The sequence below is a fragment of the Cervus canadensis genome, chromosome 17, assembly GCF_019320065.1.
Source record: "Cervus canadensis isolate Bull #8, Minnesota chromosome 17, ASM1932006v1, whole genome shotgun sequence".
NCBI lineage: Eukaryota > Metazoa > Chordata > Mammalia > Artiodactyla > Cervidae > Cervus > Cervus canadensis.
In genome coordinates, this window is record NC_057402.1 from 12,749,246 (window position 1) to 12,891,072 (window position 141,827).

At 40.1% G+C, this 141,827-nt stretch overlaps 3 protein-coding genes and 1 long non-coding RNA gene across 6 annotated transcripts; 2 read left to right on the top strand and 2 right to left on the bottom strand.

The window, feature by feature from the left end:
• Window positions 1–6,584: 6,584 nt before the first annotated feature.
• Window positions 6,585–32,748, bottom strand: LOC122455185. Its single transcript, XR_006273608.1, has 4 exons — window positions 30,888–32,748; window positions 27,739–27,833; window positions 21,840–21,988; window positions 6,585–6,945 (listed from the first exon to the last, which is right to left on the bottom strand). It is a non-coding gene; the product is annotated as an uncharacterized LOC122455185 (long non-coding RNA).
• A 6,937-nt stretch (window positions 32,749–39,685) lies between these two features.
• On the bottom strand, window positions 39,686–75,153 carry CPSF2 (cleavage and polyadenylation specific factor 2). Of its 2 annotated transcripts, none has more exons than XM_043489889.1 (16): window positions 75,001–75,153; window positions 71,806–71,867; window positions 67,077–67,258; window positions 65,843–66,002; window positions 65,653–65,758; window positions 64,513–64,642; window positions 62,123–62,238; window positions 60,804–60,991; window positions 59,841–60,131; window positions 50,661–50,761; window positions 50,111–50,311; window positions 47,658–47,810; window positions 46,727–46,952; window positions 45,983–46,282; window positions 44,675–44,809; window positions 39,686–44,283 (listed from the first exon to the last, which is right to left on the bottom strand). In XM_043489889.1, exons 3-16 carry the CDS (start codon window positions 67,223–67,225, stop codon window positions 44,191–44,193), a joined length of 2,349 nt encoding a protein of 782 aa, XP_043345824.1. In that variant the 5' UTR covers window positions 67,226–67,258; window positions 71,806–71,867; window positions 75,001–75,153; the 3' UTR covers window positions 39,686–44,190. The 2 variants fall into 2 exon arrangements, with proteins under 2 accessions (XP_043345824.1, XP_043345823.1); XM_043489888.1 differs by lacking the exon at window positions 75,001–75,153 and adding an exon at window positions 74,093–74,216.
• Window positions 75,154–75,333: 180 nt separating this feature from the next.
• Window positions 75,334–82,281, top strand: NDUFB1 (NADH:ubiquinone oxidoreductase subunit B1). Its single transcript, XM_043489890.1, has 3 exons — window positions 75,334–75,490; window positions 81,087–81,231; window positions 82,168–82,281. Exons 2-3 carry the CDS (start codon window positions 81,092–81,094, stop codon window positions 82,202–82,204), a joined length of 177 nt encoding a protein of 58 aa, XP_043345825.1. The 5' UTR covers window positions 75,334–75,490; window positions 81,087–81,091; the 3' UTR covers window positions 82,205–82,281.
• A 5,944-nt stretch (window positions 82,282–88,225) lies between these two features.
• ATXN3 (ataxin 3) lies at window positions 88,226–132,572 on the top strand. Of its 2 annotated transcripts, XM_043434350.1 has the most exons (11): window positions 88,226–88,321; window positions 93,795–93,959; window positions 94,188–94,232; window positions 95,744–95,829; window positions 96,248–96,314; window positions 98,908–98,995; window positions 106,787–106,919; window positions 107,264–107,430; window positions 109,053–109,149; window positions 116,821–116,912; window positions 128,340–132,572. In XM_043434350.1, the coding sequence occupies exons 1-11, from the start codon at window positions 88,298–88,300 to the stop codon at window positions 128,432–128,434; spliced, it is 1,059 nt and encodes a 352-aa protein (XP_043290285.1). In that variant the 5' UTR covers window positions 88,226–88,297; the 3' UTR covers window positions 128,435–132,572. The 2 variants fall into 2 exon arrangements, with proteins under 2 accessions (XP_043290285.1, XP_043290287.1); XM_043434352.1 differs by lacking the exons at window positions 95,744–95,829; window positions 96,248–96,314.
• Window positions 132,573–141,827: the final 9,255 nt, after the last annotated feature.

Genomic DNA, 141,827 nt, shown 5'->3' on the forward strand with positions numbered 1-141,827 from the left:
TTCTGTGCGTGAATCAGTGTGGCAATGACCAAAGAGTTCTCCCTCAGCAGCAAGGGAATTTTGAAATTCCCCTCAGAATTCCAAGAATTTCTGAGTCCTTTGCCAGCCTTATGTAGTTAAAAGAAGAACCACCAAAAAGCAACTCCCCATGCCTGAGTTTTCCCACATCATTGAAGAGAAAGTGAAAGCGTTAGTCGTTCAGTCGTGTCTGACTCTTTGTGACCCCATAGCCTATGTTGCCCAGCAGGCACCTCTGTCCATGGGATTTTCCAGGCAAGAATACTGGGGTAGGTAGCCATTCCCTTCTCCAGGGGATCTTCCTGACCCAGGGATCGAACCCGGGTCTCCTGAATTGCAGGCAGATTCTTTACCATCTGAGCCACCAGGGAAAGCCCTCACTTCATCGAGGAATCATACAGTCACCATTAGCCTCATCAAGACAGCATTCAGTGGTGGCCGCCTAGTTACTCATGGTCCGAGGAATAGAGAGCAGCCTGGTTCAGGCGGAAGAGAGCTTTGGCTGCATGCATGCTGGTCCTAGGGCTGGACACAGCCAATACACAACTCTTAAAGGGGGACGATGACACTGGGCTTGATTCCACTTGGTGTCACCCTGTTAGGAGAGAGGTCATCCCAACTGGATCTGTCAGGCCAGGAGGCAGTGCTGGGGTTTAGAAGGTTCAAGGAGTAGAACTGGGAGGCAACCTCCCTGCATTCCTGTTTCCTCGTCTGTAAAATGGCATGGTGCAGGTCCACTGGGTCCTCCTCCACCCCGAGCACTGCGCCGGGCCCTGGGGATACAGATGAACATGTCACAGCATCTGTCCTCAAGGATCTCACAGTCTAGCACACCACTGCAGAAGATGCATGGCAAACGGTTACCAGTCTGCAAGAGAGAGAGCTTGTACCCTAATGGAAATCGATTTTCATCATTAGGCACACTACCTAGATCAGCTGACTTTTTTTATAGTAAGACGTTCTCAGTGAAGGAAGCTGGGGGTTGATTTACAAATTCTTCATTGTGAATGGTAATGGTTTGTGACACTGATTCATTGGCTACACCTTGAACACGACTGTCTAGTGGTTTCAAGACTCACTCTAAAAGGTAAGCAGCAGTGAAAACACGCTGCTGGTTTAGCGATGGCAGAGCTGTGGGTGTCCCTCCCCATCCCCCGGCAGGGCCATTCTAGAAGCCATGCTGACGATTCCTTCCTGTGAGCACTTGTGATGTTCCACCTGAGGGCCTTCTCTGAGGGCAAGCGTGAGGGGAAGACAGGTGCTGAGAGCTGATGCCCCTGGGAGCGACCCTGGGTCAGTGAAAGGGATTTGGAGTAAAAGAAACCAGCTTTTTGTCCCTTGAATGGGACAATTCTGTTGCATGCTCTGTACTCTCGGAGGTCCCCAACCAGACTACACTCCAGTTGCCCATGGTGGTAACCTGCTGGTTACAAACTGCATCTTGTCTCCTTCCCCTCCTTCTCCCCCATCCAAATTCTGCGTGCAGTGCTGCCTGAGATCACCTTCCAGTTAACTACATGCCCTCACATTCTTGTCTCAGGATCTGCTTCTGCGGGAGCCTTAGGAGACACCGTGCTAAGTTAATAATCCCAGGAAACAAATGTGCTTTAGAAGCACTTTGGAGGAAGCAAGAAAATGCTCTCTTAGAGCTTCTGCTGTCTCCTGGAGTCCTTTCCTGCTTCCCATCACTCACCATTCAGATGTGCCCACAGGCAGTAATAAATCTTCAGGTAAAGTTTGTATTTTACTAACTTTAAGGAGGCGGTGGAGTAGGATAGAAAGAATACCAGCTCTGGACTCCAGAACAGAACTCCAAATGTCACCACTCCCCCAGTAGCCCAAGCCCCAGCCCTGAGGCCAACCCTGATTTATCCCTTTTCCACACCCTGCACAAATAATCCATTAGTAAGTCCTGTTGCTTGTGGCTTGGGAACCTGGTTGGAATCTGTTCACCCCTCTCCAGGCCACCCACTAATTCTAAGCCACCATTACCTCGCTCTAAGGCTGCACCAATGGCCTCCCAACTTGTCTTGCTGCCCCCACTGCTACCGCTTACTATCCAGTTCTCAGACAGCATCCAGAGAGATGTAGCAAAAATGTAAATCAAAGGGACCTCCCAGTGGTTAAGACTCTGCCTTCCAATACAGGGGGCATGGGTTCAATCGCTGGTCAGGAAACTAGGGTCCCACATGCCTCGGGGTGTGGCCAAAAAAATTTTTTTAATGTAAATCAATTAACACTTTCCCTCGCTTAAACTCTTTCAGTGACTTGTCATCTCAATCAATAATATCCAAACTTTTTATAAGGCCCTACGAGACCCTACAGTAGCTGACTCCTGCCTCTGTCTAAAGTTAGCCTCCTCCATTCCTTCCAGAGCTCCAGTCACAGTGATCTCCTTTCAGCTTCTCAAATATCCCCACCTCTTTGCTGCCTCAGGGCCTTTGCACATGTTGCTCCCTCTGCCTGGAAGGCCCTTCCCTGGGTCCGCACATGGCAATGGCAACTCTTTCCTGTCTGTCAAGGTTTAGTTCAAATATGACTCCTCTACGAAGCCCTCCCCAGTTACCATATCTCAAATGTTCACTCCTCCTCCAACACACACTGAGAACCCAATTACTTTCTACCATATCACCCTGTTTATGACCTTTTTAGTAATTGTTACTAGTACAAAATAACATTCCTTGGGACTTCCCTGATGGTCCAGTAGGTAAGACTCTCTGCTCCCAATGCAGTGGGCCTGGGATCCGACCCCTGGTTGGGGAACTAGATCCCAGTGCCACAACTAAGAGTCTGCATGCCGCATTGAAGTCCACATGCCACAGTGAAAATCCCACAAGGCACAACTAAGATTCACCACAAACAAACGAAATAAACAAATTTTCAAAATAAAATAACCTTGCTTATTGATTCACTTCTTTAAGGCCAGCCTCCCCGACTGGAATAGAACTTCCATGAAAGCCCAGATTTGTCTGTCTCCTTTGCACTGCCTTCCCAGCCCCTGGAGAGAGCCTAACATGTAGCAAATGTTCTATTAATTTTTTGAAGTCACAACAGACTAGACTTCTGCCTCTGCTACTTAGTATGTGACTTTGTGCAGGTTACGTAACCTTCTAAGCCTCAGTTCCTCTTTATAGATCACAGCCTTGTTGTGGCAAAGGGGCTTGCATTACTCAGTGAAGCTATGAGCTATGCCGTGCAGGGCCACCCAAGATGGATGGGTCATAGTGAAGAGTTCTGACAGAACATGGGCCGCTGGAGTGGGGAATGGCAAACCATTCCAGTATTCTTGCCATGAGAACCCCAACAACAGTATGAAAAGGCAAAAAGATATGACACCAGAAGATAAGCCCCCAGGTTGGTAGATGTCCGGTATGCTACTGGGGAAGAGGGGAGGGCAATTACTAATAGCTCCAGAATGAATGAAGTGCCTGGGCCAAAGCAGAAATGACACTCAGCTGTGAATGTGTCTGGTGGTGAAAGTCTGATGATGTAAAGAACAATACTGCATAGGCTGAGCAAACTCTGAGAGTGAAGGACAGGGAAGCCTGGCATGCTGCAGTCCATGCTAAGTCGTGTCCGACTTTGTGACTGAACCCCACCACCAACAAAAACAAAAAGCTTCAGTTTCCTCAAATATATGATGGAGACAAAATAGTAATGACCTTTAAAAGGCTCCCAACACAGGCTTACACCCTGGGGAATTTGGAAAATGCTGGTATATTTGTTTCCACCAGAATGCTTTCAGTGGTACAGAGCAAAAGTTCCAACTACGAGAGGAGTAAACAGCAGGAAAGGAAGGTGAAAAGTGTTAGTCACTCAGTTGTATCTGACTCTTTGCAACCCCATGGATTGTAGCCCACCAAGCTCCTCTGTCCAAGGGATTTTCCAGGCAAGAATACTGCCTGGAAAATGGAATACTGCCATTTCCTTCTCCACGGGATCTTCCCAACCCAGGGATCAAACCCAGGTCTCCTGAACTGCAGGCAGATTCTTTACCATCTGAGCCACCGGGGAAGCCTGTCAACAGTAGGGGTTTCATTATTTCAATAATTCACCTACTTGAGGGAAGGTTCAATGTTGGTTCTCACTGACGTCATCAAGGATCCAGACCCCTTTTTCATCTTCCCTCAGCATATAGCTTGGCCCTAAGCTTGGCCTTATGGTCACAACATGGCTGCCACACTTCCAACATCACATGTAGATGTGACAACACCTGGCTAGAGGAGAAGGGCACTCCCATCCATGAATCTCCTTTCACTAGGAAAGAATACCTTAGAAAACACCAACAAACTCCTCCTCTTGGTGGTCCTGTTGGCCAGAACTGGAGCAGACTTCCTGCCCACTCTCACATGTCTGGCCATCTCCGCCTCTCTGCGGGAGGAGAGGAGGCAGGCGTGGAGAGCGGTTGGTGGGCTGGAGTGCACCCCAGAGAGCTCCTGTCCCTCCCTTCTCTTTCCTCTCGGCTATGCGGGTGTTTCCCCAAGGTGCCCTCCCAGGCTTGGTGGTTTTGATTTAGGGAGGCCATACCTTTCTCTCAGCTGTGTTACCCCCTGTTTGAAAAGAATGGCCGGCAGGTGGTGTTTTTAGGTGAGTGGCTGTTTTGAGGCAGAGATCCTGGATGTGCTGAGAGTTAGTAAGAGGTAGATTGAAAGATATCCAGAGATCGCTGGAAGGGGGAAGAAGGTGAGGTGCTGAGTAGCCTGGGAGGGTCAGTAAAGGCTGAGACCAGAGGTGGGTGAGAGCCAGGGCTGCCTGGAGCCAGACCTTCTCTGGAAACAGGGCAAGAGGAGAGAGGAGAAGCAAGGGCTTACATTTCAAAACCTCAACCTGACGTCTACTCTTCCTCCTCAACCCACCCTGACCCCCCTCTCCTCCTTCCTGTTCTGTCCGGACACTGATGCTACTCAAAACTCCAGCCTTCCCACCTGTGTGCCCAGGACGGGGGTGTTCCCCACGCCCCTCCTCCGGTTCTCTGGGACCTGGCTGCTCCTTAGCCAAAAGAGACATTCCTGGCTGAAGTCGCTCATGGTGCCCGAGGGCCCAGATGGCATCTCAGTGTGGGCAGGACTGAGAGGAATGGCTGGAGCCAAGGGGAGACCCAGAGCTCCTCTCTTTCACGGTGGAGAGAACACGGTTGTGGGGTGCAGTTACTGACCCACCTCAGACCACCTGGCTCTGGATCCTGGAGGCAGCGTTCAGGCACCACCTCAAGAGCTGCCATGTCGTGGTGAAGACTTTGTCCCTGGTTGATCAGGGCTCCAGACCCTATTTTCATATTTACTAACTACGGTGGTCATTCTTTTTGGCCTCGAGCATCTGGACTCCCTCAGTTGATGGTGAATCCATCACCCGAAATGTTGAACGTGCCAGAGATTCCCAGACACACACCCCCACCTCCCTTGCTGCCAAGATACAGGCACATGACCTGGGCCCCGTGTGTTCCATCCATTCAGCTTATGGATTAAGCCTTGTTTTTCTTGAAAGCCTAAGATGCTTTCTGTTTTTTTTTTTAACTGGACACTCACTGGGGCTAAGCTCAGAGTCCAGTCTGAATCTGGGCACTCCTCGTGGCATGTATTCTCCAAACTAGATCCTCTGGCCCTCCCAATGACCCCCCCCCCCACTTTTATCAGATTTATTGCAGGACATTTTTTGCAGCTTTATTGAGACATCAATTGACGTCTATCAGTGTATAAGCTTCAAGTGTACAATGTGATGATTTGATACACACGAATATATTGCAAAACATTTACCACAATAAGGTTAACTAATCCTTCACCTCACATAATTACCATTTTTTGCCATTGTTGTTGTTATGGTGGGAACATTAAAGCTTTACTCTCATAGCAGTTTTGAAGTACACAGTATAGTATTATTAACGTAATCACCACACTGCACTTTAGATCCCCAGAATTTGTTCATCTTACACCTGGAAGTTTGTACCTTGTGACCTACATCTCCTCATTTTCCCCTCAGTGGCCAGCAACCCCCTTCTTACTCTCTGTTTCTATAGGCTGATGTTTTAAAATTCCACATATAAATGAGATCATACAGTATTTGTCTTTCTCTAATTCCACTTAGCAAAATGCAGGCAAGTTCCATCCATGTTGTCATAAATAGCAGAATTTCCTTCCTTTTTATGGCTAAATAATACACCACTGTGTGTGTGTGTGTGTTCTTTATCTAGTCATCCATCTGTGGACATTTAGGTTGTACCCAGGTCTTGATTATTATAAATAATGCTGCTGCGAACAGGAAGGTACAGATCTCTCTTGGAGATAGTGATTTTATTTTCTTCAGCTATATACCCAGAAGAGGGTTGGGTACCACGGACCATATGGTAGTTCTATTTTTAATTTTCTGAGGACCCTCCATACTGTTTTCCACAGTGGTTGCACCAAGTTACCTTCCCACCAACTCTGTACAAGGGTTCTCTTTTCTCCACATCCTTGCCAGCATTTGTTCTCACTCACCTTTTTGAAAATAGCCACTGTAACGTGTGTGGGGTGATATCTCACTGTGGTTTTGGTTTGCATTTCCTTAATAATTAGTAATGTTGTACCTTTTCATGTGCTTGTTGGCAGTTTATATTGGGGTATATTTCATATACCTTATTCACCTTTTTAAGTGTACAGTTCTATGAATTTTGGCAAAAGTATACATTTGCATAACCATTTCCTTAATCAAGATAGAGAATATTTCCTTTTTGCTCCAAAATTCACATGTGCCCCCCTGTTTGGCCAGTCCCCTTGCCTACCTTCATACCCTGGCAGTGACTGACCTGATTTATTTTCCCTGTTGTTTGGCCATTTCTAGAATGTCATATAAATGGAATCCTAGCGTATGCTGCCTTTTAAATCTGGCTTCTTTTACTGAGCATAAATCATCCATGTTGCTGCATATAAAGGAGTTTGTTGCTTTCTATTGCTGTGAAAAAAAAAAAAGTGTTAGTCGCTCAGTCCTGTCTGACTCTTTCAACCCCGTGGACTTTAGCCTGCCAGGCTCTTTTGTCCATGAAATTCCCCAGACAAGAATACTAGAGTGGGTTGCCATTCCCTTCTCCAGCGGATCTTCCTGACCCAGGGATTAAACCCAGGTTTCCTGCATTGCAGGCAGATTCTTTACCATCTGAGCCACAAGGATCATATTCTATTTTATGGATACATCAGAAGTTGTTAACTGATTCACCAGTTAACAGACATTTGGGCTGTTTTCTGTTTGGGGTGGTTATGATTCAAGCTGCTATAAACTTTCACATAAAGATTTTTGTGTGGACTTATCTTCATTTCCTTTGGATAAACACAAAGGAGCTGAATTGCCGAGTCATATGGTACCTATTTGTTTCATTTTATAAAAGACTGCCAAAACTACTTTACGAAGTGACAGTACCAATTTGCATTACCAGCAGCTTCCACCAGCAATGTATAAGAGTTCTAGTTGCTCCACATCCTCACCAGCATTTGATATTGTCAGGGTTTTCAAACTTGAGACATTTCAATCGGTGTTTAGTGGTATCTAGTTGTGGTTTGAATTTCCATTTGTTTAATTATAAGTGTGTGCTTGTTCATACGGTTCATGGGGTTCTCAAGGCAAGAATCCTGAAGGGGTTTACCATTGCCTTCTCCAGTGGAAGAAAAGTACGAACAGTGTGAAAAGGCAAAAAGATATGACGCTGAGAGATGAACTTTCCAGGTTGGTAGGTGCCCAGTATGCTCCTGGAGAAGAGTGGAGAAATAACTCCAGAAAGAAGGAAGAGATGGCACCAAAGCGAAAACAATGCCCTGTTGTGGATGTACTGCTGATAGAAGTAAGGTCTGATGCTGTAAAGAGCAATATTGCATAAGAACCTGGTATGTTAGGTCCATGAATCAAGGTAAATTAGAAGTGGTCAAACAGGAGGTGGCAAAAGTGACCATCGACATTTTAGGAATCAGGGAACTAAAATGGACTGGAATGGGCGAATTTAACTCAGATGACCATTATATCTACTACTGTGGGCAAGAATCCCTTAGAAGAAATGGAGAGGCCATCATAGTCAACAAAAGAGTCTGAAATGCAGTACTTGGATGCAATCACAAAAACTGCAGAATGATCTCTGTTCGTTTCCAAGGCAAACCACTCAATATCACAGTAATCCGAGTCTATGCCCCAACCAGTAATGCTGAGGAAGCTGAACAGTTCTATGAAGACCTATAGTACCTTCTAGAACTGACACCCAAAAAAGGTGTCCTTTTCATTATAGGGGACTGGAGTGCAAAATTAGGAAATCAAGACACACCTGAAGTAACAGGCAAATTTGACCTCAGAGTACAGAATGAGGCAGGACAAAGGCTAATAGAGTTTTGCCAAGAGAATGCACTTGTCATAGCAAACACCCTCTTCCAACAACACAAGACTATACACATGGACATCACCAGATGGTCAGTATTGAAATCAGATTGATTATATTCTTTGCAGCCAAAGATGGAGAAGCTCCATACAGTCAGCAAAAACAAGACCGGGAGCTGACTGAGGCTCAGATCATGAACTCCTTATTGCCAAATCCAGACTTAAATTGAAGAAAGTAGGGAAAACCACTAGGCCATTCAGGTATGATCTAAATTAAATCCCTTACAATTATACAGTGGAAGTGACAAATAGATTCAAGGCATTAGATCTGATAGAGTGCCTGAAGAACTATGGACAGAGGTTCATGACATTGCACAGGAGGCAGTGATCAAGGCCATCCCCAAGAAAAAGAAATGCAAAAAGGCAAAATGGTTGTCTGAGGAGGCCTTACAAATAGCTGAGAAAAGAAGAGAAGCTAAAGGCAAAGGAGAAAATGAAAGAAATTCCCATCTGAATGCAGAGTTCCAAAGAATAGCAAGGAGAGATAAGAAAGCCTTCCTCTATGATCAATGCAAAAAAAAAAAAAATAGAGGAAAACAATAGAGTGGGAAAGACTAGAGATCTCTTCAAGAAAATCAGAGATACCAAGGGAATATTTCATGCAGAGATGGACACAATAAAGGACAGAAATGGTATGGACCTAACAGAAGCAGAAGATATTAAGAACAGGTGGCAAGAATACAAAGAAGAACTGCACAAAAAAGATCTCAGTGACCCAGACAACCACGATGTTGTGATCACTCACCTAGAGCCAGACATCCTGGAGTGTGGAGTCAAGTGAGCCTTAGGAAGCATCACCACAAACAAAGCTAGTGGAGGTGATGGAATTCCAGTTGAGCTATTTCAAATCCTAAAAGATAATGCTGTGAAAGTGCTGCACTCAATATTCCAGCAAATTTGGAAAACTCAGCAGTGGCCACAGGGCTGGAAAAGGTCAGTTTTCATTCCAATCCCAAAGAAGGGCAATGCCAAAGAATGTTCAAATTACTGCACAATTGCACTCATCTCACACACTAGTAAAATAATGCTAAAAATTCTCCAAGCCAGACTTCAGCAGGAGGTGAACCATGAACTTCCAGATGTTCAAGCTGGATTTAGGAAAGGCAGAGGAACCAGAGATCAAATTGCCAACATCTGTTAGATCATTGAAAAAGCAAGAGAGTTCCAGAAAAACACCTACTTCTGGTTATTGACTATGCCAAAGACTTTGTGTGGATCACAACAAACTGTGGAAAATACTTAGAGAGATGGGAATACCAGACCACCTGACCTGCCTCCTGAGAAATCTGTATGCAGGTCAGGAAGCAGCAGTTAGAACTGGACATGGAACAACAGACCGGTTCCAAGTTGGGAAAGGAATACTTCTAGGCTGTATATTGTCACCCTGCTTATTTAACTTATATGCAGAGTACATGATGAAAAGTGCCAGGCTGGGTGAAACACAAGCTGGAATCAAGATTGCCAGGAGAAATACCAATAACTTCAGATATGCAGATAACACCACCCTTTTGGCAGAAAGTAAAGAACTAAAGAGCCTCTTGATAAAAGTGAAGAGGAGAGTGAAAAATTTGGCTTAAAACTCAACATTCAAAAAACTAAGATCATGGCATAGATGGGGAAACAATGGAAACAGTGAGAAGCTTTCTTTTCAGGGTCTCCAAAATCACTGCAGATGGTGACTGCACCCATGAAATTAAAAGACGCTTGCTCCTTGGAAGAAAAGCTGACCAACCTAGACAGCATATTAAATAGCAGAGACATTACTTTGCCAACAAAGGTTTGTCTAGTCAAAGCTATGGTTTTCCAGTAGTCATGTATGGATGTGAAAGTTGGACTATAAAGAAAGCTGAGCGCTGAAGAATTGATACTCTTGAACCATGGTGTTGGAGAAGACTCTTGCACGGCCCTTGGACTGCAAGGCGATCAAACCAGTCAATCCTCAAGGAAATCAGTCCTGAATATTCATTGGAAGGATTGAAGCTGAAGCTGAAACTCCAATACTTTGGCCACTTGAGGCAAAGAACTGACTCCTTGGAAAAGACCCTGATGCTGGGGAAGATTGAAGGTAGGAGGAGAAGGGGATGACAGAGGATGAGATGGCTGGATGGCATCACTGATTCGATGGACATGAGTTTGAGCAAGCTCTGGGAGTTGGTGATGGACAGGGAAGCCTGGCGTGCTGCAGTCCATGGGTCACAAAGAGTCAGACATGACTGAGTGCTGAACTGAACTGAAGTGCATGCTAAGTCACTTCAGTCATGCCCGACTCTTTGTGACCCATGGACTATGGCCCGCCAGGCTCCTCTGTTCATGTGATTCTCCAGTCAAGAATACTGGAGTGGGTTGCCATGCCCTCCTCCAGGGGATATCTTTCCAACCCAGGGATCAAATCCATGTGTCTTATGTTTCCTACCTTGGCAGGCAGGTTCTTTACTGTTAGCACCGCTGGGAAGCCAGTTATAACTGCTGTTAAACATCTTTCCATGTGATTATTTGTCATTCATATATTTCTTTGGTAAAGTGTTGTGTTCAAATAATTTGCTAATTTTTAAAATTGGCTTATTTTCTTATGGTGTTTTGAGAGTTTTTAAAATGTAGTCCGGTTTCTAGTCCTTTATTAGATTTATGTTCTGCAAATATTTTCTCCCAGTCTGTGATTTGTCTTTTGATTTTCTTAAGTGTTTTTCAAAAAACAGAAGTTTTTAACTTGGATGAAGTTCATGTTATCATTTTTTCTTTATAATTCATACTTTTGTGTCCTATAAAATATTTGCCTAACCCAAAGTAGCCAAGACTTTCTTCTGTTTTCTTCTAGAAGTTTTATATTAGCTTTTACATTTAGGGCTACAACTCATGTCAAATTACTTTTTGTATATGCTATAGATTGAGGGTTTTGGGGAGGGTGTTTTTTTTTTTTTTTTTTTTGTATATAGATATCCAATAACCCTATTTGTTTAAAAGACAATTCTTTCTCCAATGAATTGCTATGGCATCTGTATAAAAAAATCAATTGATTTATGTATGGGCCTATATATGCATTCTGTTTTCTGTCCTCTTAATCTATCTATGATCCTTTCACCAATAGCACACTGTATTGATTACTATAATAAAGCTTGAAATCAGTTAGTATGAGCCCTACAGTATTATTCTTTACCAAAATTGTTTTGACCAATTTAAGTCCTTTATTTTTCCATATAAATATTAGAATCAGCTTGTCAGTTTCTCAAAGGAGCCTGCTGGGAGCTTGATTGGGATTGCACTGAATCTGGAGATTAATTTAGGGAGAACAGGCATCTTGACAATGTTGAGTCTTTTGATCCAGGAATAAAATATCTCTCATTTGTCTAAGTTTTCTTAGATTTCTCTCATCAACTTTTTATAGTTTTCAGCTTAGAAACCTTACATGTTACTTATCCCTAAGTATTCCATGGTTTTGGTGCTACTGTATTTAAAAAATTAATTTTCATTTCCCTTTGGGCCTTCCTATCATACAAAGATGCAATAAATAAATAAATAATTGATAGTATATTGACCTTGTAGCCTGCTTTCTTGCTAAACTCACTTGCTAGATCTAACAGTGTCTTTATAAATTCTTTGGGCTTTTCATGTGGGCCATACTGCCTACAGTTTTATTTCTTCTTTACCCTTAGGCCTTTTATTTCTTTTCCTGGCCTTGTTGTGCTGACTAAGATGTTGACTAGGAGTGATGAGAGCAGATATCCTTGACTTTTCCCCTAGACTTTGGGGGGAAGTGTTCAGTCTCTCACCATTAAATATAATGTTAGCTGTAGGTTTTTTGTAGATGCTCTTTGTTAAGGTGAGAAAGGTCCCATTTATTCCTAGTTCGCTGAAGTTTTTATCAAGAACAGGTGCCCAATGACCTTTTAATAAATTTCTTTTCTGCTTAAATCAGCTTGCATTGCTTTCTGCTACAAATAGGAGCCCCGACATATACTGGCCGTGAAACATTGGGCAAATTCCTTAACATCATCTGACCCAGAATTTTAATAAAATCCTGGTGATGAAAACTTAAGTCTTTTTAACTTTACCTCCTAAAGAAAATAGCCATGATAATCTTCAAGGCTATCTATTGTGTTGTAGAAAAACCTTGAGGTTAAGTTACTGTTTTTCTCTAACTCCACCCTCAATAACCTTGCTTATTATATGAAGTGATATAAATAACATATACTCATTGTAAAGAACCTGAGCAACTCATTCAAATACAGAATCAAGGTGACATGGAAGTCACCGTTCTGAGAAAACCACCATTATTCATGACACTACATAAACAAGACCAGAACATACATGCTGTTTTATCATGGGCATGGGTGTGCTCCAGACCACCAGAACCACCCTTCTCCTCTTCACCATCTCTCGTGGCACCTGGGTTGACGGGGCTCAGCTGGCCTGTTCTCGCCTTTCACAGGGCCTCTTGTCTAGCTGCAATTACACATTTGGTCACTGGAGCTGAGGCCATCTGAATGGTCCTCTGGGCTGGATGTCCACACCGGCTCACCACTGTGGCCTGCAGTGGATGCGGTCTGTCAGCTAGGAGCTCAGCTGGGGCTACTGACTAGGGCACCTACACGTGGCTTCATCATGTGCCTCGGAGTTCTCAAAGCAAGAACAGGCTCCGAAAAAAGCACTCCACGAGCAGTTCCAAAACCCCAGGTTAAACCTGTAAAGCTTCTTACAGCTGAGCTACAAAGTTCCCGGGGCATCACTCTGCCATATTCTAGCACATCATTAAACACAGCCCAGATTCAAAGTGAGGAGAAATAGACCCTCTCACTCTATTTCAATGGGAGGATTAGCAAAGAATTTATGGCCACCGTTTTTAATTTACCACATTTATTAAACAATAAATATATATTGAGCACCTACTACCAGCCAAGTGCTACAGTAAGTACTGGGGATACAGAAGGGATGAGACAAAGCTCTTGTTCTTCTGAAACTTACTTTCTAGTGTGGGGACACAGACAATAGACAAGCCATCAAATAAATAAAGCTAAACAAAAAATATTCAAATTAATTGCATCAATACAGTAAATGATAGTCCTCTTTCTCTAAAGTCTTAGGAGTTTTATCAGTCCTTTGCTTTGGACACACTTGCTGTCTCATTGTACCTCACTGCGTATACTGTTCGCTGAACCCATGGTAGGTAAGGCATGAGCTAAGAGGCTGGGAGAAAACTCAAGGAGCCATAGAAACTGCAGATGCATTTATTCTCTCCTGGCTGGCGCAACAGCAGACCTGACCGACCTGACCTGACCTGACCTAACATAACCTCCTCTCAAGGGCTTTCCAGGTGGAGTTTATATATGCTTACAAAACAAAAGTAGCCCGTGGCCAAGCAAGTACCTCGTGACGCACAAACACAGTGCTAGTGATTCTCAGCTGTTACATCACTCATTTGTGTCCAACTCTCTGCAACCCCATGGACTGCAGCATGCCAGGCTTCCCTGTCCATCACCAACTCCTGGAGCTTTGTCAAACTCATGTCCTTTCAGTCAGTGATGCCATCCAACCATCTCATCCTCTGTCATCCCCTTCTCCTCCTGCCTTCAATATTTCCCAGCATCAGGGTCTTTTCTAACGAGTCAGTTCTTCGTATCAGGTGGCCAAAGTATTGGAGCTTCAACTTCAGCATCAGTCCTTCCAATGAATATTCAGAACTGAATATTCTCAGCTGTTACGTAATCATTATTCACAAAAAACTTGAGGCGAGGGTGAGAGGGCGTGGGGCAAGAGAGCCTGACCACCCCATCTTGACTAATTTGCTCTTTCCCTGTACTTGCCTTTGTGCCTTGGGTTTCAGGTGTTACTTTTGTTTTTAATATTTATTTGTTTAACCAACTGTACCAGGTCTTAGCTGCAGCACATGAACTCTTTAGTTGCAGCATGTGGGATCTTAGTTCCCTGAGTAGGGATCAAACCCAGGCCCCCTGTGTTGGGAATGTGGAGCATTAGCCACTGGGTCACCAGGGAGGTTCTAGGTGTTACTGTTACAGTGAAGGGTTTCCATCTTAACCATCTCTGAGGGATGTGTGTGGAGCAACATTCAAAAGTGACTATGCAGCAGGTGGTTAAAAATGTGGGGGCTTTGGAGCTGGGTGTTGTGGGTTCAGCTCTCACCTCTACCAACTTTCTCACTGTGTGGCCTCAGCAAATAACTGAATTTCTCTGTCCTCTGTCATGCACATCACTAAACTGAGGAAACGGCCAGGAATGGAGCCTGCTTCCTAGAGTTGCTGTGAGGACTAACACTTGAGAGCCTCGCAAAACAGTGGCACATAGTAGGTGCTTTATCAGCATATGTTGCACAAATGGACATCTCAGGCCTCTAAGGCTGCTCTTCTGCTGCAGCTGGTTCAGCCGCTCGCCCACCTGCAGAGGCCCAGGCTCCACGGTGTTTGTTCACACACAGTAGTGGTGGTGAGAGGTCCTGGCGCTTCAGGACACCCAAGCAGACGCTCCCCTCAGGGGCAGCTCTCTCACTCCTTAGCTCAGTGCTGGGAAGGCCTCTGAGTATGCACTTAGCCCTCTTCGTCCTCCATGGCCACTGTGTGGCCTGTGACAGGCCCCTACTACACTCATGGGCCTCAGCGTCCCAGCCTGTGAACCGAGGTACCAGCACCCCCTGCCTTCCAGGACTCATGACATGCTGTGTTCCTGAAGCCGGCCACTCCGTGGTTAAGCCGGGTGGCTTACCTCGTGTGCTTTCCAGCCTGGGCTAAGTAGGCTAACGCCAGCCTGGGAAGATTATCTGGGGGGAATTAGAGCAGGAGAGAGCAGGATTAGGACACACTTCTGACCAACGGCTCATCTTTCGCCGCCATCTGCAATGGGCTGGTGCCACCTTTAGCTGAGAGCCGGCACTGATGGGCGAAGGGTCTCCTATGAGCTGGAGAAGCAGCTTGGGGAAGCACCTCAGCCTTTGGGGGTGTTGCCCTCCTCTCACTCCCCCTCACAGGGGACCCGCCGCACCAGTTCTGCAGCGGGTGGCTGGGAACAAGGACACTGAGTAGATGCCTGTCCTGTCACTCAGCGTGTGACCCAGGTGAGCCAGCTTGCCTTTCTGGGCCTCTGTTTCCTCAACTGTAAGATGACAGTGGGCTTCCCCGGGGGCTCAGCGGTAAAGAATCTGCCTGCGATGCAGGAGATGCAGGTTCGATCCCTGGGTCAGGAAGATCCCCTAGAGGAGGGCATGGCAATCCACTCCACTGTTCGTGCCTGGACGAGGAGCCTGGTGGGCTACAGTTCATGGGGTCACACAGAGTCACCCACCACTGAAGCGTCTGAGCCCACGTGCACACCAGATGAGGGTGAGGCGCCTACAGCCACTCAGCTGTCCTTATCCTCAGCCGCCGCCTGCCCATCCTCTGCAGAACTGATACAGGTGGTCTCCACCTGCCTCTAATGTTTGAGAAACCATCCAGATTGGAAGAGGGGAGGTTTGAGGAGCAAAAATCAACTAGGGGCTCCCAGTGGGTTGGAAGGCAACAACAGCAGAGAAGGGGAAACTGACACGGACAGGGAGACAGAATTCAATGTGGAATGAATGAGTAAGGGATGAATGAGTGAAGCAGTAAATGTGATTAATATATAGGACAACTGTAAGGGCAACTGTTTGCTCCGAAGGATGTGGAAATGATATGACTCAATTTGCTTCTGCAGGCCAATTATCCCCATAAAATAAATACAATCAGAACTATTCACATACTAAATATGAACAGTAGCCTTTAGTGAGCAATTACCAGACATTGCTCTCTCTGTGTTACAACTATAACCTCATTTAATCCTCCCAACAATACAAAGTAGATAATATCATAACTCCACAATTTACAGCTGGGGAAACTGAGGCACAGAAATGTCCAAGGCTAGCCCAGATGTCTTGCTTCAGAGCGCATGGGCTAACATTCCCCAGGTTCACCTCGTAGCAGCCAGAAGGGCTCTTAGGTCAGAGCAAGCCTTGGCCGCACACCCCTGAGCTATGTACTGTTTACCTGAGACCCACCCCAGTCACCCCTTCTGGGGCAAGAGTTCTCCACACTGAGTGGGACAGAAGGGCTAAGCTTTGGACTCCCCAGCTTGTCCAGTTAGAAACCCTTGGGTTCCCCCGTGTCCCGCACCGGCTCTGCCAGGCACCAGGTTCGTAATCCAAATGCTCGCTGCCTGGAACCCAGGCCACGGTGCTCCCTCCCAGTCACCAACGGATCAGGGCTGTGGGGTAGGGCGGCCTCCCCCTCCCTTCCCCGACCCTTCCTGGCCTGGGCCACACGCAGGCCTGGACTTACACAAGGATCCTTACGCCACCTCCTGCAGAACATTTCCTCAAGATGAAGACCCAGGAACAGGTTCCAGACTTCCTACCAGATGATGGCATTGACCCCAAATCCGGTACAATGTAGGGGCCTAGAAGTTTGGGAAAGAGTTTGTGGGGAGCTCGGGTTCTCAGGCTAGTTTCACTGCTTAAAACTGACCTCAAGCAGGGTATGGAGAAAAGGGAACCCTCTTACACTGTTGATGGGAATGTAAACTAGTACAGCCGCTATGGAGAACAGTGTGGAGATTTCTTAAAAAACTGGAATTAGAACTGCCATATGACCCAGCAATCCCACTCCTCGGCATACACACTGAGGAAACCAGATCTGAAAGAGACACGTGCACCCCAATGTTCATCGCAGCACTGTTTATAATAGCCAGGACATGGAAGCAACCTAGATGCCCATCAGCAGATGAATGGATAAGGAAGCTGTGGTACATATACACCATGGAATATTACTTAGCCATTAAAAAGAATTCTTTTGAATCAGTTCTAATGAGACGGATGAAACTGGAGCCCATTATACAGAGTGAAGTAAGCCAGAAAGATAAAGACCAATACAGTATACTAACGCATATATATGGAATTTAGAAAGATGGTAACAATAACCCTATATGCAAAATAGAAAAAAAGAGACACAGATGTACAGAACAGACTTTTGGACTCTGTGGGAGAAGGCGAGGGTGGGATGATCTGAGAGAACAGCATCGAAACATGTATATTATCTAGGGTGAAACAGATCACCAGCCCAGGCTGGATGCATGCGACAAGTGCTCGGGCCTGGTGCACTGGGAAGACCCAGAGGAATCAGGTGGAGAGGGAGGTGGGAGGGGGGATCGGGATGGGGAATACATGTAAATCCATGGCTGATTCATGTCAATGTATGACAAAAACCACTACAATAATGTAAAGTAATTAGCCTCCAACTAATAAAAATAAATGAAAAAATAAAAAATAAAAACATTACAGATCCCCACCAAAAAAAAAAAAAAATTGACCTCAAGCAGATCACGGCCTTTACTGGTTCCCTCCTGGTTGGCAGCAGAGGGCTGGAATATCAGATTAATTCTTTTTCAGTCACAGACATGTGACTTCCAGCCCACACAATGGGCCACGGAGGTAAATACACCATTTTTCGTCAACTCTAAGCCACACTGTTATCTTATAAACCACTGAGAGAAAGGGAAAATGCTACTAAGGAAAATTTTGGGGGCTGCCCCACATCTTAGTCGCAGCATGCAAGACCTTCAGCTGTGGCATGACAACTCTTAGTTGCAGCTATGTGGGATCTAGTTCCCTAACCAGGGATCAAACCGGGCCCCCTGCATTGAGAGCAAAGAGCCTTTGCCACTGGACCACCAGGGAAGTCCCCCTAGTAGGGAACTTTTGACATGCAAACAATTTTAAGACTCCTCCCAATATCAGAGGTATTAAAATGTGGAATTAAAATAGGGCTTCCAGGTGGTTCATTACAGAATCCGCTTGTAATGCAGGAGATGCAGCAGGCAGCTGCAGGAGGCAGTTCGATCCCTGGGTCAGGAAGATGCCCTGGAGGAGGGCATGGCAACCCACTCCAGTATTCTTGCCTGGAGAATCCCATGAATGGAGGGGCCTGGTGGGTTACAGTCCATAGGGTCTCAAATAGTCAGACACAACTGAAGTGACTTAGCACACACAAAATGTGGGAAAACGTGCTTCTTGGAATCGATGAAATATGATATAATTCTCATTTAATAGATTAAAAAATCAGGACCTTGGTTGGTTATGCATTCAAGGTCACATGGAAAATGAGGACGTGTGGTTTTCAAGACCTGTTCTGACAACAGATCCTACTTGTTTCCGATCCACTACGTGACCCACCTCCCCGAGAGGTCGTGGAAGGAGAGAAAGTGAGAGGACCAGCCCTGCGGAGAGAGACGCACATGGATCAGCGTCAGATTGCTTATGGGATCGAACTTAGCCTCATGCCGCTTAGGGATGCTCTCACTGCAGTGAACGCAGGAGGTCACGGGAAGGTCTGTCCCTGTGCAGAGCGCAGGGCAGGGCAGGGACACTGAAAGGGCAAGGTAAGCCCCAGCGAGGGGAGCGAAGAACGAGGGTGGAGACCCCCGAATTTCAGCCCTCCTGCTCATCACCTGGGTGGTCGCTGCCCTGAACCCATTAACAGAAGAGGAAACCATTTCTGAGGCAGACTGTCAACAAAATAGGTGTTGAGTAACAATCACACTTTGAAAATTGTGAAGCACTCTATGAATTGAATTTCCTAATACTACAAGTTAAAATACATACACCCAGGCTGCTGGGCAGTCTCATCTCAGCGTCCTACCTTCAAAAGAAACCTCAGTAGGAACTGGAAAGCAATTTAAATCTTCATTTATGCTAGTCCCTGGTAAAATTCTGAAAAGAGATTCAATTGTCTCTCTTGCTTATTCTGTGTGATACAATGTGAATCTCTTATAGCATCACCTTAGTAGCTGCCTGGAAACGGAATTCAGGCTTCAAATTCAGTCTGTCTTCCTCCCTCCCTTTTTCCTCTTTGTGAATTCCCAAAACAAAGGGGATGGAGAGAGGCATGGGGAGAAGGGGACAGAGAGAGAGAAATCCTAGTCCACAATGGCCTTTCTCTTTTCTTCAATTCCTCCTATTTCAGTGGTGGTGGTTTAGTCGCTAAGTCGTGTCCGACTCTTGCGACCCCATGGACTATACCCTGCCAGGCTCCTCTGTCCATGGGATTCTCCAGGCAAGAATACTGGAGTGCCATTTCCTTCTCCAGGGGATCTTTCTGACCCAGGAATTGAACCCAGGTCTCCTGCATTGCGAAGAGATTCTTTACCAACTGAGCTACAAGGGAAGCCCCATATTTCAGTATCTACCCCTTTTCTCTTGTATGCCTGTTTGGAAATAACTCAGTCTACATTTTCTTTGCCCTTCAAAATTCTGCACCCCATCGTCATTAGCACACCAACTCCCCCAGACCCGGAAGCTGCCCATATAGTGAAGGATGGGTTCCTCTTGTGGGTGAGTGTATAAGGAGCATGGTAATATTTTTTCTAGCATATAAATAACCATCAATGACCTCTTTGGAGCTTCCATCGTGGCTCAGCGGTACAGAATCCACCTGCAATGCAGGAGCCTCAGGAGACATGGGTTCGATCCCTGATCCCTGGGTTAGGAACATCTGCTGGAGGAGGACATGACAACCCACTCCAGTATTCTTGCCTGGGAGAATCCCATGGACAGAGGAGCCTGGTGGGCTACAGTCCATGGGGTCACAAAGAGTTAGACACGACTGCAGTGACGTGTGACCTCTTCACCTATCACATAGCAGCTATTGGATTCATGATTGGCAAGTAAATATAATGCAAAGGATAAGTTCTCCTGATGACTAAATATTACTATATACACACAAATATATGTCAAGATTCCCCCTCCCCTCAAAATTATCCCTCAGAAAAAGGAATTGCCTTAGGTCCTTACAAAATCTAGCATGTTACAGGAAGCTCTCTTCTTTAAAACATTAAAATACTGTTTTGAGAAGACATATTCGTCTGGAAAAATAAAAAATCAGTCAAAGCTAATTAGGGATGCTTCTAAAGATCCTGATAGAAACACCTTCTAATCACCTGATAGAAACAATGAAAAAGGAGACAGACACTTAACACAGATTTGTACGGGGAAGGGCCTTACAGTTATGTGAAATGTGGTTCTTAAAAAAGCTTTTTAAAAACTGCTAAAGAGTAATGCATTTAGCAGGGCTGGGCACCAGCCAGGTCCCTCCCAGTGTCAGGCATCCTGGATGCTCTCTGCATTCCTCTTGGGTTTTCACACCTAACTCAACATCGTGCTGGGGGAATGAGCTCACCCAGAGAGCCTCCCCTGAGGTCTTTTTTTAAAGATATTTTTGATGCGGACCATTTTTAAAGTCTATATTGAATGTATTATTTATTCAGTTTTATGTTTTGGTTTTTTGACCACTAGGCATGTAGGATCTTAGCTCTCTGACCAGGGATGGAACCTGCACCCTCGGCATTAGAGGGTGAAGTCTTAACCACTGGTCTGCTAGAGAAGTCCCATCCGCTGACGTCTGGCAGTCTCTGCACTCCCTCTCTGGGGGGGGGTGGGGGTGGACAGAACAACAGCTTTGAGATGTCCACCTCCTAATCCTCAGAATCTATAAATATGGTACCTGACGTGGCAAAAGGGTCATTGCAGGTGTGATGAAGGGTTCTGAGATGGGGAGATTTTCCAAGTGGACCCAATGTCATCATAAGGGGTCTTATAAGGGAGAGGCAGGAAGAGAAGAAGCAATAGCAAAACTGAGGTTGGTGTGATGCAATGTAGCTGTAGACCATGGGCCCAGAATGCAGCAACCTCTAGAAGCTGGGAAAGACAAGGAAACAGACTTCCCCCCTCAAGCCTCTAGAAGGAATACAGCCCTGCCAGCTCCTTGACAGTGAGAGAGACCCTGTCAGATTTTGACCTCTAGAACACTAAAATAATAAACTTGTTATTTGAAGGGGGGAAAAGGCAATGCATTTAGTACTTATGATGCAGAGGTTATGAATATGTGTCCATAGGAGGAATTGTCTCCTGTGTTTCCAATGACAGCATCACATATAGTTTCAAAAAAGGTTGCATCTCTACTGACATGGGCTGAGGTGGTAAACTGTCAGAGGACTCAAATGAATGAGGACAGAGATCCAGATGCCAACCAACCTCCAGCAGAGCTTGGATGAAATTGCTCCACGAAACATGAGAGTGGAAAAGAGCCAATTTCTAAATTAATACATCCTTTTATATAATAAGTGACTTTTAGATAGGAGGTTACATTAAAATGTTGAATCTTATACTCAACTATTTTATCTCTTTCTCTAAAAGTTTACATATTCAAGTTGGTCAAAAAGATTGGCCTTTGTTCATTTCTTTGGTTGGTTGGTTGACTGGTTTTCTTTGAAGATGTTTTAAATATTTTCACTAGGAAAATGGGAAATTGCTTTCTATTTAGAGTTGCATATGTGAATTGGGCATATATGGGCATAATAAGGAACAGAATGAATGAGCCTAGAGACTCTATTTTAGTGTGAAGGGAACTAAAACCTGCACTTACCTGCAGTTTCAGGATAACGGCTCCATATTTGTGACTTGAAGAGCAGTCGTTGAAACATTTGAGACACCGAAGGGCCAGGTGAGCCTCTTACCATTGTCAGTGGAAGCATGAGGCTGGGAATTCCTTCTATTTGCAAGACCTACAGAAGACTTTATTGGAGGAGGAGGGAAAGGTAAATTCAACTAGTGTTCTCTTTTCATCAGGTCTTTTTTTGTTTTTAATAAGAATGTTGTTATTGCTTAATACTTGGAAGAGTTCTAGGTATTTGCAGGTATTAGTAACCAAGACCCTTTTTAAAATTTTTATTGAAATAGAGTTGATTTACAACGTTGCGTTAGTTTCAGGTGTAGAGCAAAGTGAATCAGTTATACACAACGTATATCTACTCTTTTTTAAGATTCTTTTCCCATATAGGCCATTACAGAGTACTGAGTAGGGTTCCTTGGGCTATACAGTAGGTCCTTATTAATTCTCTATTTTATGTACAGTAGTATGTATGCTTCAATCCCAATCTTCCAATTTATCCCTCCCCTACCTATACCTTGGTAACAATGGTTTGTCTTCTGTATCTGTAACTCCATTTCTGTTTTGCAGATGAGGTCATTTGTACTTGTATTTTAGATTTCACACATAAGCAGCATCTCTGATATTTGTCTTTCTCTGTCTGACTTACTTCACTCAGTCTGACAGTCTCTAGGTCCATCCATGTTGCTGTAGGTGGCATTATTTCACTCTTTTCTATGGCTGAGTAATAACTCCATTGTGTATATATGCTCTATCTTCTTTATCCATTCATCTGCTGATGGATATTTAGGTTGCGTCCACGTCTTGGCTATCATAAACAGTGCTGCAGTGAACATCAGGGTGCATGTATCTTTTCAGATATTAGGAGTAGGATTGTTGGATTGCTGGTTTGGTTTAGTTGCTGAGTCATGTTCAACTCATGCAACTCCATGGACTGTAGCCCGCAGGTTCCTCTGTCCAGGGGATTTCCCAAGCAAGAATACTGGAGTGGGTTGCATTTCCTTCTTCAGGGGATCTTTCCAACCCAGGGATCAAAACTGGGTCTCCTACATTGCATGTGGTCTCCTGCATTGCAGGCAGATTCTTTACCGAATGAGCCACCAGAGAAACCAGGATTGTTGGATCATATGGGAGCTCTATTTTTTGTTTTCTAGGGAACTGCCATACTGTTGTCCATGATGGCTGTACCAGTGTACGCTCCCACCAACAATGTAGCAGGGTTCCCTCATCAGAGATTGATTCTAAAAAGAAAATGTCCCAGCTGTGACATGAAAGCCCTGGCTTTCCCAGAGTTCCTCAGAGAAGAGTGGGACAGAGCAGAAAGTAGAGAGGAATGACCCCCTCCAGTGGAGGCCTGAGTTCCCCATTTGCCTTCAAAGATGTAACTAATGACCATTTACCCCTTTCGGTTCAATGTCTAAAGAATTTTTCAGATCAAGCATTAGCAAATTCTAATCCAAGCTACCCCTTACCTCTTTCCAGCAATTCATCATTTTTTCCTTATCATTAAGGAACTTTTAGAAATCTAAACCCAACTTGCTTTCCTCTCCACAGGGACTGGTTAGTGCTTCTCTGGATGACAAGAAGCAAAAAAGAAAAAAAAATTTGAAGGGAATTTGTGGCCCTGTTTTGAAAAACTAAAATAAGAAAAATTAAGGAAAATCTCAGACTTAGCAACATTTCCACTCAGAATTCCCTAAAGAATCTTGATTCAAGGGAAGAGTTGACTAAAAATTATTTAGAGGCACAGTTGTGTAGTGTTGTGATTTTCTTTGATCCCCCAGCAACCCTTCGAGGTAAGCAGGGCAAGTATTATCTTCAGTTTGGAGATCAGAGAAGATTTAGGTTTAGAGAAAAATGAGAACTAACAAGTATTCGTGCAGTTCTCACAGTCGTTTGGTCCTATGGGGTGTGCCCTCTTTAATCAAAACCCTTCTCATGCAAGTTTCAGAAAATCCAGCTCAAACCAGTTTAAACAAATGAACAAAACCAAAAAAGGGAATTCATTGCTTCATATAAGAAGTTCAAGGGGTGAATTCATCTCTCTCCCTCCCTACCCGCACTTGAACCTGCTCAGACCCTGTGGTCTCTTTCCTCCATGTCCTCTGTCTGCCTTTTGTCTGTGGAAAAACTTTAGGCAAACAATAAGTTTAATCAGAGAAGTGAGAAAATGCAGAAATAAAGGAAAACAGTCAAATAAGCCGAAGTATAATGATGATAGTTTAGTCATTAAAGCAAAGTAAGTCTAGGACATTCAGTTCCTCCTCAAAGGCTATAGATGATATTCTGAGCCACATCCTGTGAGCTGTCTTATAGATACTGAAACCCCCACCAGTGGAAGAAATTAGCTACATGATGCCCAGACTATAGCCACGACATGTTCTATTGCTAAGTTGTGTCCAACTCTTTGAGCACGCCAGGCCTCCCTATCCTTCACTAATATCCATGACATAAGCTGTCACAATTCTAAGAACCGGCCTCGAAGCAACTGGAACAAACCAACCCTGGAACTAAAGGTTAACTCTACTTAAAACAATCAAGATAATGCTGACTAGCCCACCACGTAACTAATTTCAAGATGACCGTCAGAGCTGAATGTGTTCTTTCTGCATATAGCCTCCTCCCTCGGTCTATATAAAAGCTCTTGCCCACCAATTGTCAGTGGCGGGGAGTTGGCCTTTGGACAGGACACACACACACACACCAGGTTACTGGCCTCTGAAATAAAGCAAATTTTTCTTTCCACCAACCTTGCCTCTTTGTTGGCTTTAGAGCGGCCAGAAGCCAGACTCCATTTTTTGTTTCTCTCTCTCTCTCTCCAACCCCCTCACTCCTTCTGTTTCCAACTTTATCATTCTTTTGTTATTGGCTTCATTTGCAGGCAGGCTGTTCCCCAAGGAGCAGAGATGACCACCCCCAGGGTCAAATGTTGCCAGTTTAGCAGTCCACTGGAAAGCAAGGTCCTTTCCCATCACTGTTTCAATAAAAGTCTGGTGCTGGACCTCTTCCGCTTGGCCAAGTCCCATTTCTAACCCTGAACCAATCACTGGGGCTCTGCCTTGCACCAGTTGCTCCTGGGGTGTGCTCATCCCCCTTCCAGTCACATGACAGGAGCCAAGGGGAGGATAAGTCTCTTACAGGCTAACCAGGTGCTGTAACCAGCAGGAGGCAGGATGGTTGCTGGGTAGACAGAGCCTACAGAAGTCTATTCCATTCGCCAGTCTCATCATTTGGTTGAGAAAACTCAAGTACAGAGGCATTGTTCTGACTTGTAGCCGGATCCCAGACTCCAGATGCCACGACCTCTTTGCACATTGGTGGAGACAAATCCATCAACATGCCTTAAGTGGGTGAACTGATACTGGAGCCATCTGCTGTTTGGCTCAAAGCTCATGTTCACTGCCAGAAATACGAGCTTATATCCATCCTACTATGCTTCACGTTGCTAGCTCATCTTCTACCACCGCAGTAAAGCAACCAGTCATTTAGAGAGAATATATTCTCAGGCCCAGACTAAGTTAATGGTCAAGCTTCTTCATGCTCTTCCCTTAGATCTGCTAGGTGACAACAGGAAAGCCAGCCAGGCCCCAGCCTCCATTTCATCCTGAAGTTGGCCCTGCTCCCCAGCTAGTAGGAGGAGCTCAGTGTTTATCCTGTCCTCCTGCTTATCTCCTTGTCTCCATCACTCTGCTCGTGGGTGTCTAATCAATAAGTGTGTGTGCTAAGTTGCTTCAGTCACGACTCTTTGTGACCCTATGGATTGTAACCCACCAGGCAAGGGATTCTCCAGGTAAGAATACTGGAGTAGGTTGCTTTGCCCTCCTCCTGGGGATCTTCCTGACCCAGGGATCGAACCAGTATCTCTGATGTCTCTTGCATCAGCATGCAGGTGAGTTCTTTACCACTAGTGCCACCTGGGGAGCCCAGATCTATTCAATACATCTCTGATCTATTTAAGGGACTGTTGTGCATGTGGTCTTAAACATATAACCATTTAATGAGTGCCAGAGAATTGATGCTTTCAAATTGTGGTGCTGGAGAAGACTCTTGAGAGTCCCTTGGGCTGCAAGATCAAACCAGTCAATCCTAAAGGAAATCAACCCTGAATATTCATTGGAAGGACTGATGCTGAAGGTGAAGCTCCAAAACTGTGGTTCACCTAATGGGAAGAGCCAACTGTTGGCAAAAGACCCTGATGCTGGGAAAGACAGAAGGCAAAAGGAGAAGGGGGCAGCAGAGGATGACCTGATTGGATGGCATTACCGACCCAATGGACATGAATTTGGGCCAACTCCAGGAGACAGTGGAGGACAGGGAAGCCTGGTGTGCTGCAGTCCATGGGGTCACAAAGAGTTGGACACGACTTAGCAATGGAACAACAGCAATTTAATGCCAGTGATGGCACCTTATTTCTTTTTTCCCCTTGAGTGACTAGTTCAGCACCCTGCATGTGGTTGGCTTTTGATAAGTGATTCTGACTTGCACTAGCTCTACTTTGGGGGTATCTTAAGGATGAACAGTCAATAGACTAAGAGAAGAAGTAATGGTAGGCATTACTCATTTCTCTAAATTTTCTGACCACAGATTTTTCCAGAAGCCACAGATTGCTCCAGAGTGGATGGGAACAATTTCATAAGCATTATATGGGGTATGAATTGCTCTTAGGGTTATTTTTCTAATCAAAGCATCTTTCAGTTGCATTATAGTGTATTTTTTAGAAAATAATTTCTCCAAATCATGTCCTTTCTTAGTCTAATTCCTCCCAATAAAAAGCCCCTCTTTCATATTTCTTTCCATTCTTTGAGGTCCTCATTTTTTTCTATAGATAGATACAGATGAATTAAATATATTTCATTTCCCTCAAATTTTAATGTGTCTCCTTTAGATTCTATCCCCTAGTTCAGGCTGAGAATAGGAAGTTAGAATATCCAGAGCATTAAAGATTTATCACCTCCATCGTTCTTTATGGGACTTCTCTTATTTCTAAGGAATATCTCATTTGCTTAGGTTATTTTGCAAACGAAAAAGGAATTAATATTTTCTGAAGCTCTGCATGAGTTTTCAAAAATCTGTTGGATGGTGAGTTTTTAATAACTCCAACTAATTACCCTTTTTAAGATTAGATGTTAGGTAGAAGTTTTTAGGTTTCCCTCCATTGAAAACTACTAATAAAACCAATTTATTATGAACAAAATGTGGTTTCAATATGAACATACCTCCAGGGGACAGCCATTTGTACAAGATTTTCTGCAATTCAGATTTGAGGAGATCTACAGTAAATCCTTTCAACAAAGGGATGTCGGTTGGAAGTACTAAAATTACATGAGCAGTTTTCCCCTTTGCTGAGAGCAATGGGCTGAATTAATGTGATATTTGTTTTCTACCCACTGGGTTCTAATGGTAATGAGAATGAGTGGGGGATGGGGGGCCGGTGGAAGATGAGAGCTACAGGGATCAGAAAGGCTTCGTTTGCTTTTATTACCTCTTCCCCACAGTGCCCTGGATCAAAAAAAAAAAAAAAAAACAAACCAGAATGTCACACCCTAAGCACCATACTATGCTTACTTGAGTGGTAAAACCATCATGTAGGCAGGGTCTTGTAAATTATCCTGACTAATCCCACCCCAGGTCCATTTTACAGATAAGTAAACTGAGGATCACAGAGGACCAGAGCCTTGGTCAGGGTCCCTGAGAAAGTGACAATATCCATCTTTCCACATCTCTAGTCAGTGTTCTTCCTGTGCTGAGACTCGTTGGTCCTCACTCATCATGCTTTGTCATCCATTTTGGGTGGTCAAGCTGAGGACAAGACCCAAAATACTCAGACCAAACCAAATGTACCTGTTCTCAAACATGAGCCTGAAACCACACTTACCATCAGAACTAGTCCAGACTGTAGCATCGTTCAAGGGCAATGACTCATATGGTGGAAATGAGGTGGGCCTCGATGGATGGACAGGGGTCCGTGCACTGCAAAAGGAGACAAAGGAAGGGCAATGAAAGCCAAGGGCAGTGATGTTTCAGGAGAAACGCTTGCATGCAGCCTTTCTCCTTCCTGCTCTTTCCTTCTCCTCCCCTCTCCCCGCTCACCTCCCCTACTGCCTCTGCAGCTCCTGTGTATAGCGCACAGAGGATTGCTGAGGAAAGGGGAGGTGGGGATTTTCCTGTGACATCTACAAAACTGTCCTTTCAGACTGAGTACTCACTGAGGCAAAGGAAACAAATTAGTGAAATTATAAGCTGAGAACTGGGAAATTTTTCATCTTCAGTGCAGACCGGGGATAAAATCTTCCCTCAGCCATCTGCATATATGGTTTCACAAAAATGTAGTCATATATTATTCTGAAACTTATTTTTGTCATTTTAATTAATGTGAACATCTTTCCAGATCAGTAGGTAATGTCAATGTTGTTGTTCAGTCGCTAAGTCATGTCTGACTCTTTTCGACTCCATGGACTGCAGCATGCCAGGCTACTGTGTCCTTCACTATCTCCCGGAGTTTGCTCAAATTCATGTCCATTGAGTCCAACCATCTCATCCTCTGTCGCCCCTTTCTTCTCCTGCTCCTTCACTGATACATTGATATCAATGTATCAATCAAAATTATTTTTTTAAATGGCGCTAAACATTCCCTGGTGGCTAAATGGTAAAGAATCCGCCTGCAATGTGGGAGACCTGGGTTTGATCCCTGGGTTGGGAAGATCCCCTGGAGAAGGGAACAGCTACCCACTCCAGTATTCTGGCCTGGAGAATTCCATGGACAGAGGAGTCTGGCAGGCTACACTCCGTGGGGTTGCAAAGAATGGGACACAACTGAGACACACACACACACACCATTCCACAAGCTCCCCACTGGCTCTCTCAGCAGCCTGGAGATTTGGGAGCACACACACACACACACACACACACACACACACACACACCATTCCACAAGCTTCCCTGGAGATTTTGGGAGGACACACACACACACACACACAGTGTTGGGAGCGCACACACACACATACACACACACACACACACACACACACCATTCCACAAGCTTCCCTGGAGATTTTGGGAGGACACACACACACACACAGTGTTGGGAGCGCACACACACACACACACACACACACACAGTGTTGGGAGCACACACACACACACACACACACACAGTGTTGGGAGCACACACACACACACACACACACACACACCATTCCACAAGCTTCCCTGGAGATTTTGGGAGGACACACACACACACACACCATTCCACAAGCTCCCCACTGGCTCTCTCAGCAGCCTGGAGATTTGGGAGCACACACACACACACACACACACACCATTCCACAAGCTTCCCTGGAGATTTTGGGAGGACACACACACACACACACACACACACATACCATTCCACAAGCTTCCCTGGTGGTTCAGTGGTAAAGAACCTGCCTGCTAATGCAGGAGAGTCGGGTTTGATCCCTGGGTCAGGAAAGATCCTATGGAGCATGAAATGGCAACCCACCCCAGTATTATTGCCTGGAAAATCCCAGACAGAGGAACCTAACCAGCTACAGTCCATGGGGTTGCAAAAGAGTCAGACACAACTTGGCAACTAAGCAACAGCAAAAAAAAATATGCCATGGTGTGAGGACTTTCCTGGTGGTCCAGTGGTTAAGAAGGGGACGTGGGTTCGATTCCTGGTTGGGAACTAAGATTCCACAGGCCACGGGGCAGCTGAGCTCTTGCGCTGCAGCGGCTGAGCCTGTAGGTCCTGGAGCCGGTGCCACAACTAGAGAGTCTCTGAGCCACAACAAAAGATCCGGCATGACACAGCTAAGACCCCGTGTACTGAAACTAAGACTCAGTGCAGCCAAATAAATTTTTTAAAAAATTTCAGTGTGGATACATGGGAATCAACTCAATCTCTCCCTTTTCATGGATGTTCAGTGTTAATCAGATTTGCTATTGCAAAACACAAAGAATGCAGTGATAGAGCGCTTAGGCTCGTGCCTGCGGCAGAGACACACCAAACGTCAGGCTCCCTGGATTCCTTGGCTGTTGGCGACTTTGCAACCGGAAATGGAATTAGAATGGGAGTCCAAGTTAACTACTCCAAAACCCACTCATCACTTTGTATAACTTTGCTTGCTGAGTTTGTGGGTATGTCTTCCTTTTGAATTTGCATTTTACACTAGTCCTTCCCCTAATTTATTTCAAGGGACATCTCAAAATGTTAAAGGGGTCGGGAACCACTCTAACAGCGGCAGAAAAATGCTTCAAAAGTGCTGTGGAAATACTTAGAACACGGGACCATCATGTGATCACGGATTAAATGTCAGGTTTAAGATGACCGCTGCTTCTATTGTGAAACAGTGGTGAGGAAAGACAGTTGAAGTCCTGGGAATAAATGGATCCTTAAGTTTCAACCCAAGGGACAGAGAAACATGGAGGTTTCTTTCTCTGAAAGACAAGACATACCCTTGCCTTGTTTCATTAGTATCTTCACATCCCTTCAGTCCGTACTACTCTTTCCTTCTTTCACAAATACCTGTTTTTTGCCACATTGGGATAGGTCTACAATTGTAAGTCAACCTTTTGAAGCTCTAATCCTAAGTGTGGACTTTGGAATACTTAGAAAATATAGATCCATATCCTGGCTGCAGTTGTTTACTAGTGATTGACACCCGGGAAATTCTTACCCTGAGTCTTCACTTTATCATTTGCAAAGTGGGGTAACTTAGATCTGACACCGGCTGCTGCAAGAGTTAAGTAAAAGTAATGATGAGCAACTGTGTGATACACAGTAAGAGTTAATAATAGTCCTCTTCATTCTGGGTCAGCAGCTCAATGGAAACACAGACTGTTTCTTTCCCTAGTGTATTAAACAGTGTACTATGTACTTTATTGTTATAGCTTGTAATTTATTTCTGTTGTCCATCAATTTGTAGGATTGCCAAAAGGAGTTAATCCTTTCTGAGCACTTGGGAGCTAAATACTTATATCAACCCCATTTTTCAGGAAACCAAAGTCATGAAATGAAGAACTCACCCAAGACTAAAGCACTGCTGCTTCTAGGAGTGGCTGCTAGAGGCTGATGTCTGTAGGCAAGTTTTGTACAATTGCTCATGTGCTTTTTCCCACTGTGAAACATATTTTTAATAATTATTAGTTTATAATAAGGTAATGAAGAGAATAAAAGTTCTAAAAAATCTTTTAAAAAATTTGTTCTGTCTCCCCCAGCATGATCAAGGTCAAATGTGATCTATAAATTTTGAGAGAGAAACCTTTAGGGTGAAAAAAGCAGCAAGACAAGGAAAGACTGACAGATAATGACACAGAAGATGCTGGCACTGGCAGCAAATTTCTTGGAACAGTTCTGTTTGAGGGTTGGTGGTGGGTATATCACCGACGTGCTCACTTAGATGTTAAATGCTGAAGACTTATTTTGTTTCCCCAAAGAAAGAGAGCTGGATATAAAGCTACTCTTCTCCTCATTCAGATATCAGTGTCTTTAAAAAGTGATACTTAGGCTGTTTGTGATTATGTGCTAGTATGAATATCACCATGAAGCATTACTTTATGAATAAATCTGTTTGCATTTCGGATTATAGAGAAAAATTGGAAACCATCCAAAAACTGGGAAGAGCTAAGTAAATAATGATACAGCCATATGATGGAATATTTGCAGCCATGAAAAGATGTTTACAAACACAGGAAATTTTTCTCTAAAGACAAATGCAAAATTGTACACATAATTACATAAACATTTTGTTGAGAAAGATGGAAAGGGGCCAAAATGATGTAAGTACTGCATTTAGTATGGGCCTTTTTCTTTACGCTTTTCTGTAATTTCCTATAACGTGCATTTATTACTTATTAGAGGAGAAAGTTTAAAAGGGGGGAGGGGGGAAATGTTTACTGAACTTTAGGCAGGATTTCAGCAGTAGAATGACATACCAGGCCTATCAGAATCTTTATAGCTCAGCTGGTAAAGAATCCGCCCACCTGGGTTTGATCCCTGCGTTGGGAAGATCCCCTGGAAAAGGGAACGGCTACCCACTCCAGTATGCTGGCCTGGAGTATTCTATGGGCTGTATAGTCCATGGAGTCGCAAAGAGTTGGACACAACTGAGCCACTTTCACTTCTTTCAAAGAGTGCTTAGTAATTAAAAAGTCCTTGAGTCTATTAGTAGCATGGCCCTTAGCCATTACTTTTTCTGGCAGCTATCTTTACACTCAGCTTACTGTCCAGTGAAATGCTTTCTTATAAACCTAGCATTCTAGGCTAGGCTTTTTCTCTCCATTATATATTTGTGCCATTGGATTGGAAAGACAGATGAAATTTCATTTGCTTAGATTCTACCATAGTCCAAACTTATCAGGATGCTTTTAGGTATCAACGTTGTCTTCTCATTCAAGAGCTATTTCTTCGGGTGGCAGGTCATTTACAATTGTCTTAACCTACTACCAATATCCTCAACCAGAAAATTTATAACAATGTCATGTAAGGTAAGATGGGTATATGCATGAGTGCTTAGTCGATCAGTTGCACCTGACCCTTTGAGACCCCGCGGACTTTTTTTTGATCCGAGGCTCCTCTGCTCACGGAATTTTTCAGGCAAGAATACTGGAGTGGGTTGCCATTTCCTACTTCAGGGGATCTTCCCCACACAGGGATTGAACCGGTGCTTCTGGCATCTCCTACATTGACAGGTGGATTCTTTACCACTGTGCCACCTGGGAAGGCCATCTGGTAAGACGAGGACAGAGCCTGCCAATTCAGACCTCCATGTGTCCACCAACAGTCAGCCTTTAGAAATGACCTTGGACAAACCCAACTTGAGTAAATCCTAACCCAACCCCCATCTCCGTCTTATCCATAAAGATCTTATGGGAAAGTGTTAGATGGCTTTTTGAAATCAGTATATAAGCATTTCTAGAAAAATATGTTCCAAGATTCTCAAGAAGCCTGTGAATTTTCTCATTTTGACCAAGAGAAGACTTTTCTGTAATTCTATGGGGAATAGCATAAAGCAGCAGTTAAAGACAAAAGATTCAGTATTTAGATTAATTCATTATCACTTTGATCAAATCAGAAAATCTGCTGCATTTAAACTTCTTAGAAAATGTCTGAAGATAAAAATGTCTGTGTTCTACATTAGGTCATATGGTGAAAATTCCACTGTTATTTAAAGTAAACTGTAATACATTAGAAGTTACTTTAAAGGATCCTTATCTAGAAGCTAAAAGGATAAATATTAGAGCACTTTTTATAGATCAAGTGGTAAAAGCACCCAGTTCAGTATTGATCAGCCATGTGGCTTTGAATAAACCACTTAGATCCCCGAGAGTCAGTTTTGTGTGTGTGTGAAAATGAGGGGATACCTAGCCTTTAGGGTTGTAATAAAGGTTAAATGTGGTGATGGATGTAAAAGTGGCACTAAATAATTACGTAGTGAGGTGCTTACCATGTGCCAGACACTCCACGTGCTTTCAAGGTTCACATCATTTAATCTTCATGCAACCCTAGGTGATGGTACTTTTACCATCCCCATATATTTGAAGTGCTAAGATTTAAAGGACAGCAAGGAGATCAAACCAGCCAATCCTAAAGGAAATCAACTCTGAATATTCATTAGAAGGACTGATGGCTGAAGCTGAAGCTCCAGTACTTTGGCCACCTGATGCAGAGAGCCGATTCATTGGAAAACACCCTGATGCTAGAAAAGATTGAGGGAAGGAGAAGGGGGCGGCAAAGGATTAGATGGTTGGATGGCATCACCAACTCAATGAGCATGAGTTTGAGCAAATTCCAGGAGATAGTGAAGGACAGGGAAGCCTGGTGTACCAGTCTATGGGGTTTCAAAGAGTCAGAGACGACTTAGCAACTGAACAAGATTTAAAGGAATAGGCCCAATCCACACAAAGAGGTACCCCAAAACTAAAGAACTCTAATGATGTGTCAAAACTAGTATACACTATAATGCCTATTATGTGTGAGAATTGGGAGGCTGACAACAGGCCATAAGCTTTGGTTTCCACATCTGTAAAATGGGGTTAATAACAGTATGTGTTCTGCCCATGATAATTAGGATTGAATGAGACAATGCATGCAAAGTAGTAGGTTGGCCAAAATGTTCATTTGGCTTTTCCTGTAACATCTTACGGCAAAACCCAAATGAACTTTTTGGCCAGCCCAATACTTGGTCCAGTACTTGGTACAAAGAAAATACCAAGTGTCAGCTATTAGTCAGGGGCTCAGTTATTATTTTTAGTGAAACAGCACTTGAGCAATGATTCCCATTAGGTGAACCAAAGCTCTAAAACGGAAACAATTATGGCCATAATCTCCATTTTCCATGGGTAGGATTAAGTTCTCATAAGAATTATACAGGTTCCCACCTTTGTTATGTAACTGGACTCCATCTTGAACTTACTAAGAAATCACTTGTCCAGGGGCATGATATTATTCCTCCCACTCCAAACTGTTAAGAAGGAAGAATAACTGACTGTTTAATAAAAGAACATCTCAGCACTCAAGAGAGTGAACTTGGTCCTGACACTCCTAAAGCTTAAGAGTTAAGGGGGTGGATGATCCAAATGATGAACTGACAGGCAAAGTTTTTTGCAAGGACAGTTATAAAATAATATTAACGCAGAACTTAAGATCTTTAACAGCTGTGTTTAGATCAGACGGCACTTTGGAAGGTGATTGTCACTGTGTGTATCCTCCCGCCATACCTGTTATTCCCGAGACTGGGTTTCCACCTTCTTTGTTTTCATATTCTCCACTAACCCCACTCCACAGTGATCATTACTTTGATTTAACTCTAGCAAATAATGAGGAAAACATTGTAGCAAAATAACCAAGACAAATACCCAAGGACTATCGAGTTCCATTCAAAGTAGAAACCTTTGGAAACTGCCGTTTCACCACTGCTGGACCATCATGTGAACTGGAACAGAATACCAGTTGAAGCACTGCCATCTGAGTCAATGGGGTTCAATTGGCAGGGGTTGCCACGGATTGAGGAAAGGAAAGAATCCCTATCTTTGTGACAGCCGTGTGCAGGGGGCTTCAAGCAAAGCAGCCAGCTATGTGGTTAAAAATTGATTAATCACAGGGAAGTGAACAAGTGACTGTACTGAAGATCAGGGCTTCCCTGGTAGCTTAGCTGGTAAAGAATCCACCTGCAATGCAGGAGGCCCTGGTTTGATTGCCGAGTCGGGAAGATCCCCTGGAGAAGGGATAGGCTACCCATTCCAGTCTTCTTGGACTTCCCTGGTGACTCAGATGATAAAGAATTCTGCAATGCGGGAGACCTGGGTTCGATCCCTGGGTCAGGAAGATCCTCTGGAGAAGGGAATGGCAACCCATTCCCTTGCCATTGGGAGAATAATTCCAATATTCAAGAATAATGATTCAAGGATAATTCCAATATCTTTGCTTGGAGAATTCCATGGAGAGAGGAGCCTGGCAGGCTACAGTTCATGGGGTCACAAAGAGTCAAACACAACCAAAGTGACTAAGCACAAAGGTAGGAATACAGAGAGGGGAAGCTAGAATGCACCTTGCGGAGTAGAAGTGGAGCTGGATGTAGATCAGTGCGGACCTGCGGTTTTTATACAGAGATGGATGATGAGGAAACAAGCAGAGAGCTAGGTATTTCCCAACTGGACACTGAGGGGACCCGGCAGCAGTGAGGGCACGGTGACAGTGCATACAACACAGTACCCAGATCTTAGTTCTAAATGACATTCTCCACCAGAGTGAACCAGGACTCCAGAAAAATGGCTGATCCCAGGACTGCAGTAACGGAAATTCAAGATGGAGCCTGAAACATCTTGTGGTGACTCAAAGTAATAAAGTGCTCAAAGAACCATGGGGCTGTGCAGCCATTAAGGAAGGAAGTATAGAAATTCCTCAAAAAATTAGAAACACAATTGCCATATGACCCAGCAACCTCCCTGGATATATATCCAAGACTTGAAAGCGGGATCTCAAAAGAGGTATCTGTACACCCACGTTCATGCCAGCATGAGTCACAAGAAACAATGGTGGAAACAACCCAAATGTTCAAAGATAAATGAATGAATAAAGAACATGTGGTAAAGCCACACAATGAAATACTATGCAGCCTTTAAAAGGATGGAAATCCTGTCACATGCTACAACATGGATGAACCTTGAGGACAGTATGCTGAGTCAAATAAGTCACTCACAAAAGGACAAATACTGTATGGCTCCACTCATTAAGTACCTAGAGCAATCAAAATTATAGAAACAGAAAGTATGGAAGTGATTACCAAAGGCTGGGGGATAGGAGGAGGTAGGCAGGAAATAAAATTAGTGTTCAGTGGGTATAGAGTTTCACTGTTGCAGGATGAAAAAGGTCACTATCTGCCGCACAATCAAGTGAATGTACTCAACACTACTGAACCTGAACACTTAAAAAAAGGTTAACATGGTAAATTTAATGTTTTTTCACAACAATTAAAAAAAAAAAGAACCCGAGACTATGTCAAAAGAGCACAAAAGCCAGCTTGAAAATTAGTGAGAGCACTGTGTAGAATCAAAATGAATCACGATCGTTTATAAATTACAAAACAGAATCCATGTTCCACAATGACATAAAGAATAAACAAATGGAGGTGAAGAGAAAGTGCTTACACTAGAATGCCAAGTAAACACAGAAGCCACAGTTTAATTAGAAAATCACCATTTTGGCAAGAACTTATTCAGGTAAGAATCATCCATAGATGCTAAAGCTAGAGGATAAATATTTATAAAGAACAGGATATTGACATAGTCTCAAAGTAGCTCCCCACAAAATACTGACTGTTGAGAAACCTTGGAAACATAACCAACTGTGAAAAATTAACATCACCAGTAATGGGGAAAATTGACTCTTATGTACATTCTTATATAATAGAGAGAACACAGCCTCATTTATTTCTCTGGTATTCCTGTCAAAAACCTGTAACCTGAATCTAGTCATGAGGAATCATCAGACAAATTCAGTTCAGTCGCTCAGTCGTGTCCAACTCTGAGACCCCATGAATCGCAGCACGCCAGGCCTCCCTGTCCATCACCAACTCCCGGAGTTTACCCAAACTCATGCCCATTGAGTCAGTGATGCCATCCAGCCATCTCATCCTCTGTCGTCCCCTTCTCCTCCTGCCCCCAAATCCCTCCCAGCATCAGGATCTTTTCCAATGAGTCAACTCTTCGCATGAGGTGGCCAAAGCACTGGAGTTTCAGCTTCAGCATCAGTCCTTCCAATGAACACCCAGGACTGATCTCCTTTAGGATGGACTGGTTGGATCTCCTTGCAGTCCAAGGGACTCTCAAGAGTCTTCTCCAACACCACAGGTCAAAAGCATCAATTTTTCAGCGCTCAGCCGAATAGTTGAAATAAATGTGAAGGAAGCTTTTCTTAATGGGCAATAATGTAGATATAAGATTCTGCTTAATAGTTAAAAATGCACAATGTTCTGAATCTTTCAAATTGCCAACATCCTCTGGATCATTGAAAAAGCAAGAGAGTTCTACAAAAACATCTATTCCTGCTTTATTTACTATGCCAAAAAGCCTTTGACTGTGTGGATCACAATAAACTGTGGAATATTCTGAAAGATGGGAATACTAGACCACTTGACCTGCCTCCTGAGAAATCTGTATGCAAGTCAGGAAGCAACAGTTAGAACTGGACATTGAACAACAGACTGGTTCCAAATAGGAAAAGGAGTACATCAAGGCTGTATATTGTCACTCTGCTTATTTAACTTATATGCAGAGTACATCATGAGAAATGCTGGGCTGGATGAAGCACAAGCTGGAATCAAGATTGCTGGAGAAATATCAATAACCTCAGATACGCAGATGATACCACCCTTATGGCAGAAATTGGAGAACTAAAGAGACCCTTGATGACAGTGAAAGAGGAGAGTGAAAAAGTTGGCTTAAAGCTCAACATTCAGAGAACAAAGTTCATGGCATCTGGTCCCATCACTTCATGGCAAATAGATAGGGAAACAGTGGAAACAGTGGCAGACTTTATTTTTCTGAGCTCCAAAATCACTGCAGATGGTGACTGCAGCCATGAAAATAAAAGATGCTTACTCCTTGGAAGGAACGTTATGACCAACCTAGACAACATATTAAAAACCAGAGACATTCCTTTGCCAACAAAGGTTCATGTGGTCAAAGCTATGGTTTTTCCAGTAGTCATGTATGGATGTGAGAGTTGGACTATAAAGAAAGCTGAGCACCGAAGAATTGATGCTTTTGAACTGTGGTGTTGGAGAAGACTCTTGAGAGTCCCTTGGACTGCAAGGAGATCCAACCAGTCCATCCTAAAGGAGATCAGTCCTGGGTGTGCATTGGAAGGACTGATGCTGAAGCTGAAACTCCAATACTTTGACCACCTCATGCGAAGAGTTGACTCTTCTGAAAAGACCCTGATGCTGGGAAAGATTGAGGGCGGGAGGAGAAGGGGACAACAGGGGATGAGATGGCTGGATGGCATCACCGACTCAATGGGCATGAATTTGAGTAAACTCCAGGAGTCGGTGATGGACAGGGAGGCCTGGCCTGCTGCAGTCCAGAGTTGGACACAACTGAGTGACTGATCTGAACTGAACTGAATCTTTCTCATTAGACATCTTTCTTCCTACAATATGTCTCCTTAAAAAAAAAATTACATATGGGAGATATTGAGAAACCTTGAGAATTTAAATCCTGTACATCTAGGTTAAAGTAGTATTTTTCTTATAACAGGATTTCCATAATCTCATCAGAGACATACATCCTTTGATACTTAAGTATGAAATTTAACCCAAACTATGACTATCTTTATGATTTGTGGTATATTTCACTACTTTTATTTCAATTATAATTTGGTATTTAATAGATAACTCTTTAATATAAAAAATCTTCTATGATAGCAAATGTCTGTCTACAAAAGAAGTTTTTAAATATTTGTGGGGGCGGGGGGAATCCTTTAGAGTCAAATGGTAATGGTGTATGTTGGGCCAAGGCCACAATGTGTTTCTGAAATAAATTATGTTTCTCATAAGCCTGGTACACGAATCTGAAGAGAAATGAGAGCTCCAAAAATAAACAAGGACAGCAGCAGCACACTTAGAATAAAAACAGCTTCCCAGAGAGATTTGTTTCAAGCCTTCACTAGTTTCCAATGAACAATTAATAGTCTTTTGCTAGTGGTAAAGAACCTGCCTGCCAAAGCAGGAGAGATGTAAGAGATGGCAGGTTCGATCCCTGGGTCGGGAAGATTCCCCTGGAGGAGGGCATGGCAACCTACTCTAGTATTCTTGCCTGGAGAATCCCATGGACAGAGGAGTCTGGTGGGCTACAATCCACGGGGTCCCAAAGAGTCGGACACAACTGGGTGACTTTCACTTTCAAAAAAAAATTACAATTGTGTCAAGGGAGGAAAAAAGGAAATACATATGAAAAACTGGATACTGAACATTAAAAATAACTTCAGAAAGTGATGTAGTACATCCTTATGAATCCTTTGTGTATTCTCCACTTGAAATTATCACTCAGTATCAAGTCTGAGTAGGATCCACGGAATCCAGTAACAGTGTCACAAAAGAAGCACATACACTTGAGGTTCTCTTCAACAATGAGGAAGAGATGCAAAACTCTCCAAACTTCTACTACTTTGCTCCTCGAAATCACGTTTTAACTTCAAGAACTAAAATGAAATGGACTTGAGTAATGAAGGAAAAAGCACCAAAAACTAGAGTTGTGAGGGTGTGTGTGTGGTGGGGGAGGTGGGCGTAGAGATGGATGGGAGAGAGAAACAAAGATACCCTCACTTTCAGCAAAGTCCTCCATTTTTATTTTGACAATCTGGGGTATTTTCTCATAAACATAATTAAGGTGGTTAGAGTGAGAGAAAAAGCACAAGAAGGAGAAAAACCTTCCCTTGATCCTCACCCAGGCAGCAGATCTGAAGGTTCCTTCTCTAGTTCCATGTATCGTCACATATCCATCCACTCTGTTAGATGCCACATGGCTGGATAAACAAGGGGTTGGGGTGGTGGGGAGCAACCACCACCCAAACAAGCAAACAGCTGACCTCTCAATCACCAACCACCACTTACACCCCTTAAGTGGTAATGAGTTCATCAATATTTAAAGGACAATAACCTTATTTTATCTAAACCTCTAGAACCTTAAAACCAAAGAAAAGTACAGGATGTGACACTCACCCTTCCCGTCCCCACCCTATCTGCCCCACCCCGCCCGGCCCACCTTTACTGGCCACCACACAGGATGGAAGCAGTCCTCTCTTAGCAAACTATTGTTCACACTGTCCTTACAGCAGATAAAGTGAACATATTCCCCCTAAGCAGAGTGAATATAACTAAGGAACCAGAGTAGTACAGCAGTGCAGGAAAAAAAAATGTAGTTGAAATTTACAGCTTAAAACCTCGGACTGCACAATTAATCTAGTTCAACATACTTATTTTAGTATTGAATTAGTGGACTCTAGAAGGGTTCTAGATTCATTTAGTATCAAATGAATGAACTCTATGACGGCTAGGTTCCAATTCCACCTCTGTCTCTGACCAGCTATCTGACTTAAGCAAATCCCTTCCCTTCCACAGGCCCATTCATTCAACACTGAAATAAGTGTGTCGAACTAGATGAATTCTACAGTCCCATTCAGCCTTAATGTTCTAAGATTTTAAGTTATAAATTCCAACTATTAAAAGTTTGGAGGGCTTATTTCCCTATTAAAAGTGAGAGGGCTTTTTTTTGCAGAGATTGATAAGCTAATTCTAAAATCCATATGAAAATGCTAGGGAACCAGAATAGCCTAAATAATCTTGAAAGAGAAAAAAGTTAGAGGATGTACACTTGCTGACTTAAAAACTTGATGCAGTTAGTATTCAAAACAATCTGGTACTGGCATACAGATAGATGTGTGATAGATATCCACAGATAGATGTGGATAGATCAGTGAAACAGAACTGAGACTCTAAGAAGAAAGTCATATATTCACAGGCAACTGATTTCCAACAAAAGTGGCAAGAAAATTTAATGAGGAAATAGTCTTTCAACAAATGATGCCAGCACTACTGGATATTCAAGTGCAAAAGAATGAAATCGGACCCTTGCCTCATATCATATATAAAAGTTAACTCAAAATGAATCAAAGACTTAAATATAAGAACTATATTTAACCACAAAACTCTTAGGAAAGAAATAGGCATAAATTTTTGTGACAATGGATAAAGCAATGGGCTTTTAAGATACAACACCAATAGTACAAGGAATTAAAAAATAAAAGATAAATTAGACTTCATCAAAATTTAAGTTTTGTGTTTCAAAGGACACCATCAAGAGAGGGAAAAAAATGTCTACAAATGTGAAAAAATATTTGCAAGTCACATACGTTAAGGATTTAGTATCCAGAGTACACTAAAAAAAAAAAAAAAAAACCTCTTTAACTCAACAATAAAAACATAAATAACCCAATTTAAAAATAGGCAAAGGATCTGAACAGATACTTATCCGTAGAAGATACACAAACAGCCAATAAGTACAAGAAAGAAGCTCAAAATCATCTGTCATTAGAGAAATGGAAATCAAAACCACAATGAGATACCTCTTCATACACACTAAAATAGCTAAAGTAAGATGATGGTTCATCAGTGCTGCCAAGGCCATGGAGAAACTGGAATCCTCATACACTGCTGGGAGGAATGGAAAATGGTGCAGCCACTTTGGAAAATGGTCTGGCAATTTTTCAAAAGGATACACTGAGTTACCATATGATCCAGCCAGTCTACTTTTAGGTATATGCCACTCTAGTTTGAAAACATATGCCCATACGAGAACTTGAACACAAATATTCATTCAGAGCAGCATTATTCATTATAGCCAAAAAGTGGAAACAAACCAAATGCCTCTCAACCAATGAATGGACTAAACAAAATGTGGTGCATCCACACGGAGTATTATTCAGCCACAAAAAACCTACTGATCCATGCTACACCATTGATGAATCCTGAAAGTAATGCCAGGTGAAGAGTCAGACACAAAAAGCCACACACTGTATGATTCCATTTTTTTTAACTATCCAGAATAGGTAAATTCATAAACACAGAAAACAGATTAATGGTTGCCCAGAGTTGAGAAGTAGGAATGGGGAGTGACTGCTAATGAGTATGATGTTTCTTTTTGGGGTGATGAAGTGTTCTGGAATTAGACAGTGGTAATGGTTGCACAACTTTGCAAATATACTAAAAAAACCTCAATGAATGTTACTTTAAGAGAGTGAATTTTAAAGGTATGTGAATTGTATCTAAAAAAAATTTTTAAAGGCAAAGGCCCTCTTTAGAAAACTGATTTCCTCACTTCTGTTTCAGGCCACCTACTGGTTCATGAAAATAAAAAAAAATTTGTAATATTTGACATTTATAATCCCACTGACATGAATCTCAGAATAAAATTTCTTTTTAACCAAATTATTTAGATATCAATTGATGGTCCATTGTATTTAGTTTGCTTCTGAAAAATGATAATCTGAAAGTTCTTCTGAGCTCATGATTTATCTCAGAATCCTTTTTAAAATTTACATTTTTCTTAAGCAACTGAGACTTAACAAATGTCTTCATTTTAGAAATTTTAGTAATATTGTCATCTAGAAACAGGTGAAAACATTGCTCCTGCATTGACATTAGTTAGCACAGCCATCTTCAAGCAGTACTTTAAAATTTAATCCCCGTTCATAGGACAATAAAAAGACAAAGCAAGAAATGATTTTTCAATATCAGTATTGCAATGTAATATGTATAATCTGATGCTTTAAGCCATTAAACAAGTGCAGACTTTCTTTTCTCTGGAATATAAATAGATTTCTAGGCTTACTCTATTCAGCAGTAAGAGTTGAAGTGATTTTTTTTCAAAGCTCTACCAAAAAAAAAAAATACCCTTTATCTTCATCACCTGTAACACTGTTTTGTGCATCTGGTTTTCAGTACCAGAAGGCTGTAAACTTTGCATTAGCAATCTAACTCGCAGTAAGAGCTCTGTAAGTATTTGAAACAATGAAATATTAATTCTTGTCTGATCTCACTGGGTTGTACTATGCATAGTTCCATATAAGTTAAACAAGACTGATTCTTCTAAAAATGCTGAAGTGTAGAGAGAGGAGGGTTAAATAATTAAGAAGTAAACATCAAGGTGTGTCATGATCACGCTACATTCTAAAAAAAGCACCAACAGATTACAACACGGTGACATGATTTTCATTTTTAAGTTCAATGCAAATTGCATGTACTGTTTTTACTCTTAAACACAAGTGGTTTACATTGTATCAAGGCTGCTGGCCCCAAGAAAGACATGAACATAGAAAGGATGGTCTTGTCCAACTTCAGTATTATTTTTGTAGCAACGTGTATAAAATTCAACCACTGTTTGGGCAACCTTAGGAGAAAGTGAGCCTAAGAGATGAACACATTTACACCTCTTAATTATACTGTTACCTTATAAAAATGTGAGGTTCAACATTTGTTCCCCTGAAAGCAAAGCACTGAACAGTCTCCAATACAGTAACCAAGCTGTGAGTTAAGATGTGTTTAAACATATGTAAGACCTTTAAGACTAGCTTTTTTTCAATTACATATATCCAAAGGACAGTTATAATTCAAATTGAACAACAATAACAGGAACAAAATCTTTATAAAATAAGAAATGGGGGAAATAAAAACTGACTTCTAAACCAAATGTACCCTATTTCACGGAAATGAATCACTGGGAAACATGCCATGGAGAAGAGAGGCTCCACATGAAGAAAACTGCATATAGGAATTCAAGAGTTACAGCACATACTCTTGGTTTTTCTGTTTTTTAAATACATAGGCCTCAAAAAACTGTTTTATCAGTTTGTTTTTTTTATAGCACATCTTTTAAAAAGAAATTCCTACTTTTCATTCCAGAAAATATAAGAAACTGTTTGCAAGAATTCATGCAAACATGCTTCTCTAAGGCCATGAACGGGTTGCTAAGTTGCATTGTTTAATTCAAGTAAAAGCCCTTCTAAAATAAGGGGTCTGTAAAGGAAGCCAGTTACCTTCAACTCCAAGGCCTATGCACTTGTAAGGATCGCTGACACTCTGAAAGCCAAAAGGCAGCATGCTCATTTGAGCATTAGCAATATGGTTTCTATTTACATTTTTAAAAATCAAATGTATGTTAAGTTTTTCTGGCAGATTCTTTTTATATGTTACAAAACGAAAAAGCAAAAGCTTAGAATAAGAATCCTTTTTTCTTAGAAAGGTCAAACAGATACTTTTTGACATCATGTCCTTTACACAATGGCATACTGTTCATATAAAAGGTCTCTTATCCTATAAAAATCTTGACAAAGGCAGCCTTCTAATCCAATGCGTCCAGTTTCCGTCTAGAAACCAAGTGGAAAAAAAAAAAAAGTTCTTTAGTACATCTTCTATCCATTAATATGCAGACATGATAACGAAAACATATTAACTAGGTTACTTTATGATTGATTAGGAAGTGATTGTTCTGATTCACAGAATATGAACATAATATTCCAGTCATGAATTTTACATAGACACATAAATGTCAGAGGATTCAAATAATAAAATCTACAATAAAATTATATATCACATCTTTGACAGTCCCTTTTGAAAGTCTTCAAGGTCATCATTATAAATTTAACTTACTGATTTCCAGTTTATAAAATTAACTCAATCAAGAATTACAGAATTCAAAATAACAAAATACCAGAAGTATTTGTTCACTTAGCCCTTCCTTACTAAAAACACACTTACTCTACGGACTGCCACTTGGTTGTTGCAAACGAGCACACCTCCTACGAATTCAGCTTGGATCCCCTCCCGTAAAAGAACTTGTTTGAAGTCCGACAGTCTTGGTTCATTCATAAAAACAGACTGATGTCCAGGAACCTGAGGTAAAGTTAAAGGGGAAAGAAGAATTTCAAACAGAACACCATCACAGAGTTGTACTGAATAAAGAGAAGTAACACATGATCTTGAAGATATTTTCTATTATCCCCTGAATTCCTTTGACAGATCATTTCAAGTCTGTAAATCACATTCCTAGTTGTTATTCTGAGTTTTACCTCCTTATTTAACATTACAAAGCCCTTCACATTTTCCGAATGTTTCACAATCAAGTTTATTAGTCATGCCTCATAATAACAGAAAGATGTTTGATAATGTTACGCTTTTCACTCACCCACTTGCCGAAGGGGGTCAACGAGAGGGCCAGTAGGCAGAATTGAACTGAAATTTCATTTTCCAGATCCCAGTCCTTTGTATATAGTTCAGAGGGTAATTCTCCCTGGTCCCACTTCCACTGTTCTCCCCCCCTCACTGTGAATGTGGTGGACACCGTGGGTTTTAGAATCAGAAAGGCAAGTGGTTCAACGTAATGCTGCTACTTTGAAGCTGTTTTGGAGAGTGCCAGCTTTGGCGCAGAGAGAAAAGTTTCTAATTCCTTCCTGCAATTTCAAGAGTTGTTCTAGAAGAGGATCTGATGAAAGAAGCCATCTCTTCATTCCTTATTGCATAGAAGGGCTAAAGATATCACTGGACAGTTGTGTAAGACTCTCATGATGTGCTTTTAATATTATCGTACGTTAAACTATCTTACAGCTCTGCCAGTTAACTAGATATCTTTTAAGAACACGTAAACAAAATACCAAACTAAAACTATCTTTCTACTAAATAAAACATTTCTAACTGTATCAAAAACAAAAGGGGTTCAACTGAATAGGCAACATAGAAAAATGGAATTATAAATCTCCTAACTATAACAGAAGTAGATAGGTGACCCTCCCAATCATCAAACTTAACATTTAAAAATCTATTCTGGAAAAAACAAATCATAAAATAATTACGTGTCTTAGAAGAAGATTTGCTAAAGGGTTCTCTACTACTGTTATTCTCTAGCCATATTGGACACACACGCACAAGCACAGGGACATTATCTTTAGTAAGTTTTTTAAAACTTCAAAATGAGTCTACATATGACGCATTTTAAATGGTTAAAAACATAGAAGGAAAATTCAAAGGGTAAATTAAGGGAGAGAGGAGAAGCAGCACATGCTTTTTTACCTCATGAGGTGGTAAAGGTTCCAGAGTAGGAATGATCTCACTTTCTTCACCTGTTTCTTTCTCATCGTCTCCGAACAGACTTTTCATGGCCTTCTGCTGTGCTATGACACTAGAATCTGAAGGCGCATCCACCTGCATTTCAGAGTCTTCTCCATCATCCTTTAGTTCTCCTTCTTCTAAAATAACTCCTGTGTCCACTTTGGAAACTCTCATGTCTAAGACACCATCTATCCAAGCTAGTTCAGCATCTTTTGCCTTACAAAACTGAAGGGAGCTGACAAGTGAATCTTTTAATCTCACCTAGATATGATGCAAAGGGGAAAAAGAGAAATAAAGCCCACAGAGTATAACTTGACAATTAAATATGACCTATTATTATAATTTTCTAACTTTAGTATTGTGTATTAAAGTTTAAAAATCTTTCACTCATCTGATCTTCACTGTAACTGGTAATGACCCAATGACCCATAAGATCATTAGGGCCCCTGTCTACTTTCCGAAGTAAAGGTTATTAACTTCGACTGCACACCGGGACCACATGGCAAATTTTCTTTTCTATTGATGCCAGGGTCCCACCTCCAGTGATTCTAATGTAACTGGTGAGACTAAGGCCAAAACAGTGGCCCTTGACTGGGGGAGTAAGCCCCTTGACTCCCCCAAAGCTCTCCTGATGTGGAGCTGAGGTTGGAAACCACCAATAATCTCACCCCCTAGGACTTGCTGCTTGAAGGCCAGCACGCTTACCTGGTAGATGTGAGTTTCACTAGTGGCATCGACTGTTTCATGCAGCTTTGGCATGTATACTTTAATATCTTTCCCACCAAATGCACGACAGCACTCTGCGAGATCCTGACTGGCTTCTGGTGGTCCATGGACAATGATTAACTGGCGTGGTTTCATCTGATTGATGATTTTTTTAATGGAATCCCCATCAGAGCGTCCTTCATAGTCTATGTAAGTAACCCTGGCTCTGTAATTAGATGATTATTCAAGTTTCCTTTTCTGCTAAGTTCATTCTAAAATTAGGTTTTTAATAGCTTTTATCATCAGGAAAGAAATGTATCAACATGTAGCATGAGGATTTGAGAATATACCTGTGTTATATTGTTAACATGTATTATTAAGCTCTTAGCTATACTCAAGAATGTATACTAAATGATACTACTAGACAAATAAGCCACTCTGCTCTCTAATAATTTTAAAAAAATATATTCCAAAACGATCATTTGCTGCTGTTAACTGCACTAAACAAAAAGGGGAAAAAAGGTTCACAAATGGTATTTTTAAGACACAGTGGTGTTTTTAAGATATTAGTGCCCTAGAGGTAATTGAGTCAAGGTGTTTATTTTACTAAACAAGCTCTTAGAAAAATTAAACTTGTGAATTACACAAATTCACCTGCTACTTGACTTACTAAAAACGCCAGAAAGAATGTTTCTTCATATAAATGTACAATGTGAAGTTTAACCCCCTCCTTACCACCAATTCACTTTGGCATTTCAATATCATTAATAAAGGGAAAAACTCCCATATATCACAAGAAGAAAAAAAAATTAAGCACAAACTTCCTAGTGAATATTCAGAAATATCCTCTGAAACAATGTCAATTATGTAATTCGAGTACTTGAAAATTTTACTTTGTAATCTATTTGCAAAATGCAACAAAAGCACTTACTTTATTTCAATAGATTCTGTTGTAGAAATACACTTAGTAGGAACATCAGATAAATCCTGATCCATGGGTTCATCTCCATTTGTCAGGCCAGACTCTAATTTGCTTTTTTCTTCTTCAGTAGCTTGAAGTTCTGGCACTAAGAAATCCTCTGGTCTAAATAATAAGCCTCTAATTAGAAGTAGTAACAAGCAAGCTAACATTATTTAATATATACAACTAATTAGTAGATGGCATAATTTTTAGACTCCTCACATATCTCAAGATTCAAATATACATTTGATCCAAAGTCAATGCAACTTCACAATTTCAGTAATCAAATGACAGCATATATTAGGTTCTTTGTGACCATCAAGTACACTTTAAAATACACCATGTGAGGCGTGAAAAGGCCCTGTCCAAACAGGTCATTCAAAGACCTTAGTGGCTGCTACAAGTACTACTGCAACCTGGCCCTTCCTTTGTTCCAGTAATTCATTTTCTATTTCTGTGGTTTCTCTTGTCAATTTTCAATCTTACAAATCTCAGATCTCCTTTAGGTTCCCTAAGATGCCCCCCCACCCGTTATTCCTTCACTGCCTGACGAAAGCAGAGGACTCTCCATTTTTGCTTATTACAGAGAAGACCAAGATACAAACCATTAGCTCCCTCAAAAGCCTTCACTTTTATTTCAACGAACTACTAGCACATTTATTTTTGAGTATCAGAGAGAGTTCTATGTTAAAATTAAAAGGCAAACTTTTTTTTTAAAACATTCTCTCTAATCTCGGTATTTATCCTGCCCTAGCCCCAAACCCTCTGACACTCCTCTCTGACAATCCAGGCCTCTGCCACCAGCACCTAGACCGCCGCAGGAGCCCAGTATCTCTGCCTGTAATCCATATTACACTGCAGCACATGGCCAGCTGTAATCCATGTAACGATGGCAAGCAGCAACCACTTAATGCGCATTCACTGCGAGTCAGGTGCTGTGCTGAGTGCCGTAAAAGCACAACCTATTTTATTCTTACCTCCATTTTTAAGATAAGAAAATTGAAGCTAAGGAGCCCTGTCCATATGCTAAACAGACTGGCACTAATTAAGTGAAGCGGTAAGCAAGCTCTCCAGCACTGTTTAGATTGTTAGCTTTTTTCCCTACTACTTTAAAGGGCCAAATAAACAGTAGAATTTTCCTAATTAAACCCAAGGATGACCTAAGACCATATGCTCAAGACATCATTAAAGGAGAACAAAGAAGGTACAGGAGAGGGAGCTAACTGTGTTGGGGTGGCGGGGGAGAAGAGGGAAACTTTCCAGGAGTTTGTGAGGCCAGACTCAGCAGCCTGAAAGCCTGGGGTAGGAAGGTGGAACAAGGCTGAAGGAAAGAAATGTGTAAACACATGACATGAAAAAGCTGAGTAGCTATGAGGACCAAGATGGGTGGGGTTGAGGGGCAGTCAGAGGGAGGCCAGGAGGGAGGGGATACATGTATACATGTAGCAGACTCGCTTCATTGTACTGCAGAAACTAACAGAACATTGTAAAGCAATCATACTCCAATTAAGAAAAAAAGAAAAGGCTGAGCAGAAGGAAACTGAGAGAAGGCTGGTAGGAGAATGGAGAACACACACTAATGTAACAGAAATATAGAGAAATATAATAGGCAAGTAGGGAGAAACCAAACTATGAAAGACATCATGCACTATGCTAAGGCATCTGACATTTACTGATCTTTATTCAGGACAGTAGTGTTTTCAAGTCTGTGATTTGAACATATGATTTCAGTTGTTTCTCTAATAGTGGGTGTAGGTAGATTTTCCACGGTTCCACTCATGGTATCTCATATTCCTCTTGAAACTAAAACACGTGTGCAATACTACCTGAAACATAACCCATTTCCCCAACTTAACATAACTCTAGCTGTCAAAAGTTCTTCATATCATACACCTTTTTCCAATGCATGTCCCTTGTGCACATGCTAAGTCACTTCAGTCGTGTCTGACTCTGCTACCCTGTGGATCACAGCTTGACAGGCTCCTCTGTCCATAGGACTCTCCAGGCAAGAATACTGCGGTGAGTTGCCATGCCCTCCTCCAGGGGATCCTTCCACCCAGGGATCGAACCCATGTCTCCTCTATCTCCTGCGTTGGCGTTCTTTGCCACTAGCGCCACCTGGGAAGCCCTGCCTCACCTCTCTTTTTAAGTGGGGAGAGGGGAAAGAGTAGTGATCATCTTTTTAAAACACTGCACATACCTAAGTAATAAAACTATCAGTTCTCCTTTAATATTAGCTTTCTAGATGTTCCTCAACCTTTCTATTTTAACATTTTAAATTAAAAGTTTTCTGTATCTTTCAAGCTGAGATACTCAGAAACTACATACATGATAACCAGAAAGACAAAATTCATTGAGCTCAAGCGACAACACAGTTACTACCTCCAATCTAGAAGCAAGAAAAGCTTGTTTTGCTCACGTACTTGATAATTTCTCCATATTCATCCCATTTAATTCTTTCTTCTGGGGCAGGAAACATAGGATAAGACTTTTTAGCCTGCTTGAAGAAACTTCCTTTACGACTGCCTTCACCTTTCATCATCAGGTCATGCTTGGTCTTATGCGCTGAGGGCTGGTCAATATCTTCCTCAGCGTCACTTTCATCACTGGAATCTATGTCTGCCCTAAGGGAGTTTGTGAAAAGGTACAGATCAGCAAGTCCCCAAATGATTTTTAGTTAATATTTATAAAATTAATCTTAAATTAACAGTCAATATTAATTCAGTGATAATGATAGTATTATTGGACTACTATTTTGTGAAATACAGTGTAAACTGCCAATTATTAACAGGCCAATTAATAAATACATGTTAACATTAGCACTGAAAAGAATTTAGAATTCTAGCACCACTGGAAAGACGTATTGAAAGCAATAAAGTCAAAAGAAAATTTAAATATTTTCAATTAAACACTTTTGTGTAGAAACAAGTTCTCAAATTATATAAACTTCCAATCTGCCTGAAAACAACTTACTCTTTTGACTGCTCGAGCTTTTTAGCAGCTTCTTTCTTTAGTTTCTCTTTTTCCAAGTATTCTTCAAGTTCTTTCCCTTCAAGTTTCACACGTTTCCTCAACTACAGAAAAATAGCAGATAAAAGGAAGTATTAGTACTAGAAGGTAAGGCAGTGGGGTGTGAGAAATACATTACATCTCTAAATTGATTCATCATCTTTAAACTAAATTTTCCTCTGAAATATTCAAGTTTCTATTACGTGCAATCACAGGTCCTATTTAGATTAGTACTAAAATTGAGCTGTCACATTTCCAAGATGGGTTTAATTTAAATCAAACTGGTTAAAAATCACCAAGCAGGCAAAGAAAATACAGAAAAGTATTTTTATAACTTGGTGTAGGTGAGATCTACAAATGACACAAAACCGAAAAGAAAAGGTGAATAAATATGGTAACGAGGGGAAAAAACTCTGATATTTTAATCTCATGAAATGAAAAGAAACTGAGAAAATTATCTGCAGCACTATTTGACTATCAGAAGCTACTTTTTCCTAAGAGCTCTTGCAAATATGTTAAGAAAAAGATGGTCCACACATCAAAACAGGACAAAATGATATACAAGCACTTTATAAAAATAAGAAACATGATTAATAGCCATGAAAACATATCCAATTTTACTAATAATTTTTGTTGTTGTTGTTTAGTCATTAAGTCATGTCTGACTCTTTGCAACCCATGGACTGGAGCCCACCAGGATCCTCTGGCCATGGGATTTTCCAAGCAAGAATACTGCTTGGGTTTCCAATACAGTGGGTTTCCATTTCCTTCTCCAAGGGATCTTCCTGACCCAGGGATCGAACCTGCATCTCCTGCATTGGCAGGTGGATTCTCTACCACTTGACCCAAATGATATTTGAAAAATACAAAAAATTTTAATGTAAAACCATCTTTTAATTTATGAAATTGGCTACAATAATTACTAATAGGGAAAGGTTACTTTCATCCACTATGGGAAAATTAGGACGACTATGTTAGAAAGCAATTTGTCAACATCTAAAACTGAAGATGTACCTATCCTTTTAACACAGCACTTCTAGGAAGTTATCTACTGAAACAATCACACACATGTGAGGGGAAAAAAAGGACATGGCAGCAATGTTTACAAGAGTGAAAAACTGGACACAACTTTAAAATCCATCAGCATGGAATGATCTAATCAGTAGTCCTCAAATTTTCTGATCTCATTTTATTTTTTTTTTTTCTCTTTAGCCACAGACCTTATTATTTGAATATTTGGAACAATCATTCTATACATCGGCTTCCCTGGTGGCTCAGAGGGTAAAGAATCCATGTGCAATGTGGGAGACCTGGGTTCAATCCCTGGGTTGGGAAGATCTCCTGGAGGGGGGTATGGCAACCCACTCCAGTACTCTTGCCTGGAGAACCCCAATGGACAGAGGAGCCTGCTGGGCTACAGTCCATGGGGCCGCAAAGAGTCAGACACAACTGAGCGACTAAGCACAGCACAGCACATTCTACACATATTTTAATTTCTTACAAAACTCCATATTCCATATTGCTAGGTCGTATCACTCTCCACTTTATGCCACATTTCCATCAAGAGATATTTCCCCAAATCACCAACCTACCTGACTGTGTGTTGCTGCTGCTGTTGTTGCTAAGTTGTGTCTGACTCTTTGCCACCCCCTGGACTGTAGCCCACTAGGCTCCTCTGACTGTGAGATTTCCCAGGCAAGAATACTGGAGTAGGTTGCCATTTCCTTCTCCACTTATCTCTTTTTAAACTCCTAAAAATCACTGAGAACCCTGAAGAACTTTTGTTTTTTGTAGGTATATTTATTCGTATTTACCATATCAGAAATTAAAACTGAGAGATTTTAAAAAATTTATCTGTTCATTAAAAGTAAAATCACTCATATCATGTTAATGTTAACATCATTTTTCACAAAAGATTATAGTTTCCAAAGCAAAAAAAAAAAAAATAGCAAAAAGTATGGCATTATTTTACATTTTTGCAAGTCTCTTTAATATCTAGCTCAATAGAAGACAGTTGGATTCTCACATTCTGCTTCTTGCCATATATCATTTTGGATATTTAGAAAATCCAGCCTCACACAGAAGAATAGCTGGAAAAATTTTTAAATAGCCTTTTCATGAATATTCTTCTTTGATATTACATTAAAACTCAAACAGTGGTAGTTTCTTAAAGGCTAGTTGTAATGTGGAATCTTTAATCATACCCACAACTTCTGTGAAGTGAAGAAGTGAAGTCGCTCAGTCGTGTCCGACTCTTTGCGACCCTGTGGACTGTATGTAGCCCACCAGGCTCCTCCGTCCATGGGATTCTCCAGACAAGAATACTAGAGTGGGTTGCCATTTCCTTCTCATTAAAATTTACTGATTGATCTTACCTTTTGACTGGATTTTTTACTTGTACATTACTTTGCAACTTCATCCATTAGATATTTGGAAAATATTAGTTCATTAACTTATACAGATTAGTTCATTAAGTCACACAGTTAAGTTCATTAACTTATGAATATTAGTTCATAAATTATACAATATTACACAAATTTGACAATACTTTTAAAAATCAACATTTGCAAATAACACCACCATCTCACCAGAAAAGTCATGTTGTCAATCTGACAGTAACAGGCTAAGTTTTCCAAAATGCTAATTTTCACTTGAAAGTTTCAGTTTTATCAGATTGAGGCAAGAAATGCTGTCAATTGTTTTCCTTAGAGCACAAGCTCAATTATTCTTTTTTGGGAAAATATTTGCCAAATACATAAGTCTGAATAACCATGTCATTTCAAGTAAAACTGGTGTTCCAGGAAATAAAGTAACTAGTTTAACTCAACAACTCAAACCATTACCCAAGTGATTTCTTCAAGACAAACATCGTATTGGGTTGGCCGAAAAAAGTCATTTGGGTTTTCTGTAAGATGTTAGGGAAAAACTCAAATAAACTTCTTGGCCAACCTAGTATGCAACACAAGTGCTTCTGTATACTTCCCGTCTTGACACCAAGATTATTTTAAAAAGTTCTTTTCAAAAGGATTTAATAAAGTTATAACTTTATTAAAGTTTAATAAAACTTTGTAAGTTTAATAAAAGTAAATAACTTTTACTGCTTCATCAAGGATATTCTTAACTGCAACTTTATTTGAACGACAAGTGTATGGTGATGAAAAATGCAGTGATTAACCTAGCTTAGTGCCACAGACTTGATTTATGCTAAGGCACCAGCACTTTATCCACCACTGCTTTCACTTGTCAATATCGTAGGCACAGTAAAAGACAAATAACATCTTAGTATCACCATGAAAAACAACTGGTGAACCCCATAAAAGGGTCTCAGGTAGCCCCCAGGGGTCCTTGCACCATGCTTTTAGGAACCACTGGATTAAATGATCAAAGTACGTATACATAATGTATCATTAAAGAATCACTAGAAATAATTCAATCACTTATTCAAAAACATTTTAAAGTTTATTATACCAAGAATTGAATATGGTAAATCTGTAGCTTTCATTAATAATATATTTCATCAATAATAACTTTCATTATTCAAAAATATATGGATAATTTGGTCCCATTTCTTTAAAAAAAAAATCATATAGATATTTGTTTGTGAATAGAAAAAAAAATCTAGAACATACATGGTTCAAAAATATCAAATCTTGACAACAAATGCAATGTGTCTTCCTGGATGGGATTCCAATCAAAAAGGAAAGGCCATTGTTGGAGCAATCACCAGGAGTCAAGTGGGGTCAATGGATGAAATAGTATTAATATCAACAGTATGATATCAGTGCTTATTTCCTGATTTCAACTGATGTATCATAAATACACAGTCTTGCAGGAGCATGTTCTCATTTCTAGGTGATGCATACTGCTGGGTCTAGAGGTAATGATGGAATATCTGCGGCTTACTTTCAAGACAATATCTCACACTGTGTCTATATGTGTATGAAGAAGTTATAAGGCAAAGCCAATAAAATGCTGACAACTGGGAAATCTGGGTATACTATTTTTAACAACTTTTCTGTTAACTTTTAAATTATTTTACAATAAAAAGTAACAAAAAAATTAAACCAAAATCAAGTGATTCTACTACATAGAATGAAAGAGTGATTTACATGTTACCTCTGGCATCCCACATTTGCCTAGTAGTATACTTGAATATAAGTTCAATTTAGAAAAGTACCATTATTTTTCTGTAGTACACAGTTGGCAATTTATACAGTTGTCTGTCTTAACCACAAATAAACTTGAACAAAACATTTACCCCATGATTTAGCTTATGCCAATTGCTAAATTTTACTTTCCATCTTATTTCACATAAGATAGCTAAAATTAATGGCTAAATTCAAAAGCAGATTTCTAGGATAACCAACCCTCAGATTGTTTCTTCCTAGTTCTTCACTGCATTGTCTCCAAGTTATTCCTTTTTCTTAATCAAATCTACTCAAATCCGTTAATCCTTATTCATTTACTGTTTTTGCTCTTTCTAAATGCATAAAATTTGACTCTAGAGAAGGACAAATGTAGATTAAAAAAACCATACATAGTAAACTCTTATCTAACATGATCAGAAGTCAGGTTTATTACATAGTCACTCATCTGGTGTTTCATGAATTTAACCTACACATTTATTGAGGACCTTCCATGTACTAGTGGATACAAAAATACAAGATCCCTTTCTCATGAAAAAATAACCAATAGTAATGACAGCTAGGGAAAACAATGTGGTGGGTTTGCAACTGAGTAGTAGACTGGTAGTCAGAGAAGGCCTACCTGAGGAGGTGACCTTTCGACCAAGACTTGAGTAAAGGAGTAAACAGGTGCAAAGCTGTGAAGGAACATGAGAGGCAGAAGGAGCCCCTGACGCAGTGAAGCAGTGTGGAGCAGAAAGAAAGCAGAATGAGATACGGTCAGAAAAGTGGATGGAGATCAGGTCAGTGGGACCTTGAAACCCTGGGAAAGGAGTCTGAATTTTTTTCAAAGAGAAGGAACTCTCCAAAGGGTTCAAGCAAGGGAGTGACATGAAATGATAAATTTTTTAAAGATGCCTTTGGGGGTTGTTCAATGATTACAGAGCTTGGGTTTTACAAGTTGAAAAGTTTTAGAGGTCTGTTGCACACCAGTATTCACACAGTTAACATTGCTGTGCTGGACTCTTAAAAATGGTTCAGATGGTAAATTTCATGTTATATGGTCTTAAAACAATAAAACAAGAGAGACAGAGACAGAGAGAAAGGAAAAGACATGTCTTTGGGTGCTACAAGAATAAAGCATTGCTTCTGCTAAGTCACTTCAGTCGTGTCTGACTCTGTGCGAACCCATAGACGGCAGCCCACCAGGCTCCGCCGTCCCTGGGATTCTCCAGGCAAGAACACTGGAGTGGGTTGCCATTTCCTTCTCCAATGCATGAAAGTGAAAAGTGAAAGTGAAGTCGCTCAGTCGTGTCCGACTCTTCGCAACCCCATGGACTGCAGCCTACCAGGCTCCTCCGTCCATGCAATTTTCCAGGCAAGAGTACTGGAGTGGGGTGCCATTGCCTTCTCCAGAGCATTAAATGAGCATAAAAGTAAAAACAGTGAAATCAATTAGGAAGCCACTGCACAGCGCAGGCAAGACCCTTACCATGGGCCAGGATGACAGGAGTGGAGCTGGAGAAAAGCAGACAGATTTAGGATATATCTGGAAGTCAAGTCAATAGGAATTGCTCCTGGATTGGATATGGGTAATGAGAGAAAATTCCCAGGTGGCGCCAGCGGTAAAGAAACCGCCTGCCAATGCAGGAGACTCAAGAAACACAGGTTCCACCCTTGGGTCAAAAAGATCCATTGGAGGAGGAAATGACAACCCACTCCAGTATTCTTGCCTGGAAAATTTCATAAACAGAGGAGCCTGGCAGGCTACAGTCTAACGGGTCGCAAAGAGTCAGACACCACGAAGCACACACACACACAAACACAGTGACTAACACACACACAAGGAGAGAAAAGTAAGGAAATGAAAATAAATTTTAATAGTCTGTGCATTGGAAGTCTGAAAAGTGGTTACCCTTGGAAAGATAGGGAGGATAAGGAAGGGGGCATCTGGGAGAATTAGTTTACTTCTGATCTGAGTATAAGCTAGAGAGGTGTGTTCAATCTGTGAAAATTTATCATGCTGTTTGCTTACAATATACAAACTGTATATTATATGTATGTATTACATGTATGTATTATATGTCAATGTATGTTTTAAAATTATCTATACTTAGAGCTTGAGTAGGTATGTGGAAAGTGCTGGTATTCCATGAGATGAGGAAGACTCAGAAAAGAACAAGTTTGGGGGACAAGGAACAGTAAAAATTACTTTGGATGTGACAAAGGAAAGAGGTGATAGATAACGGAGAGAAAAGGATAACCACAAAAGAAATATAACTAACAAGGTGAGAGGGCAAAGACCCTAGACCTAAGTATTACTTACCAAAATATTAAAAACCTAAAACATTTTCAGCTCAGAATGTCATTTTCTTTTTCAAACTTAAATCACTTTTCATGGTCTTTTATTAATTCCTCAAATGGCATACCAGTCTTCATTGTATTTCCAGTAATTCATATTTTCAAATTTAGTATTTTGTATCTGATGAAACTGTTTCAAGTTTTGAACTTCATATTTTAACTTTATATTTCTAAGCTATTAAATAGCCCAAACGATAGTATGCATTTTACTTTGATATGCCTGCTCTAAATCTTCCCTCAACAACCCTGTTTTTATAGTGAACGTATATCAGGTTTTAGTTACTATTTATGATTTTTTTAAGCAGAGTTAGGGACACAACTGAAGCAACTTAGCACACATGGGCTAAGCAGCGTTAAAGACTAAGATACCCTTACCATTTAGCTTTTCACAAACTAAACATTCCTTAAAATCACTGCTATGAAGACAAAATAAAAAGTAATCATCTAAAAGTATGCACAAGAAAGGCAGCTATTAACTATTCAGTATCAATTCACTTCAGTCATATCCAATTCTTTATGGCCCCATGGACTGTAGCCCACCAGGGTCCTCTGTCCATGGAATTTTCCAGGCAAGAATACTGGAGTGGGTTGTCACTTCCTTCTCCAGGAATCAAATCAGCATCTCTTGCATCTCCTGCATTGGTAAGTGGATTCTTTACCACTAGAGCTACGTGGGAAGCCTAACAAATGATACTAGTTTTGAAAAATTGGCAGATTTGATGTGTTGGTTACTAAGCAAAATGATCTCTCGGCTTCTGGATCATTTGGCTAAATGTTGCTCCTGTACCAGGAGATAAGGCCGCAATGTGGATGCAAGACAGATTAGGCTATTTAGTGATGAGAAGGTAAGAGAATTCCTCCCTGACTGCTTCTACTTCTCAGTTAAGTTTGAAACAAGGTCACGTGCTACAAGTGAGGGCTGAGATGGGCTGTAAGATATTTGTGGAGAAAGCAGGTACCGTCTTCCTGAAGAATGGGAAAAACACTATCCCACAGAATGTGGAGTGCTGGTGTTGGGTGCCTGTCTGAGATGTGAGGTCAATAATGCGAAGGGAAATCTGTCCACACAGTGTATTTAACTCAAGTAATATCAGACTGCTTGTGTACAGGCACGAACTAAGGAAATGGTTTAACTAGAGTCTGCTAGGCAAGTACAATAAACAGAAAGAAGGGTAAAAGAGTTAAATATCTTGTAACAATATCTGTCTGAACATCTTATAACAATCTATAACGGAAAACAATCTGAGAAAAAAATATACGTATACATATGTAAAACTGAATCACTTTGAATCATTCATTGTAAATCACACTATACTTCAAATAAATAAATAAAAAGAAAGGTGTCTGCAAAATAATGCTGGACCATTGACCAGAAGATACAGCAGTGATGATTAAGTAGAAGTGATGAGGTTCATGAATTCAAAGTCCCTGCAGGACCAAAGCATTGTTGGCATGGGAGTAGCAGAGAAAATCGGCTATGAAACCAGAGTGGTCCGCTTGACGGAGAGATCTGAAGATCGTAACAAGGTTAAAGGTATGCCCATGGGAGTGGACAGCACGATCGTGGGAAGGGATGGCTGACATGGAGTAGAAGAAAAAAAATTAAGAAATAAAGTGTTGGGGCTTCCCAGGTGGCTCAGTGGTAAAGAATCCGTCCACTAATGTAGGAGACAGAGGAGATGTGGGTTCAATCCCTGGGTCAGGAAGATCCCCTGGAGGAGGAAACGGCAATCCACTCTAGTGTTCTTGCCTGGGAAATCCCATAGAGAGAGGAGCCTGGCGGGCTAGTCCATAGGATCACAAAGATATAAATAATAAACTGCTCAGTTCAGTTCAGTCGCTCAGTCATGTCCGACCCTTTGTGACCCCATGAATCGCAGCACACCAGGCCCCCCTGTCCATTACCAACTCCCGGAGTTTACTCAAACTCATGTCCATCGAGTCAGTGATGCCATCCAACCATCTCATCCTCTGTCATCCCCTTCTCCTCCTGCCCCCAATCCCTAAACTGTTACTAATTTTAAAAAGAAAAGAAATAAAATGTCAAGGAACTGAGAGGGCCAAGGAACTGGGTAAATCATACATATGGATGCTAAAGTCATCACGAATGAAGTCCTGAGTATAAGTGGACAGGAAGGCTGTGAACCAGGGTCTAAAGTCACCAATGAACGACAGAGAATGACTAAGAGAATAGTAAGTGTCTGAAACAAGAAGAGGTCGGCTTATTTTCAAGTCTGATGGCATGAACTACAGAGGGAAGAGAAATAGCTTGAAAGCTACAATGCAGAACAAGGACACCTATGCCACTCAAATACACAAAGCATGAAAGAGAAGGCTACTGGAAAAAGAAATCTTAGGAAATAGCCAGATTTCAATCATGGGGAAAATGTGAAAGGAATTTTTCAAAGAGTGAATGAGAATACAGTATATATGCACACTCTCTGTGTATGGTTCCAGAGGGTACCATGGAAGGGTTCGATACTGAGAACTTCCAACTAAGGAGCTCTGAAACGTGTGCTGTTAAAGCCCCTCTACTATCAGCCTGATAAAAATCCTGAAACAACTTGAAGTTTTATTTTTGGTCACTGACTGTTATAAACATCATGCATAACATATCCCCCAAACAATTTCAAGATAAGGTTCACACACAAGCACTTACCTCTATTTCTGTAACTTTTTCAGAAGGATTATCAATTAGGAAACGTGCTAAAGTCCCAAGAGTAGTTCTGTAAGTTAGAATGATCGAGTTTTTAGGGTCCTGGCACCACTGAATAAAGAGATCCCTTGAAAATCCACATTCCAGGTCAGGTTGGCTGGCAAGTACAACTTTAGGGCTAGGTACTCGAGCCAAGTCAGAAAGACCATGACATAGAGAGAGATGACGAAACTGAAATGGATTATTTCTTTTGTCTTCAAAACACCTCATCAACTTATCACTCATCCATTCTACCTAATAATGGGAGGAAAAGATGGCAATAATTAGAAAATACTGCATTATAACTTGAATGTATTCTACAATAGTTCAGGAGTTCAAGCTCCAACTTAAGTCTTTTTTCCACCAATGGTTGCTTAAATTTGTACCATGCTGACAAGTAGCTTATTTTCTGTTTCTATTCCCCAACAAATCTTCTCAGTCAAATGTTCATCCCTAAAAATCTATAATTTTACATCACGTTTCAGTTATGTCACCTTAAATCTTATTCAGAAGGTAGCATATAAGTCCTAAATGAATATCTTACCCCAGACATGGCTATTTCAAGAAAATGAGCTTATTCAAAAGGAAGAGAAAAATGAATTCTAACATTTATATCCTAAGAGGTGGGTTCTATTTCTATCCCTATTTTACAGATTGTGATACTAAGCATTAGAGAAGCAACCTACCCAATCTGTAAAAGGGGAACAAAAACAGAACCTACTTCATAGGATATTTAGGAAGTAAGTGAAATAATACATGTAAAGAATACATAACAGTAAGTGGTTGATTTTTAGTTTATATCATCATCATTATTATTATCATCAACCTCGACAGAAAAAGAAAATTCAAAGAGCATTTAAGATACTGTTTTCCATAAGTCCAATTTCTGTAGCAAACTTCTTTATTACACATAACATGAAAACAAACCTGGGACTTAGAAAACTCCACCACATTATAACTGACATTATTGAGGAGTGCCAATGAGTAAACACCCAGTCCAGCATCTTTAGTTCTCCAAATCTGATCAAGGAGTTGAGCAAGCTCCAGAACTCTGCCTGCAGTGTCCACTGCTATTAATACGTTTCCATCACCTCGAAGTGTTTCCAGGACATTTGCTAGAAAATAAGAATGTAAAATCCCAATAGAACATAACAATATCTTGCTATAAGATTAAAGATAACTTTTATCTTCATGTTTTCACTATTAAGACTATGGTTTATAACAATGCCATTAACTATTTTTTTTAATTGAAAAATTATAAATCATGGCTTCTAACCCTTTCCACCCATAGTACACACAGAAAATGACATTTGTATAATATATTGGGAAAATTGGGCTAACAAGCCAAACACAATCAGCTTTGTATTTCCAGGTCACTCTGGTCTCACCTGCCTCACCTCACCTCTCACTCCATGAATTTCATTACAAAACATAATTCCCAAATTTATACACACACACTTATACTTTAATACATACATGCTTTATATGTACGTATGCCTATAGAATAAAAGATAAATAAATTAACATTCCTTCTTATATAAAAGACTTTCTAGATGAAAATCTGCTTGGAAATATTTAGTCAAATCAAACTCTAGCAAAAATAAACAACAACAAAAATCCAAGAATTGAAAATCGTCTTAGAGTAACATAGTATATATGTCATACTTTTTAAGTAGATAAATGAAGGTGGTAGCTTCAATCATGTTGAAATTGGAATCCGATTTACCCTGTTGAATTCCAATGCAGCTTACAAAAACAGAATAAAAGATAAAAGGGCTCAAGCCAGAGGAGAAGCAACCAGGGATGGCCTGGATGCATCTCTTTAGAACCAAGACTACTGTATTAGAGTATAAAACACCCAAACACCAAAGTCAGCAGACTAGGCACACCCTCATTTACCTCCTTCATTTTTCTGAGTATAAATGTTTTTCTAGTATTTATATGAGATCTTTATATGCTGTGATGTTCGCCAGACATCAAAATATGTTGTCTGATGTTCAATGAGGCCAAGGAAAGCTAGCTATGTGCTGAATAACAGGAAGAAACCAACTTTTATACCTATTCCACAAAAGTTAAATTCAAACCAACAAAAGCATCTTTTTGTAAAAATATTGATACGGTTACATAATATTCTTTTAAAAACACTAGAGTTAGCCAATCTCTTATGACAAGAAAAATGTCAAGCCGTCGTTCATACAACCATGCACCTCCACAGCTCTGTAGAAAGGACCATAAGCAATACATACTCAGAAGCTGCTCGTCTCTTTGTTTTCTCCTGGGCTGCACATAGGTAGCATTAAATGAGTCTGTGATAAGTAAGGAGGGTCTGCTTAGCATTTCCAGGGAACATCCATTTAAGTGGCTATAAGGAAGTTGAAGAACAGGAATACTTTGTATCACTTCAAATAAACAACAGCTTTTCTTACCAAAAAAAAACCAAACACAAAACCCTTCTTTTTATAAGGCTTTTTTCCTCTTCTAACTATAACAGTATACACGCTCACTGATGAGAAAATCTAGTAAATTCAAAACAGGAAAGCTAAGCTCTTCCAAAGTACCATCACCCAAAGATAATCACCATAGTATTTTGTTGTATATCCTTCTAAGTACATATTTCTCTATGCATATATCTGTGTATGTATTTTATTAAAGTGGTATCTCATGTAGATGATTATATACTCAGTTTATACCCTAGTTTTCTCCCATGACATTAAAATCATTTTCCAAATCTAATTTTTAACAATTATAAAAGCTTTCTGTGTATTTGTACAATAAATATTTGGTCATTTCCCTTTATTGATATTTAGGTTACTTTTTTTTGTCATTATAAATAATCTTTCAAAGAAAACTTTTGCAAAAAGCTTCTGTTGCATTTCTAATTGTTTCTTTAGGACACATTCCTAGAAATGTTTTTACTAAAATATACAATATTGCTAAATGGCTTTCCAGAAAGGTTTGACCCTTTTGAGAAAGCTCTCCCTTTTCCAGAAAGGTTCAACCAGAAACAATGACCAACTCACTAAATAATTCCCAGAAGAACACTACCATTTAAAAGCAATTTTAATGGTATTTAATTTTAAAAAATCATTATCATTTAAATTTTCTCTTTTTTGACTTTATAACTTATGTCCATTTTGCAACTGGTATCTTTCTGATTGATTAATACCTTGTCTTATAAATAAGTCTTTGATCAACTTTATGGAAATATTTTCCCCAGTTTATAGTCTTTTAATTTACTTCTTTTTTTAATTTTTTATTTATTTATTTTTGGCTCTGCTGGGTCTTTATTGTTGCACGGGCTTTCTTCCTCTAGTTGCGGGGAGTGGGGGTTACTCTCTAATTGTGGTACACAGGCTTCTCATTGCTATGACTTCTCTCTGCTGCGGAGCAGCACATAAGCTCTACGGCTCTACGGCACATAAGCTCAGTAGTTGCGAGAAATGGGCTCAGTAGTTGCAGCTCCTGGGCTCTAGAGCACAGGCTCAATAGTTATGGTGCACGGGCTTAGCTGCTCTGTGGCCTGTGGAATCTTCCCACATCAGGGATTGAACCCATGTCTCCTAACTGGCAAGCGGATTCTTTACACTGGGCCACCAGGGAAGCCCTGACTTAGTTTATTGTTTCAGACATTTTGAACATATATGTAATCAAATGTAGCAGAGTCTTCCTTTATAATTTGGTCCATTTCCTTTCTGCTTACCAAAGTCTTTTCCAAATCAAGAGATCAGACTCACCAGTATTATTTCCTTTTCTATTTCATTCTAATCCACCTGAAATTTATCTTATTAAGTGATAAGTGATAAAAAAAAGACATAAACTGAGGTTTTTCCAAAAATGTTCAAATATCATTCACTCAAATACCCATTTTTTTCTCATTAACCTGTAATTACAAGAGCCTAAAATTCAACATATTAGTCTTAAATGTTTCTTAATATGATACAAAAGATCTTAAGGATACTATAATCTAATATAAAATAGTTATGTACTTAATGTAAAAAAATTACAAAAGAAACCAAAACAATCTTATAGAAATGCTGTAAGTACAAAATGAAGTTTTAAAATGAAACTATTGTGTCCCCTTTTCAGTTGACTTCCCTGATAGCTTAGTTGGTAAAGAATCTGCCTGCAATGCAGGAGACTCCAGTTCGATTCCTGGGTCAGGAAGATCTGCTGGAGAAGGTATACGCTACCGACTCTTCTAAAGGAGGTTGACTTTATTTATTTTTTTATTTTTTTTAGGAGGTTGACTTTAAATCATTATATTAGATAGTATTAATGAATTTTATCAAAAATAAAAAAAAAACCACCTGCAAAGTTCCTCTAAATAGCAAGTCAAGAAAATATAAAATATAATTTGTTGTATAAAAATTAATCTCCTATGCAACATCTCCAGAGAGATACTTATTTTATAGAGTAGATATCTGCATGTAAATTTCAAAACAATATCTTTTATCTCATATTTAACCTTTTTCCTTACAATGCAAATAATTTAAGTAACTTTGAAAACATTCACTATTTGGTACTTTTAAATTGCTCTAGATTTCTAGTTTAAAGAAAACTTTGTTTTTAAATTTCCCTCCAAACAATGAAGCAAGACCAGCTACATTTCCATTAGCTTTTATCTTGATATACCTACATCTCCCTCTTGTGGTTGAAGTCAACTGCATAAACAATTTCTTCTTCTCCATCTTTGACTATTTTCCATATTGTTCCACCTATCATATGACCAGCTGGCAGAGGTGTGATAGACAAGCCATGTCCTTTACCTAGGTCAACAAGATAATGACAATAATCAGATTTCTTATTACAAGTCTAAAGAAAGGTTATTTATTATTAGCTATTCTTTAATAAGTAACATGTGCAATGATACAAAATTCAAAACTAAAAAGGCATACGGTGAAAAGCAAGTCTTACCCTCCAGTCCCCCAGCTACCTCATACCTTCATGGAGGCACTCTTATAATTTTATTATGCATCTGTGCATAATATTTGTGCTTGAAAAATAAAAGGCTAGAGCTTGCCACTACTATTCAATAACTTAGTATGAACTAATAAACTTTATTGTTCATATTGTGCACATAAATTATGAAGTGTTTCCATCTTCACTAACCTCTAAATTGACAATTCAAATCTCATTATAGTAAAGAATGTATCCTTTAAAAAACTAAGTACCAAACTGCTGAGACCATTGTTACTTCCTGGCTAAACTTCAGAGTCCATCTGTGCACCATTTTTTCATATTTATGGTATCATATTTATGAAAATATGTAAATGGTCCTCTCTACAGAAGATAAATATATACTTAGCGACAAATATATATATATATATGACTTCCTGTCCTAATTAAATGACAAATTTTTTTCATGTTCAATTCTAGAATTCAGTCATGTTCTACTCTGTGCGGCCATAGCACTTCATTTACTTCCATCACTCTGTTTAGCCATCTGAGCTACTTTTCCTCCTCAACCTCACTGTGAGCTCTTTGGAAGAGAATCTGACTATGTTACCTTTGTGCATTATATATAGTAAACACTAAGTAAGTGTTCCTAAATTAAACCTGAAAAGGAGGCCTGAGTTGTTACATTTTATTAGAATTTAGCCTGCAATATTTTAAAATTCAGATGATTTGGGGGAAGTTCATGGTTCCCTATGGAATAATGCTAATGTTTTATTCTTCAGACAATAGTACCTAGAATTTTTACTACAAATTTCCCTTGTACTTTTCAGTAGTTCAAACACCATTAGTCCAATTATTTGCTACTGGAAACATGTTTTACCTTTCAAATTCACAATCTGAGAGAATTTTAACTGTTGTATCTTATCAAAGGCTGCATCCACATCATCTAGGGTAAAGAGTGTAAAATCTTCTGTATTGTGTCGGGACTTTAAAAAAAAACACAAATAAAAGGTTAAAAATTATCACTGCCAGGGTGTTAAAACAGTTTTTTCTTTAATTGTTTAAATTACCTGATAAAGGTCATACATGAACATCTGTCCCATTTTATAAACAGGAATGGTTGCATAGATGGCGCAGTTCAGACCCAACTTTCCAACAGCATAGGGGAGGGCGCCAAGATGGAGGGGGTCGGGATGAGACAACAAGACCGCGTCGATCTGGTGAACATGCCTAGAACACAAGCAAGATGACTATTACTGAGTCTTGTTCCTAAACGAAAAGGCACTATACTCAAAATTAATTTGCCAGTTCTGATTTGTCTCAGTATCCTGAGCTGAAGACGATGGGCTAAAAGAGAGAAAGTGAAAGTGAAATTGCTCAGTCATGTCTGACTCTTTGTGACCCCATGTGCAACTGAGAGCTAAAATTACATTACCTATGAATTTCAATTACTACTACCCCATCCTACATAGAGATCAAAACTGTGGTATGAGTTGCACATAAATACATAGTGTCTAGACACATTTTTTTAAAAAAAGGAAGGAAAACAGTAGACACCACACGTAAACTGATTTCAAGAGTCTATCTTATATACTATTAAAGTTCAAGAACTCAGGATTTAAGAAATTGTTAAGAAAAGGACATTTAAAAGGCCACATATTTATTATGGATTTTTGTCTCAGCTTTTTAGCATAATGACTGACAGCATATTCATGATAGTGTAACTTGAGTCAATGAATAATATATTCTAATTAACAAAAGAAATAAGAAAAAAATTTTTTGCTATAAGTTCTAAGTTTTATTTAAGTTCTTGTTCATTCCATAATTAGTACAATACTGCTAACACAACTAAATTTTTCTTTGATGGATTAGATCCTTTTGAATCTCATGGTCTTTATTCTAAGCACCAAGTCTCAAATGTCTAAGCCTCAAAAGATTAAAAGAAAATAAGCTAATTTGATCTGACTGCAGAACTTTTACAAGGACAGTTTTCCTCTCTTCAAATTCTTATAAACTTAATTTTGCTCTTTTCTAAAATTAGGGTGCAAAAATTTCTACTGAGATCCATCGACCAAGTAACAATTAACTTAAGATTTTGCTGACTTTCAATAAACACAGCTTACAAGTCGATCAAAACTACGCAAATAAAAAGTCATTATTTAGTTCTTCAATTTAAATAAAATTGTTTTACTATCAACTAAATTAGAGCAAAACAGCAAACATTGTGTAACATCAAAATAGCATTAAAACACAGAAAAGAAAAGTTGATTTCCTAAAAGTGTAGAAATATTAACAGTAACTTACTTCCTCAGGGAATCTATAATATCCATAGAAAAGTGCTCATCCCAGCCACAGTCCAATAAAAATCTAAACTCGTCAACTTGGAGAAGATAGCAAAGAGCAGATTCTTCTTGGACCCCAGAAAGGGTGGTTAATTTGATAATAGATGTCATTTTTTCAGTCCAACAACAACAATCCAAAAGGTTCTTTCAACAGAAATAAAAACATAGTTAAACATAAAAGCACAGTCATTTTAAAGACCTATTTCCATCACTGCTAAGTGTGAAGGTACAAACATAATCTTACACCCTCCTGTTTATCGAGTTCTTCAGTGGCCCCCCAATGTGGTTTGATGAAAAGCAGTAGATTTTGGAATCAGACTGACCTGTATTTGAATCTATGCTTATATGGTTCTGAGCAGGTTAGTTACATTTCCCCTCACTTATGTATCCTATAAAATATGAATATTAACATACACATTAAAAGGATGTTGGAAGATTTCAAATAATGTATAAATTACCTAGAATGGAGACTACCAAGTTTCTCAATAAATAAATGTAGTGTACTAGTGAACTTATTCTTCAAGGTGAATCTGCTCCTCCTTTATTTTGTTCTGAGACAGCAGTGATTTCATTGCATTACACTGTTATTAGCTTATGTGTCTTTTTCTACTACTAAACCAGTGGTCCTTAAATAAAGGACCACTTGACAATATGATAAAAAGCTATGGATCTTTCCTGCTCCCCTCAGTCCTTAAAAAAACAAAAAGGTCCATATACATGTAGCAATTCACATATTTTTCAGGGAATTTTGTTAAGAAGCCTTGCACCAGAATGTGAGCAACTGAAAACAATTATAGTGCCTTATAGTTTGCACTTCCTGAAGAGAATCTGACACATAGTAGGTGTTCAAAACGTATCTGATGGAATACAGTTGGGATACCTACTACGTATTTCAAAAAGATACAACATGAAAACATCTATTGGGATTTAGGACCTAGAATTGTGTGCTACTATATAAATGTTAAAAACTATATAGATATTAAAAACATTCATTAGCAAAGCACAACTCCACAGCAAGATTTCAGGTCTTAGGTTCTTAAAATAAATCTGCCATTTCTGGTTAACTATGCAAGTAAGAGAATTATTCATTCACAGTTATTTATCCTTAGAGTGCTTAGAAGAAAAGGGGACACTGGAAAATTCAAAAGTTTTCTAAGTTTTTAGACCTCCCTCTAATTAATGCGCCTTTTCATTACTGTTAATGTTACTCTATAGCATCTATTATTAAAATTATTATTATGTGAAAAAAAGAGAGAGAAGATCATTGCACATCTGATGATCCTTCAACATCTGCCCAAGGTCACAACAACAAATTAAGGTAAACTGCCCAGCTTTCTTAACAGACTGTCACCACATCTCCCATCCCTGTTTACTTCAGTCACAGCCAAAAAGACCCAAGACTCTGAGGTTGTCCATCACCACTGCAGTCCACCTAGTGGGACCAATTCACTACCTCTTCTGCCTTCCAAATCCTTTCGGTATTCCCTCTGGAACCATTACACTCACTGAGAATTTCACCCTTTTCTCTGAAGGTTTTCCTCATCTGCAAATCTTCACAGAAACCTAGCTCTTCTCAAATGATACCGTTTCTCCTCCAGCCTTCTCAAAAGGCCTTTTTTCTCCTGTATTCCCTGACCTCAAACGCAGGAAGCATGTGCTCCCTATTCGTCACTGCAGCCTCCAGCCCACGTCTTCTCCTTCCTCCTGGAAACACTCTAGTCCCGCTGAACTCATGCTGCCCAGCCAGCTCGCTGTGAGCCTTTCCTGTCCTTCCTCATTAATGGAGGACTTTAGTTCCTGACAGTCTTCCTCTGAGTAGCTTCATTACTGACCTCTTCTCCCCTTGACTCTCTCAACTCCAATAATCTTCCTTTCACTTCAGCCACCGGGCACCACAGTCACAACCATGACCTTATCACAACCAATAAGCTGCAGCACTTTCAAAATTTCACCTTCAACTATCTCCCCGTCTCACTCCCACCTTCACTACTCTAGAATTCCCACTGCAAAAACCCCTTGGCCTCACTGTATCATCTCTAATTCACTGACTACTTTTTCACTGTCCCTGACCACCTCCTGTCTCCACTCATGTTATATGGATCCACAAGCCATCATGATTATTTTGCAAATACTCAAGTGTTTTGCAGCTCTAGTCCTTCTCTGTACAAGTCTGGCAAAATCCTAACCTTCACTAACTCCAATCATGCACCTTGTCTCTTCAAGCAGCTCAATGCTGCCAGAGCGGGGCAAAAAACCCATCGTACAACTATGCTATTTGCTCTTTAAATTCATGGTCAAAGATCTCAAACAGGCACTATGTCCTACCTACCAATCTGATTTTTCTTAGCAGGTTGACTTTCCATCTGAGACCACCATTTCACATCTCTTCTCTGCTCAAGCATCACACACCCTTCCCTCCACCCTACTCTGTTGATAATCTCACCTCATTCCTCAATCAGAAGACAAAAGTAATCAGACAGTAACTCCACATTTTCCAAATACCACAGCTACTACGTTAACCTATCTGTACGAACGCTGTTGTGTCTCCCATCACACAGAACAAGTAGTGCAGCTCTCATTCAAGGCCAAGCCTGTGTGTGCGCTCTGAATTCCACTCCTGCTTATCTTCTACACAACTTCTCCAGTCATCCCCTCTTTCTCCTGCGTCATCAATGGATCACCGATGTACCATTCCCGTTAGCACACAAAGATACTCTAGAATTTCCCATCTTAAAAGAACCCTCTCTCAATCCTACAGTCCCCTGCAACTGCTTTATCACTTCCACGCTCTCCTTTCACAGCAAAATTTCTCAGAATTATTTGTCCACAGATGTGTCTCTACTTTCTCATCTCCCATTCAAACCACTGAATCTGTCTTTCTCCACCATATCACCAGAAGAGTTTTCATGAAGGTCACTGACAAACCTCTATACAACTGAAGCCAGTGGACATTTCTGTGGTCCCAACTTACTGGAAATCGTAGCAGCATTCAATGAAATTAATAGCTCCATCCTCCCAGAAACACCTTCCTCTGATCCTCTGGGTCAACCATCTCCTGATTTTCCTTATATCTAACTGGCCATTCCTCACTCTCCTCAATTAATTCCTTCTTCTCCCCCAACCTCTATATGAGGCAGTGCTTTTCTGCAGGACTTTCTCTTTTCTCTCGAGGTAATCTTACAGTCCTTCAGCTTTAAGATCATCTGGTCTCTGACTGCATCATCCTTGATCTTTTACTTGTTTTTCACATTTAACCCGTCAGTAAATCCTTCCTTTTTACCTCTATTCTATTTCTCAATTATAATAATTTGTCATATATTTCCTTCTATCTCCACTGTCACCAAGATCTCTAACTAGTGTGAGTTATTGTTTTCCCTACCTCAAATTCATTCTTTCAGAGACATTTTCTAACCACCCTAAGGTCCACCCCACCTCAGTTACATCCTATAACGTGTATTTTCCTTCTATTTTCTTCAAAATACATAGTATCCACCTGTACTTGCTGCTTATTTGATCACTTTGTCCAACCCCTTATCTCCTTTTAACCCCTACACCAGAATAAGGACTCCATGAAAGTAGAGACTTTTGTCTCTTCTGATTATATTCTAGCACCCCTACAGTGCCTAACACATTGGTGGTCAATAAGTGCTTCTTAAATGAAAATGAAGATGGCTAGTCTTAAATGAGCTTAGTGCTATTTCCAAACCATTAACAGCTACCTTTTCATACTGTTCACGGGGTTCTCAAGGCAAGAATACTGAAGTGGTTTGCTATTCCCTTCTCCAGCAGACCATGTTTTGTCAGAACTCTCCACCGTGACCCGTCCATCTTGGGTGGCCCTACACGGCATGGCTCATAGTTTCATTGAGTTAGAAAAGGCTGTGGTCCATGTGATCAGATTGGTTAGTTGTCTGTGATTGTGGTTTTCATTCTCTCTACCCACTGATGGAAAAGGAAAAGAGGCTTATGGAAGCTTCCTGGTGGGAGAGACTGACTGAGGGGGAAACTGGGGGTAACAGAGGATGAGATGGTTGGATGTTATCACTGACTCAGTGGACATGAGTTTGAGTAAGCTCTGGGAGTTGGTGATGGATAGGGAAGCCAGGCGTACTGGAATCCATGGGACTGCCAAGAGTCGGACACGACTGAGCAACTGAACTGAACTGCACTGAACAGCTACCTATTTATACGCACTTCCTTTGGTTTGGGAGAGCTCTCTGAATGCAGGACCAGGTCTGATCTATGTTCGTATCCTTACTATATGAGCACGTCTTATACAGTGGATGTTTAATAATCACTGTTGCTAAAACAAATAAACTGAAATTAAAAATACATTGACTTAGTGTGTTCCTATTTTTAAGGGATGAGAAATACACAGATACTAATTCTCTATTTGAAGAAACGTGTTTATACAGTTTAAAATAGGACTTGGATCTCCCTGTCAAAAAGCTCCATGTACCACAATTATAATAGTGGCCTAAGAGAAATTCTTTTCCAACTTAAATCTACTTTACTCTCCCACTTTCTTTATTTAGATTATGACACGAAAATACAAAGCATCTTACAGATAGAACCGAATGAGCTCATTTATAACTTTTGCAAACTCAGATTGCAACAGATGAAAAGATGTTTTTATTATAATTGCTTATAATATAATAAAGCTGTATCTTTATTAGACACTCTTTACTTACTGGTATCTCAGTTGTATTTGGGATGAAACACCATGAATTCAAAGGAAGACTTCTTTACATATCTAAAAAATAAAGAAATAAGAGTCTCATGAATGTGGTATAATGATTTACATCTGTTTTTAATTTTGGTGTTTAACTTCTGTGTCTTATCCTAAGGTAAAGATAGTGAACAGCAGCAAGTAGAATACTATATGGTCCTATAAAAAAAAAATCTTGGAAATAAGATTTTTAAAACTGACATTAATTTATGTTATTGAGAATCATAAAAGAGGTGGGATCTTAAATTATTCATTAAGGACTGGTAGGCCATGGGTAAAAAGAGATAAAGAGAAAAGGTATTCAAAACAAGAGAAAAACATGATTAAAAGCCAAAATAAAAACTTATTAGAGTACCAGTAACAATACTACCCTGGTACAATTTCATGGAAGCAAAAAAATGAAAACGTCTTAATGAACAGAAAAAGGTCAGCTAATGAAAGGCCTTAGAAACTTTGGACCTAATTATAATTGCTAAACAGAGAAGAGGCAACAGAGACATTTTAAGGTCAATTATCAAGTAAGATGTCATGATACAGGTAGTTCTGTGTATTTTAAAAAACTAGCTGGTATACATGACTGATTAGATAAAGAAGATAAGAGAATACAGGGAGATTAAAAAAAGAGTATTTAGCAGCCCACTTCCTCCTTTCAAACTTACTGGTTCTATTTTGAGACTAACTTTCTTTAGCCCCACATGTACCTTATAACTCTGACATAGAATTCACTAGTTGTTATTTAAGTAACCAAGACTTGAAACTCGACATGTTGGACTCCTTCCTTTACTTCTTGGGCTATTAGACTGTTAGCAACTCCTGATTATTTCCCGCTTAGAATGCTTTTGTACATTTATTACTCTCTTTCCATTCATATTGCAAGCACCCTTACCTTACACAGGGTCTCACTACCTCAGAGTTTCTCTTGGCCTGCAGCCTTTTCTTCCTTCACCTCAACACAAACCTTGCTGCGGGATTAATCTTCCAAAACACCTCTGAATATGATCCCTGACTGAAAAATCTCTGAAGGCTTCTATTTAAAAAAACAAAACCTTAATGCCTTAGCAGGCAACGGAGGGCGCCAGCAAGCTGCCCTGAGATCACCACTACCATCATCTTAAGGCCCAGCTCAAATCTAACATCCTCACTAATCCCCGTATCACTAGTCTAGACTCGAACAGCTCTGTCCAACAAAAATATCACGCAAGCCACAAACGTAATTAAAATTTTTTCAGTCACACTGAAGTTTTACATGTGAAATTAATTTTATTTTACTTAACCCAATATTTCCAAAATATTATCATTTCAACATGTAATCACTATTAAGACATTAATGAGTTTTGGTACTAAATCATTGTATTTTATGATTACAACACATCTCAATTCAAACCAACCACAATTTCAAGCGCACAACAGCTACAGGTAGCTAGTGGCTACTGTAATAGCCCAAGTCTAGACTCTAAAATCAATGCTTTGGACTGCGCTTTGCCACTCCTAAAGTGCAAGCTAGCATCATACTATTTTCACGTTCACGCCTTAGACTTGATTTTAATGGCATCACCAACCACTTAATCTCCCAGACTAAAAATTAAGTCACCCTCTGACCACCAAATTGGCTGCCATCAGTCAAACCCTATTTGACATTTCAGAAGTCTCTCTGACATCCTTTACTCTCCTGCCTCAGTGGAGGCACCCCATTACCTTACCTGAATGACTAATTTCCTCTCATCTAGTTTTTCTGTTCCAAGTTGATTCTCCACAAAGCAGACAGACAGACCATCCTAAAAAACAAATATCCTCGCGCCCCTTTCTTGTGATTTCCAGCTAACTACTAGGTCTGAACACCTTCCTTGGAAAGCAAGGTCCTTCACAAGTTTACCTTAATCTCCCTCTTGCTTCACCAACCACCCTTGCACTGCATGCTCAAGCCTGCTTTCTCCTGCTCTCCTTAAGTCAGTCAAAACTTCTCCAGTCTTTGCATCTCTGTACTGTATCCAGAGATGACCTTTTCCTTATCTTAGTACTTTCCTTTTGACTCTTAATGACCCAGTTCAAATATTTACTCCTTTATAAAGCTATTTTGGTGTCTCCAGGCGATGTTTTTCATTTTTAGTTAACACAAGTGGGCACAAAGAATATATGTTGAATGGATGTTAAATGAATGGGGGAAGAGTAAAATGAATCTTTTTTATCTCCAGTGCCAAGCACAGGGCTCAAAGCAACACAAATATGTACTGAACGGAATGAATCCTCACCATATAAATTCCTTCTGAGGGGGGAATGCTGACCATTTCACCTCAATTATCTGTCACAGCCACTCGTTCTCAATCAGGGCTGCATATGCTGATGACAACTAAGGGGAACCATGCAAAATCTAAGGGAAAACCAAAGAGTCTGGGTTAGCTCTGGAGCTCCAGTGAGAAAAGTCTCCTCTTGATCAGGTCCGGGAGAGCACTAGTTTCATAAAAGGCTCTAAGGTTCTAAAAAAAAAAAAAAAAAAAAATCAGAGCACGGGCAATTGATAACGCTCATTCGCCTGGTCACAGGAAGCCTGACCCGCCGGAGTTAAAATTATTCTGACCTCCTGTTTACCGTTGAGCATGTATATAGAGTACTGATGCTGGAAGCGCGCAAAGGCGATGCGGGGGTCGGGGGAGGGTCCGGGAGGGGGGTTGCGGAGACTGTTTTCAAAAGCATGGTAACGTCTTCAAGGTTTCTGGAGTCGATTAACTAAAAAGAACGCCTGTTTTGTGCCCAGCAGCCTCGTGGTCTTTCAGTACGAGATGACGGGAAGACCCAGAGGAAGGGGGCCGAGAACAAGTTAACCAAAAGGCTAAGGAACCGAAGCTGGCGTCGGATTAACTCCTCCAGCATCGAGAGACTGAAAGGGAGGCGGAAAGCGGCAGAAAGGAGAGAAAGAGAGCTTGGGAGTGAATCGTAGGAACTGCCACGAAAGACCGGGAGCTTTGGATCCATGGAGAAGTCACTGTCTTTCCCTCGCTGAGTACTTCCGCCAGGGACAACCGGGACAGTCGCACCCGAAGCCCTGGGGGGCACGTCCCCACGCTGAGACCCGGGCGGAGTCGGAGCCCGGCTCTCCCCGAGGGCCGAGACGCCCCCTCCCCCATCCAAAGGCGCACAGCTTTCTTCCGCCCCCACTTGCCTCTCAGTCCTCCCACAACGCGGTCCACTGCCCTTCCCAACCCCCTAATCGAATCCACGTTCAAGAGCGAGAAAAGCTGACGTTGGTTCAGCAGCGCCGGTGACGATCAGCCAGGAGAAGCCCCTCAATGGCCGCCGCCATTTTGAAACTGAAGGCGACCCCGCGGAGGCGGGGAGACACAGGGTGATACCATCTTCGGGGGTCGGGGGTGGGGGTGGAAACTGGAAGAAGGGGGTGGCGCTTACACCGAGTCTCATCACCTGGGGCCGAAGTTTCATTTCTCAAGGATTTCTAACGTGTTGAAGCTAAAATTAAATATGAGAAGAGTCGAGCAGTCAAAGGAAGAAGAGGTATGATTTCCCGGAGCCACCCCTCTCATGGACCGGACGCGGCTAATGGTGGGTCCCGAGGCCGCAGCTTCCGCCGGCGCGAGTGACTGCGCTCGCCGCTGTCCTTTGTCGTGGGGTCGTTGTTGGCTCCGAGGCCGCAGGTGGGTTAGGGGTCCAGGGCGGTCGAAGCGGGGAGACTCGCCGTTGTGCAGGCGGGGAGGGGGCACCTCTAGGAAGGCGCGCGGCGGCGGCGTGTGCACCGGCGTTGGGCTGGTCTGGGCCTCCTCGGGGCTGGAACGGCTTCCTGAGGTTTCTGGGCGAAGGAGACCGAGAGAGGAAACGAGCCGACCCTCTGGTGGGCGGCTGCGCTCATGCTTCCCGCCTGGCGCTTTTGGGAAAGGGTATTCTGAGGTTGTCCTAACTGGAAAACATCTTTAGATGTTATGGGACCGGAGGGGAAACCGGCCGGAATCAAAGCTCCCAGACTGAGGGATCACAGCTTTCTGGCTATATAGACAGCCTGGAAGGGGCAGCCTCTCCGCGAGCATTTCCGATTCGCCCAAGTTTCAGAGTTCTGTCTTCCTCGTTCTTCAGGATTGGAAACTAACCTTACTCTCTTTAAAGTCTTAAACCCTCCTGAGCCGCCAAGCCCCAAAATACACACTAAGTAATATTTGTTTTGATTTCTAGAGTGTACATGTCATTCAATCGAGGTTCCGGTCCTCAAAGAGTTCAGTTTCTCCTTGCATCCAGAACTGATTTTTTTATATGTTAAGTCGACACTTTGGATCAATACACATAAATTGCTGTAAGGACTAATGTCTAACCATCTATGTTTTTCCGGTGTGAATTTAGGAGGACTCAACAAAAAGTCACACCATATACAATTTTCTTTATAGATGTTAAGCGGGAAAAACTGGGTTGAAGGAAAGGTAATAAGGCAAATGTTCTATCATGCTGCACAGATAATGCACTTTTTACGAACTGAAGGTGGGTGGCAACCTTTTATATGCACTGGGAAACCAAAAAATTCTCGTGACTCACTTTATCTCTATATTCGCTTTATTGCAGTGGTCTGGGATGAAACTTGTAATATCTCAAGTTATGCTTTCAGTAGGAAATATGAGGTAAAGCTAAGAGTAAGATTAATATACATGCTAACCTTTATACTTACTGTAAAAGACAGAAAAGCATGAATAAAGAGCATGGACCAAGGAGCCAGACTGCCTGGGTATTAATCCCAGTTCTGGCACTTACTGCTTCTGTGACCTTAGACAACTTGATTGTCCCTGGATTTCCTCCTCTGAAAAAAGTATACTGGCTTCACTGGGGTCATGGCATTAGTTAATACATGTATAGTAATGTAAGGATTACATGAACTGGAAATTATGGAAAGCAGTTAAGAACCATGCCTGACAGAGAGTGCTCTAAGAGTCATGTCTTTCTAAAAGTAGGGAGAAAATTTTGGATCATTTTGGTATCAGAGGATACATGATCAGTTACTCAATTCCCTGAGTTCAGAAGATAAAAACCATTTATTTATTTATTTATTTATTTATTTATTTATTTATTCAGGAATACCATAGCTATTCTCAGTTCTGAAGTAGAAGCAAAATTTTTCTTGAGAGTCTTCATATAAAGAAGACACTAATAATATGTACAGTGCCCTTGAGGGCACCCATGTGGATGTTACTCTTCATCCAAACCTAGACTTGTCTCATTAGAGACTGTCCCAGATGCTCGCTCCCTCCGTCCATCAAATAGAGCCATCTTATGGTCTTGGGCCTATGACCATGAACCTGTCTACACTTCTCCTCCTATCCCTTCTCAAGGGGATCATTCTAGCTCACTTTCTTTAAAAAAATGTTTATTTTTTAACAAAGGATAATTACTTTACAGAATTATGTTGGTTTCTAGCAAACATCTAGCTCACTTTTTATGTTCATCAATCTTTGTCTTTCCAGGTCATCCACTTGCAGTGGCATATGCAGGACAAATTTTATGTTCAGTGTCACTGGTCCCAAAGCCCATTAAGTAGTAGACCATGCAATAGTAATATGAAATGCCTCTGGGACTAAGATTTGCCATTTATCTCTCGGGGATGGAAATCGCTTCCATCATGTTGAAAGTAAAAGTCTCTCAGTCATGTCCGACTCTTCATCCCCAGGGACTTTACAGTCCATGGAATTCTCCAGAATACTGGAGTGGGTAGCCTTTCCCTTCTCCAGGGGATCTTCCCAACCCAGGGATCAAACTCAGGTCTCCCGCATTGGAGATGGATTCTTACCAGCTGAGCCACAAGGGAAGTCCAAGAATACTAGAGTGGGTAGCCTATCCCTGCTCCAGTGGATCTTCCCAAGCCAGGAATCAAACCGGGGTCTCCTACATTGCAGGCGGATTCTTTACCAACTGAGCTATCAGGGAAGTCCATCATGGTGATTGACTCCCACTCTGGGTTCTAAATGTACAGAATCCTTTTATCTGTCACTCCCACTGCCTTATCTGTAGAGTCTCTTTGAGAACTTGTATTAAGCAAGAGCCCATGAGGCAAGGTTCATCTTTTCTGGTCAGAGTAAAGACAGACAGAAATGCCTGCTGGCCCTGTTAGGGGAGTTCAAACAGTAATGGCTTATTAGCCCACAGCTGGCCACGGGCTAACGTCTTGGACCGAGAGTCAGCAATTACTTTTTTTTATTGGTTCAGTGTTGTGTTGTGTTGTTCTTCAGTCGCTAAGTCATATCTGACTCTTTCAACCCCCTGGGCTGCAGCACACAAGGGTTCCCTGTCCTTCACTATCTCCTGGTTGTTGAGTTACTCAGTCGTTGTCTGACTCTTTGTGACGCCAGGGCCTGCAACCCACCAGGCTTCCCTGTCCATTACCAACTCCCGGAGCTTGCTCAAACCCACGTCCATTGAGTCGGTGATGCCATCCAACCATCTGATCCTCTGTTGTCCCCTTCTCCCACCTCAATCTTTCCCAGCATCAGGGTCTTTTCCAATTAGTCAGTTCTTCACATCAGGTGGCGAAAGTATTAGAGTTTCAGCTTCAGCAGGAGTCCTTCCATTGAATATTCAGGACTGATTTCCTTTAGGATTGACTGGTTGGATCTTCTTGCTGTCCAAGGGACTCTCAAGAGTCCTCTCCAACACCACAGTTCAAAAGTATCAATTCTTAGGTGTTCAGCCTTCTTTATGGTCCAACTCTCACAGCCATACATGACTGCTGGAAAATCATAGCTTTGTTAGACTTTTGTCAGCAAAGTAATGTCTCTGCCTTTTAATATGCTCTCTAGGTTTGTCATAGCTTTTCTTCCAAGGAGCAAGCATCTTTTAATTTCATGGCTGCAGTCACCATTTGCGGTGATTTTGGAGCCCCCAAAAATAAAGTCTGTCACTGTTGCCATTGTTTCCCCATCTATCTGCCATGAAGTGATGAGACCAGGTGCCATGATCTAAGTTTTTTGAATGCTGAGTTTTAAGCCAACTTTTTCACTCTCCTCTTTGACTTTCATTAAGAGGCTCTTTAGCTCCTCTTCACTTTACCTTCTCCAGGAGATCTTCCCAACCCAGGGATCAAACCCAGGTCTGTCACGCTGTAGGCAGATTCTTTACCATCTGAGCCACAAGGGAAGCCACTAACTCCTGGAGTTTGCTCAAATTCATATCTGTCCAGTCAGTGATGGTATGGTTAAATAACAGTCAGCTGTGCTGAGGGTTAAAATTGACACCTCTTAAGAAACTTACGACTGGTGGGAGAATAGATGACCCCTGGACTTCTCTAGAGATCTATATTGTCTAGTATTTTGTAGGTTAGTGCTTTCCAGGTTACATAATTTGGTTAAGGCACACATTGTTATTCCCATACTTGACTGGCTCAACTTTATAAAAAACAAGCGGCTAACTTGATCAGAATCACAAAAGGTTCCTGAGTGTTTTATTAAATAGGTCTTAAAGATCTGAATGCAAATAATGTTACTTAGGGGAGATACAATGCTACGAAAACCACCACCTTCTAGGAATAAGGTAATGTTGCTTACATTTATATGTCTAAGAACGATTTGCAGCAAACCACCTGGGGAATTTATTTCAAACATCTCATTTATTTACATCATAGTTTTCTAGATCTCTGATATTCAGACTGGAATCTGCTGTGTGTAATATTATACTCTATGAAAGCAGTGTATAATAGTTGTGTGACTTTTAACTTTGTGTCTGTTTCCTAACCCAGTGCCTCTAGTGAGTAAACTTTGAGAAATAATTAGAATGTGTGTGATAACCAGTTTCTTAGGAGAGGCAGGAATCCAGTCTACATAATCCTTGCACAGTTGAGTGCTAAGATTAGAAACAGCTTCTTCCCAAACACAGCTAAGCCCTTTTATTAGCAGTAATGTATTCTCTTTCTGGGATGTTGCCATGTCTTCTCAGATATTATATAGAATTTATTCATTATAGATTCATGTGCATACATACGTATTTCATCTTTAGATCCAAATTTTTACAGAAAATTGATGATTCAGCTGTGTTTCCATTGAATTAGTGCAGATTCATTTTCCATGTGATGACTTCTAGTTCTATAAAGACGTCATCCTTTTCTGCCTTTTGGAAACTCTTTAAACACTATTTTTTAAACTGGGTCTTTGTTGTGCATGTGGGCCTTCTCTAGTTGTGCAAGCAGAGGCTACTCTTCATTGCGGTATACAGGCTGCTCCTTGTGGTGGCTTCTCGTTACAGAGCACAGGCTCTTGGCACACAGGCTTCAGTAGTTGCAACACATGGGCTCAGTAGTTAGGCACACAGACTTAGTCGATCTGCAGCATGTGGGATTTTCCCAAACCAGAGATCGAACCCGTGTACCCTGCATTGGCAAGCAGATTCTTAACTACTAGACCACCAGGGAAGCCCTGGAAACTTAAAAACTTAAAAAGTCTTAAGTACCATAAATGTCAATGTCAATTTGGGGAAGGGTCTCTATGAGAGGCATTTCAATATAATAGAAAGATCTGGGCCTTTGGTATGAACCTGTGTTTGAATTCCAGCTTTATATGTAATACCTATTTGGTTTAAACTGTTTTCTTATCTGTAAAATAAGAGTAATAATTTTTCATGTTATATATTGGACTCTGTGATGACTCTGGTACCTAGTAGTCATTCTACAAGAGTAAGTTCCCTTCTCTCCATATCTTTTGTAGAGTCATTTAATTGATAGACAGATCTACTGTGACATTATTCAGTATGGTTCTTAAAAAATTTCTCATGTTTTCATTTCCTTTCTAAATTAGTTTTAAAAAATAGTTTTCAATAATTATAGCTTTAAAGAATTCTGCTTCTGACAATATTATTGTTATATTAGTTTTAACATTGTGAGCTGTGCTAAATCTAAAAATATTTTACATGTGTAAAAAGTTCTAAATCAATACTAGGAGGGTGAAAATGCTCAGCTTTTGCAGGTAGAATTAATACTGTGTCCATTCCTATGATATATCAGATCACTGGTGGAACTTGAAGTAAAATTAATAAATTGACTTTAGTGCAGTGTAATTTTCATACTCATCATTGTCATCTATGTAATCTTCATTAAGTAGATTTTAAGTAATATACTACATTCTGATGACAAATTTTAAAGAGGCTTATTATGCTTTTAAGATCTATCTCCTATATTTAGAGCTATCTTCCTGTTTCAGGTGTGATTTGAAAGATATTTCAAAAGTGGCTATATTTCAGGGTTTTTTTGTTTGTTTGTTTTTGTTTTTTATATAGCATTCATGATGAACTTACTTCAGGTTGTGCGTGACCACTGGGTACATGTACTTGTCCCTATGGGATTTGTCTTTGGATATTATCTAGACAGGAAGAATGATGAAAAGCTAACTGCCTTCCGGAACAAGAGTCTGTTATATAAAAGGTTGGTTTTTTTATTTTTTTAAACCAACAGTCAGCTTTTGGAAGTGTTCTTAATATCATTTGTGCCAAAAATAAAGAGAAGGGGTAATTCCCACTCCTCCAAGGATTTAGTGATACTATTTTGTAGTCTTGTTTGTTGTTCAGCCCTTACATAAAGCAGTATGATTACTTTTGCAGTGTAAACAAGTCTTTAGTTTCTGAACAGGCTATTTCAGATCTTTGAAAGTCTTTTATTTCAAGGTACATTTTAATGTAGAAACAGTTTTATGCCATCTGATCAAAGCCTATTCTGTATGCAGCTTTAAAATATATTATCATATACTGTCTTACTTAGTACATGATGTAGCTGAAACCAACAGCACTAATGGCTTGAAGCGCTGGTCTCAACCAACACTCCTCAAGAGCTTTAGGCAGGATGGTTGGGTGATCAAATAGCAACTGGCAGCCACCTTGTCCCATTGTGTCTCTGGAGGTGGCTTATTTGGCAGCAGAGTTAGAGTTAGCATGGCAGGTTATCTGCCACTGGCGGTGATGCTGGGAAGGAGGAAGCTCACGGACAAGAGAATCGAGCAGCAGCCACAGGAGGTGTGTAGAGGAGGTTCATAGTTGGGGATTTCGAGAAAGATAAAATGAGCTAGAAAGAGTCTAAAACATTAAATGGACTCACTGAGAGGATAATTGCTTTCATATAGACTAATGAGAAATTACAGTTGTTAAAAAAAAATTACAGTTGTTTAATCTGGAAAAATGAAATTGAAGAGGTGGTAAAAGGTTTAAAATCACAATAGAATGAATATTCTCAATCTAATAAAAATTTTTGAATGGGTCAGTTTAATACAATATAAAACACCAAATTCATATTCTCCTGACATTCCCTTTTATTCTTTCATAAAAGTTTTCTTTACACTTTTGCTTCTTTTTTTTTCTTTCTTTGCAGGGAATTGAAACCTAATGAAGAAGTCACCTGGAAATAATGGCTACAGCTGAATTACAGAATGTTCACATTTTTTAAATTATAAGAGAAATAAAAACACTCATTATTTAATCTGAAGAATTTAAAGTGTGCTCCTTTGTGTGCTGAAATAATCTCTCCTATTTCAATAACAGACATAGTGATTAAAAAATAGTCACCTAATCATAGCCCAACGTTTCAGAAATTTTTTCAAACCTTGTGCTTCAGAGGATCTCTAAAAAGATGGTAGGATTTTATTTGCTAAAAATCAATAAGCAAAAATATTAGTGACCTTGGGGTTAGCAAAGATTTCTTAAATATATCTAAAGCATGAGCCAGTTTTTAAAACCAAGACATACTTTATCAAAATTGAAAACTTTTGCTCTTTAAAAGACACTATTCAGGGACTTTCCTAGCAGTTCAGTGGTTAAGATTCTGTGATTCAAATGCAGGAGACATGGGTTCAATACCTAGTCGGAACTAGGACCCCACATGCCATGCAGTGTGGCAAAATTTTTTTTAAATAATTTTTTTTTAAAAAGACACTTAGGGGGAGAAGGGAGGTATGGAGATAGTAACATGGAAACATACATTACCTTATGTAAAATAGACAGCCAATGGGAATTTGCTGTGTGACGCAGAACTCAAGCCGGGGCTCAGTGACCACTAGAGAGGTGTGGGAGGGATGTTCAGGCGGGAGGCGACATGAGTGAACCTGTGGCTGATTCATGTTGATGTTTAGTAGAAACTAATGCAATACTGCAAAGTAATTATCCTTTAATTGAAAAAAAACACAAGATAGTGAAAATACAGCCACAGATTGGGGGAAACTTTGCAAAACATATACACAACAAAGAACTTATATCTAGAATAGGTAAAGAGCTCATACTAATAAGATAACCAAATTTTTAAAAAGCAAAAGATTTTTAACAGGTACTTCACTGAAAAAGGGATATGAGAATGGCAGATACGCATGTGAAAAGATGCTCAAAATCGGTAGTCATTAGGGAAGCGCAAATAAAAACCACAGCAAGAAATCACTGCACATCTATCAGAATGGTTAAAATTAAGGAGACTGATCATACCAGGTGTGGAGCAACTGAACTCACTGCTGGTAGGAATGGAAAATATAGCTGCTAGGAGTTGTGCCACTTTAGAAAACAGTTGAGCGGTTTAAAGATAAACATACACCTACCATCTGACCCAGCCATTCTTTTCTGAGGTATTTACCCAGAAGAAATGCATACCTATATCCACACAAAGATGTCTACACGAATGTTCATAGCAGCTCTATTTGTAAAAGCCAAAAGTTACAGAGAACCCAAATGCCCATCAACCAAGGGATAAATTGTGTTAATGGAATACTCTGCAATAAAAAGGGATGGTCTATTGATACAATATAGATGAATTTCTGAATGAAAAAGCTGACCAAAAGCACACACTTATACATAATGTTAGAAACTGCAGACTAATCTAAACAAAGCAAGTCAGCGGCTGCCAGGGAGTGGGCTCTAGGAAAGAGCTGGACAGGAGGATTATGTATGGGCATGAGGAAGTGGGTACAGGATGTTCATAGTCTTGATTGTGCTGATGGCTTCTCTGTATACACACACGTCATCTGTTAGATCCAGCTACCTCTTTTTGGAAAGCAAATTTTGTTTTTTGGTAAAATTGGATTTAGGGGAAGTGAAATAACAATGAAATGATAGTCTCTTGTCACTTATTCTTTTCAGAACTCAGGACATTTATGCTGACACATTTTAAAATGTCACACATTAGAAATTCTGTTAAACTATTTGGTTTGGGGTAACAAGATATAGGTCAGTCTTAAAAAGTCAATGTTCAAGAGGATTTATCCATGTGCAATCTCGCTTGTTAACATGATTTCAAAGAAGTCGATTTAGAGAAAAGTTGAGCTGTCCAAGGTGACAGATGTTTCCTGGAAGAGCGTCTATCCCATCTCCTCTGTCTCCAGAAACTCTTTCTTGTTTTAACTCAGTAACCTCTCCCTCTACCACGAGCTCTTCTAGTACTTTGTACCCCCCAAAATGCTTGCATTTATTCACTACTTTGCACCAACCCTGATAAAAAGAGTAAGACTCCTCTGACCTTCAAAAGATGATCATTCAGGAGCATGTAAATTAGTCCTGTATATTGTAATGAGAGTTTTAAAGCAGGCAGGTGCCAGGTACAGTGGTGGCCTGCCAATGCAAGGAGATGCAGGAGATCCGGGTTCAATCCCTGGGTGGGGAAGATCCCGTGGAGAAGGAAATGACAATCCACTCCAGTATTCTTGCCTGGAGAATCCCATAGACAGAGAAGCCTGGTAGGCTACAGGCCATAGGGTTGCAAAGAGTCAGACATAACTGAGCATGCAATGCACCTGCCATTTACAGAATATTAGTGAAAACATATGGTCAAACCAACTATTATGATACTGTATAAAAGGTACCACATAGGATATAGGCACACACAAGAGCTCAGAACAGGGACAGGGACTTCTTCATTAGTTGAAGAGGAGGGAACACTTCCTGGAGAGTGTGATCTCTCAATTTTGATGAACAATGTGAGTTATCTTATGAAGGTCAAATTTGGGATATGCCAAATATTGAGTGGAGTTATCAGATAGGAAATATAACAAATCTAATATCTAAATCACACAAGGCTTTAGTGGCAAAGCCAACCCCACAACTTGAATTCTGACTTCCAGGCACTGATCTTTTCATTTTATGCTGCTTGCTATTAATCACATGCTCAATATGTAGGGAAAGCCTAATGAAATAATTATTAGTAATTCAACATTACTAAATATTGCCAGGTACTGTTCTATATGCTAAGGATTTGAACAAATCTACACAGTCATTTGGGAAAGTTTATTAATACATTCCAGCAAGGAATTAATCTGGCTTCCCAGGTGGTGCTAGTGGTAAAGAAACCTCCTAATGCAGGAGACATAAGAAACGTGGGTTTGATCCCTGGGTTGGGAAGATCCCCTGGAGGAGAGCATGGCAACCCACTCCAGTATTCTTGCCTGGAGAATCCCATGGACAGGCTACAGTCCATAGGGTCGCAGAGTCAGATATGACTGAAAAGGACTGAGCACACACACACAAGCAATTCATTCCAGAAGAGTTGAATCATGATCCTCCAAAACTCAAATCCATCCAGAACCAAAGACATTATTTGGAAATAGAGTCGTTGCCAATATATTTAGTTAAGGATATCTACTCGAAATTACCTTGGATTAGAGGAGAACCTAAATTCAATGATCAGTGTTTTATAAGAGGAGAGGTCACAAAGAGACACAGAAAGAAGAAGGCCATGTAAAGACAGAGGCAGAAATTGGAGTTAGGTTGTCAGAAGCTAAGGAACACCAGGAGCTTCCAGACGCTGAAACAAGCAAGAAAGGACTTGCCACTAGAGGCTTCAGAAAGAGCAGGGCCCTGCTGACACCTTGGGTTCAGCTTTCTGGCCACAAGGACAAAGAGAATAAATTTTTGTTTTAAGTCACCAAGTTTGTGGTAATTTGCTACAAAATAGGAAATGAACACAACTACATATTTTTCTGAATTAGTAATACATTAATTAACTCAAAAATCAAGACTAGGAACTTCCCTAGTGGTCCAGCGGCTAAGACTCTGTGCTCCTAATGCAGGGGGCCCAGGTTTGATCCCTGGTCTGGGGATTAGATCCCACAGGCCACAACTGAAGGTCCCACAGGCCACAACCAAGACCAGGTACAGTCAAGTAAACAAATATTTTAAAAAATCAAGACCAAAATTGCATACAATAAAATACAATTGTATATAATACAATACATCCCACTCTTACCACCATTTGCCTAGCTCCTTTCCCACTCAAACATGTAACCTCTGAGTTTTCTGTATATTCTTCCAGAGTTCTATAATGCATATACATGAAAAAATAAAAACAAAACATGTTTCTCTACACAGACATACATTTTCTTTAAAAAACAAACAACAACAACAAAAAAAACCAGAAAAACCTGTTTGCATATTCTTTTTCACTTCCTGAGACCATGATTTGTTTCCCCAGCTAGGCTACAATTTCTTAAGAACACTATTTCCAATACAAGACTGTGGACTGTACATGCAGAGACACTTGACAAATGATAACCAAATCCTTCACTTGAGCACCTGGTCCTCAAGAGGAGTTTCATTTCCTTCCCTCCCATTGCCCCTTGGACATGGACTCACCAAGGTCACCAATGGTCTCTGTAGCAACACAATTTAGTGGGCTCTTATAAGTTCCTATGCTGCTGGACTTCTGGACAGCAAATGACACTAACTGCTCTTTGAAACATTTCCTTTCTAGGTCTTCCATAACATTACACCCTCCTGCTTTCCTCCCTCCTTAGCTATTCCTTTTCTACCCTTAGGGCTCTGCTAAATCCGCTTCCCAGTTTCTTCCTTTCCCCCAAGATGATTATATTCACTTTTGTGGTTTCAGTTCCCTTTTTTTATGCCAACAACTCCCCATTCTACAGCCAAACAACATATCTATCCATCCATCCACCTCAACACTGAATATCTCATAGATATTTCACATTCAACCAATATCTGCAAAGCATAAATTCTTTGTCTTTTTCTCTTCCCCAAAGATTCTCCTCCCAATTATTCCCCACCTCAGTGAATATCCTTCCTGCCACAGTGGCTACCTAGGGCAGAAACCCAGAAGTCTGACCCTAACACTTCTCTCTCTCTCATTCCCCACTCTCCCACCAAGTTTGGTTGAGTCTCCCTACTTGGTGGCTTAGATGGTAAAGAATTTGCCTACAATACTGGAGACATGGGGGTTCAAGTCCTGGGTCTAGAAGATCCCCTGAAGAAGGGAATGGTTACCCATGCCAATAGTCTTGCCTGGAGGATTCCATGGACAGAGGAGCCTGACAGGCTACAGTGCATGGGTCACAAAGAGTGGGACACTTTCATATTTTCAGTCTCACTTGCTAATTATCTCTCAAAATGGTCTCTCTCTATCACTAAGTTATGATGCTAGTCCAAACACTGTCACCTCTCCGAGGATTCCTCTGACAGTAATGGCTCTCTGCTTTGGCCAAACTGGATCATTCTAAAACACAAATCTGAGTCTGTCTCACCTCCTTGTAAAATCTTTTTATAGCTCCCCATTGCCTGTAAAAAGCATACCTTCCTAGGGCTTCCTTGGTGGTCTAGTGGTTAAGACTCCATGCTTCCAATGTAGGGGACTTGGGTTCAATCCCTCACCTGGGAACTAAGGTCCTACATGCCTGTGGTGCCAAGGAGAAGATTAAAAAAAAAAAAAAGCACACCTTCCTTAACCTGGTTTCAGGGTACAAGACCTGCTCTTATCCTGCTCCTTCAGCTTCCCCCACCACTATATTGGGCTTTTCACCTCCCTCAATTTTATGCTTCCACTTCAGGGCCAGAACACTTACATCTAGTAACAAGGTGTCTGGACTTTCTAGTTGTGCTGTACTTTCTTCATGACTCACTTTCCCCGTGTGTAAAATAAGGATAATAATGCCTACATCAAACTTTGCTGTATTAAATTTCTTAACATATGCAAAGCACTTCCAAGAGTGCCCACCTGGCAGTAAGTCCTATGTAAATAATAACTCTCATTTTCACACACGTGGTCGGTATTGAGATGCAATGAGAATTTCTGTGGGGGAGGAGAAAGATATTAAATCACCGTAAGCAAATATGATAAAAAGACAATACAAATACAAAGTAAAAGTAGAAAACAAAAAGAACATAGAACCTCAGTGATCCTTATTCAAAACAAATCCCCAGAAGCTTAAGAATCCATCACAATGAGTGGGAAGGGGAGATGATCCTCCATTCGGCAGGCGGCGCTGCAGCACTCCCCAGCTTGCGGGGATAACCCAGGGATGCTAGGATGCGCTACGAAGGTCACGTGCCCCTCATTTACCGCCCAGCGTTCACGCCTCGTCGCTCCACGTGACTCGCATTCTCGTGGATGATTGGTCTACGTGAGGCACGTGAGCAGGGCGGACCGTGGTGGGGCGGGGAGGGGGCGGAGCGGTGGGGCCGGGGGCGGAGCTGGAGGGGGGTGGTTCGGCGCGGGGGCCGTTGGCTCCAGACAAATAAACATGGAGTCCATCTTCCACGAAAAAGTGAGTGTCCACGTTCGGTGGGGAGCTGTCCGCGGCGTGGTGGCGGGCGTGGGGCGCGGCAACACCGCCTCCAGGGGAGCTGGGTGGGGCCCGAGAGGCCCCCATCCAGATCTCGCCGGCGGGAGGAGCTCCCCCGCGAGGGGAGCTTCACCGATGTCCCCATTGCACCCCAAGGCCCGTGCCCGAGGATCCGGAGGAGACCCGGTCCGGGGATATTTAGGAAGCCGGGAGGGGATAAGGGCCGGGCCGGGGGCGCCTCCGGGCACGAGAGAGGGGATGGCTTCAGCGCTTCCCCTCCACTTTCCGTGGGATTTCTTCTCCTGTCTCCCTCTCTCCGTCTCCCCACATCCTAGCTAATCACCTCTTGGACATCTCCCTCTATCCTTCCCAACTTCACCCGACTCTGCCAGTCCTGGTCCTTGGAAGAATTAACTTTTCCTTCTCTGGTCTCCTCAGTTCTATATTGGAATCTCCCATACCCTTAGATCCTTGTCCTGCACTGGGTCCGTAAGCCTCCCGAGGCTGGGACCTTGGCTTGTCCCATGGAGGGCGTGACACTTCAGCGAAGTGAAGTAGGAAACCCGGTGCGCCTCTGCACTGGGAAGTCGTCACAGGAGTTTGTGTTACGAGATGTTTGGGTTTCGTTTCTTTCGGTAGTGGCATCTTTCCGGATCAGGAGGCCAGCTTTCTTGTTAGGTATTAAGGATGGGCAGGAATAATGTTGTTGTTGTCTGCCTAGCCCATTGTGCTTTGATTCTTCCATGACTATGCACTTGAAGATTAATGTTTGTGGCATGTGGATAAACTCGTCTTTTTTCGCATACAATTACGATTTCATTTGAGTGTGAATGAAACCTTCCTCAGGTCGGCTTAAACACGTATCTTATTTCCTAGTAGTTTCATGTTTGGAACGAGTTGCTGCTGAGGCTGTTATTTAGTAGGAGCAAAGAGGTTTTGTTTTGTTAAATACTTATATATCCATTTTAAAATGCACACACACAGCAATCAAAGCAATAAGAGACAAAGGAAGTGCAGTATAAATTCAAACAAATTGTTATGGAATGCTTTTCTTTATAGAAAACATTTCAGAAAGTTTTTGTTTTGTTTTGTTTTGGTGGATGAGGAAGGACTCAGTGTTTGGTTATCACTAATCTTTTCAGTTGACTGACATATATGAATCTTGGAGAAGAAATTTAGTTGCTTGGCTAAGGAGGTTGGATGAAAAGAACCTTGAGTGGACAAATTTTTATGACTAATTTCAGAAGCTTTGCTGTAGAACCAGATATTTCCCACTGAAAACTTTAAATTTTTCCACATCACTTTTTGAGGACCATGCAGTGGTTTTTTTTTTGTTTGTTTGTTTTTTAAAAAACAGTATTGATTAGTACCTAGTCTGGTTAGATTGCAGTGGAGGTAACTGCTTAATTATGATATCAGAAGAAGTTGGACACTAGCCTAATGAAAATCCACTAAACTTAGAGAAGTCACCCTGAATTATCAGCCTGAATTTAAAGACTCTTGAAGAACACATTTACCCTCATCACCTTACATGTACTTAGCAAATGAAGACTCTTCAGGTTCTTCAGGCATAGTTCAGAGGTAGGGAAAGCACCTATAACCATAGGACCCGTTGCCCATTTTCTACAGAGGCCATTTTGGGGATGTTTGAGCTCAATATGACATTTTCCAGAGCACTCCCTTCCCCTGCTCCTCATATAGAGTCAGAGAACCAACTGTGGCCGATAGGAATCTGTGCATGTAGGGATGTCTACCTGCAGAGAACTTTGTAGTCACTTCCTCTTGGAGTTCTGATTTCCCCATTTTCAGAGTTGTCACTTTGAGTGCCCTTTAGTAAGTTGAAATGTAAACTCAAGAGTTGTTCATTGATATGTCCCCAGTGTCTGGCACATGGTAGGTGCTCAATAAAAATCTAAATGAATCAAGAGTGTTCCTTGAGCATCTAAGATGATATGGTGCTGTTTATCTAAACAGTTTTTCTGTAAATATTTTAGACTTTCCAAGTCATTTATGTTCTCACATATTTGTGTGTGTGTGTGTGTATCTGTATGCTTTCCCAACCATCTAAAAATGTGAAAATCATTTCTTAGCTACTGGTGCAGAGTGAATATGGCCCAAGGGCTAGAGTTTGCCAGTCCCTAACTTAAACCCTAATGCTACATGGCCACCTAGTACTGGTTTTTTGTTGTTTGGATTTTTTTTGGCGGGGGGTGGGGGGGTGGTGTCTGGTACCTGCTTTCTGTCTTTATCAGTTCTATTGCTGACTGCTCTCGGTGAGGTTATTTTTGTGCCATCTGAATTGATACTTTTATGCATTTACAACTGAGAATGATAACCGAACTTGTTGGGATTGTATTTAAAATTAGTGAAAATACTGGAAAGATGCTGAGCTTTGACTTTATGACATTCATGATGTTTTTGTTGTGTGAGAGAGAGACTACACTTTCCTAACCATCTTCAGGCTATTTGAGGTTTAAGAATCACCAAGTTCCAAATAAGTGGCTTAAGGAAGTGTTAATAGTACAAACTCTGCCTGGGTTTGAATACCACCTCTGCTGTTTGTAGTATCTGGTCACTGAATTAGGTAGCTCTTGAAGTGAAAGAGCGTATCTTAATAGAGACTTTTTTGTTATTTTGTTATTTGAATTTTTTATTAAGGATAACACATGTAGGGGCACAGCTCAATGAATTCTCATGAAATGGACACGTGTGTAAATAATATTTACATCAAGTAATAGAACATTTACCTGCATCCTATAAGCCCCCTATGTCCTCTTCCAGGATACCACGGCTCCCTCCACCCCTGCAAGGGTAACCTCTATCCTGATTTCTAACATCATTGGTTAATCAGTTTTGTCTGTTTTGAGATTTTGTAAATGGAATCATATATAGTATACTCTTTTGAGTCAAGTCTGGTGTTTAACACTGATTGAGTTACCCATTTTGTTGCAGGTAGTTGTGGTTAACTCATTATTATATAGTATTGTTATGTTATGTAGTTAACTCCTTGTTACATAATATGTTGTTATATAGTATTTCTTTGTGGCTATAACACAATTTAGCCATTCTCCTGGGAGGAGCCTTTGAGTAGACTCAATTTTACATAGTATGTTGTTATATAGTATTTCTTTGTGAATGTAACACAATTTAGCCATTCTCCTGGAAGGAGCCTTTGAATAATTTGCAGTTTGGTGGCCAATATAATAGGGCTTCCTTGATGTCTCAGATGGTAAAGAATCTGCCTGCAATGCAGGTAGACCCCGGTTTGATCCCTGGGTCTGGAAGATCCCGTGGAGGAGGAAATGGCAACCCACTCCAGTATTCTTGCCTGGAGAATTCCACAGACTGAGGAGCCTGGTGGGCTACAATCCATGGGCTTACAAAGAATCCGGTTGTAACTGAGCAACTCACTGTTACACAGTATGTTATTGTATAGTATTTCTTTGTGACTATAGCACATTTTAGCCATTCTACTGTGAGGAGCATTTGCATTTGGGTAGTTGTCTTTTGATGTACATCTGTATGCATTTCTGTTGCTTATGCTATGTACCTAATGGTGGAGTTGCTAGATCATAGGGTTGGTAGATGTTAAGTTGTAGTAGATACTCCAGATAGTTTTCCAAAGTGGTTAGACTAATTTATACTTTTGTCAGTAGTGTGGAACAGTTTTGATGTCTAATCCTCTCCAACATTTTAGTCATTCTGGAGTGTGTAGTAATAACATACTGTTAACATTAATATGCATTCCTCTCATAGTTAAAATGAAGGTGAGCCCCCTTTTGTGTTTTTTAATCCATTGGCTATCCTCTTGTGAGTACTTGCTTGTCTTGCCCATTTTTCAATAGAATATAAGTAGGACATCTGTTCAGTTCAGTTCAGTTCCGTCACTCAGTTGTGTCCGACTCTTTGTGACCCCATGGACTGCAAGCACATCAGGCCTCCCTGTCCATCATCAACTCCCGGAGCTTGCTCAAACTCATGTCCATTGAGTCAGTGATGCCATCCAACCATATCATTCTCTGTCGTCCCCTTCTCCTCCTGCCTTCAATCTTTCCTAGCATCAGGGTCTTTCCCTCCAACCTACATATTATTTGGTGGGAGGTGCTTTCTGGTAGTAGAAATACAGTAGAAGGAAAAAGAGGTGCAGACAAGTCCTCTCTCACCATCGTAACTATGATTTGAGGGGTAGATAGTGCCTTCTTTAAGTTCAAGCTGTTTATTCAGTACCAAAATAAGAAGATAAACTTGTCTCAGCCCCCTAGCTCACACTCAGACTGTCTCAGTGCTGCATTCCTGAATTTTGTTCCCAGAAAATTAAATCAGGAAAAAGATGTGTCTTGCATGGTGTTGGTCTTTGGGGTCAGATCTGTTGTGTGACATAGCTCAGAATAAATTGCAGGATGTCAGACAGGCTGGGTTAAAGAATAGACTTTTCTAGGGAAATGGATAACTTAGAGCATCAGGGTTTTTAGCAGGAGAAGGTATTCTCCCAACTGTCATTATCCCTTGGAGTCCAACCTGGCGCTGGGTGCACGGGGAGGGACCGCATCCACCCATGAGTCTCCCTTCTTATAGGGAAACAGGAGAGCAGCATTGTTGAGGGGAGAAGGGTGATACTCAGGCTACTTAGTTGAGGGTATCCTGGGTTTAGGTTTGGGTGCCAGTTGTGTGAGAAAGCCAGTTGCCAGTGCCCGAAGACCTTGGGGCTTGTGGAAAGTTGAATTCTTCCCACCCCCATAACAGGAAGCCAGTGATCCCACGGAGACCCGAGCTTGGATGCAGTCTCGTTGCTGCCTTGTCTAGAAGTGAGCTCCAAGCATGATTTTCTGAGCAAGGGATTTTCTGAGCAGTGTGTGCCTTATCTTTCTTTAAGAGAACCTCATTTTTTTTGTAGCTACAAGTCTCCATAAACATGGAACAGAATTTGTCTTACTGTGTCAGTTCTTGAGATTCATCTGTTCATGGATTTGAAATTCCATGAATGAACATTTAAATGTACTCATTAAATGAAGTACATAAACATCCCATGAACAAACATTTAAATCTTATTGAAAGAACAAATGTTCTAGGGATTAAATGTTCTTTTCAGCATTAGTAATTTATCATGGAATCTCCAAAAGTGAATTTATTTTAGCTACTGAAAATGAGGGAGGCTAAATGTTTATTGTAATTTTTAGTAAAATATAAGATTTGATATAGATGATGTTTGTTTAATATAAATCATTGTTTTTGACCATATAATTGATCATATAATTGTAGTTACATTAGTGGTAGAGTTATAAAATAAATGTTAGCAAGTGGAAACGCCCATACCTGGGTTATTCATGGTTTCTAAAGCTAAAACTGTTTGGTTTGGCTGTGTTAAGAAGTTAATGATTACATATCTCTTTGGAGAAGATATTGTACAAATCTGTTTTACAAATCACATTTGAATTTTTTCTTTTGGAAATATTAGCAAGAAGGCTCACTTTGTGCTCAACATTGCTTGAATAACCTACTGCAAGGAGAATACTTCAGCCCTGTGGAATTATCTTCAATTGCACATCAGCTAGATGAGGAAGAGAGGATGAGAATGGCAGAAGGAGGAGTTACTAGTGAAGACTATCGCACATTTTTGCAGGTACCGATTTTAAACTCACTAAATCATGCTTCTTAAAAAATGTGGGTAGTGTTTAGAAAGAGATGAGCTTCTCTTCCAATGGGGATCTGACTTGTTAATTATAACTCAGCTCTCGGCTTTGTAGATGGGAATGCACAAGATGTTATTTTAAATACGCACACTAATGACACTTTACTCTTCTCTCCCGACCCTTAATCCCCGCCCCAACCACCTCTCCAAATTCAACAGCAGCCTTCTGGAAATATGGATGACAGTGGCTTTTTCTCTATTCAAGTAAGTAGTCACAAGCATGTGCTAAGTGTTGTTTATATCCCAGGCTCTGAGTTCAGGGTGTGCTTTTCACAGACTTTCATAGTCACTTTATTGATGTGACCGTCAGAAGTTCCTCCAGTACATTGAGTATAAAAGTATATGATTATCCTTTAGAATACTAGTTTTCTATATAGATAAACATGAAAATTAGGACAGTAGATTCTTCGTTTTAGAGAAGGCCTTCCTTTTTCAAAGGAGGTTGGTAATTTGAATCTGTGAGCTAATAACTGTAATTCCAGTAAGTCACAGTATTTCAAAGGCTTCCCTCATGGATCAGCAGTAGAGAATCTGCCTGCCAATGAAGGAGACGCAGGTTTGCTCCCTGGGTCAGGAAGATCTCCTGGAGAAGCAAATGACAACCCACTCCAGTATTCTTGCCTGGGAAATCCCATGGACAGAGGGGAACCCTTTGCTAACCTTGCATTTAAATCAGCCTACCAGGATTGGATTCCTTCATTATGGTCTGTGGCTTTCGTCTTTTCCCTTTTTTGGAACTTATCTCTCCCCTTGAATTCTGTGGGTGAATATATATATGATACTCGGGAGACTGATTCTTTCATGTGTGGATCTTTCATTCCATTCCTAACACCTGTGAGGTGTATCCAGAGTTCTTCAGAACCTCTCTTGGGGGACCTGCAGATATCTCTGTATGTGTTCCCCTGTTCCGTCCTCCTGGACTCCTCGGTCACCAGCATTTCCAGCCAGGGCTTCACTGTGGATGGTTACAGGTAACAGCTGCTATTACCTGCTGTTACAGGTAACGGGCCCAGAGCAGGGGCCTGAATGGGCTCAGCGCTTGCCATTTCCTGTTTGTGCAGTGGGCACAGATCATTCACTTTTTGTCTATACTCATGCCTGCTTCACTTGCTGCTTTGTTGGATACCTTGGAGGGTAGGTGGTGAATTTTCAAAAATTTTCCTTTTTTTTCCTCCTCAGTTTGAAATAATCAAGTGTATCTTTTGGTTTCCTACAAATCACAAACCCACGATAAAAGAAGTTTAGACTTGATGAAAACTTCAGTTTAAATCCTCAGAAATAACTCATTTTAATAGATGTAAAATTATCATTATTCCGTATAGTAAGTTGACTGTCAGTTTTCTAAAGCAGGACTCATAGTAGCCAAATGAATGCAATGGACTTGCTTTAAGAGTAGCACTAACTGGATGGAATATACATCTAGATTTTGGAGGCAGTTCTATCTAGGACATGTATGGTTCTCATACAATTCCAGAAACTTGGTGTAAAAGGTACTCTTTTAAATGTTATGTCTATATTGTTATATATGGATATTTGATGTATATAGTGATATATCCACATGCACACACACACACATACACACATGCATGTGCACTTTAAAACCCGTAGCCTACTGGGGAAATTTATCTATGAACTAAAATTGTTTCTACAACTAACATGCCTTAACACTACTTATTTGGAATTAAAAAAAAAAAAAATTTTTTTTTTTTTAACAGGTTATAAGCAATGCCTTGAAAGTTTGGGGTTTAGAGCTAATCCTGTTTAACAGTCCAGAGTACCAGAGGCTCAGGATTGATCCCATGTAAGATTATTTTGCTTTTCCTATATTTGATTTTTAAATTTATACTTTCTTAAAGGGGAAAAATAAGTCTGGCCTGCTTTTGTTGTGATAGTCCCCATTTTATCCCCTCAGGTGTTCCTGGTTTGCCTTTCGGGGCTGTCTGTGAACATCTGTCCCCGAGCCTCCCTGACCCCTCCACGTGTGGCAGCGCAGAGCTGATCCCTGAATGGGGTGTGGTGCTGTTGTTTTTGTATGGCATCACCGATCTCCAGAGATTTATACTGTTTTGTAATTCTTAAAAAATCAGTGATTCTTAAAACTGTAAATATAATCCGAAGTCATCATAGGTCTTGTATAGTATTTTCTAATTGACAAACTAAATGAATATGATTCTAATATTTCAGCTTAATATTGCATATGTGCTTTTTCCTGTTTCTAGAAATGAAAGATCATTTATATGCAACTATAAAGAACACTGGTTTACAGTTAGAAAATTAGGAAAACAGGTAACTCTTCCCCTCCTTGCCTGTCTTTTTTCTCATTCTGTACCTCATTTGCAACTAAAGTGTAAGGGATTGGTGCCTTAAAGATGAAGAAACTCACCAGTAATGCGTATTTGTGGCCTGGTTACAATCTAGATAGATAGGACATAAGTAAAATTCTCTATTTAAGACAAGACAGCCATATTTAGACATAAGTAAGTTTTTATGTGACAAAGATGTTCTGTCAGCTAACTTCTATTTTTCTTAGGTTTGTGTTAAGCATAGCAGTGTCACAAAGCCTGAAATAGTGTCCAGTATGAATAAAAATTTTCAGCCAATTTGTTTTAGCTTAACAAGGTTATTCACATTCCAAAATGCCATGTAATACATGTGTCTACATAAATCATTTCTATTAAAAAAAAAAATGGAATGTGTCTTGAGCAAGGTTTTTATAAGATCAAGAAAAGTACCAGAAGTGTTATTTTTAAAAATAATTACCAGTGGTCTTTGTATACCCAATACCATTTTTGAGACAATTTTTAATGTCCTTTTTCTCAGAATTTTGACTCTTTGAAAGAGGGTTACTGAAAACAGATGAATGTAATGAAAAAGAATGAATTATTGATACATGCAACAGCGTGGATGAATCTCAAATTAATTATGCTGAGTGAAAGAAACTAGACACAAAGTACTATATACCATAGAAAAGAAAAGAAGAAAGTGAAGTTGCTCAGTTGTATCCGATTCTTTGCGACCCCATGGACTGTAGCCTGCCAAGCTCCTCCCTCCATGAGATTCTCCAGGCAAGAATACTGGAGTGGGTTGCAGTTTCCTTCTCCAGGGGATCTCCCAACACAAGGGTCAAACCTGAGTCTCCCACACTGCAGGCAGACTCTTTAATGTCTGAGCCACCAGGGGCTCATTATAGTGTTCCATTTACATAAAAGCATAGAAAATGTAAACTAATCTATAATGACAGTGATTGCCTGGATGAGGGAGGCAAGGAGCAATGGATAAGGAGGATTACAAGGGGCACGGGAAACTTGGCAGTGACAAAAATGTTCACTTTCTTGGTGGTGGTGATGGTTTCACGGGTATATACATATGTTAAAACTTCAAATTGTACACTTAATATATGTGCAGTCTATTACATTTCAAGTACACTTAAATAGAGCTGTTGTGTTTTTTTTTTTTTTAAATAAGCCAGTATGAAACAGAAAAGGAAATTAGGAAAGAGTACATTGAGTTAAATCAATACAAGATAATTCTGAAACAAAAGCCCTACTATTTTAAGTTTGCTGCTTAGAAGCAGCTTCATCTTAAATGGTCCCTCCTGGGTGGCAAAGAGCAAGTAAGTAAGTGTGGTTTGGTGCAGGAGAGACCCACCCAGGTAGGAATCAACCCTGGGAAAAACCAAGGCAGGACTCTCCCAAGTGTGTTTAACCTAGGGGTTTTATTTAAATATATAAAAATATGATCAGCTGTTCTTCACTTTCAAGATATGAAGTCTTAGAGTCTGGAATTCCTTTGTATTGATTTGCATGTAAACTTACATTATTATTTTGAGAAATTTTGTAAATGTTAGTTCTTCAAAATTGAATTTACACATTTCACATTATCTTTGACAAACTCAGCTTCCCTGGTAGCTCAGATGGTAAAGAATCTACCTGCCATGCAAGAGACCTGGGTTCGATCCCTGGGTTGGGAACTGCTGGAGAAGGGAATGGCAGTGCTGGAAATGTCAAATTATGGCTTATCATCTTTGGTTCTAATTTATATTTTTGATTAAAATTGTATTTTTCACTATAGACTCTTGTCTGAGGCCCCTGTGTAAAGAAAAAGATGAGAAAAATAATTATCATCTCTGGTAAAATTCACAAAAAGCATTTGGTGATGGTGCTGACAATAACTTCTGAAACTGCTCTATCTTGTGGGTTAAATTAGGATGCCCATGAAATAGTGAACAAACGATGTTAATTACATGCAGTAGTGGTTTAGTGATCTTTTAAAAATGAGTTGGTGATTAAAAATTCTCTTCCTGGAATGTCTAGCCTTCTCACAATTAAAATATTTTGACCAAAATTATCAGCAGTGGGAAAACTTCATAGTTGTCATTTTCCTTCCACATCAATATAATGTGATCGGGGTTTTGTTGGACTGTTCCTTTGAAAAAGATTTAATTATGGCTACAATAAGGATACTTTCAAATACTATCAGTTTCTTTTCTTTTTTGAAGGGGGGATTTAAAGTTTATGACTTAAAGCAGACTTTTAAAACATTTAATAGTGATAAAATTGCAACATTTTATTTCAGTTTTTAAAAATTGTATGATTTGGAGAAGGAAATGGCAACCCACTCCAGTGTTCTTGCCTGGAGAATCCCAGGGACGGGGGAGCCTGGTGGGCTGCCGACTCTGGGGGCGCACAGAGTCGGACACGACTGAGGCGACTTAGCAGCAGCAGCAGCATGATTTAATTACTTTTAAAAAATCTTAATTTGACATGTTTCAGTGTTTAAACAGTCTTACTAAGTTTAGATGGGTTATATCAGTTCATAACATGTGAAACTTATTACTTACAATGTGCACTAACTTAAATATTGACAATTTGTCTTCCAGTGGTTCAACTTGAATTCTCTTTTGACGGGTCCAGAATTAATATCAGACACATACCTTGCACTTTTCTTGGCTCAGTTACAACAGGAAGGTAAGTAAAGACTGAACACTTTTTATTATCTTTTGAAGTAGCTAAATGAAACTGTCTCACTAGAAGTGAGTATAGCAACTGTGTAGCAACCGTCTCAATAGAAGTGAGTATGGCTAAATAAAACCTTCTCTTTAGATATAAGCGTAGCTAAATGAAACCATCTCTTTAGAAGTAAGTGTAACAATAGTGCTTTTGTGACAGAGGCAGGAAAATAATCTTTGTTTTACATGGTGAGCTTTAGGCTGTGATTTGAATCATCCTGCTCTTTCACTTTTCACTTTCATGCATTGAAGAAGGAAATGGCAACCCACTCCAGTGTTCTTGCCTGGACAGTCCCAGGGACGGGGGAGCCTGGTAGTCTGCCATCTATGGGGTTGCACAGAGTCGGACACCACTGAAGGGACTTAGCAGCAGCAGCTCTCTTGGCATTCTTGCTGACACCTGGCCCTCCCCTAATGAGGCTGATTCCTTTGCAGACCTTCTATGTTATGGCTTTTTTGTCTTCCAGACCCCACATACCACAGAGCCAAGGGGAAGCTTAGGTATTCTTGTTCATCCTTACCCCTTTTGGGTCACTCTTCTTCCCTAAAAACTGCAGCTCCTTTGAAATATATATCACTAGAGTAAAGTCTGCCCCTTGCTCTTTTGCAGTCTTTTAAAGTCTGATCTTCCTTCTTTTCCACTGAAGATTTAAGATCTGACTCACTATCATGGCTCTACTTCAGCTCTTTTCATCATTCTTGGTGATTTCTACTACAAAAATCAGTCCAATCCAATCTCTTGCTTTTTACTTTCAAAGATCATTTTTTTCACTCTTGCTTGCCATTACTAGTAACTGTACCACCTTCAAAGTCTAATTATAAGTGTCCTATTCTTAGACTATTGTCTCCTATCTTTATACCATATTCTCTCTGGTTTTTTCCTTTGTAACAATTCTTTAAACCATATTACAAGCCTAAACATTCCCCTTAGGTCCTTACTTCCTATATTACCCCACCTGTTTTCTGTAATCATCATTATAATTCATTATCATTCAGTGGTTATCGCTATAACACACTGTTGCGCTTCTCAGCTCCTTTCTCTTTCGCCCTCCATCATACTTTTATGACAAAAATCCCAACCCTGGTTAAAATCCAGTCTTGGACTTGTCCAGTCCTTCTCCATCAGAGCAGTTGAGCATGGTTAAAGATACAATATAAAATATGATCAATTTTGCTTTAAGTTTAGGATCACAAATTTCTAATGAGCCTTCAGTGCTACTTGATATCCTTACCACATTCTTGCAGTAAGCTCACCTACCACTTCCCAGGATGATGATTGCACAGCTTCTCCCTTCAGACCTCTCACCATCCCCTCCCGTTTCCTGACTCCTAGCTTATGGCCATCCTTTATATTCTACTATGGAAACAGGAGCAATTGAAAGAGAACATCCTCATTCTTCTATCAGCGGATCATCACCCTGCTTCTCTCTCTCCTGTGCCTTTAGCCTGCGAGAGCAGGTGAGCTGTTCCCTCTGGGAACACTGTGGGGCTAGATCTCAGCTCCTCCCACGTACTCAGGATCTTTACTCCTGCTTTTGTTGCCCTACTCTCCTATGTGGTTTCCCGCTTTTATCTTATTATTCCTACTGTAGAGAAGTAAGCTCTTTCTCTCCATTGATTAAAAAGAAAAAGCTGCTTTTAATGCCAGGAAACTCCAGCTGACTCCCATTTTTACTTTCTCCTTAGAATCATCTCTAGTGTATTGTCTCCTATGCACGAACTCATTCCAGTTACACTGTGGTAACCAACCTGTCACTGAAAACCCTCTTCCCAGTGTCTCCAATGACCTCCAATTTGCCAATGCCAGTATTCAGTTCTCAGTCTTGCTTTGACATCATCTTTTTTGAGAGTATAGTTTAGTATACCCTCCTTTAAAGAGAATGAAACAAAATTTTGTTATCAAAAGTTTCAAACAAGTATAAAAGTATAGAAAACAATGTGATGGACCCTCATGTACCTTTTGCCAAACCTCAGCAAATATCTCATGGCCAGTCTTATTTTACCTATACCCTACCCACTTCTGTTTCCAGTATATTCTAAGAAAATACTCATCATCTTAGCATCTTTGTAGATTTTTTAAATTAAAATCTTTAAAAGCAAAGACTCTTTAAAAGTATACATGTAGCCACTACACTCTAATGACATATAAACATTTAATTACAATTCGTTAACAGCACCAACTAGTCAACTCAAATCTCTCATTGCCTGTTTTTGTTTTGTTTTTTTAAGAGCAGTGATAGCTTAGGTGAACAGTATGTTCTGTTTTTTATCTCCAAAGAAGAGAATTTAGCATCAGGACTAGAGACGATGCTTCAGGCACTCAGAGCTTCCTATGGCAAAAGTTTTATGACAGTGGAAAAGGGTTAGGGAAAGCCTCTGACATGAACAGCAGAAGAGGGCAGAGAGTGCCCCACTCACTAGTCTTCAGTCAGCTCAGTCGCTCAGTCGTGTCTGACTCTTCGGCCCCATGGACTGCAGCACTCCAGGCTTCCCTGTCCATCACCAGCTCTCGGAACTTGCTCAAACTCATGTCCATCGAGTCAGTGATGCCATACAACCATCTCATCCTCTGTTGCCCCCTTCTCCTCCTGCCTTCAATCTTTCCCAGCATCAGGGTCTTTTCCAATCAGTCATTCAAATCAGGTGGCCAAAGTATTGGAGTTTCAGCTTCAGCATCAGTCTTTTCAATGAATATTCAGGACTGCTTTCCTTTAGGATTGACTGGTTGGATCTCTTTGCAGTCCAAGGGACTCTCAAGAGTCTTCTCCAACACCACAGTTCAAAAGCATCAATTCTTTGGTGCTTAGTTTCCTTTATAGTCCAACTCTCACATTCATTCATGACTACTGGAAACACTGCAGCTTTGACTAGATGGACCTTTGTTGGCAAAGTAATGTCTCTGCCTTTTAATATGCTGTCTAGGTTGGTCATAGCTTTTCTTCCAAGGAGCAAGCGTCTTTTAATTTCATGGCTTCAGTCACCATTTGCAGTGATTTTTGGAGCCCCCCAAAATAAAGACTGTCACTGTTTCCACTGTTCTCCATCTATTTGCCATGAAGTGATGGGACTGGATGCCATGACCTTGGTTTTTTGAATGCTGTTTTAAGTCAGCTTTTTCACTTTCTTCTTTCACTTCCGTCAAGAGGCTCTTTTGTTCCTCTTCATTTTCTGCCATAAGAGTGGTGTCATCTGCATATCTGAGGTTATTGATATTTCTCCCAGCAATCTTGATTCCAGCTTGTGCTTCATCCAGCCCAGCTTTTCACGTGATGTACTCTGCATATAAGTTAAATAAGCAGGGTGACAATATACAGCCTTGACGTACTCCTTTCCCGATTTGGAACCAGTCTGTTGGTCCATGTCCACTTCTAACTGTTGCTTCTTACTTGCATACAGATTTCTCAGGAATCTGAGAAACCTTGCATACAAGTTAGGTGGTCTGGTATTCCCATCTCTTTAAGAATTTCCCACAGTTTGTTGTGATCCACACAGTCAAAGGCTTTGGCATAGTCAGTAAAGCACAAGTAGATGTTTTTCTGGAATTCTCTTGCTTTTTCAATGATCCAATAGATGTTGGCAATTTGATCTCTGGTTCCTCTGCCTTTTCTAAATCCAGTTTGAACATCTGGAAGTTCACGATTCACATACTGTTGAAACCTGGCTTGGAGAATTTTGAACATTACCTTGCTAGCATGTGAGACGAGTGCAAATGAAACTAAACAAAGTTAGTCTTAGGCAAAATAGAGTGTCATAACAACTCAGCGTTTAAGGGGGGAGAAAAGTGTTATGTGACTAAGACAAAGGAACATAGGAAAAAACGTTTGTCCCTTTCTCCTCCTCGAGCGCCCCAGATCCCTTTCTCCTCCTTGGGAGGAGATTCCTTGTCATCCTACCTAAGAATTAAATTCCTCAGTAGTCTTTTACAATTTATTAATTTTTTATTTTTGGACGTGCTGGGTCTTCACTGCTACTTACGGGCTTTTGCTGGTTGTGGCGAGTGGGGGCTGCTCTCTAGTTACCGTGCACGCCATTCTCATCGCATGGCTTCCCTTGTTGCAGAGCACAGGCCCCAGGGCACGTGGGCACAGTAGTGGTGGCTCACAGGCTCAGTCGCCGCATGGCGTGTGGAGTCTTCCTGGACCAGAGTCTAAACCCGTGTCCCTACATTGACAGGTGAATTCTTTAGTACTGGGCCACCAGTGAAGTCCTCTAATCTCCTTTTTGATTCTTCTTTTTTTTTTTTTTAGTATAGTTAAACCAGGTTGAAATAAGGGTCATTGATTGCATTGGATTGCTGTGTCTCTAAAACCTATCTATTAGTTTCTTCTCTTTATTTTTTTCCTCATTCTTTTGAAGAAAATGGGTCATTTGTTCTGTTTCTCACATTCTAGATTTTACTTATTGCATACTTTTTTTTTTTCCCCCCTGAGCCCTTGATGAGCAATAGACTGGTCCTTAAATCTAGAGACTTGATCAGATTTAAGTTGATTTTGGGAGGACAGAAGACTCTTCATGGATGGTGTGGCACTTAATGTCCAGTTGTCTCTCTTTTTTGATTTGAGTAGCTGCTAATAATAAATGCCTAGTCTGTTATTTCATTAATTAGATTTCCATCATTTCTTCATTTATTAGCTGGAGGACTCCTATACAAATAGACTTTCCTTCATCAACTATTTGGTTATCTTGAAGTATATAATTCATATAGAAAAAGCAGGATAAATATTTCTTGCCTTTTATCAGTTTTAAATATTTGCTCATAGTATCTTGTCTCCAAAGGTAACCAGTTGGTTTGTTTCTGTACTCTCATTGTAAACTAATCTATTAAAATCATAGTTCAGGGTTCCCCTGGTGGCTCAGTAGTAAAGAATCTACCTGCCAGTGCAGGAGACACGGGTTCCATCCCTGGTCCAGGAAGGTCCCACATGCCGTGGGGTAACTAAGCCTGTGTACCCCCACTCCAGTACTCTTGCCTGGAGAATCCCATGGACAGAGGAGCCTGGCTGGCTATAGTCCACGGGGTCGCAGAGAGTCGGACACGACTGAGCGACTCACCTTGTTCTTCTTCACCACAACTCTTGAGTCTATGGTCTAGACTTGGAACCACAACTTCTGAGCCCATGAGCTACAACTACTATAGCCCATGCTCTAGAGCTGGTTCTCCACAACAAAAGAAACCAGTGCAATGAGAAGTGTACACACCACAACGAGAGTAGCCTCTGCTCCCCAAAACCAGAGAAAAGCCAAAGCAGCAACAAAGACCCAACACAGCCGGAATAAATAAACCATAGTTCATATGTTTTAGTCTGTTGTAATTACTGTTGATACTCAATATTGTCACATCCTGGATGAGTGGGAACCTTTTGAACTTGACTCTCAAGCTTTTGAAATGACCACTCTAGCCTTTTGAAGCCCTTTTTAGGCCATATAATAAGAATTTTCAGTCTTGTGTATTTCCTTCCCTTTTAGTAATGGTGATGCAAGATCACAGTCTGTGCACTGGTATGCTTATTGCTACTAGGTTGGTTATCATGTAGGTCTCTCCAGTTTACATGTAGGATCATTATGTTGTAATGTCTTTGATTTTATATACTTTTATCTCTTTTCTTTTATGCCTAAAACCTTTGTCCCTAACTATATCTTCCCTTTCTGAAATACTGTCTATACTACTCTTCCAAGACACTGTGCCCTAGTTTACTTCATATCATATTGGCTGCTTCTTTCAGATGCCTTTTGTGGATCTCTATCTAATGAAGTGACCCAGAGTCAGTCTTGGACAACTTCTTGACTGTGTGCCATCCCGTTATTTTAAATATCATCTCTAAATAAAGTCTATCTGCCAGTAATTCCTTAGACTTTTATCTTTTGCCGAGACATCTACCCTAAACACCAAACTCCTAACTTTCTCATCTCCACTCAGAAGTCCAGAAAGCATTTCAATCTGAATAGGTTTACAAAAGACTCATTTTTTTTTTCTCCCCATACTTGCTGTCCCTCAGACTTTCCATTTTCATAAGCCCCACTCTTCTTGCACATTGGTTCCTACATATTACATTGAGAAGGCAGCCTAGAGTAGTCTTTTAAAATATAATGCACATTGTGGTATACTTGTACTCTTCAACCCTTCAGTGGCTTCCTAGCACACTTAGAATGAAATCTAATCTTGAATAAAACCCAAGATCCTCACAATGTCACCTCTGTAAAAAGCAGTTTCTGCCCTTCATGATGCTGTTCATGGAATAGCATGGGGAGCTAACATAGTGTCTCCACAACCTAGACAACAGTTTTACTGGCATTAAACCTGTTCAACCATCTGAACTCTGAGTATACTTGTCCTTGTGAAAAAAAGTGTTAAGTGTGTTATGATTTACTCTTGAGTTTTCCATTAATAGGCCTTTTAATCTTTTTTTAATTTTATTTTCTGTTAATGCTCATAAAGAATATCTATAATAAGCACCAAAGTTGAAGAAAATTCATGGTAGAAAAACGAAAATTGGTCAAAATGACTTACGTATAGCCCACCCTTATTCGGCTATTGTATGGAGTAGCCAGCTGGGAAAACCTTGGCTTTCCAGAATTGTATTAATTAAAAAATTACATTGGACGAATGTAATTTTTTCAAAATACGAACCACATCTTCAGCACCTTGACTAGAATTTCCAGGTCCTGTTTTTAGTTAGAAAGGGTGTGTGTCAGGGTCAGCTATTACACAGATGACTCACTTTACCTGTATCGCAGATTTTTACACACATCCTCTGATTGTATCCTCAAACAGCGCTCTGCAGAAGGTACAGCATAATCTGTTTAACAGTTGAAGAAATCAAGACATAGAGAGTAAAGTGATCAAGAGAGGCAGTTAGGCAACAGAAGCGCCAGGGCACTGAAACCCGGGCTGTCTGCGTGCACACTCCTTGCTCTTCCTCAGTCCTTTCGTTGCCGTTCTGTTGTCCCTTATGGAGACATAGGTCCCTTATGGAGACATACTTGGTCAAGCACTGTTTTAGTATGTTTTAAGTATATTTCCATGAAAAGTGAATGTAAAGTTGCTCAGTCATGTCCAACTCTTTGCAACCCCATACAGTCCATGGAATTCTCCAGGCCAGAATACTGGAGTGGGTAGTCGTTCCCTTCTCCAGGGGATCTTCCCAACCCAGGGATCGAACCCAGGTTTCCCACATTGCAGGCAGATTCTTTACCAGCTGAGCCACCAGGGAAGCCTCTTAATTATTGCCCCAGTCAGATTCTCCACAAATTACTAAGCACAAATTAGGTATGTTTCCATGTTCTTGCTTAATTAGAGCCCTTTTCAGATTCAAATACTTCTCATAGTCACTCTGTGAGATGGCTCTTCCCATTTTACAGGTGAAGAGGCTTAGAGAGACTTCCTTGGTTGTCCAGTGGTTAAGAATTTGCCTTGCAATGAAGGGGACATGGGTTTGATTCCTGGTTGGGAAACTATTAATAAGATCCTACACGCAACCGAGCAGCTAAGCCCACATGCCACAACGAAAGATCCAACTAAGACCAATTGAAGAAATCTATGTATATGGAAGTGAGGCTTAAAGACCTTAAGTAATTTGTCCTAGGCCACCCCACTGGTAAGTGTAAGAACCGTTATTTGGACCCAGGCCTTCCTCACTCCTTGGTCTGCGGGCTTCCTGCTGTTGTGCTGCCTCTCTATCTGCTGTCATTTTCAATCAATTTTTAATCACTTGCTGGCTCTTGTAGATAATTTTTGCCTTTTTTTTTTTAGGTTACTCTATATTTGTTGTTAAGGGTGATCTGCCAGATTGCGAAGCTGACCAACTTCTACAGATGATCAGGGTCCAACAGATGCATCGACCAAAACTTATTGGAGAAGAATTAGCACAACTTAAAGAACAGAGGTAAAGCTGGGCTTGTAGTGTTGGGTATATGATAGTATTTCATTACGAGAATTAACTTTACATGCTTACATTGAAGATGTGGTCCTTTTATTGTTGGTGGGGTTTTTTTAGACCTTTCTGTTTAAGTGTAGCTTATTGGTTTAACTTTGGATCAGTTCTCTGAATTATTTAAGTGTACTTCCCAACACAAATTCATATCACAATAGGACCTTTGTATGATTAGACGTTATCTGCAAAAAAAAGTGTACATTTTCAACTTACATAAACATCTTTGGTTTATAAATGTCTCTATAGCTAAAATAGAAGAACGGTCTGCAGTTATTATTTGTGCTTTTATTCTTTAGAGTCCAGAAAACAGATCTAGAACGCGTCTTAGAAGTAAATGATGGGACAGGAATGTTAGACGAGGATGAGGAGGACTTCCAGAGGGCTCTGGCACTAAGTCGCCAAGAAATTGACATGGAAGATGAAGAAGCCGATCTCCGCAGGGCCATTCAGCTCAGTATGCAAGGTATGGACATTCCAGCACTTACTTTATTTGTTGTTGAAGCAATTGATTTAGATCATTTTTAGTTCTTCTGGAAGTTAATATACTATTGGTAGAAGTTCTTTGACAGTCACTGCAGAAGCAGTAGCTATGTATAATCAAGTATTGTTTTTTTAGATATTATTTAATACAAATAACTTTTGGATATTATTTAATACATATAACTTTTTATGACTTGTGTTATATTAGGACTAGTTATATTTTTATTTCTGGTCATTCAGTTTGGTTATAATATTGTGCAAACACAGTACTAAATGGAACTAATCATTGTGAGGTTAGTGGACCCTTGCCCAGACCAGCTGTTTAAATGCATTCTAGTGGCTATGAAGGAAGGTCTGGACAGAGACTATAAACTGATTTTACAAAACTCTGAAACTTACTGGCAGTGGAACTTTTAGCTTAAGCTCACTTTGGTGGGCTCACTCTTTTAGCTCACCACACCTCTTCCCCCACCCACTCCCATCCCTCTCCCACCCCAGGGAATCCAAGTGGAGGGAAATGTCTGGGACGCTGCTCAAAGGGGCTTACTTAAAAAGTGTGACGGGTTTTCTTTTTGGGGGGAGTTGTTTTGTTTCTGTCTAATGTGAATTTGCCTTTTACTTTCTAATGAAATTACTCATCAATTGAATTCCTTAAGGATCTAAATAAAATTGGGTTTCTGTTAATATGAAGATTATCCTTTTTATGCTATATTTTATCCTGAACTGCTCATGCCTCCTGGCCACGTCTGAGTACTCTGTATGGTGCACAGGCCCATTTTGGATTAGCAGAGTCCTGCTAGGTTAGCCCAGTGGTGGACAGACACCAGCCTTATTAGTTTTAGATATTTTTGTGTACTTTACTCTTCTTCCCATGTCATTTCACAATTTGTGCAGAATCTGATTGGAGCAATAATTTAGTAAGAACACAGAAACATACTTAAGTTGTGTCAGTACCCAAATGTTTGAAGATAGAGGAATACACAGAATGGGTTTATTTTACAATCATCCACTTTAAGTTACTTCTAGGAATTCTGTGCCTTCAAAAGTGTAGATTGATTTCTGGGACTTCCCTGGTGTGGTACATTGGTTAAGAATCCTCTTTGCAATGCAGGGGACATGTGTTCAATCCTTGGTCAAGGAACTGAAATCCCACATGTCTCAGAGCAACTAAGCCCACAAGTGCTACAACTACAGGGTCTGTGTGCCTCAAGCAAAGATTCCCCATGGTGCAAGGAAGATCCCACGTGCCATAGCTGACTCAATGCAGCCAAATAAATTAATTAATTAATTTTTAAAAAGTGTAGATTCATTTCTAATAAGAGCAAGCAAGTGTGGTGCTAGTTATTTCTCCTACCAGATGGTCGTTGAGCTTACCTCATGTCCACTCTGTCACAAATGGTAGTAGGTGTGGTTGCAGTGGACACAGGTTAGATTGAACTACCTTATTCTGATTTTCCCTGAACCTTTCAGAGACTTTCTTACATTTACAGAATGGTACAGAATAGTTTTGAGAAGAAAACTTTTTGAAACCTCCTTCACCTGGTATAAACACGTCATGACTTGGTAAATAAAACTGTTTTTTGTTGTGTTTTATTTGGTTTTCAGGTACTTCCAGAAATAGATGTCAAGATATCCCACAGACATCGGGTTCACATCCTACTTCAGAAGAGCTACGGAAGAGAAGAGAAGCCTACTTTGAAAAGTAAAGTAGTTGGTACCATATTAAAACTGCATATTTTCTATTTATCTTGGCTATTTTGTCTATTTGTAGACATATAGCTTTGACCTAACCATTTATTTTATTTAGAATTCTCTCCTTTTTAAAGACTGACTAGTGACTGACCCTATGAACATTTGAATGTAGTTTTTAAAAATTTATAGCTAATAAACTGAAATCAAATATAGTTTTAGGAGAAAACTTTGCCTCAGTACTAATTAAATTTTCATGAAATAGGGTGAAGGAAGTCTTGTAAAATTTCAGTCATCAAAAGAGAAATGGAATTGGATCAAGGCAAGAACAAAGCCCTGTGGTCCTTTGAATATACTTCTTGGTTACCTGACCAACCCTACAAAGTTCTCCTGTCAATTAATAGGAAAAACACCATTTGTCATAGAACACACTCTCAAATAGCGCTGGTGCTTAACCGCTCTGCTCGTTACCACACTGGGGGGTGCCACAGGCCCATCAGCATCGGGGCCATGAGAGGAACTGTAAATCTCAACCATCAGCTCCTAGGACCTAACTTTGTGCCAAGCTGTATAAGTGCTCTCAAAATAGAAATTTCACCCATATCATTATCCTTGCCAGTAACCATCATTCACAGGTCTTCATCCCCTTTTCTCTTTTTTAAAGATAAAACTCCATCTTACCATCAGAAGATCTCTAATAGATGTTCACATCCTCTGATCCCAGCTCAGAGAACTAAGGCAGTGGCTGAGTCTGGCCTGTTATTTACTATATTTTCTCAATTCTAAGATGCACATATTTTCACATTTCAACATCTCTGCAATGCGGAAGACTCTTACACATCATATTTGGTAGTACTTTAGCTGTATCTAAAATGTTGGCGCATTTTACATTGGATGGTGTAATGAAGATAATATTTACCTTGTTTTCTGTTTTTTTTTTTAAGTCACAACTCAGAAGTATATGAAGGAAAGTTCTGATCAACTGACATCCTCTTAATGTGAGATATTTCTAGTCTTTATTCAGTGATAGATTAATGGATTTAACTCTGTATAAAAATCTCAAAATAGTGCTTATTAGTGCTTGTCACTCCCTTTACAATTTTAAAATTAACTTTTTTATTTTTTAAATATGATAAACTTCAAATTTATGTGCAAGTAGAGAAGCTAGCATAAAGAACCCTGATTTACCTGTTGCCCACATGTAACAGATACCAGCACACTGGCCATCTTGGTTTTTCTGCCCCCGTCTCCCATGCTGTTTACTCTTGTACCACCACCCCCCACCCCAGGGTGGGGTTATTTTGTAATAAATCTAAATCATAATATTTCATCTGTATTGATTTTCATGTCTGTCTCTAAAATACATGGTTTTTTCTTAATATTACCAAATGCTTTTGTCACACAATAGTGGAATAAAGATCACATGATAATTATTAATGGTAGTTCTATAATATCATCAACTAACTAGTCAGTGCTAAAAACAGCTTTCAGTGTTTAACTAGATAAAAAATAATATTTTGGAAAATTTATCTTATGAGATATCTAAATCTAAAAAACCACAATCCTACCTTTAATAACTAATGATAGTGTTTTGACAGTCACACACTTATAGTCACACAAATGCACGTATATTGTATATCATATGTTCTCATGATTGTGAATATTCTTTGCAAGAGGCTGTGTTGTAGTTCATAAAATGTATGTATCACAATTTATGAACCCATTGATTTTTGCTATTATAATTAATAATGCAATGAGCAATCCTTGCATTGACTTTATGCCTCAAATCTCTCATCATTTCTTCTAATTATCCTGAAAATTTCAGATTACTAAGTTAAAGTGCAGGAACATTTTTAAAGCCTTGGTAAAGATTTCTAAACTGCTCTCCAGAACAGTTTCCAAGTGATACCTCTACCATGCTTTTCTGAGACTTTAGTTTTTTCCAGAATAAACATAGACATACTTTATAGAGAAACTGTTACATTCACAAGTACATCCAAGAAAAGGAAACCATCTTTAAAGTATAAAAACAAATCCCTCTTTTGTTAAAAAAAGTTTTTAAGGATTAAAAACATAGAACTTTCAGTAAATTAGATTTTTTATAGCACAAAGGATAATGCAGTAACTAACATTTCATAATAACTAAGTAAGTTATAACAAACACAATGCTAGCTATAACTAATGCAGATGTTTTATTCAATGTTGTGCCCTTTTAAAAATGTCTGAGTCTCCTTTCTGATTGGGGGTAGTTGATTAGGTAAGAAAGTACAGTGATGGTTCCAGCTTCAGCTTCCTATCCCCTACCTCCTAGTTTGACTTTGAAAATACTGGTGGTAACTTGAGTAGACATAGAGAATGTTTTACACAGTTGTTGCTGAGAAGAGTTAAGACCTAACTTCTTGGGGTTGCTTTTTAACTTTGGTTAGTGTTCAGAATCCTGTAGGACTCATGATTGAAGGAGCTGAGAAACTAATTTTTGCCTTTCACAGAATTCCTGATTACTAAACCTAGATGGGTCCTTGTCACAATAGCTTGTATTGTGGAGAACTTGGCTGTAAGGCTGTGGAGTCATTTCTTACTTCTGATCTTTTCCAAACTTACCCTGGTGCTAATTTATTATTCATTGAAATTTATAGTTGTTTTTTTTTTCTGTAGAGTATTTGAAGCTTCATACTTAATGTAATAGCCACAGTGTTCATGGATTAAGCGTGAAAATACTGTTGAAAGTCTACCTGTTAACAAATTTATAGTTTATGAGTAGGCATTGTTAGCTGATACTTTCATAGCTGTGATATTTTTGCCCAGTGGTAATCTCCAAATCCATGGTACATATAGAACCCTGAGCAAAACTACTTTATCAGCTATATCATTGTGAAACCTTAATTCCCGTGTTATGAACATCAAATGAGGCAGTGTATGTAAAACTGTTTTGTAAACTGTGAAGTAGCCTACGGATACACTTAGCATTATTAATGTCTTCTCCAGATGTAACTCTGATATGATGCTGATTCTTTCTTTCTGTCACTTAAAAGAGTGGTTCTTAACCAGGAGAGAAACAAGGGAGCCATTCCCTTCTCCAGGGGATCTTCCTGACCTAGGGATTGAACCCGGATCTCCTGCATTGCAGGCAGATTCTTTACCATCTGAGCCACCAGGAAAACCCAGTGTTTTCATAGTCATGGATTACTGTGATTTTCTGATTACCTAATACTTGAACTACCACTTCAGTGGTGTGATGTAGTTTATCAGAGTCCAGCTTAAAAAACAGAAACTACTTAGAGATTTTTTAAAATGTTTAACTGGAGGGTAATTGCTTTACACTGTTGTGTTGGTTTCTGCTATACAACAGTGTGAATCGGCCATAAATATACATCTATCCCCTCCCTCCCTCTCAAGCCTCCTTTGGACAAAGCGGAATCAGGATATCGAGTTTAAGAACACACTGCTTTAGCTGTGCCCCTAGGACCAGGAGTAGCTGCCACCACAGTTGCCTAGACATGGGAACCTGCAGTCTGGCCCCCGCTGCTGCTGCCAGGAAGCAGGATTGTGGAACTGGCATCTCCGTGACCTTACTTCCCAGCAGAGACCCACCAAAGCTGCAGGAAGAAGACTGTACCTCCCCTGCTGTGTATGTCTCAGGCGTGTGTTTAACTGGTAGCCAGACTTCTAACTTGAAAACAGTCTAAGATGTGTAGTTTTCAGTTTTCCAGCCTTTCTCATGCTGAAGGCATGTTAGAAGGCACAGGGGGAAAGGATACTGACTTACTATTTGAACATGTTCCATCTTACAGTGTCCCCACATAGGAAAGGTGTCAAAATACTCTCAAGGCTGGCCGTTGATTTACTTCTCACTTTGAAGTAGAATGAAGGTTGTTTCTCTAAAGGCACTGTCTCACCTATCACTCCCTTGCATTCTGAAATACTTTCTTGAATGGAGGGGGAGGAGGGCCTGGACAGGATGTGCCAGGAATTCCTCGTACCTCACAGCCTGTCTTTTTCGTGTCACATTCCAGAATCAGAGTATGCTCGTGGGAGCCCACTGCCGCTGTGTCCCTTGTTAGCCAGGCTCACCAGAACCTGTGCATACATCAGTGTCTGGCTCAGAGGCCAGCAGGGAAAAACTGCAAGTCCCACTGGCTGAATTTGCCTCGTTGCTCATATTTAAAACACAAGATTAAGAGGAGCCCTAGATAAAAGTGTGCTATTCTATTCTATTTTATAGTGTTGTATGTGTTAGTTGCTCAGTTATGTCTGACTCTTTGTGACCCCATGGATTGTAGCCCACCAGGCTCTCCTGTCCATGGGATTCTCCAAGTAAGAATACTGGAGTGGGTAGCCTTTTCCTTCTCCAGGGGATCTTCCCAACCCAGGGATTGAACCCAGGTCTCCTGCATTGCAGGCAGTTGCTATACCATCTGAGCTACAAGCGAAGCCCTATTGTGTTATTGGTCATTTAAAAATGCTGCTTCTTCCTGACTTCAGATTATACTAAAAAGCTACAGTCATCAAGACAGTTTGTTACTGGCACAAAAACAGAAATATAGACCAATGGGACAAGATAGAAAGCCCAGAAATAAACTCATGTGTCTATGGGTACCTTATTTTTGACAAAGGAGGCAAGAATATACAATGGGTCAAAGACAGCCTCTTCAATAAATGGTGCTGGAAAAACTGGACAGCTACATGTAAAAGAATGAAATTAAAATACTTCCTAACACCATACACAAAGATAAAGTCAAAATGGATTAAAGACCTAAATGTAAGACCAGAAAAACATAGGCAGAACACTGGATGACATAAATCAAAGCAAGATCCTCTATGACCCACCTCCTAGAGTAATGGAAATAAAAACAAAAGTAAAGAAGTGGGACCTGATTAAACTTAAAAGCTTTTGCACAGCAAAGAAAACTGTAAGCAAGGTGAAAAGACAACCCTCAAAATGAGAGAAAATAATAGGAAATGAAACAACTGACAAAGGATTAATTTCCAATTATACAAGCAGCTCATACAACTCAATACCAGAAAAACAACCCAATCAAAAAGTGGGAAAGAGACTTAAATAGACACATCTCCAAAGAAGACATACAGATGGCTAACAAACACAAGAAAAGATGCTCAACATCACTCATTATTAGAGAAATGCAAATCAAAACCAAGAGATACCACCTTACATCGGTCAAAATGGCCATCATCAAAAAGTCTACAAACAATAAATGCTGGAGAGGGTGTGGAGAAAAGGGAATGCTCTTGCACTGTTGGTGGGAATGTAAATTGATACAGCCACAATGGAAGACGGTATGGAGCATTCCTTAAAAAAACTAGGAATAAAACCACCATATGACCCAGCAATCCCACTCCTAGGCATATACCCTGAGGAAACCAGGGTTAAAAAAGACACATGTATTTCACTGTCATTGCAGCGCTATTTACAACAGCTAGAACATGGAAGCAACCTAGATGCCCATCAACAGATGAATGGATAAAGAAGTTGTACATATACACAATGGAATATTATTCAGACATAAAAAGGAGTGCATTTGAGTCAGTTCTGATGAGGTGGATGAACCTAGAACTTATTATACAGAGTGAAGTGAGTCAGAAAGAAAGATAAATATCGTATTCTAACGCACGTATATGGAATCTAGAAAAATGATTCTGAATAATGTATTTACAGGGCAGCAGTGGAGAAACAGGCATAGAGAATAGACTTGTGGGCATGGGGAGAGGGGAGAAGAGGGTGAGATGTATGGAAAGAGTAACCTGGAAACTTACATTGCCACATGTAAAATAGATAGCCAATGAGAATTTGCTTTACGGCTCAGGAAACTCAACTAGGGGTTCTGTATCAACCTAGAGGGGTGGGATGGGGCGGGAGATGGGAGGGAGGTTCAAAAGGGATTGGATATATGTATACCTATGGCTGATTCATGTTGAGGTTTGACAAAACAACAAAATTCTGTAAGGCAATTAACCTTCAATAAAAAAATAAATTTAAAAAAACAGTAAAAAAAAAAAAAAAAGAAAGAAATACCTTAGAGGGTGAGGTTGATAAAAAACAGAAAGTATCATTCATTAACCCATTAAAGAATTTTGTATTCATAAAAAAAAAAATCTGCTTCCTTTAAAGATCCTTTTATGCATTTTTTTTGAAAGCTATAGCTTCTTGCTTAGATTGTCAGCTGTTTATAAGTTTTGTTTTTTGAAAATTTTTAGCATATACATATGTATGTATATGAAGTAATTGTAAATTGATGTAAAAGCAGAAATAGTTCAGAGTTCCTTATACTCTCCACCTAGATTTCCCAATTGTTGATATTTCTGAACCACTTTAGAATAACTTACAAACACAATTTTCCATTATATTTCTCAAAACTTAAGTACAAACACAATTTTCCATCATATTTCTCAAAACTTAAGTGTGTATTTTCTGAGTATAAGGACACTCTCCTACCTATTTACATCATAAACATCATGTTTAAATGCTTTAATGTGTGAATTGTTATGACATGGATTTTCCTTTTGAAAAAATACAGGGAGAACTTACTTTAATGCAGCAGGTATTACTGAAACTTGATAATGCAGGTTAAATAGCTGTTTTCATTTCTTTCATTCATAAAGTACTTGGTGACGAGCACAGGTTTAGGTGCTGGAGAAACAAGCAGGATAAGCTTTGTGCTCTCATAGTTTATGATTCTACGGAGGGAGACAGGCAAAGGAATATCAGATGATGATAGTTTATACTGAAAATTAAATGAAAGTGTGAGAAAGGCAGGTGGCTGCTTTAGCTCAAACAGTCAGGAAATACCCTGTGTCCATGGGATTCACAAGGCAAGAATACTGGAATGGGTTGCCGTTTTCTCCTTCAAGGGATCTTCCTGACCCGGGGATCAAATCTGGGTCTCCTGCATTGGCAGGCAGATTCTTCACCATCAAAGCCACCCCCGAAGCCTCTGAGGAGATACTGAAGCCTAGATATGAATGACAGGGAGGAGCCAGCCATGGAAGGATCATTTTAATCTGCCCATAATTTGAGATGCTTTATCTTTTCAAAGGTGCTTATTTTCAGTGACTTCCAACAATATTAAGGACCTGTAAACCAACACATTTGCATAAAAATAGTGACTCCATTGGTACAATGTGTTATCTTTATGGTGAAAGTACCTATCTGTTAATTTGTCTGATAAATGTGAATTTTCTATCTAGGTTTCCTGGGATCAGCACTGTGATGCTTTTCAGTAACTTATGTCAGACTGATTGCTCTTTCTTTTAAAAATTGAAGTGTAGTTGATTTATAATGTGTTAATTTCAGGTGGACAGCAAAATTATTGAGAGAGATATATATATACATATATATATATAATATTCTTTTTCAGATTCTTTTCTGTTATAGGTTATTATAAGATATTGAATATAATTCACTATGCTATACAGTAGGACCTTGTTACATATTTTATATATAGTAGTATATATCTATTAATCCCAAACTCCTCATTTATCCCCCCCTTTACCCTTTGGTAATCATAAGTTTTTTCCATCAGCATGATTGCTCTTGCCTTCTTTTGGGGTGTTCAAGCCAGTGACGCTTTTGTGGAATCATTTATTTTCCATGGGAATGGTTTTTCTCATGGCATATTTATTCTTAGGTTTTGTTTTTTAAATGTGCATTCACTCTTGAATGTTTCAGGCAGCAGCAGCAACAACAAGCTCCACCAGGACAGCTTACGCATCTGTGTGAAAAGTCGAGCACAAGTTCTGAAGCACCAGACAGTGATCTAGGTATGCCTCCTGACCATACATCACGTCTGTTACCTGCATGCTCTCTTTGACACACAGGCTTCATGTGATTTTTGGCTTTATAGGCTTTTTTTCTCCTCTCTTTCATTATACTGAAAATCGTGAATGAATTTGTGATCTACTAAACTTTCTTGGATTAAGGAGCAGGCTGACTCCTTAATATACTTGTGTCTTTAAAACACTCAATGAATGTTTTGCTTTAAAATTATAAGTAGTACTTGCAATGTCATAGTAATTAGTACATTTTCCAAAAGTTTCTCAAAGATAATGAATAATAGTAGGTGGAAAATAAGTTCATTTTACTACTTGGAAAACTGAAAACACTTGAGTGTAGTCTTCATTACAACATAGAAGTCTAGAATTACTTATTAGACCTTGGTTTAATAAATAGGTCTTGAACATTAGCCAGTTATTGGTAGTAGAAACTGAGTGAAAAAAAAGCTGTATCCAACAAAGAACTTGTAAGTAGGACATAAAAAGAACTCTCAAAGCTAAGAAAATAACTCAAAAAGATAGGCAAAGGATTTGAACACTTTACCAGGTATATGGATGAAAATTGGGCATGAGAATATACTCAATATCACTAGTCATTAGGGAAGTGCAAGCTAAACTCACGATGAGATGCCGTTACACACTTACAAGAAAGACTTAAGAAAATAATTAAATTGACAATACCAAATGCAGGCAAGAATCAAAGCAACTGGGACTGTCATACATTGTTAGTATGAGTGTAAAATGGTACAAATCTGGAAAAATGCAAACTTAAATGTACACTTAACCATGGGATCCAGTAGTCCGACTCCTAGTATCTAACCAAGAGAAAAGAAAATTAGATTCACACAAAAACTTACTGTGAATGCTTTAGCAGATTTTTTCATAATAGCCCCAAACGGGAAGCTACTTAAAGGTTGTCCTTCAGATGGTGAATAGACATAAACTGCTACATCCAAACAATGGACTACTATTAGCAATAAAAAGGAATGAGCTGGTACGTTTTCTTACACATTCTGCTAAGTACAGCTAACAACCCTGGGCTTTTGCATAAAGCAAATATAAGCAGAATCTGAAAGGCAGAGAGAAGACAAACTGGCTGGGAAGCTCAGGACCAGAGAAAGACAGAGTAGTTAGTAGCCTCGATTTTCTTTTTGCCCCAAGAAAAGCCTACTCTGTGGAGTCATTGATCATAGAGAAAGCAAGGAAATTACAGGAAAACATCTGCTTGATTGACTATGCTAAAGTCTGGCTGTGTGGATCACAGCAAATTGTGGGAAAGTATTAAAAAGATGGGGATACCAGATCACATTACCTGTCTCCTGAGAAACCTATATGTGAGTCAAGAAGCTACAGGTAGAAACAGACAAGGAACAATGGACTGGTTCCAAATTGGAAAGGAGTATATCAAGGCTGTTTATTGTCACCCTGCTTATTTAACTTATGTGCAGAGTATCATGTAAAATACTGGGCTAGATGAATCACAAGCTGGAGTCAAGAGAAATATCAACAACCTCAGATATACAGATGATGCCACTCTAATGTCAGAAAGAGAAGAGGAACTAAAGAGCCTCTTGATGAGGGTGAAAGAGGGGAGTGTAAAAGCTGGCTTAAAACTCAGCATTCAAAAAACTAAGATCATGGCATCTGGTCCCATTACCTCATGGCAAATAGATAGGGGAAAAGTGCAAACAGTGACAGATTTGCTTTTCTTGAGCTGCAAAATCACTGCAGATGGTGACTGCAGCCATGAAATTAAAAGATACTTGCTCCTTGGAAGAAAAACTATGATAAACCTAGACAAACCTGTGGTGTCAGTGGTCACAGGGAGCCTGGACTTCTACCCAGAAAGAAGGAGGCATCCCTCTGGCTTCTTGCCTGGTTGATATCAGAAGAGGTCTATTGGAGAATCAAGTCTGTCACTGATTCGAGGCAGTAATGAGGCCATTCCCACAGTGTCAATGAGAAGCAGAAATGAGGCATTGCTATCCCTCCCAGTCAGGGGTATTAGCTGGAAGCCAGAATTCTCACAAGTGTTCAGCGGTAGTAGTCACACCCCATATTTCCCACATCCAGCAGCACTCTTTTTCCTCCACTGATGCTCAGGTCACCTGAAGCCTGCTGAAAGAGGAGATTGAAATAAGATTCACATTCTTGAAATGTAATACCCAAAATATCCAGGGTTCACTTGAAAATCATTTGTCATATCAAGAGCCTGGAAAATTTCAAGTTGAATAAGAAAAGACAATCAATAGATACCATCACCAAAATGACACTGATGTTAGAATTATCCAACAGGATTTTAAATTAAAAGCCATTATAAAAAATGCTACAGTGAACAGTGAACGTGCTTGAACAAGTGAAAAAAATAGAAAGCCTTAGGAGAGAAACTGAAGATATAAAGAAGAATCAAATGAAAATTCTAGCACTGAAAATTAACAACTGAAATTTTGAAACTCAGTAAACAGATTCAATGAATGAAAGGACAGAGGGAGGAAGAATTAGTGAACTTGAAGACAGAGTAGTAGATATTACCCATTTCTGAGCAACAGAGACAGTTAGACTAGAAAAAGTTAACAGAGCCTGAGACCTGTGGGGAATATTTATTATATTTGTGTCATGGGAATTTCAGAAGGAGATGAGAAAGAAGATGAAACTGAAAAAGTGCTTATGGAAATAATCACTGAAAATCCCCCCAATTTGGCAAAAGATACCAGTTTGCAGATTCTAGAAGCTGAGCAAGTCTCAAACAATAAATCCAGAGAAATCCATGCCAAGATATGTCATAATCGTAACTTCTGAAAACTGAAGACAAAAAAGTAATATTACAACCAGCTAGAAGGACTTCCCTGGTGGTCCAGTGGCTAAGACTCTGAGCCTGGTTGACAACAAACTGTGGAAATTCTTAAAGAGATAGGAATACCGGACCACCTTACCTGCCTCCTGTGAAACCTGTATGCAAGTCAAGAAGCAACAGTTAGAATCGGACAGGGAACAATGGACAGGTTTAAAATTGGGAAAGGAATACATCAAGGCTGTGTATTGTCACCCTGCTTATTTAACTTATATGCAGAGTTCATCATGCGAAATCCTGGGCTGGATGAACCACAAGGTGGAATCTGGATTGCAGGGAGAAATATTAATAATCTCAGATATGCAGGTGACAGCACCATTATGGCAGAAAGTGAAGAGGAACTAAAGAACCTCCTGATGAAAGTGAAAGAGGAGAGTGAAAAAGTTGGCTTAAAACTCAACGTTTAAAAAGCTAAGATCATTCGCATCCGGTCCCATCACCTCATGACAAATAAATGGGGAAACAATGGAAACAGTGACAGACTTTCTTTTCTTGGGGTCCAAAATCACCACAGATGGTGACTGCAGCTCTGAAATTAAAAGATGCTTGCTCCTTGAAAGAAAAGCTATGACCAACCTAGACAGCGTATTAAAAAGCAGAGACATCATTTTGCCGACAAAGGTCCGTCTGGTCAAAGCTATGGTTTTTCCAGTGGTCGTGTATGAACTCTGTCTCCAGAGAGAAGAGATCTAGCTCCACCCACCAGACACCAGTTCCCCCAACCAGGAAACCTTGACAAGCCACTGGTCCAACTCCACCCACAGGGAGCAGACTCCACAATTAAGAAAAACCACAAACTTCCAGCCTGCAGAAAGGGAACCCCAAACACAGCAATCTAAACAAAATGAAGAGGCAGAGAAATATTTAGCAGGTGAAGGAAGATGATAAAATCCCACCAAACCAAACAAAGGAGGAGATAAGGAGTCTACCTGATAAAAAATTCAGAATAATGATAGTAAAGATGATCCAAAATCTTGGGGGGAAAATGGATTTACAGATAAATAGACTAGAGACAAGGATTGAGAAGATGCAAGAAATGTTTAACAAGGACCTAGAAGAAATAAAGAAGAGTCAGTCAATAATGAACAATGCAGTAACTAAGATTAAAAGAACTCTGGATGGAACCAACAGTAGAATAACTGAGGCAGAAGAGAGGATAAGTGAGGTGGAAGATAGAATGGTGGAAATAAGTGAAGCAGAAAGGAAAAAAGAAAAAAGAATTAAAAGAAATGAGGACAACCTCAGAGTCCTCTGGACAATGTTAAACACCCCAACATTTGAACAATAGGTGTCCCAGAAGAAGACAAAAAGAAAGGGCATGAGAAAATACTTGAGGAGATAATAGTCAAAAACTTCCCTTAAATGGGGGAGGAAATAACCACCCAAGGCCAAGAAACCTAGAGAGTCCCAAACAGGATAAACCCAAGGCAAAACACCCCAAGACACATATTAATCAAACTAACAAAGATCAAACACAAAAAGCAAATATTAAAAGCAGCAAAGGAAAAGCAACAAATAACACAGGGGATCCCCATAAGGATGACAGCTGATCTTTCAATAGAAACTTCGGGCCAGAAGGGAATGGGAGGACATACTTCAAGTGATGAAAGAGAAAAACCTACAACCAAGATTACTCTACCCAACAAGGATCTCATTCAGATATGAAGGAGAAATCAAAAGCTTTATGGAAAGGCAAAAGCTGAGAGAATTCAGTACCACCAAACTAGCTCTTCCACAAATGCTAAAGGATCTTCTCTAGATGAGAAACACAGAAAAGGTTTATAAAAACAAACCAAAAACAACAAAGTAAATGGTAATGGGATTATACTTACCCATAATTACCTTAAATGTAAATGGTTAAATGCTCCAACCAAAAAACAAAGACTGGCCAAATGGATGCATTACAAAAACAAGACCCCTATATGTGCTGTCTACAAGAGACCCACCTCAAACCTAGGCACGGACACAGACTGAAAGTGCGGGCCTGGAAAAAGATATTTCACGCAAATGGATACCAAAAGAAAGCAGGAGTAGCAATATGCATATCAGATAAAATAGAATTTGAAATAAAGACCATGATAAGAGACAAATAAGGACACTATATAATGATCAAAGGATCAATCCAAGAAGAAGATATAACAATTACAAATATAAATGCACCGAACGTAGGAGCACCTCAATATGTAAGGCAGATTCTAACAAATATGAAAAAGGAAATTAACAGTAACACAATAATAGTGGGGGACTTTAATACCCCACTCACACCTATGGCTAGATCAACCAAACAGAAAATTGGCAAGGAAAGACAAGTTTTAAATGCTAACGATGAAATAAATAAATAAAATAAAAATAATAACAAAAAAATAAATGCTAATAATGGACCAGTTAGACCTAATTGATGCAGGGCATTTCACCCCAGAACAATGGATTTCATCTTTTTCTCAAGGAAAATTTTCCAGGATAGATCACATCCTGGGTCATAAATCTAGCCTTGGTAAATTTTTTAAAAATTGAAATCATTTCAAGCATCTTTTCTGATCACAGTGCAGTAAGATTAGACATCAACTGCAGGGAAAAAGCTGTAAAAAACACAAACATGGAGGCCAAATAACACGCTTCTGAATAACCAACAGATCATGGAAGAAATCAAAAAGGAAATCAAAATATTCACAGCAACAAATGAAAATAAAAACACAACAATCCAAAACCTATGGGATTCAGTAAAAGCTGTGCTAAGCAGGAGGTTCATAGCAATACAAGCCTACGTAAAGAAACAAGAGAAACATCAAGTAAACAACCTAGCTTTAAACCTAGAGAAACTAGAAAAAGAAGAACAGAGAACCCCAAAGTTAGTAGAAGGAAGTTCAGTTCAGTGGCTCAGTCGTGTCTCACTCTGCAACACCATGGACTGCAGCATGCCCTGGTTTCCCTGTCCATCACTAACTTCTGGAGCCTACACAAACTCATGTCCGTCACATTGGTGATGGTGCTATAGAAGGAAAGGAATTATCAAAATCAGAGCAGACAAATGAAAAAGAAATGAAGGAGATTATAGCAAAGATTTGCAAAACTAAAAGCTGGTTCTTTAAAAAGACAAATAAGCAAACCTTTAGCCAGACTCATAAGAAAAAAGGGGAGAAGAGTCAAATCAATAAAATTAGAAATGAAAATGGAGAAATCACAACAGACAACAACGAAATACAAAAGATCATGAGACTACTATGAGCAACTATGCCAAAAAAATGAACACTTGGAAGAAATGGACAAATTCTTAGAAAAGTATAACCTTACAAAACTGAACCAGGAAGAAATAGAAAATCTTAACAGACCTGTCACAAGCAAGGAAATGAAAACTGTAATCAAAACCCTTCCAACAAACAAAAGCCAAGGACCAGATGGCTTCACAGCTGAATTCTACCAAAAATTTAGAGAAGAACTAACAGCTATCCTCCTCAAACTCTTCCAGAAAATTGCAGAGGAAGATTAACTCCCAAAGTCATTCTATGAGGCCACCATCACCCTAAACAAAACCAAACAAAAATGCCACAAAAAAGAAAACTACAGGCGTATATCACTGATGAACATAGATGCAAAAATCCTCAACAAAATTCTACAAACAGAATCCAACAACATATTAAAAAGACTACATCATGACCAAATAGGCTTTATCCCAATGATGCAAGGATTCTTCAATATTCGCAAATCAATCAATGTGATACACCACAGTAACAAATTGAAAGATAAGAACCATTTGATTATCTCAATAGATGCACAGAAAGTTTTTGACAAAATTCAATACCCATTTATGCTAAAAACTCCAGAAAGCAGACATAGAAGGAACATACCTCAACATGATAAAAGCCATATATGACAAACTCACAGCAAACATTATCTTCAGTAGTAAAAAAACTGAAAGCATTTCCTCTGAAAATCAGGAATAAGAAAAGGGTGCCCACTCTCACCACTACTATTCAACATAATTTTGGAAGTCCTAGCCACGGCATTCAGAGAAGGAAAAGAAATAAAAGGAATCCAGATTGGAAAAGAAGAAGTAAAACTCTTGCTGTTTGCAGATGACATGATCCGCTATATAGAAAATCCTAAAGATATCAACCCTAAAGATACCTAAAGATACCAACAGAAAATTACTAGAGCTAATCAATGAATATAGTAAAGTTGCAGGATATAAAATTAACAAACAGAAATCCCTTGCATTCCTATACACTAACAATGAAAAAACAGAAAGAGAAATTAAGGAAACAATCCCATTCACCATTACAATGGAAAGAATAAAATACTTAGGAATAAATTAGCGTCTGCCTACAATGCGGGAGACCTGGGTTCGATCCCTGGGTCGGGAAGATTCCCCCTGGAGAAGGAAATGGCAACCCACTCCAGTACTCTTGCCTGGAGAATCCCATGGGTGGAGGAGCTTGGTGGACTACAGTTCATGGGATCGCAAAGAGTCAGACACGACTGAGCGACTTCACTACTACTACTACTAAAGAAACAAAAGACCTTTATATAGAAAACTATAAAACAGTGATGAAAGAAATAAAAAACAAATAGATGAAGAAATATACCATGTTCATGGATTGAAAGAATCTGTATAGTGAAAATGAACATACTACCCAAAGCAAGCTATAGATTCAGTGTAATTCCTGTCAAGCTACCAATGGTATTTTTCACAGAACTAGAACAAATAATTTCGCAATTTGTATGGAAATACAAAAAAACCTCAAACAGCCAAAGCAGAGAAAGAAGAGTGGAACTGGAGGAATCAACCTTCCTGACTTCAGACTATACTACAAAACTACAGTCATCAACACAGTATGGTACTGGCACAAAGACAGAAATATAGATCAGTGGAACAAAATATAAAGCCCAGAGATCAATCCATGCACCTTTGGACACCTTATCTTTGATGAAGGAGGCAAAAATATACAATGGAGAAAAGACAGTCTCTTTAACAAGTGGTGCTGGGAAAACTGGTCAACCACCTGTGAAAGAATGAACCATACACAAAAATAAACTCTAAATGGATTAAAGATCTAAATGTAAGACCAGAAACTATAAAACTCTTACACCATACACAAGAATAAACTCTAAATGGATTAAAGATCTAAATGTAAGACCAGAAACTATAAAACTTATAGGGAAACATAGGCAGAACACTATCTGACACAGAATACTCTGTGATCTTTAAATCACAGCAAGATCCTCTATGACCCACCTTCCAGAGGAATGGACATAAAAACAAAAATAAATGGGACCTAATTAAACTTAAAGCTTCTCCACAACTAAGGAAACTATAAGCAAGGTGAAAAGGGGGCCTTCAGAATGGGACAAAATAATAGCAAACAAAACAACTGACAAAGAATTAATCTCAAAAATATACAAGCAGCTCATGCAGCTCAATACCAGAAAAATAAATGACCCAATCAAAAAGTGGGCCAAAGAACTAAACAGACATTTCTCCAAAGAAGAGATACAGAGGGCTGAAATACACATGAAAAGATGCTCAATGTCACTCAACAGAGAAATGCAAATCAAAACCACAATGTACCATCTCATGCCAGTCAGAATGGCTGCCATTAAAAAGTCTACAAACAATAAATGCTGAGGAGGTTGTGGAGAAAAGGGAACCCTTTTACACTGTTGGTGGGAATGCAAACTGGTACACCTACTATGGAGAACAGTATGGATATTCCTTAAAAAACTGGAAATGGAACTGCCATATGACCCAGCAGTCCCTCTGCTAGGCATACACAATGAGGAAACCAGAATTGAAAGAGACCCATAAACCCTAGTGTTCATTGCAGCACTGTTTACAATAGCTAGAAGATGGAAGCAACCTAGATGTCCATTGGCAGACAAATGGATAAGAAAATTGAGGTACATATACACAATGGGATATTACTTAGCTATAAAAAAAGAATGCATTTGAGTCAGTTCTAATGAGGTGGATGAAACTGGAGCCTATTATACAGAGTGAAGTAAGTCAGAAAGAGAAACACCAGTACAGTATATTAATGCATATATATAGAATTTAGAAAGACAGTAATGACAGTCCTCTATACAAGCCAGTGAAAGATACACATGTAAAGAACAGACTTTTGGACTATGTGGGAGAAGGTGAGAGTGGGGTGATTTTGAGAGAACAGCAGTGAAGCATGTATATTACCATAGGTAAAAATAGATGACCAGTGCAAGTTCGATGCATGAAGCAGGGCACTCAAAACTGGTGCTCTGGGACAACCCAGAGGGATGGGAGGGGGAGGGAGTTCAGAGGAGGGTTCAGGATGAGGGAACACATGTATACCCATCCCTGATTCATGTCGATGTATGGCAAAAACCACCACAATATTGTAAAGTAATTATCCTCCAACTAAAATAAATTAATTTTTAAAAAAACCCTAGACAGTGTATTAAAAAGTAGAGATATTACTTTGCTTACAAAGGTCTGTATAGTCAAAGCTATGATTTTTCCAGTAGTCATGTACAGATGTGAGAACTGGACAATAAAAAAGGCTGAGCACCAGAGAATTGATGCCTTCAAACTGTGGTGTTGGAGAAGACTCTTGAGAGTCCCTTGCACAACAAGGAGATCAAACCAGTCAATCCTAAAGGAAATCAACCGTGAATATGCTTTGGAAGGATCGATGCTGAAGCTTCAGTAGCGAAGAGCTGACTCACTGGAGAAGACCATGGTGCTGAGAAAGATTGAAAGCAGAAAGAATAGAGGATGACAGAGAATGAGATGGTTGGATGGCCTCCCTGACTCACTGGGCATGAGTTTGACTGGACTCCAGGAGATGGTGAAGGACAGAGAAGCCTGCTGTGCTGAAGTCCATGGGGTGGCAGAATCGGACACAACTGAATGTCTGAAGAACAATGGGGAACTGGATCCCACATGCCACAACTAAGAGTTTCCATGCTGCAAGTAAAAGATATCCCCTGTGCCACTAAAAAAAAAAAAAGATCCTGCATGCTGCAACTAAAAGCATAGCCAAATAAATAAATACTTAAAAAGAACAGTAGGAGGAATAAAAATATGTGTAAACACAATAGACTTGCCTCTCCTCAGTTTTCTAAATTATATTTGATGATTGCAGGAAGAATTATAACTGATTTGGTTTTTACTGTAAAATATAGGAGATACTTAAGGCAATTATAATCAGTGGAAAGTAAAGGGAGGTTAAAATTTTTAACTTTCATTTGAACTGGTACAGCCACTCTGGAAAATAATTTGGTAATTTATTTGGTAATTTAATTTCTGTAAAACCTGAACATACAGTGATAATAGAGCCATCAGTTATATTCCCATTTAATCCTAGAGAAATTAAAACTTCTATCCGTGCAAAAACCTGTACTTCAATGTTCATAGCATCTTTGTCATGATAAAAACTAGAAAAAAGCAAGTGACCTACAGAAGGTGAATGGTTAAACCAACTGCGGTACATCCACCCCATGGATACGTCTCAGCATTAAAAAGAAACCAGGAACTTCCCTGCTGGTTCAGTGGTTAAGACTTCTGTGCTTCCACTCCTGGGGGCACAGGTTAGATCATTAGTCAGGGAACTGAGATCCTGCATGGCATGTGGTGGGGCCAAAAGAATTAAAAAAAATTTTTTTAACTTTTTAAGAAAAAGAAACCAGTTGTGGATACATGCAGCAGCTTAGATGCATCTCAAGGGCATTATGCTGAGTACAAAAAAATAAATCTCAAAATCTCATACTGTAGGATTCTAAGTGTGTAGCATTCTAAAAATCACAAATTGATAGAGTTGGAAAGCAATTTAGCAGTTGCCTGCAGTTAAGGGATGTAGTGGGGGCAGGGAAGAGAAGTGTGTGTGGATAAAAAGGGATGGCAGGAGGGAGATTTTGGTGGTACCGTAACAGTTCTCAGTCTGGAATGTGGTGGTGGTGGTGGTTATACAGATCTTCACATACAATAAGAGACCATAGAACTATGCACAACATTGTAAATACCAATGTCAGTATTCAGATTTAGGTTTGAGCTGTAGTTATGTAAGATTTAATTATTAGGTGGAATTTAGCCAGTGTACACAGGACCTCTTTCAACTATCTTTGCACCTTCCTGTGCATAAATAATTATTTGTCAAAACAAACTTTTCAGTAACATATGTATCATTGACAGACACAGTTAAATTTTCTTTCCCTTAGCATAATGCTTTTGTTTAAGATGCCATATTCAAAGGTTGCATACACAATTCATGATTTCATTTGTGTTGACATGCAGGAAAAGGCAGAACTGTAGGGCAGACCTAGGGATTGGGAACTGACTACAAAGACAGCTTAAGGGAATATTTTTGGTGCATGGAATGGCTCTGTCTGTATCTGAGTGGTGGTGATGGTTATTACCACTTGGTATTTGTCAAAACTTGAGGAACTGTCAAAGAGTGGATTTTACCGTCTATAAGCTTTCAGAATCAACAAAGGAAACTATAGTAGTCAAGTAAACAGTTTCTGAGAGCTTACCTTTTGATGACTTTGGAAAATTTCCAGAACTTTCTAAGAAATATGTGTTTTATCCCCAACAGGTGATTCTATGAGTGAAGAAGACATGCTTCAGGCAGCTGTGACCATGTCTTTAGAAACTGTTAGAAGTAATCTCAAAACAGAAGGAAAAAAGTAATACCTTTCACAAATCATTTAGATATTCAATCTTTCCAATATTGTCCTGTGTGATTACAGCATAGGGTCCATTTTGGTAATGTGTCAAAGAGAACAATTTTCAACAGAGGAAAAAAGACTTAGGTGGTTTGCAAACAAAACAATGAGAGGGTGGAAAAATACATCAGTTGTAGGACTAAAAAATGATCCTGCAAACACTAGCCAAAGAGGCATTCAGCAATTAAAGAAATTTGAAATAGTTTTCTAAATGTTCTTTTTTCTTTTTTGAGTGTGCAATATCTAACATATCTAAAATTAGGGCATTTTTCTTGGATCTTTTTGCAGACCAACTAATTATAACTAGCTCTGGCCACAGAACTTTCCCCACACACTTTGTCTTCTTTTCCTCCCTTCTGCATAGGGAATCTGGCTCACTTTTATCATCTAATAGTTGCTCTTATTTCTCTTTAACCAAATTAACCTTGTAGGACAGTGTCTTCTCTGTATTGATAATAGTACTGGTCCCAGGATAAGCTGTTTTCCTTCTGACTATGTATGGTGCACTTGGGTGGTTTCTCATCTTATTTTCTCTGATCACAGTTTCTCTGTGATTTTTCATTATTTTCTACAACTCTGTTGAAAGACGGTAATGTTTCTTGAGGTTTTTAAGCCCTCTGAGAAGGGATCATTATTTCACGACTCCAGTGCATTCCTGTACTCTGAAATCAGCTCTACACAAGTATTTGAGAGTAAAAGAGAATTCTGTCATGTGTGAGCACATGCATTCCCAGATGCTTTGTGGCTCTCTCCTCAGTTATGTCAGAACTTTAAGGTGTGTTGTAACCCTCTTTCCTGCACCCTGTTATTTCCTTTTCTTTTGAAATTGAGAAAAATAGGAGGAGCATAGTGCACACGTTTCCTTCTGTTACAAAACACCATACAGTGCCCACCGTGAATGTATGATAGATGAAATTTGGCCTTCAATTTTAGTAGCAGTTTCATTTTATTTTTCCTCTTGTGACTGGAGCTGTCCTGTTTACAGTTGAGTTATGAAGTGTGGATGTCTGCTTCTGCTGTACATCTTTTAGTAGGTATAGCTTGCCAGAGATAACCATCTAGAACATGAAAATAATTTACCAACAAAACTGCATTGAAATTTCTACTGTGACTTGATACTTGCATCATGTTTAAATAGCTTCAAATTACAGAAGTCACAGTTCTTAATAGATTTGTAAATAAGAAAGTCTTTAGTTTTGATAAACCTTCTTTAATTGGGATGCAGAGTTTCTTGCTGGGTCATTGCAGTGGGATGATTTTGGTGAAAGTTAACCATGTCTCTCTGAAATGGGCCTTTTAGATTCTCCCCTTCCCTCATTCTCCATCCTCCTTTGAAGCCCTTTTGAATGTTGAATTGCTCATTAGCTAAAATTTAAGAAGAAATTTCAGCTGACAACTTAGAAAATTAAAGTATGATATATTGCCATACCCTGTGTATGGCTATACACATTTTATCAGGGAATTTTTTGATGTAGGATTTATTGCTAACTGAAAAGAGATGAGAAAATACCTTTTATTTATGATTATAAAATAGCTTTTACTTAGATAGAGACAGACTTTTTTTAAGTCATTATTTTGTGCCAAGTTTTATGAAGTTCCCCTTACATAAAATTAGACAGTTTTATTTTAAAATCTAAAGTTTTCTTTTGACAATTGAAAATGTTTCAGAAGAATTATAAACTTGTAGAAGTGCAAGGGATGTTGGAGTTTGGTACTACTCCCTAAGATTTACAAACCAAAATATTTTAAGACTGGACATTTCTATAGTTAACCCAAGTATGTTAGTCATATTTTCCATGGATATTTGACCTGTATCTTTTCTCATTGAAAAAAAATACGTTAAACTTTTCTTACATTTGAATTGATGAACTACCTGATACAAAAATGAGAAAGCGAATATACATTGAAAAGTTTTAATCTTGAGAGTTTATAAAGTTCTTATATTACACACCCTTGCTAAAGCACTTAAAGGAATACAGAATGTTGACCTTCTTTTGTTAGGGTTTTTTTTAAAGCAGGGCTGAGCACACACTGGATATATTTGAATGTGTTTATTTAGTTGTGAAATGTTACATTTGGCAGGCAGATTCAGAATCACTAGTAAACTGCCATCTTGTGTGGATTGGCATAAATATTATTGAACATTTAGATTCCATTTCCTAATTGATTGGCCAGTATGTTAAGATGCCAATGCTCATAACCACAGTAAGAAAATTTTTAAGTTACACAAAGCTATAGTTTACACATTAGGTAGTACGGTTTACTTTAAACCACCTGCAAGTCAGAAACATTGAAATTCACCACAACTGTCCTGCCAAGAACTTTATTTATAGAAAGATTTCCATTCTGTTTTACCAATTGGGAACACCTTAATGTTTAATATTTAAACTATTGGTATCATTTTTCTAATGTATAATTTGTATTACTGGGATAAAATACGTACCATGGCAATGCTAGTGTTATAAGTGAAGTTTAAACAAGCTTTGGAAATAACACTTTCACACTGATAGATGTCATGGATTTAATAAGTAGTTATATATGTTTCAAAAATTCAGAGTAGTTAACATCTAATCTAAACCATCATTAAACATTTTTACAGTAATTAACATATGAATATTTCAGTAATGCAAGTAGTTTGAAAAGGTTGCTGCAGGTAAACTGTATTTCACCTCTAGGATCTTGGCCAAATAATTTGCAATTCACAGAATATTTAAGATGCTTTCTTTCTTTAAGACTTAATTTTTCTTAATTAAGGCTTTATTCATGCCATAGTTAATGAAGAAAAACTCCAAACTAGTTGAGGAGCAAAACTACCCATACTCTACATTGTTTCATTTAATGTTAAGTCAAATAAAGTAAATTTTATGCCAGTAAGAGCCTAAGACATTTTCAATGTCTGAATGTTTGATACTGTTTTTAAATAGTATCACACTAGTGCCAAGATTTACTAAATGTCTTAAAATTGGCCCATTTGGAGGTGTGCAAATACAAAAAAGATTGATTCTCAGTGCACAAGCAAAAATGTAATGATAATAATTGAAATTGCCTAGATTGAAAAATAAATCTTAATGTTTTAAATTCTTAAGAGGATTCAATCATTAATATTGATGACTTCCTGTTAGAAACTTTATCTGCAATTGGAGCCACCTATGGCCACTACTTTGAAAATTAATTGTTGCAGCTGGGCCCTGACAAGTATGGAGATATTACAGATGTGATCTTAATTAAGAAAAATCAGACTGGATTAATTATTTCAGCAGTATAAGTAATTTTTCATATTTTCAAAATAAAAACTGCTTCATTTCTGGTCCCTTTGTAACCAGCATCTTTTTTTTTAAAGAAATGAATGAACTTACATTGTTTTTTAAATACACAAAATATTTTTGTTTCATTTTGCTTTCATGAATGAAAATATTATTGACATGGCTGTTTATTTCTTGAATTTTGATTTTTTTTTTGTTCAAGAAAATGTCTGCTATTTTAATTTTTTTTACAAAATGGTCTGGCATTTTTAAAAAGTAATGCTACTAACCACATCTAAATTATTGCAGTTGGCATGTTTAATTATCATAGTGTGTCAATAAATGTTTTAAGACTGTGGATTCATAAGACAGGGAGTAGAAAGCATTTGTGAAACATATTTGGAAATTCCTGATTCGTTGTAGGAAGCACTTCACTTGTCTCTTGCTTAGTTCAAAAGTGAATATTGTCAGGAATTTTTTAAAGAGGAAAACATACATTTGAATGTGATTATCTAATTTCTACAACACTGGATGAGTAGGAATGCATTTTTAAAAATTACTGTTCTGTATAAGTAGCCTTTGAAATTCCAGTAAAGAATTAAAAGCATCCTTCTGGCCACGACACAGGTGCACTGTGGCAGTGCCGTTGCTCAGGGCCCAGCTCTGCAGCCCTGTGCGTGCTCGCCTCTCTGAGTCCTTCTGCCGTGAATACACACACAGTCCTTCCTGTCTGGTCCTTAGAAAAGCCGGGCTTCCAAAGCACTGTTGAACACTGAGGATACTGTTGTTAATGTGGATGTTTGATGAGTTGTATTTTAAATATCAAAGATTATTAAATAAAGATATTGTTTGCTTTTTTTTTACTTCTGTTTATATTTCTTGTTAAGTTCATAGCTTTGCCTTCAAAGTGTGGTTGGAGCATTTACACCACTGAGCGCTTTTCAGAAATGCCAAGTTTCAGGCCACACTCCCACCTACAGAAACAGAACCTGCATCTTTAACAAGATCCCCGGGAGATTGCCACACAGAGTGAATGTGAGAAGCACTGTTTTATGGACGTGGTGATAAATGAAGCTGGCTAGGGGAGCCCACTGATAACTCCGTTCCAGCTAACTGCTGCCAGAGGGACCATTGTTACTGGATCCTCTGATCTTTTCTGAGAGGCTAAGAATTCCATATTTTTATTTGAAATCTGATTTTTAAATGTTAGCTTGATTTTTTCCCCCCCGACCCTGAGAGCCAAACAACGCACACTAGTAAGAGTTTTGAAGAGTGCTGTTTTTCCTCACTGAACTCCGGACACCAGACTCTAACAATTGGCATCCATCTGATTCAGGGTCAAGGATCCTCAGGTTTTATGATGACGGCTATCGATTTTAACTTTAATTAGGGCTGGGCACAAATCTTGAAACAAAAATTTCCACTTGATGGCATGCGACCATCTTTTTAGTGTAACTCGATAGCCAAGTGGCTCTGATCTCATCAACATCACCTATGGGCCCTGTGAAACTTACTAGTTGATTTGAAGGCCCATTTTATGTCAGCTAAAAGCTTTTCGAAGGTTAGGGACATGTGGGGTTGTCCTTATTCTGAAGATTTGCATATTTTGGGATCCTTTTAACCATTATGTGCCTGCCAAGCTCAATGCTCATCATTTTATAGGGAATTTGAGCCCCGCTGACCTTTTCAGCCTATACTCTTGACAGTTCCCCTTGAGGCACAGTGGAGCTAGCAGGCCTCATTTTAGGTCTTCAAAGAAACCAAATTCTTTCTCACCCCCAGGCATCCTAACACTCCACTTGCTGTTTCACCTTTGCCCTTTTGACGTCCTTGTCCCTTAAGGTCATTGGCCACCCTCTGCTATGAGGGTGCTTTCTCTTTCAATTGACCACCACTCTTCGCTGGACCTTGTTCTCTCAAGATTGTTCCCGTTCTCCCTGGATCAGAAACCCACCCCCCCCCAAAAAAAAAAAAAAACCAACAAAACCCTTTGTCTCATGAACTATAAGAGAAAAACAATTCTGTATCATTCATTCACTCACTCAAGAAGACCTGTGTGCATTCCTGGCATGATTCTGGGTTCTTGGAACAGAGCCATGAATCAGACACTCTGCTCCACTGCTCTTTGCATTCTGATTGGCCCTGAGGCAGAGGAAGCATTTAAATTACTGACCACGACTTCATAACACGTTAAGGGCTATGCTTGCTCTGTGAGATACGAAGACAAAACAAGATGATGTGATACCGTGTGACTGGGATGGAGGGCTGTTTTCAGACTGGGTTCAAGGAAGGCCTCTGTAGAGGTGCCTTTCAGACACCAGGAAAACCAGGAGGCAGCCATGCAAAGGTGTGGTGCCTATACCTGCCTGAGGAAACTGCAAGCGCAGTGACTGAGGTGGGGGTGGCTGCTTGTCTCTGAGGAACACAGAAGGCTGGAGAGACAGGCAGGTAAGTGAACAAAAGCTGGAGTATGTAGCATGTTAAGAGAAGTCTAGAAAGTGTAGCCAGATTGTTTGGTGTAGTAAAATGTAAACACAATCCAAACTTATCTTTGTAAAGCTGTACATAAGATTTTTGTTACGTACAAAAGCCAGCCCTCCCTCCCAGTCGCACATTATCATATCATCCTGTTTTGTCTTCGTATCTCACAGAGCAAGCATAGCCCTTAACGTGTTATGAAGTCGTGGTCAGTAATTTAAATGCTTCCTCTGCCTCAGGGCCAATCAGAATGCAAGCAGCAGCGGAACAGAGTGTCTGATTCATGGCTCTGTTCCAAGAACCCAGAATCATGCCAGGAATGCACTCAGGGCTTCTTGAGTGAGTGAACGAATGATACAGAATTCTTTTTCTCTCATAGTTCATGAGACAAAGGCTCTATTTTTGGTGGGAGGGGGAACACTCTGACCCAGGGAGAACAGGAACATACTCTAGCTTTTGTACGTAACAAAAATCTTACGTACAGCTTTACAAAGTAATTTTGGATTGTGTTTACATTTTATTACACCAAATAGTCTGGCTCCACTTTCTACACTTCTCTAAAATATTCCAAGCCTCTTTAAAAAAAATTTTTTTAAAAGACCATTAACTACATCTTTGACTAAAGAACATTCCATGCCAGTGCCCACCTTGTTGTTGTTATCGCTGTTCATTTGCTAAGTTGTGTCCAACTCTTTGGGACCCCCTGGACTGCAACACGCCAGGCTCCTCTCTCCTTCACTATCTCCTGGGGTTTCTTCAAATTCATGTCCATTGAGTCAGTGATGCCATCTAACCATCTCATCCTCTGCTGCCCCCTTCTTTTGCTTTCATTCTTCCCCAGCATCAGGGTCTTTTCCAATGAGTCAGCTTTTCATGTTAGGTGGCCAAAGTATTGGAGCTTCAGCATCAGTCCGTCAAATGAGGATTGACTGATTGGCTCTCCTTGCAGTCCGAGGGACTCTCAAGAGCCTTCTCCAGCACAATTTGAAAGCATCCATTCTTTGGCACTCAGCCTTCTTTATCCAACTCTCACATCTGTACATGACTACTGGAAAAACCATATTTTTTATTATATGAACCTTTGTAGGCAAAGTGGTGTCTCTGCTTTTTAATACACTGTCTAGGTTTGTCATAGCTTTCCTTCCAAGTGTCCACCTTAAGCAACCCAAAAAACTGAATTTTTAATACTCTAAGTATACTATCTCAGATCAGAATTTCTGGCAAGGCTCCCATTTACCACTTGTGCATTTTGTTTTTCTTCGCATCTTACATTTATGCAATATTTGTCATCAATATCAGAAACTACATTTCAGTTTAAAAAACTTAGCACCGTATTTTGTTTGTGAATCCACATTGTCAATTGTGGTTATTCATATCTGAGTCGTTCCTTTTTGTCTTTCTCAGCCACTTACTTCTAGTCCAGGACACCATCATATCACGTACAACATGTGCCATAACATTGGACCTGCTCACCTGGCCTTTGGCCGCTCTGATTTGGAGCCAGTCTTCCCAAAGCTGCTTAGTTCTGTCACTCCAATTACCTTTAAGTGAGCCTTCATTAATTTCTGTCAACATGTTGTAGGGAATGATGATGTGTAAATATTGGAAAGGATGATGCCTAATTATTTGCTGATATGACTGTATGCCTAGAGAACACAAGGAAATTAACTGAAAAGCTATTGGAAATGATGAAGGACGTCAATAAGTCAACAAAAACCAGTAGCTTGCTTGTATACCAGCAATAGCATGTTAGAAAACAAGATGCAGAAGTACCAAGCCTAACGATGTCTAATCCTTGGAACATCAGATGAGTCACAGGTTCCAAGCTAAGGTAAGTGGAATGGCCCTTTTTTCAGCTCTCAGCAAATACTGTCACACAGGCTCTGGACAGCTCTGCTGGTGACCAGAGTCCTGCTGAGTCTCTCAGAAAATAGATCAGAGGGATCTGATCCCATGTTGTCACTGTCTCCGTTGCATTCCTGCCCTCTCAAAATAAGATAGTTTCTCCAAAAGCTGTATTTCTATTCTGCACAGGGAGAGCTCTGTCTCCAATATGGACACCTTCTCAGGGCCAAGGCAGATTTGGCTTTTTTTTTTGACCAATCATCTCAAACGTCTTCCAGGGCTTCCACTTAAGTACAGAGGATTTCTGTGTGATTCCACATATATGAAGTACTTAGATTGATCAAATCCACAGAGACAGGAAATAGGATGGTGGCTGCCAGGGGCTGGGTGGAGCAATAAGGAATAAGGACTTACTGTTTAATGGGTACAGAGTTTCAATTTAGGAAGATGAAAAAAGTCCTGGAGATAGATGGTGATGTCTGCCTAACAATGTGCATGAACTTAATGCAACCAAATTGTATACTTTAAGATGGTAAATTTTATGTATATTTTATCACAAACAAAAAATACATAGGATGGACTTCCCTGGTGGTGCAGTGGGTAAGTATCTGCCTGCCGATGCAGGGGACAGAGGCTCAATCCCTCGTCTGGGAAGTGTTATGCCCGATGTCCGAATCCCCGAGCGGGAAGCGAGAAGGCTTCCAAGACGATGCAACTCGCAGGAAGGGAAGTTTATTACTGACTCGAGCCAGGACTCTCCGCCCGCAACCAACGCAGTGGTACGGGTCAGAGAGCCCCGAGCCCAAGCTGCTACACAAATTTATAGGGTGAGAAGCGGATTGGTTACACGTTTGCAAAGCAATTCCATTGGTCAATACTTTCGCGTGCGCGGGACTTTCCTGGGGGTTTCCGCCCCGTTCCTAATTTCCTAATTGGCAAACATCCGTCAGTGTTAAGTGAAAGCTAATTGGTTCTAATTGGCAAACAGTGGTCATTGTTAAGCGAAGGCTACCTGATAAGGCCTACTCCTAATCTAAGTTGCGTTACTTCTGCTTGCCTCACAGGAAGATTCCCCATGCAGCAGAGCAACAAAATCCATACACAACTACTGAGCCCACAGGCTGCACCTACCAAAGCCCACGCACCTCTAGCCTGTGCTCTGCAACAAAAGAAGCAATGAGAAGCCCAAGTGCCACAATGAAGAGCAGCCGCCACTCCCAGAACTAGAGAAAACCCTTGCAAAGCAATGAAGATCCAGTGCAGCCAAAAAATGAAAAAAAATTACATGGGATTGATTACTGTATTTACTTCCTTCCAAAATCCCACCTAAATTAAATAAGAAAAAAAAAACCCTCAGGTACAGAGAGACCAGCAGAAGAGATGAATTCATTGAATTAGATTTGCCCATCATAGAAAAACCAAATATAACAATGACTTTACATGCTACAAGTCTTCAGGAAATGCAGAGATTGCCAATCCAGGGGTGACAGGGTCACACCGTGTCAGGAATCTGTTTTCTGTATTCTGATGTTACATACATGGCTTCCTTTGCTAATGTCAACTTATGGATCCAAGACAGCTGCTGTGGTGCCCATGATTATTTCTGCATCTCAGCAATCAAGATGCAAAAGGAGGGTGGAAAAGGGCCACGTGCCCTGTCTTTAAGGTTACCTCCTTGAAGTTGCACACACCACTTCCACTTCTTCAACATGGGCCAGAAGTGAATCACAAGACCACTCCTAGCAACAAGGTGGTTTTCATTCTGGGTAGTCATGAGTCTTAGCTTGGGCACCCTTGAGACAGACCTTGAGATAAGGGAAAACTATTTTTCGAAAAGTGCTCTCAGGAAAAAAAAAAATGTTCTCAGGAAGGAATGGAACAGGTGTAGGGGAGTGGGAAAGTGAGATAAGAAAAGGAGGTCAGGCAAGCATGTAAGAGTAAACAGAGCCTCAGTCCTGCAGACAGGTCCAGAGGCAGTGTAGCCCCATCTTAGAGATGCTCCACGGTGGGCATGGGAGTTGTGCCATTTTAACATGCTACATGCTACATGAACAAGGTTATGTTTCAGCACTCTTGGGCAGTTCTTGGCAGTTCAAAGGCGGCCCTCTGCCAAAGAGAAACAGGTGCTGACTTTTGGGAGTAAAAGTACCCCAGGAACAGGTCGTGCACAAAACTGGTAGAGGGATGATGGGATCAGGAGGAACACTGGCATCTTCTGTTGTGCCACAGGTCCAGGTAAAAAGTGAGGATTCAAAAAAAAAAAAAAAAGTGAGGATTCATGCAGTGTGCACAAAGGGGAGAACAGACTTTGGGGAACAATTCGCAGTCACTGTCATTTGAGGTGGGGGCTCCCCAGTGGCTCAGACAGTAAAGAATCTGCCTGCAACGCAGGAGACATGGGTTTGATCCCTGGGTCGGGAAGATCCCCTGGAGAAGGGAATGGCTACCCACTCCAGTATTCTTGCCTGGAGAATCCCATGGACAGGGGAACCTGGGGGGACCCAGTCCATGGAGTCGCAAAGAGTCGGACAGGACTGAAGGACTAACACTTTCACTTTCTTTCACTGTTTGAGGTGATAGGAGATGTTAACTTTTTCTTTTTCTTTTTTTTTTTTAATATGGAAAGTTGATACTGGAATGAGCAGAACTGAGGGAGCTGCATAGTAAGTATTAAACAGAAGGATGTCCCACAGCACACAGGACAGGCAGCAACAACTATCTTGGAAGGTAGGGGTGAGATGTGGCCTGAAATCAGGAGGATTGGTTAAAAATACCTGAAAAACAGCTGTTTCCCTAGAGAGGGGACATTCATCAATTAAAAAAATTTTAAATAATTTGCAGAACTGAAAGACATGGTTTTAAAAAGGGTTTGCTAAGTGCCCAGCACAATGAGTGAAATGACAAACAAACCCACCCAGGGCACATCCTTATTAACTTCAGAGCATCATATACAATAAGAGCCTACAGCTTCCAGAAGGAAAAACAAGGCCCAGAGAACAGGTCAGAGGAGAGTGAAGCAGGGAAACAGAGGACTCTGGGTAGAAGAAATGAGTCTAAGCAAATAATAGAATTCTTGACGCCTTCTTGAAAACAGAATTAGGAGTATGTTTTACAATTCTGTTGCTAACTTTTAGAAGGATTGATGATTCTGTAATAAACAGAAAAGGGCTTCCCAGGTGGTGCTAGTGGTAAAGAACCTGCCTGCTAATGCAGGAGACATAAGAGATATGGGTTTCATCCCTGGGTGGGGAAGAGCCCCTGAAGGGAGGGCATGGCTACCCACTCCAGTATTCTTGCCTGGAGAATCCCATGGACAGAGGAGCCCAGTGGGCTACAGTCCATGGGGTCACAAAGAGTTGGACATGACTGAAGCGACTTAGCACACATGCGGTAACAGAAAATTATGCAGATCTAAAAGATGGAATTTGTTAATTTCAGGAAGAACAGGTTGAAAAATAAAGGAAATGTAATCTTAGTACACCATGTGACTCAGCCAATGAACAACACTTACGTAGGCATATAAGGTAAACTTCAATTTGAATTTTTAACTGGTAAATTAAAATTTTAATTTTACCAATAATTATGATGTCATTCTACTGGGAGCTCAGAAGGAAGGGAAATAGACACAGGTGGTAATACAAGAGTTCTAATCTTTTATTTTCTGTAACTGAGAGTAGGTAGATAATGTCAAAAATTATGAGAAAATAATGAGAAAATGGCAATATAAGGATAATATTTAGAAATTGAGAGGGAAAGATCAGACTAATATTTTTAAATTCTACTCTAAAAAGTCATTTTTTTCTTTTTTTTTTCATTTATTTTTATTAGTTGGAGGCTAGTTACTTTTCAATATTGTAGTGGTTTTTGCCATACATTGACATGAATCAGCCATGGATTTACATGTGTTCCCCATCCCGATCCCCCCTCCCGTCTCCCTCTCCATCCCATCCCTCTGGGCCTTCCCAGTGCACCAGGCCCGAGCACTTGTTGCATGCATCCAACCTGGGCTGGTGATCTGTTTCACCCTTGATAGTATACTTGCTTCATGCTATTCTCTCAGAACATCCCACCCTCACCTTCTCCCACAGAGTCTAAAAGTCTGTTCTGTATATCTGGGTCTCTTTTTCTGTTTTGCATATAGGGTTATCATTACCATCTTTTTAAATTCCATATATATGCGTTAGTATACTGTATTGGTCTTTATCTTTCTGGCTTACTTCACTCTGTATAATGGGCTTCAGTTTCATCCATCTCATTAGAACTGATTCAAATGGTTTTTTCTTTAACTAAACATTAAAAAAAAATTGGTTCTTTTCTTTTTGTATAAATAAACCTGTTTGGATGGTTTCTTCATAACAAAGAGACTGCTCTCCCTAGAGAAGTATTGATGATGCTGCCTCTTGAGAAATGGAAATCAGTTTGCAGTTGATAGCATTTTTTGGTTAGTTGTGTTTTTGTTTTCTTTTTTTAAAGAATCTTCTGTCTGTTGAGGTTACAAAAATCTTAAGTTCAGAATTTCAACTGGGCAGCCTAGCCCCCACCACAGGGAGTCGTTCAGGTTCCTGGGCTGTGTCTTGGTGTGTCTGCTGTAGCTGGGCTTGTTTTGTTACTCATTAAGTGGTGATGAATGGCCTTATTCGCTACAGGGGATTTTGATAGGAAAAGGAGAGGCGTCATCAGCCCAAGCTTCATCAAATTTGTATGACTTTTGTACAGTAAAAAATATCAAATGTATGCAAAAATAAATGACTCCCCTGTGTATCCATCAGAGGATAAGATGGCTGGATGGCATCACTGATGCAATGGGCATGAACTTGGGGAAACTTTGGGAAATGGTGAGGGACAGGGAGGCCTGGCATGCTACAGTCCATGGGTTGCAAAGAGTTGGACACGACTGGGTGACTGAACAGCAACAAGAAAACAACATGTACCTACCCATCACCCAGCATCAATAATGACCAAGTCCTGACAATTCTTGATTCATCCACCCTGTCCCCATTTTTTGAAGCACATCCCAAACATCACATCATGCTATATGTGTGTGTGTATTAGTCCCTCAGTCATGTCTGACTCTTTGCAACCCTGTGGACTGTAGCCTGCCAGGCTCCTCTGTCTATGAAATTCTCCAGGCAAGAATACTGGAGTGGGTAACCATTCTCTTCTCCAGAGGATCTTCCTGACCCAGGGATCAAGGCCAGGTCACCTACATTGCAGGCAGATTCTTTAGCATCTGAGCCACCAGGGAAGTCCATCATGCTATATATATCAGAATCATACTTTAAGTTTTTTGGGCCCTAGTCCATCACACTGAAAACAATCCTCAATAAAGAGGATTTTAGACATAGCTTTTATGTTAATACCTTAATACATAATATAAAGGCGTGTATTTTGTTTTCCGCATTAACTGCAATATCTTTATGGCATGACATGAATTTATATAAATGACACTCCAGAGAATTTACACCTCTAGGAAATAAGAGCTTGATTTACACCAAACTTTTCACTGTTATACAGGAACCCATTGAGGTTCTAAGTTCATGTGACTCCTTTTCTCTAAACAATCCTTCATTCTACTCTGAATAAAAGCTAGAGTTCTTACACTCGATTATTAGGCCCTATGTGACCTGTCCTCCCCTATTTGAACTTCTTGGTCCTCACTGCTTATCTCCTTTCTCCAGCCCACTCTGCTCCAGCCATCCTTGCCTTTTTGCTAATCCTCTAACCTGGCAAGACTTCTCCCGCCTCAGGACCTTTGCATCAGCTGTTTCTTTTGCCTGGACTGCTCTTTCCCAG

Coding starts and splice junctions, on each gene's coding strand:
- CPSF2 (XM_043489889.1), bottom strand. CDS start 67,225: ATGACATCTATTATCAAATTAACCACCCTTTCTGGGGTCCAAGAAGAA. Junction 64,643..65,652: donor TCAGATTGTGAATTTGAAAG/GTAAAACATGTT, acceptor TTGTTGACCTAG/GTAAAGGACATGGCTTGTCT. Junction 60,992..62,122: donor AAGAGACGAGCAGCTTCTGA/GTATGTATTGCT, acceptor CTTATTTTCTAG/CAAATGTCCTGGAAACACTT.
- NDUFB1 (XM_043489890.1), top strand. CDS start 81,092: ATGATGAACTTACTTCAGGTTGTGCGTGACCACTGGGTACATGTACTT. Junction 81,232..82,167: donor AAGAGTCTGTTATATAAAAG/GTTGGTTTTTTT, acceptor CTTTCTTTGCAG/GGAATTGAAACCTAATGAAG.
- ATXN3 (XM_043434350.1), top strand. CDS start 88,298: ATGGAGTCCATCTTCCACGAAAAA. Junction 93,960..94,187: donor ACTATCGCACATTTTTGCAG/GTACCGATTTTA, acceptor CAAATTCAACAG/CAGCCTTCTGGAAATATGGA. Junction 109,150..116,820: donor AGAGAAGCCTACTTTGAAAA/GTAAAGTAGTTG, acceptor TGAATGTTTCAG/GCAGCAGCAGCAACAACAAG.